The sequence below is a fragment of the Prionailurus bengalensis genome, chromosome X (genome assembly GCF_016509475.1).
Source record: "Prionailurus bengalensis isolate Pbe53 chromosome X, Fcat_Pben_1.1_paternal_pri, whole genome shotgun sequence".
Lineage (NCBI taxonomy): Eukaryota > Metazoa > Chordata > Mammalia > Carnivora > Felidae > Prionailurus > Prionailurus bengalensis.
In genome coordinates this window covers 42051097-42195275 of record NC_057361.1, presented here as the reverse complement: position 1 = coordinate 42195275, position 144179 = coordinate 42051097, and the positions used below count along the sequence as shown (strand labels likewise).

Sequence of the window (144179 nt, the reverse complement as noted above, 5' to 3'; positions counted from 1 at the left end):
CCAAAAGATTTGGTGTCTGGTGAGCCCTTGCTTTCTCATTGTAACCTCACATGGTGGAAGGGACTAGAGATCTCTGTGGGGTCTCTTTTATAAAGGCACTAATTCCATTTACGAGGGCTCTGCCTTCATGCTCTCATCACCTCCGTAATGCCCCACCTCCAAATTCCATCACATTGGGCAATGGATTTCAACATATGAATTTTGTTGGACTTTCAATATGGACATTCAGTCCATAGCGGTGGTGTCTTATGATCCTTTTTATTATTGTGGGGTCAATAATGATGCCCCTTATTTCATTCCTGATTTTAGTAATTTGAATATTTTCTCTTTTTTTCTTGATCAATCTAGCTAGAAACTTTTCAAGTTTTTTGACCTTTTTAAAGAACAATTTTTGGTTTTGTTGAGGTTTTTTTTTTATTGTTTTTCATTCTCTATTTCATTCATTTCCCCTCCTGTTTTTTATTTCCTTCCTTCTGGTTGCTCTGGTGTTTGTTCTTCTTTTTATAGTTTGTTAGGATGGAAGGTTAGATTATTGATTTGAGATCTTTCATATTTTTTAATAGAGGAATTTACAGCTTGTACATTTCCCTCTAAGCACTGCTTAACTGCATCCCATAAATTTTGTTTTTGTTTTCATTTGCCTAAAAGTACTTTCTAAATTCACTTTTATTTTTTTTACTTTGACCCATTGATTGTTTAAGAGTGTGTTGTGTAATTTCCACATATTTATGAATTTTCCAGTGTTTCTTCTATTGATTTCCATTTTTTTCCATTGTGGTCACAGTAGATACTTTGTATGATTTCAATTGTTTTAACTTCACTGATGATTACTTTATGGCCTAGCATATGCTCTCTTCTGGAGAATGTTTCATGTATAACATGTAGTTTAAGACTGTTGAGTGGAGTGCTGTATAGATATCTTTTGATCTAATTGATTTTTATTGTTCTTCATGTCTTCTGTTTCCTTGTTGATCTTCTTCTTACTTGTTTTGTCCATTATTGAAAGTGAGGTATTAATGGAATAGAATAGAAACCCCAGAACTAGACCCACAAACGTATGGCCAACTCATCTTTGACAAAGCAGGAAAGAACATCCAATGGAAAAAAGACAGCCTCTTTAACAAATGGTGCTGGGAGAACTGGACAGCAACATGCAGAAGGTTGAAACTAGACCACTTTCTCACACCATTCACAAAAATAAACTCAAAATGGATAAAGGACCTGAATGTGAGACAGGAAACCATCAAAACCCTAGAGGAGAAAGCAGGAAAAGACCTCTCTGACCTCAGCCGTCGCAATCTCTTACTCGACACATCCCCAAAGGCAAGGGAAATAAAAGCAAAAATGAATTACTGGGACCTTATGAAGATAAAAAGCTTCTGCACAGCAAAGGAAACAACCAACAAAACTAAAAGGCAACCAACGGAATGGGAAAAGATATTTGCAAATGACATATCGGACAAAGGGCTAGTCTCCAAAATCTATAAAGAGCTCACCAAACTCCACACCCGAAAAACAAATAACCCAGTGAAGAAATGGGCAGAAAACATGAATAAACACTTCCCTAAAGAAGACATCCAGATGGCCAACAGGCACATGAAAAGATGTTCAACGTCGCTCCTTATCAGGGAAATATAAATCAAAACCACACTCAGATATCACCTCACGCCAGTCAGAGTGGCCAAAATGAACAAATCAGGAGACTATAGATGCTGGAGAGGATGTGGAGAAATGGGAACCCTCTTGCACTGTTGGTGGGAATGCAAATTGGTGCAACTGCTCTGGAAAGCAGTGTGGAGGTTCCTCAGAAAATTAAAAATAGGCCTACCCTATGACCCAGCAATAGCACTGCTAGGAATTTACCCAAGGGATACAGGAGTACTGATGCATAGGGGCACCTGTACCCCAATGTTAATAGCAGCACTCTCAACAATAGCCAAATTATGGAAAGAGCCTAAATGTCCATCAACTGGTGAATGGATAAAGAAATTGTGGTTTATATACACAATGGAATACTACGTGGCAATGAGAAAGAATGAAATATGGCCTTTTGTAGCAACGTGGATGGAACTGGAGAGTGTGATGCTAAGTGAAATAAGCCATACAGAGAAAGACAGATACCATATGGTTTCACTCTTATGTGGATCCTGAGAAACTTAACTGAAACCCATGGGGGAGGGGAAGAAAAAAAAAAAAGGTTAGAGTGGGAGAGAGCCAAAGCATAGGAGACTGTTAAAAACTGAGAACAAACTGAAGGTTGATGGGGGGTGGGAGGGAGGGGAGGGTGGGTGATGGGTATTGAGGAGGGCACCTTTTGGGATGAGCACTGGGTGTTGTATGGAAACCAATTGGACAATAAACTTCATATATTGAAAAAAAAAAGAAAGTGAGGTATTGAAATCTCCACTTATTATTGTCGAATTATGTATTTCTCCCTTTACCTCAGCTCCTAGGGGCTGCCCATATTTCCTTGCCATGTGGGCTTCTCTATTATAGTCACCTTATGACATTTATTTCTTCAAAGCTACCCATAGAGAGTCTCTGACCTCAGGGAGGGCCCAGTCCCCCTTTTAGAATTTTTAACATGATTAAGCAGGCACAGATGGGGTAATATGCCCTTATTAACTAAAAATCAATTGATCTACATGTGCAAAATCCCCTCTCCTTTGCCATATTCTTTTTTAAATATAATTTATTGTCAAATTGGCTTACATACAACACCCAGTGCTCATCCTAACAAGTGCCCTCCTCAATGCCCATCACCCCTTTTCCCTCTCCCCCACGCCCCCATCCACCCTCAGTTTTCTGTATTTAGCAGTCTTGTGGTTTGCCTCCCTCCCTCTCTGTTTGTAACTATTTTTCCCCTTCACTTTCCTCATGGTCTTCTGTTAAGTTTCTCAATATCCACATATGAGTGAAAACATGATATCTATCCTTCTCTGACTGACTTATTGCACTGAGCATAGTACCTTCCAGTTCTATCCACGTTGCTACAAATGGCATGACTTCATTCTTTCTCATTGCCAAGTAGTATTCCATTGTATATACAAGCCACATCTTCTTTATCCATTCATCAGTTGAGAGACATTTAAGTTCTTTCCATAATTTGGCTATTGTTGAAAGCGCTGCTATAAACATTGGGGTACATGTGCCCCTATGCATCAGCACTCCTGTATTCCTTGGGTAAATTCCTAGTAGTGCTATTGCTGGGTCATAAAATAGTTCTATTTTTAATTTTTTTGAATAACCTCCACACTGTTTTCCAGAGCAGCTGCAGCAGTTTGCATTCGCACCAACAGTGCAAGGGGGTTCCCGTTTCTCCACATCCTCACCAGCATCTGTAGTTTCCTGATTTGTTCATTTTAGCCACTCTGACCAGTGTGAGGTGGTTTCTCAGTGTGGCTTTGATTTGTATTTCCCTGATGAGGAGTGACGTTGAGCATCTTTTCATGTGCCTGTTGGCCATCTGGATATCTTTGGAAAAGTGTCTATTGATGTCTTCTGCCCATTTCTTCACTGGATTATTTGTTTTTCAGGTGTTGAGTTTGGTAAGTTCTTTATAGATTTTGGATACTAACCTTTTATCTGATATGTCATTTGCAAATATCTTTTCCCATTGTGTCAGTTGCCGTTTAGTTTTGTTGATTGTTTCCTTTGCAGTGCAGAAGATTTTTATCTTGGTGAGGTCCCAATAGTTCATTTTTGCTTTTAATTCCCTGCCTTTGCAAAGAGATGTGTCGAGAAGGAAATTGCTGTGGCTGAGGTAAAACAGGTTGTTGCCTGTTTTCTTCTCTAGGGTTTTGATGGTTTCCTGTCTCACATTTAGGTCTTTCATCCATTTTGAGTTTATTTTTGTATATGGTGTAATAAAGTGGTCTAGTTTCATTCTTCTGCATTTTGCTGTCCAGTTCTCCCGGCACCATTTGCTAAAGAGAGTGTCTTTTTTCCATTGGGTGTCCTTTCCTGCTTTGTCAAAGATTAGTTGGCCATACATTTGTGAGCCCAATTCTGGGTTCTCTATTTTATTCCATTGGTCTATGTGTCTGTTTTTGTGCCAATACCATACTGTCTTGATGAGTTCTGTATGCTGAAAACTATAGAAAGCTTATGAAGGAAACTGAAGAAGACACAAAGAAATGGAAAAACATTCCATGCTCATGGATTGGAAGAATAAATATTGTTAAAATGTCAATACTACCCAAAGCAATCTACCCATTCAATGCAATCCCAATCAAAATTGCACCAGCATTCTTCTCAAAGCTGGAACAAACAATCCTAAAATTTTTATGGAACTACAAAAGACCCCAATAGCCAAAGTAATATTGAAGAAAAAAACCGAAGCGGGAGGCATCACAATCCCAGAGTTTAGCCTTAATACAACGTTGTAAAGCCATATTCTTTTTTAAGTGTTTATTCATTTATTTTTAGGGAGAGTGAGGGAGAGGCAGAGAGAAAGGGAGAGAGAATTCCAAGAAGTCTCCATGCTGTCAGTGCAGAGCATGACACAGGGCTCAATCCTGTGTCAATCATGACCTGAGCTGAAATCAAGAGTCAGACACTTAACCAATTGAGCCACCCAGGCGCCCCACCTTTGCCATATTCTATTGACTAGAACCAAGTCACAGGTCCTGTCCACACTCACAAATTATAAAGGGCATGAATACCAGGTGTCAGGAATCATAAGGTCATCATAGGGTCTACACCCTACAAGGGGTATATATTGTAAATGTCTAATAATTTTTATGTGCATTTAATCTATAGAGTCTCCTCTAAAATAGCTTTTCTTACAATTTAATTGTTGTTATTGAAAAACCCAGGTCATTTATCCTGTACTATTTCCCATAGTCTGGATTTTGCTGGTTATATCCCCATGATGTTGTCAAACATATTCTTTTATATTTTTAATTTCCTATAAATTGATAGTTACATTTAGGGGTTGGTCACATGCAAATTATATTTTTCTTTTTTTGGCAAGACCACAACACAGAAGACCATTACAGAAGGAACATGTTGACCAGTTTTTCTCTTGTTGTAATAGTATCACCTGTTGATGATTGTTTCCTAGATCCATTAATTCGTTAGAAGTTGACAATGGTGAATTTCAATTCTATCTTTTTTTCTTTATCTGGCTGTGCTGAAGTACAGTTCACATAAAAAGGTCAGGATAAATGTTTGATTCTTTTTTTGGTCAATTATCAAATAATGAGATGATTATCTTGCATCCTCTAAAGATGTAATACTAACTTAACAGAAGACCATGGGGGAAGAGAAGGGGAAAAATAGTTACAAACAGAGAGGGAGGGAAGCAAACCACAAGAGACTCTTAAATACAGACAACAAACTGAGGGTGTCTCTGAGTGTTCAACTTTGGAGCTGGGGTGGGGGAGAGGGAAAAATGGGTGATGGGCATTGAGGAGGGCACTTGTTGGGATGAGCACTGGGTGTTGTATGAAAGGCAATTTGTTAATAAGTTGTGTTTAAAAAATAAATAAAAATTAAAATCTAAAAAATAAATAAGAACATTAAAAAATTTTTAAATAATAAAAAACCATATTTGATATATTTCAATCCATTGCAGTTATTTACTGCTACATAGGTGTCCCATCTTTGGCCAATAGGAGCCTGTTTGGGTTGGCTCCTGCGTCTGTTTGGCATGAATTAGCACTCTTTGATAGCTTCTCTGCTTTCTGATGTTTCAGGTTCCAGGTTTATCATATATATCTTTGCTACCCCAGACCTGAAAATCAGACATTTCTCCAGGAGCTGTTCCTTTAGGTGGGAGATGGTATTTGAGCCCACAATCTGGGTTGCTAGGTGTTCTCATGGCTCTGGATTGGTCATCATTTCAAGTTCTTTTTAGGTGGAACAGAGTGAAGAAATATACATTTTAAGAGAAGGTATATCATTACTTCATATAGATATTCCCAAATAAAATTTAGGATTACAAAAAGGATAATAGAAAGGATTCGAAACCTTATTCCTAAAAGAGTCTGAAAGGAACAGAGGCTATATCCCAATGGTCAGCACAAAGTGTCTGTCTCTGAGGGTTCAACTTTGGAGCCTGGCTATGCTGATCAGAACATCCTGGGGTGTGGATGGGTGTAAATATAGCCATGGTTGGCTGGTCCTTCAAACTCTGTCCTGGGATCTGGAGAGAATGCCTAAAAGGGCATCCCAGGTACTTATACTGGTGCAGTGGGGCAAGTGGGAGAGTTGTTTACAGAGACAACGGAGGGCAAGTGAATGGAATTTGTGGACTCATCTGCAATGAGAAGTATCGTGCTGGGGTATGTCCATTTATAGACATGATCACATTTCTCTTTATTTTCAGGTGTTTCCACAAACCAGAGGTCTAGTCCCTTGAGGGGCCTTGATTGTTTTCAAGGGAATGAGGAACACTGGAACTGAAGAGAGTTTATGGGGTGAGGGACTGAATGCTTGCAGTTCACCAGGACCTATTAAGCCCCAGGGATCCACCTTACTCCCTCCACAAGAACAGAGTTGAGGTGACTGTGTTCTGGTGGGAGATATGTATGAAAAAAGTATGTAAATAGCTCTGTTGAAGTTTATAGGGTAATACCATATTGCCTGAGTGATGGAGGTTTTGACCAACAAACAAGCCACAACACTGTAGAGGAAGAAATGGATCAAGCATTCACAGATTCAAGATTTCTTCATTTCAAAATCTCCGGAAGATAGTGTATAGAACCACTTCCCAAGCTCCTCCCATGCAGCCACATCAAGAGATGGTATTTATGGCCCTTTTAGAACCCCTTGTTGTGATACCCATGGTAGGGAATTTTCAGGAGTTTATCCAGAATTACACAAGTCCAAGTCATATTAAAGGGACTTGGGGTGCATGAGTGCTAATGGACAGAACCAGGAGCAAAGCAGAGGTCAGAGAGAATGTGTGGTCCATATTGAGGGCTTTGGAGGAACAAAGTGAGGAAGTCGAGGAATGACTTCCTCCAGCCCAGCTTGCATCTACCTCCAGTAGGAGACAAGGCTGCATTTCAGGGAACATTTACATCTGTTAATTCTCAGAGGCATATAGGATGGGGAGGGGATTGAAACTGCTCCAGTGGAAGAAGGAACACTGAGTCTGGTGCCCTAGATACAATGGCCCCCTCTCTGTTAGAGCTTTGTTTCTCCACAAACATCAGGCAATCCAACAACACGGAATTGTGGCCTTGGTGGGGCTGCTCATGTGAACCATTCTTGCGGTTTAATTATCTCTAGAACGTATGTGTATAACCTACCTGAGTGGGAAACTGACAGTAGGGAGTGTATTCAGAACTCAAACAGCTTCTTCTCTCCTCCAGGGTTATGTTTTTATTTTATTTTTCATAAATATACCTATTTAAGATTTGGTAATAAATTTACATTGTTCAGAAATCAAAGTGATATAACAATATATAAATTAAGAAGTCCCACTCCCACCCATGTGTGTGAGTGTGTGTGCACACTTTCACACACATGTCTAGGTTTTAGCAAAAATTTATTTAATTCGCTTGTTGGTTTACTTGGTTTTCTTTTTGCAAATATAAGCAATACCAATATGTATTTTTACTTAACCCCTTTTCTCACACATAATTTAGCATGCTATATATACTGTTCTATACCTAGTTTGGTCTTCTATTCTCAATATATTCTAAAGATCTGCCTATGAATATATACATGGTTTTGTTATTTCAATGTATTCCAGTGTGCATATCACCATATTTTATTTCTTTTTTTTTTTAATTTATTTTTGGGACAGAGAGAGACAGAGCATGAACGGGGGAGGGGCAGAGAGAGAGGGAGACACAGAATCGGAAACAGGCTCCAGGCTCCGAGCCATCAGCCCAGAGCCCGACGCGGGGCTCGAACTCACGGACCGCGAGATCGTGACCTGGCTGAAGTCGGACGCTTAACCGACTGCGCCACCCAGGCGCCCCCACCATATTTTATTTCTGTTGATGAACAATTGAGTTATTACTAGTCCTCCAGTAGTACAGACAATACTACAACATAACTGTTTCCATATGTTATTATTTAATAGATTTTTATTTTTTATTTTTTCAGTCCACATGCACACTTTTTTATAGTTTATTTTTGAGAGAGAGAGAGGGAGAGAGAGAGAGGGAGGAGGGGCAGAGAGAGAGGAGACAGAGAATGGGCTACAGAGAAATCTGTAGCTTCCTCTAAGTTTTGTTGTGAACATAAAACTGCATTTTAAAAAGTCTATTTTTATAAGGTTGTTTCTTTTTTGAATTTAAATTCAAAGTGAGTTAACATACAATGTAGTCTTGGCTCCAGGAGTAGAACCCAGTGTCTCATCTCTTACATAGGATACCCAGTGTTCATCCCCAAAAGTGCCCTCCTTAATGTCCATCACCCATTTAACCCATCCCCTCACCCACCTCCCTCCAGCAACCCTCAGTTTGTTCTCTGCATTTAAGAGTCTCTTATGGTTTGCCTCCCTTACTGTTTTTATATACCTCACACCTGTCAGAAATGTTAAAATCAAAAACACAAGAAACAACAAGTGTTGGCAAGGATGTGAAGAAAAGGGAACCTTTGTGCAACTGTTGATGGGGTTCCTCAAAAAATTAAAAATAGAACTACCCTATGATTCAGTAATCACACTACTGGGTATTTACCTAAAGAAAATGAAACACTAATTTGAAAGGATACATACACCCCTGAATTTATTGCAGCATTATTTACAATAGCCAAATTATGGAAACAGCCCAAATGTCCATTGATAGATGAATGGATAAAGAAGAAGTGGTATATATATTCAATGGAATATTATTCAGGCTTAAAAAAGAATGAAATCTTGCCATTTGCAACAACATAGATGGAACTAGAGAGTATATGCTAAGTGAAATAAGCCAGGTAGAGAAAGACAAATACCATATGATTTTACTCATATGTAGAATTTAAGAAAGAAAATAAACAAAAGGGAAAAGAAGAGACAAACCAAAAACCAGACTCTTAACTACAGAGACCAAATAAATGGTTACCAGAGGTGAGGTTAGTGGGGGGATGGGTGAAATAGGTGAAGGGGATTAAGAATACACTTATCTTGATGAGTAATGAATAATATATAGAATTGTTGAATCAGCATATTGTATACTTGAAACTAATATAACACTGTATATTAACCACACATAAATAAATAAAGCAGTTTCATTAGAAACAGAAAAAAACTTTTCTTAAAAGTGTGAGGGGTGCCTGGGTGGCTCTGTCGGTTGTCTGATTCTTGATTTCAGCTCAGGTCATGATCTCATGGTTTGTGACATTGAGCCCTGCATCGGACTCTGTGCTGAAAGTGAGGAGCCTGCTTGGGATTCTCTCTCCCCCTCTCTCCATGCCCCTCCCCCGTTCTATCTCTAGCTCTCTCAAAATAAATAAATAAACTTAAAAATGGGCAAAGGATGGGGCGCCTGGGTGGCTCAGACGGTTGAGCATCTGACTTTGGCTCAGGTCATGATCTCACAGCTTGTGAGTTTGAGCCCCGCATCAGGCCCTGTGCTGACAGCTCAGAGCCTGGAGCCTGCTTCGGATTCTGTGCCTCCCTCTCTCTCTGCCCCAACCCACTCGCATTCTGTCTCTGTCTCTCTCAAAAATAAACATTAAAAAAAAATGAGCAAAGGAATAATAAAAAAAAGAAAAATGGGCAAAAGACCTGAATAGACACCTCACCAAAGAATATATACAGATGATAAATAAGCATGACAAAATACTCCATGTCATATGTCATTAGGGAATTACAAATTAAAACAACAATGGGATACAATTACACACCTATTAAAATGGTAAAAATCCAAATCACTGACAACACGAAATGTTGGTGAGCAACATGAACTCTCATTTATTAGTGGTAGGAATGCAAATGGTACAGCCACTTTGGAAGACAGTTTGGTGGTTTCTTATAAAACTGAACATACTCTTACCACACGATCCAAAAATTGCACTCCTTGGTATTTATCCAAATAACTTGAAAACTTGTATCCATATGAAAACCTATACATAGTTGTTTGTAGCAGCCTTATTTACAAGTGTCAAAACTTGGAAGCAACCAAGATGTCTTTCAGTAGGTGAATGGATAGGTAAACTGTGGTATATCTAGACAATGGGATTTTATTTATTTATTTATTTGCATTTTTAAAAAATGTTTATTTATTTTTGAGAGAGAGAGCGTGAGCAAGGAAGGGGCAGAGAGAGAGACGGAGACACAGAATCCGAAGCAGGCTCCAGGCTCTGAGCTGTCAGCACAGTGCCCGACATGGGGCTGAAACCCACAAACTATGAGATCGTGACCTGAGCCAAAGTCGGACGCTTAACCGACTGAGCCACCCAGGCACCCCATTGGGATATTATTTACTATGAAAAATAAGCTAAAAAGCATGAAAAGACATTGGAAGACCTTAACTGCATATTACTAAGTAACAGAAATCAATCTGAAAAGGCCACATACTGTATTACTCCAACTATATGACATTCTGGAGAAAGGGAAACTATGAAAGCAGCAAAAACAAACAAACAAACAGCAACAACAGCAAAAAACAAGACAAAAAAGCAAACAAAAACAGTGGTTGCCAGGGGATAGGAGGTAAGGAATCATAAATAGGTGGAGCACAGAAGACTTTTAAGACACCAAAACTATTTTGTATGATACTGTAATAGCAGATACATGCCATTATACATTTTTCAAAACCCATAGAATGTACAACACCAAGAGTGAAGGCAAACATAAACTATGGGGTGATGATGTTAATGTAGTTTCATCAATTTTAACAAAGGTACTACTCTGATGGGGGATGTTGATAGTAGGGGATGCTATGCATGTAGGGGGAAAGGGAGAGAGAGAGCTCTTCTGCCCATTTTTATTTATTTTTTTAAATATGAAATTTATTGTCAAATTGGTTTCTATACAACACCCAGTGCTCATCCCCACAGGTGCCCTCCTCAATGCCCATCACCCACCCTCCCCTCCTTCCCACCCCCCATCAACCCTCAGTTTGTTCTCAGTTTTTAAGAATCTCTTATGTTTTGGCTCCCTCCCTCTCTAACCTTTTTTTTTAAATTGGGTTCTTTGTTTTCTTATTGCTGAGTTTAAGAGTTCTTTGTATATTTTGGATAATAATCCTTTATCAGGTATCCTTTGGAAATATTTTCTCCCAGTCCAGCCTGTAGCTTATCTTCTCATTCTCTTGACACACACACACACACACACACACACACACACACACACATTTACATGATCATATGTATATAAACATATGTTTTACATCATATGTCTCTAATAAATTCTTAGAAGTGGAATTTCTCAAAGGTAAATACTCCTCCATTTTTAAAGTACTAAATGAGCCCCATAAGAGCTCTACTATTTTTATTTTATACTTATAACATCACTGTATGAGAGTGCCTGTGTCCCCATTCCATCATCAACCTTCCCCCTCCCCCCACCATATCACAGTTGAACGATAATACCTTAATGTGGTTTGGATATGTGTGTTAGTTATTTATAGCTGAGTAACAAGTTACCCATAATTCAGCAGCTTAAAACATAGGGCTGTTCAAAACATGGAATTTTTCTTTTGTCAGTATAAGTGATACAAGATAGAGTGCCCAACATGGATGCCACAATCTTTTATAACTTAATCCTGGAAGTGACATTCCATCACTTTTGCTGAATTCTCTTCATTAGAAGTGAATTGATAAGTCTAGCCTCACTCGGGGGGAGAGGATTATACAAGGGAGTAAATACTAGAAGGTGGTATCATTGGGGCCATCTTAGAAGCTGACTACCACAATATACATTGATATACCCACTGTTGGTGAAGATGTGGAGCAGCTGGAACTCCCATAAGTCCCTGGTGGGAGTGTGAAATGGTATAACCACCTTGGAAACTAGTTCCACAGTTTCTTATAAAGTTAACCATATACTTACTATGAGACCAACAATTCTACATATTTACTTTTTTGATCATGATCATTCATAAACTTTAACCATTTATTTTGAAATATTTTATTGTTTTTATAAACGTTTATTTATTTTCAGAGAGAGAGAGAGAGAGAGAGTTCATGCACAAGTGAGGGAGGGGCAGTGAGAGGTGGAGAGAGAATCCCAAACAGCCTCCTCACTTTCAGCACAGAGCCTGATGTGGGGCTCGATGTCACAAATCGTGAGATCATGATCTGAGCTGAAATCAAGAATCAGATACTTAACCGACTGAGCCACCCAGGCATCCCTCACACTTAAAAATTTTTTTTTTCTGTTTCTACTGAAACTGTTATTTATTTATTTATTTATTTACTTATTAACTTATTTATTTATGTGTAGTTAATATACAGTGTTGTATTAGTTTCAGGTATACAATATACTGATTTGACAATTCCATATAGTATTCATTACTTATCAAGATAAGTGTACTCTTAATCTCCTTCACCTATTTCACCCATCCCCCCACTAACCTCACCTCTAGTAACCATTTATTTGTTCTCTGTAGTTAAGAGTCTGGGTTTTGGTTTGTCTCTTCTTTTCCCTTCTGTTTATTTTGTTTCTTATGAGTGAAATCATATGGTATTTGTTTTTCTCTGAATGGCTTATTTCACTTAGCATTATACTCTGAGAGCCCAATGTGGGGCTGGATCTCACAAACTGCAGGGTCATGACCTGAGCTGAAATCAAGAGCTGGACACTTAACCAACTGAGCCATTTAGGCACCCCTGAAATAATTTTAGACAGAAAAAAGTTGAAAAAATAGTACAGAGAGTTCTTCTATTCCCTTCACCTAGTTTCCTTTCACATTAACATATTCCATATTGCTCATGTTAACACATTGCATAATCATTTTATATAATCATTGATATAATTATCAAAACTAGAAATCAACGTTAGAACAATATCATTACTTGACCTAAAGACTTTATTCAGATTTCACCAGTTCTTCCACTAACGTTCCTTTTCAGTTCCAGGAAACAATCCAAGACACCACATGGTAATTTAGTTTTCACAGCTTTATTGTGTCATCCACTCTGTTCAGCCCCTTAGTCTTTAATTGTCTTTCATGGCCTTGACACTTTTGAAGAGTACTGGTCAGCTATTTTGCAGGATGTCCCTCAGTTTGGGTTGGTTTTATGTCTTCTTGTTATTAGGTTGAAGCTACAATTTTTTTGCTTATATTTTAATTCCAGTTAGTTAACATACAGTGTTATATTAGTTTCAGGTGTACAGTATACTAATTCAACACTTACATACCTCATTGTGTGCTCATCACAAGTACATTCCTTAATCCCCATCACCTATTTAACACATCCCCCCCACCTCACCTCTGGTAATCATCAGTTTGTTCTCTATAGTTAAGAGTCCACTTCTTGGGGCACCTGGGTGGTTCAGTCAAGCATCTGACTGTTGATTTCAGCTCAGGTCATGATTTCATGGTCATGAGATCAAGCCCCACATTGGGCTCCATGCTGAGCATGGAGCCTGCTTAAGATTCTCTCTCTCTCCCTCTCTCTCTCTCTAAAACAAAACAAAAAAAATGAGTCTGTTTCTTGATTTGTCTCTCTTTTCCTCTTTTCTTTTTGTTTTGTTTCTTAAATTCCATGTATGAGTGAAGTCATTTGGTATTTGTCTTTGGTTTATTTAACTTAGCATTATACTCACTAGCTCCATCCATGTCATTGCAAATGGCAAGATTTCATTCTTTTTATGGCTGAATAATATTACACACACACACACACACACACACACACACACACACACCCCCATACATGCCATATCTTTTTTATCCATTCATCTAGGCATTTGGTCTGCTTCTATATCGTGGCTGTTGTAAATAATGCTGCTATAAACATAGGAATGCATGTATCTCTTTGAATTAGTGTTGTTGTATTCTTTGGGTAAATACCCAGTAGTATAATTGCTGGATCATTAGGTAGTTGTATTTTTAACTTTTTGAGGAACCTCCATACTGTTTTCAACAGTGGCTTCACTAGTTTGCATTCTCACCAACAGTGCATGAGTGTTCTTTTTCCTCCACATCTTCACCAATACCTGTTGTTTCTTGTGTTGTTGATTTTTAGCCATTCTGGCAGGTGTGAGGTGATATCTTATTGTACTTTTGATTTGTATTTCCCTGATGATGAGTGATGTTGAGCGTCTTTTCATGTGTCTGTTGGCCATCTGGATGTCTTCTTTGAAAAAATGTCCATTCGTGTCTTCTGCCCATTTTTTAAAGTGAATTATCTGTTTATTTGGTGTCGGAGTTTGAGAAGTTCTTTATAGAGTTTGGATACTAACCGTTTATCAGATATGTCATTTGCAAATATCTTCTCCCATTCTAAACGTGCCTTTTAGTTTTGTTGATTGTTTCCTTCGCTGTGCAGAAGCCTTTTATTTTGAAGTCCCAATAGCTTATTTCTGCGTTTGTTTCCCTTGCCTCTGGAGACATATATAGAAAGAAGTTACTATAGCCAATGTCAAAGAAGTTACTGCCAAGGAAATGGTCCAGATTCATTCTTTTGCATGGTGCTGCCCAGTTTTCCCAGCACCTTTGGATATTCTTTCTTGCTCTGTTGAAGATTAATTGACCATGTAATTGTGGGCTTATTTCTGGATTTTCTATTCTGTTCTACTTTTGTGGAGTACCATACTGTTTATATTACTACAGCTTTGTAATATAACTTGAAGTCTGGAATTGTGATGCCACCAGCTTCACTTTTCTTTTTCAAGATTGCTTTGGCTATTTGGGGTCTTTTGTGGTTTCATACAAATTTTAGGATTTTTTGTTCTAGTTCTCTGAAAACTGCTGTTGGTATTTTGATAAGGATTGCATTAAATCTGTAGATTGCTTTGGGTAGTATAGACATTTTAATATTTGTTTTTCCAATCCACAAGCATAAAAATTCTTTCTATGTCTTTGCGTCATCTTCAATTTCTTTCATCAATGTTTTATGCTTTTACGAGTATAGGTTTTTCACCTCTTTGGTTAGATTTATTCCTAGGTACCCTATTATTTTATGTGCAATTGCAAATGGAATTGTTTTCTTAATTTCTCTTTCTGCTGATTCATTATTGGTGTATAGAAATGCAACAGATTTCTGCACATTGATTTTATATCCTGCAACTTTGCTGATTTCATTTATCAGTTTTAGCAGGTTTTTGGTGGAGTCTTTAGGGTTTTCTATACATAGTATCGTGTCATCTGCAAATAGTGACAGTTTTACTTCTGCCTTACATCCTTTCATTTCTTTTTGTTTTCTGATTGCTGTTGCTAGGACTTTCAGGACCATGTTAAATAAAAGTAGTGAGAATGGACATCTTTGTCTTGTTTTTGACCTTAGAAGAAAAGCCCTCAGTTTTTCTCCATTAAGGATGATGTTGGCTGTGAGTTTTTCATGTATGGCCTTTACTGAGGCTACACATTTTTAAATTTTTTTGTTTTATTTATTTTGAAAGACAGACGGAGAGAGAGAGAACGTGAACAGGGGAGGGGCAGAGAGAGATGGAGATACAGAATCCCACGCAGGCTCCAGGCTCTGAGCTGTCAGCACAGAGCCTGACGGGGGGCTCGAACCCACAGACTGTGAGATCATGACCTGAGCTGACCTGAGCTGAAGTCGACACTCAATGCCAGGTTTCTAAACCATAAAGTTACTATTTTCCCTTTGTAATTAATAAATATCTTGGGGAAGATATGTTGAGACTATGCAAATACATTGTTTCTCATCAAACTTTCACCTACTAATTTTAGTACCTATGTATGGATCTTGTCTGCAACAATTATTATATATTGTTATATAATATATAATACCACTACAATATATTGGTATAGTGGTATTCTAATAGCGCTTTTCTGATCTCATTCTTTTCACATTTATTAATTAGAATTATTCTGTAAGTAAAAGTTGCCTCTTTCCCCTCATTTATTTATTCAATTAGTTATTTACATCAATTTGGACTCATTTATTTTATTCTATGGGTTATAATCTAATAGTATCATTATTTTCTGGTTCAAATTGTTCCACCTATGGCCATTACAAGCTCTTTCAGGTTGGCTATAGTGCTTGTTTGATATGCCCACATTTAAAAAAAATTTTTTTTTTAGTACTTCCTTAATTTCTGGGACTACAAGATGCTCCAACTCATCTTGTATTTTCCCTGTCCCAGTTCAAATACTTCTTCAAGGAACTCTGGTTCCTTCCGACTACCACCTATGTTCACTGGTACTCATTGGGCTATTATTGCTTCTACACTATCTTAGGTAACTTGGAGACTTGGAAATATATGAATGTATTATAATCCCATGTCGCACACATTTTGTCTTTTTTCTTTCTTCCTTTCTCACTGTCTCTTTACCCCTTTCTCCCTTTCTCTCTCTTTATTTCTTCTTTCTTTCTTTCTTTCTTTCTTTCTTTCTTTCTTTCCTTTTCTTTTTTTTCTCCCTCCATCCCTACCTTCCTACTCTCTTTTCTTTGTCTCTCTCCATCTCTGTCTTCCATCTACCTACCTGCCTACCTACTTACCTCTCTACCTACCCACCCGCCTCTGATTCCAACCCAACACCACAGGGCTCATTCCAACCTTACCCTTTTCCTTAATTTTAACATCTTTCACTCACAGTGAGAAATTTGGCTCTCATTAACTACAGTGAATTTACTTATTTGTTCAACTATTGTATTCACATAAAAAATTCAAAATTGCCAACCCATACCCCTGGGAGAAAAAAATTTATTAACTATAGTACACTATGTTCAGTTCTTTTCACTAATATCCAGCAGAAATGCTATTTTCCAAATTAAGTAGGTTATGTCTTTTCTTCCCCACCCCTTCAGTGTAGTCTTAGTGATTTGTAAACCAATTAGGTTCATTTTTTAAAGTTTTTGTTCCATTTTAGGTCCCCCCATATCCCTTTTATTTTATTTTATTTATTTTTTAAAAATATAATTTATTGTCAAATTGACTTCTATACAACACCCAGCCAGTGCTCATCCCAAAAAGTGCTCTCCTCAATGCCCATCACCTCCATATCCCTTTTTAAAAAATTATATATTGGGGCACCTGGGTGACTCAGTCGGTTAAGTGTCCAACTTCTGCTCAGGTCATGATTTCAAGGTTTGTGAGTTTGAGCCCCGCTTCAGGCTCTGTGCTGACAGCTCAGAGCCTGGAGCCTGCTTCAATTCTGTCTCTCCCTCTCTCTCTCTGCCCCTCCCCTGTTCATGCTCTGTTTCTCTCTCTCAAAAAATAAATATTAAAAAAATTATATATTATAAAATTCACATTTTGTCATATACATTTCTATGGGTTCCGACAAATGCAGAGTCATGTATCCACCACCACAGACATGAATGAAGTCTAATTTATAGATTTTTAATTTTTAATTAATTGAATTTAATTAATTAATTGAATTTAATTTTTAATTTATAGATTTTTAAAAGATGTTTATTTATTTTTGAGAGAGAGAGAGAGCAAGTGCAAGGAGGGGAAGAGCAGAGAGAGAGAGAAAGAGAGGGAGAGAATCCCAAGTAGGCTCCACACTGTCAGTGCACAGTCTGACCCGGGGCTCAAACTTATGAATTGTGAGACCATGACCTGAGACAAAATCAAGAGTCAGCTGCTTAACTGACTGAGGCACCCAGGCACTCCCAATTTATTGATTTTTTTTAATGGATTGTACTTTTTCATGTCATATGTAAGAAATCTTTGCTAACCCAAGATCACAAGCTCTTCTTCCATCTTCCATGTCTTCTTCTAGAAGTTTTATATTTTTATGTTTTACATTAGGTCTATGATACACTTTTTTTGTGGTAAAATATACATAACACAAAATTCATCTTTTTTTTAACTGTTGGAAATTATGAATTATTAGATAAAATTAACAGTAGTTTACAATTACATGTCACTTTACAGTTTACAAAGTTGTTAAATATACATTCAGTTTAATACCCTGAAATAAGGAAATTCAATTCTTTTGCCCTCCCATCTCCCATCCATGAAGGACAGAGCTAAGGAAAACTTGATCAGGAAAGGTCATATAAATGCATCAATCTGTATAGCACCACAAAGAGTAAAGGAGACAAAGGCAGGGCTTTGGAAGGGGCCACAGGGACGTAAAGGAGAAGACTAGAGTGTTAAATATGAAGAAAGGCCAGGGGTTGTAGGAAAATTAGGCAACAGAAATGGCAGGGTCACGTTCACTCAGAAAAGAACAGTGCACAGCATATGTCCCACATTCTAAAACATGAAAAGATCATAACTGAAGAGCTGGAGTTGAACTTTGTAGTTTCACAGAACACAAGTAGATGACCACCAACCGTGGCTTATGAATGAACTCAGAACTCAGGTTCAAAATGCATCTGGCTGCAACTTAGGGCCTCCTTGGCCCTTCAGAAATTTAACAAAGGTCATCTGAGGAGCTGCAATTTTACATAGTGGTGGCATCCTGAGAGCATCAATCGTTAATATCTTACAATCGTGGAAAAGGAGTTTCCAAGCGGGGCCGAGCAATATCGATGGGAAGTCGATACCTGGGCCATCTCTTGGAGATTCCAGCTGAAAGAACTGCCAAGTGTTTCTCCAGAGAAAGCACTTGCCTGGGTACGACTCAGGGCCAGGCAGGAATTCACACTATGAAACCGGGTGGAGGAAGGCAGAGAAGTAGCCCACTGAGACCACGTTCCCATTATTCTCTAACATCACTTCTCTGTAGAGATTCCTCTGAACAGGGTCCAGGCATCCCCATTCCTCTCGAGTAAGGTGCACAGCCACATCCTCAAATGTCACAAACTCCTGGTACCTGGCTGGCAGGAGCGTGGCTGCCTGGTCTCCTGGGCTTCCCTCATGGGGAAGAGCAGGCACCTGGGGAACAGGTGGAGCCCCGTCGAGCTCCTGTTCTATGTCAGTGTCCTGTGCGAACTGAGGCTCTGGGGACAGACCCTCAGACTGGCTCTCCAAAGACTGAAACTGGACAATTGGTGATCCTGCTGATTCCTGGGCTATTTCCTCCATCCTTGTTCTGGAGGACAATGGTCATCACTGAAAGGAGGGGCAGGCCAAGCAGCCGTCCCGTCGCAGACACCCTCACTCTAGGGGCAGCCCCTCCAAAATTCATGCTTTATCCACTTTAAAATGTACAATTTGGTAGCATTTAGTATATTCACAATGTTCAGCAACCATCACCACTATCTAGTTCCAGAATATTTCCATCACCCCAAAAGGAAACCAATCCATTAAGCAGTCACCTGTCATCCCACTCTCCCACCAGCCTCTGGCAACAACTACTACTGTCTGTCTGTTTCTACAGATTTGCCTATTCTGGGTATTTCCTTTAAATGGAAACATACAGGGGCACTTGGGTGGCTCCGTTGGTTAAGTGACTGACTCTTTTTTTTTTTTCAATATATGAAGTTTATTGTCAAATTGGTTTCCATACAACACCCAGTGCTCATCCCAAAAGGTGCCCTCCTCAATACCCATCACCCACCCTCCCCTCCCTCCCACCCCCCATCAACCCTCAGTTTGTTCTCAGTTTTTAAGAGTCTCTTATGCTTTGGCTCTCTCCCACTCTAACCTCTTTTTTTTTCCTTCCCCTCCCCCATAGGTTTCTGTTAAGTTTCTCAGGATCCACATAAGAGTGAAACTATATGGTATCTGTCTTTCTCTGTATGGCTTATTTCACTTAGCATCACACTCTCCAGTTCCATTCACGTGGCTACAAGGGGCCATATTTCATTCTTTCTCATTGCCACATAGTACTCCATTGTGTATATAAACCACAATTTCTTTATCCATTCATCAGTTGATGGACATTTAGGCTCTTTCCATAATTTGGCTATTGTTGAGAGTGCTGCTATAAACATTGGGGTACAAGTGCCCCTATGCATCAGTTAAGTGACTGACTCTTAATCATGATCTCACAGTTTGTGAAACTGAGCCCTGCATTGGGCTCTGTGCTGGCAGCGTGGAGCTGGCCTGGGATTCTCTCTCTCCCTCTCTCTCTGCCTCTCCCCTGTTTGTGCTCTCCCTCTCTTTCTCAACATAAATAAAAATAAATGGAATCATACAATATGTGCCCTTTTGCATCTGGCTACTTTCACGTAGCATAATGTTTTCAAAGTTTATGTTGCAGCATGCAACCATGCTTCATTTGTTTTTATGGCTGTGTGAATATACCACATTTTCTTTATCCACTCATCAGCTGACGGACACTTGGGTTATTTCCACTTTTCAGCTATTGTGAATAGTGCCTCTATGAATATCTGTGTACAAGTTTTTATTTGAACACATGTTTTCAACTATTTAGGATATATACCTATAAGTAGAATCAATGAATCATATGGTAATTCTATGTTTAACTTATTGAGGAACTGCCAAACTATTCTCCATGGAGGTGGTTCAATTTTACATTCCCATAAGAAATGTGTGTAAGTTCCAATTTCTCCATATCCTTGCCAACATTTCGGAGTACATAACTTCTTTCAGAAAAAGAGGAGGGGACACTTCCCAACTCATTTTATTAGGCAAGCTTTATCCAGATACTACAGTTAGAAAAAGATATGACAGAAAAAGAAATCTGAAGACCAATATCTCTCATGAACATGACACGAAAGTCTTCATTAAAATATTAGCCATATATAAATATGTAAATATATTTTATATACTTACATTTATTAAAAGATATAGAAAACATACAGGAGATTTTATAAAGGAGATCACCCCCCCCACACACATATTTATATATCTTACACATCACAACAATGAGGGTTCATGCCAGGAATGCAAGGGTGTTTCAACATATGAAAATCAATCATTTTAATTCACCATATTAACAGACTATGTAAGTCATGCCATATAATTATCTCAGTAGATGCAAAGAAAGCAGTTTATGAAATTAAATATTTATTTATTATAAAAGTTCAAAGCAAGCTAGGAATATAATGGAAATTCCTTAACTTAAATAGCATCTACACAAACCCTACATCATACTGAATGGTGAAATATTGCATGCTTTCTTCCTAAGATCAGAAAAAAGGCAAGGATGCCCTCTCTGACTATTCAACATTCTGCTGCAAGTCCTAGATAGTGCTGTCAGATAAGAAAAAGAAATAAGAGGCATTCATATTAGAAAGAAAGAAAGAAAACTCTATTTCCAGACATTGTTGTCCACACAGGGATAATTTAAAAACCTACAACTAGAACTAGGGAGTTTAGTAAAGTCTCAGGATATACTGTCAATATACGAAAGTCATTTATTTCCTATATACCAGTTATGAACAATAGGAATTTGAAATTTAAAAATATAACACATACAATATCACCACAAAACACAAAAATGAACTACTTAGGTAGATACCTAACAAAATTTGTATGGGATCTGTATACTGAAAGTAAAAAAAAAAAAAAATCGATGAGAGAAATCAAACATCATCTAAATAAATGGGAAGAAGGACCATACTCAAAAAATTAAGATGACAATTCTTTTCAATTTGATCTATAGATACAAGGTAATCCCAGTCATATTCCCAGCAAGCCTTTGTTTTTTAGATACAAACTAATTCAAAAATTAATGTGGTAAAATAAAGGAGCAAGACTACAGAATGGGAGAAGATATTTACACATGGCATATCTGATAAATGGTTAGTATCCAAAATCTATAAAAAACTTATCAAAATCAACACCCAAAAACCAAATAATCCAGTGAAGTAATGGGCAGAAGACATGAATAGACACTTTTCCACCGAAGACATCCAGATGGCTAACAGACACATGAAAAGATGTTCAACATCACTCATCATCAGAGAAATATAAATCAAAGTCATAATGAGATACCACCTCACACCTGTCAGAATAGCTAAAATTAAGAACACAAGAAACAACAGGTGTTGCGAAGATGCAGAGAAAAAGGAACACTTGTGCACTGCTGGTGAGAATGCAAACTGGTGCAGCCACTGTGGAAAACAGTATGGTGGCTCCTCAAAAAACTAAAAATAGAACTACCCTATAATCCATTACTCAGCCTTGTAAAGGAATGAAATATTGCCATTTGTAATGATGTGGATGGAACTTGAGTATATTATGCTAAGTGAAATAAGTCAGGCAGAGAAAGACAAATGTCATATGATTTCACTCATACGTGGAAGTTAAGAAACAAAACAGATGAACATGTGTGAAAGGGAAAAAACGAGAGGGAAACAAACCATAAGAGACTCTTTATGATAGAGAATAAACTGAGGGTCGATGGAGGGATGTGGGTGGGGGATGGGCTAAATAGGTGATGGGTATTAAGGAAGGCACTTGTTGAGCACGGGGTGTTGTATGTAAGTGATGAGTCACTAACTTCTACTCCTGAAAACAATATTACACTATATGTTAACTAACTAGAATTTAAATAGAAATTTGAAAAAGAAAAAAAAAAATAAAGGGGCAAGAATAGCCAAAACAATTCTGAAAAATAAAACAAAGTTGGAATATTTGCATTACTAAATTTTACGACTCACTGTAGAAACTCAGTTATCAAAACAGTGTAGTATTGACAAAGCATAAGAAGCATAGATTGATGGAACAGATTAGAGAATGGAGAACAATATAGAGAATCCTAAAATTGGTTCACACAAATGGAATCAACTGTTTTTCTTTCCTGTCAGAGAAAAAAGTATAAATAAACAAGAACAGGGAGAAGGCTAAAGGAACCCTTTGGTACTGGGTTTGAGTCAAAAATATCAGTATAAACTCTTGTTTATTTAAAGATATACACAGCTAAAGAAATAAAAATAAATATGTATGTGTATATGGGTTAGGATATCTGTATGTATTTCCTTGCTCTTCGACACTACTAGCAGTAATACACCAGTAGCAATGAACACAACTAATACCAAGGGTTTGGTTTCTAATGCCAATTTCCAGCAAAGGAACCAGATATCATTGGAGAAATTAATAGCTGACTCTAGATCCGGAATATGGAAAATTCAAGATGACCCTGGACTATCCTATAGTTCTAGTAGATAAGGAAGGGCCCTCTTCTACAATAAAAGGATGGGGGCATGTCAGAGGGATGCAGGAACCAACTTCAAAGACCTAACAATGGCCAAATCTGTAACAATTTGTGCCACATATTTAAAAAATGCAGTATTGGATTATAACACAAAGAATAAAATAAATGTCCATTAATTCATATTGTTATAAACAAATAACTGAATGAATAAGTAAATAAATAGAAGATGGAAAGGGCAAATCTTTCTTACAGAAGAATCTCAATTAATAAATGCAGAAGCAATGAGGGAAACAGAAAGTTACTATTAGAACAAGACAGCAGTATTGCCTAAGGTAAGATCCACTGATGAATGCTAAAATTACTGGGTAAAACTTTAAGGAGAAACAGGATATTTGCATAACCTCAAAGTAATTCCCTTGTGGTGGTTTTAAAATATGACCATAAACTCTTTGCTACCTCTCTAACCAGAAAGTGGAGCTTAATCCCCCTTCTCCTTTAATATTGAGGACTTTGACTCATTTCTAATGAAGATTATGGAAAGATGAAAAATAATAACTTTATAACAGAGAAACTTGGGAGATACCACTATAACAAAGTAACCAAGGTTAATATCACCAGTAATAAGTCATGTTGATATCATCTGTTCCCTGAAACAATGCAATGAGAAGGGCACATGATCTCTGTGATATCCATTCCTCAAATATATAACCTCATCTGTTCATGATAAAACAGACAAAAACTGAGAGACAATCTACAAGATACATGACTACTCTTCAAAAGTGTCAAGCTCATGGAAGACCAAGAAATACCAAGAGGCTGTCACAGACTGGAGGAGACTAAAGAAACGTGACATCTAAAAGGAATGTGATATCCTGGATTGGATTCTGAAACAGAAAAAGCTTAGTGTACAGTAAAGGATTAACCTTGTCCAAAGAAAGGTTTGGCCCTTTGCCCTGGCTTCTAGGAGGTAACTTCTAAGCCTTTGGAGTGTCTTGTTTGATAAGAGAGTCTGTTTACCTGAAGGCTTGAGCCATGCTGGACAGTCTACACTAAGAGTATAATTTACGGTAGGGGCTTTGGGCCATGTGGTATCAGCACAGTGTCTGGAGGGCTAGAGATTATATATATTTATATATACGTAAAAATATATACTTGCTAAAATTAATCAAAAGAAAAAATGGAGTGGCTATTATTGTATAATTTTTTTTAACCAGGATAGAGTAATTTCATAATAAAATAAATGGAAAGATATATCCTGTTCATGGACCTGAAAACTCAATATTGTTAAAATGTCAATTATTTACAAATAGATATATAGATTCAATTCAATCTCAATCAAAACTCAAACAGGCTATTTTATAGTTTTATAGTAACCAACAAACTGATTCTAAAATTCATACGGAATTTCAAAAGACCTACAATAGTCAAAATGACTGTAGAAAAGTAAAGTTGGAGGACTTATACCAACTGACTTCAGGAAGCTACAGTAAGCACTAATGCTATAGTAATACAGAATCTACAGCAATACCAGTAGTGGTACTGGCATTAAGATGGACAAAGAGGAGTGCCTGGGTGGCTCAGTCGATTAAGCGTCCGACTTCGGCTCAGGTCAGCATCTCGTGGTTTGTGAGTTCGAGCCCCGCGTCAGGCTCTGTGCTGACAGCACGGAGCCTGGAGCCTGCTTCAGATTCTGTGTCTCCTTCTCTCTCTGCCCCTCCCCAACTTGTGCTCTGTCTCTCTATGTCTCTCAAAAAATAAATAAATGTAAAAAAAATGGACAAAGAGAAAAACAGAACTGAAGTACTTCAAGAAATAATACTGCCAACTGATTTTTTACAAAGATGACAAGGCAATTCAGTGGAGCAAGAATAATTTTTTTCAAAAATGGTTCTAGAACAATTGAACAGCCATATGCAAAACAAAACGAACTTAAATATTTTCCTAAGTAAGACCATATAGAAAAGTAAATAAAAATGGATCACAGAACTAAAAGAGCCAATATTGGGGTGCCTGGCTGGCTCAGTCGGTAGAGTGAGTGACTCTTGGTCTTGGGGTTGTGAGTTTGAGCTCCAAGTTGGGTCCATGTGGAGATAACTTAAAAATAAAATCTTTAAAAATAAATAGAGGAGCCAATATTATAACACACCTAGATGAAAGCATAAGATAAAATCTTAGTGACTTTGAGTTCTGCAAAAATTTCTTAACTATTACTCAAAAAGCATGAGCTATAAAAGAAAGTATAAATGAATTGGAATCATTAAAATTAAAAGTTTTTTCTCGTCTGTTATTGAGATGAAAAGGCAAACCTGGGAGAAAAATGTTTGCAAAATATATACCTAACAAAGGACTTATTATCTAGGATACATAAAGGACTCTTACAATTCAATAATAAGACAAACAGCCCAATTTAAAAATGGGCGAAATATTTTCAGGGAAACATCAACCAAGATGATACATAAATTACAAACAAGCACAAGATTCTCAACAGCATTAGTTATTAGGAGAGTGTACATTAAAACCACAGTGAGATACCACTTCACTCCCACTAAAATGGCTTAAATTAATAGGAATCATCATGCCCAATGAGGACAAAGATGTGAAGCAAATGAAACACTTATACACCGCTGGAATACAAGATTGGTACACCACTTTGGAAAACAGTTTAGCAGTTTCTTAAAAAGTTAAATATACACTCACCATATGACCAAACCATTCATTCCCAGATATTTATACAAGATAAATGAAAGCTATGTCCACACAAAGACTTGTACATAAATGTTCATATCAGCTTTATTGTAATTTATTTGTAATTAGAAATAACACATGTTAATCAACACATGAATGGATAAACAAATTTGGTATATCTATACAATGAAATACCACTTAGCAATAAAAAGGAACGTATATAGATACATGTAACAACACAAGTCACAAAATAATTACGGTAAATGTAAGAAGCCAAACAAGAGTGCCTATTGTATGATTCCATTTATACAAAATTGTAGAAAATGCAACTAATCTATAATGACTGAAAACAGATCAGTGGTGCCTGTGGATGGGGAAGGGTGTGGGGAGGGACAGTTGGATGACAAGGGACATGCTTGTCATTGTAATGATGGTTTTAAAGGTGCATGTATATGTCAAAACTCATCAAATTCTATTTACCATGTGCTAATTATACCTCAATAAAGCTGTAAAATATATTTGGGGGGTCAATGGAAGAAATCTGAAAATAGGCTAGATATGAAGTATCATTGAATTAGGTTGATAATGATAATCCAGTTATGTGGGAGAATGTCCTTATTTTTAGGAAATGGATGCTCAAGTATTTATGAGTGTAATGCTATGTCTATAACTTACCATCAATTTTTCAGAAAAAAATTTACATATACATTGTTGAATCTAGGTGAAAGTTATGTGTGTTCACTGTACTGTTCTTTCAGTATTTCTATATGATTGGAAATTTGAATAATTAAAATGTGGGGGAAAACCAATATTGCTATATTGTTTTATTGCCCATCCTCCTCTTCAGAGAGAGAGAGAGAGAGAGAGAGAGAGAGAGAGAGAGACAATGACACTATCGTACTGGAATGTAGGCAGATCTTTTCTGGGAATTTCTCCAGGGAGAAAGACATTTTCTATCTTTACTGTCCTGGAATATAAATAAATCTGAACACACTGGCTGTTAATATCCAGACAATAAGAAATATGAGAGATTCATGGAGATCTATCTTTGAACAGGAGGCTACAGATAATCACTCACAACTAAAATAAATAATGATATTAAATGAATGTAGACTGGTATGAAATGGATGGAGAAGATGACAAAGACATATTATATATGCATAATTGATATCCTTGAAGAAGAAAAGAAATGGATCAGAAAAAAATTTAGGTAAATTAAAACTTCACTGAAATGAAAGGCTTGAATCATGATCGAAACTGCTCTTTGTAACTAAAATTAATTCACAAAAATCAAGACCAAGGCATATGCTTCTAAAGATCATTAACTTTGAGTATATAAAAGAATCATAAGGCAGAAAGGTACAAGACAAAAAGAGAGATTAGCCTAAGACTTCTCAATGGCATCACCCAATTTTAGAAAAGCAACACTCACTAAGTTTTCAGGAAAAGGAAGTAACTTAGCAGTCAGGGTTCAATTAGGGAGTGGATTCGCTATAATTATTATGGAATAAGGAGTTTTTTAATATGAATTCGACCATGCACAATTGTGAGAGTAGCTGGGAAAGTAAAGGTATGGAAAGGGGAGATGGAAGATTAGAGAAGTCACTAAAACAGCCCTTTTGAAATGCTGGCATGGGAAAAATAAGGCAGAGCTTGCAGGAAAATCTGAGAAGCCAGGCACATCCAGCTGCCACAGTGAGATTGTCAAGGGAGAACTTAAAGAGAAGTCTATGAAAAGCTGTTGCCTTTATGGGCCTCAACCAAGCATCTGGTGGTAGACCTGGATCACTGGTGGTCAGCAGGGCTGGGAGATACAAAGAAGGATGGAATATAGAATGGAAGAGAGAGAGGAAAAATTAAAACTTTCTGGGTACCTCTGCATCTGTCCTCTACTGTATCTAATCTCAGACTTGTAGAGTAATGGTTATTCCTTCCTTTGACCTCCCAAACCTCATGCAATTTTTACTTCTGGACAATTCTAATCTGGAGCCAAATAGGACTCTTGAAAAACGCATTTCTTAGTATAACCCAGACAACAGAGCAGTACAGCCCAATGACCTAATTATTTTTCTACTGAAAAAGTTTTGTGGTGAAGTAACATTACCTGAGTTCAGAAATTCCGTCAGGTTTGCAAGTTTTTTCCCTTTAGTTAAATTCACTTTTAAAATAACACTCATTGGGGTGCCTGGGTGGCTCAGTAGGTTAAGCGTCTGACTTCGGCTCAGGTCATGATCTCATGGTTCGTGAGTTCAAGCCCCGCGTGGGGCTCTGTGCTGACAGCTCAGAGCCTGGAGCCTGCTTCGGATTCTGTGTCTCCCTCTCTCTCTCTGCCCCTCCCCCGCTTGTGCTCCGTCTCTCTCTCAAAAATAAAAGTAAACATTAAAAAAATTTTTTAATAACACTCATCTAAGTTAACAATGACCTCCTTGTCATAAATTTCAAGAAGCAGTTTTCCATCCTCATATGAGTTGACCTCCAGTCTGGACAATTTCCCCGCTGAAGCACTGCTTCCACAGTGTTTCCAACACTGTCTTCTGTCAGCCCCTTCCTCACCTGGTATGTTTTTACCTCTGGCTGCTCCTTCCTGTTATCCTCTATAGATGAATCCCTCTTTGCCTGGTCCTCAAACGTTGGAAGCAAAAACCTTGGTCTGAGGCCTACTTTTCCAGTTACCCAATACATTTTCTTTAGGTAACTGGATGAGACTAAGACACCACAGAGAAGCTCTCATATCCTGCCCAGGCACAGAGAGTTATAGGGGGACTTGAGCAGGTACAGGAAGTGGGGTATATCTAATATTCATCAAGAACTCTCCATGCATAGTTCTAAGTGCTTCATACAGGTAAGTGCATTAACTTCTTGTTATGGGTAATCATGTCTCCCCGAAAAGATATGTCCAAGTTCTAACCCCCAGCACCTCACAATGTAAACTTGTTTGGAAAAAGTCTTTATAGAAAGCAACAAAGTTAACATTAGAGTGGGCTTAATTCAATATGACTTGTGTCCTTACAAGAAGATTAGACACAGAGACAGACATGCAAAGGGAATATAATGTGAAGATACATGGGGAGAAAATGGTCATGTGATTAATGTTATCTAATGCCAAGGAATGCCCGAAGCTACCAGAAACCAGGAGACAGGTATGGAAGTTCCTTTCCTAGGGATTTCAGAGGGAACATGGCCCTGCTGACACTTTGATTTCAGACTTCTGGCCTCCATAACTGTAAGACCAAACAATTTCTGTTGTTTTAAGCCACTCAATTTGTTACAGCAGCCCTAAGAAGCTAATACACTTCTCATGTCAAATCTTTAAGATAGGTACTAGTGTGAACATCCTTTAAAGCTGAAGAAAATAGGACAAAAAGGTTAACTAACCTGCCTACGGTAACACAGCTAGTAACTAGTAGAGCCAGGATTAAAACCCTAGCAGACAGGTTCTTGAGCCCATCTACCTAACCACTATACAAACTAACTCTTAATATTTTTAACCGCATTGTTCCTAGTAACAAAAGGTTGAAAAAAGGATGTGTGTGTGTGTGTGTGTGTGTGTGTGTGTCTAAATCTTCACTTGATCTTAGCCAAAAGGCTGAGAAGTGACAGGTGTATAAACCTTAATAAGAAAAAGATTGAATAAACTATTTTATATTCATCCCTATGAACTATCATGCAACCATTCAAAATAGTTATTATTGGGGAATAAAGCAAGATGCAGAGACAGTTGTATGAGAAGATCCCATATTTGAAAATCAAGGAAAAAAACAATTCTTACATAGCTTCTCTCTGATTATAAGCATGGTAACATACATATGTCTATATATAATTAAGAGCACAGATTAAAACATGAAAAGTGTTCATAGTAGTTGATTAGTACTGTTTATCTGTTGGAGATGAAGAGTGGAGAAGGAAATTCAGTAAATAGTAAATGTATTAGTTACCTTTTTCTGGGTAACAAGCCACCCAAAACTTAGTGGCTTAAAACAATCAATACTTAATCCATAATTCTGTGAGTTGTCTGGGATGGGTGAGATGGATGGCAGAGTTTTTCTAGTCTGGGTCAGTGTATTATTAATCTATTAATATGTTACAAGTTACCCTAAAATTTAGCAGCTTAAAACAACAAATATTTATCTCACAGTTTCTGTGGGTCAGGAATTCAAGTGAGGCTCAGAAGGGTGCCTCTGGCTGAAGATCTTCAAAAGACTGTCATTTGGGGCTCTCATCTGAAGGCTACGCTGGGAGGATATGTTCCCAAACTCACTCACATGGGTCTCTCCATAGATCTGCCTCATGAGATGGCAACTAGCTTCCCCTAGGGTGAGCCATCTGAGTATCCAAAACAGAAGCCACATCCCTCTGTAACCTCACCTTGGAAGTAACATCCCATTACCTCAGCCTCATTCCATTTATTAGAATCAAGTCACTAAATCCAGCCCAAGCTTGAGGAGGAGATTATAAAAAGGCGTGGATACCAGGAAGTGTGGATCATGCAGGGTCAGCTCAGATGACACTGACCACAGTGGGCTTGTGGGTGGCTAGGGTTGGGTGGCTAGTATAGCTTCATTTGCATGTCTGGCAGATGAAAATCTGGTTGGTGTAGGGAGCTTTAACTGGGATGGGTTATCTCTGTTCCATCACTGCTCCATGAAGTCTCTCATCATCTAATAGCACAACCCTTGTCCTTAGGATTCCAAAGAGGAGCAAGAATGGGCAAACCTCAATATGCAAGCACTTATCAAACCTCTGCTTATGTCATATTTGCTAATGTCCCATTGGCCAAAGAAATGGCGATCCCAGTTTCAAGGGATGGAGAAATAGACTCTCTCTCTTGATGGGTGAAGTGGAAGAGTCACACTGAAGGGGGGGGTGCATATTTTCTGCTGCTAGTGGCCAAAGGAGACCGTCCAGATTTCTGGCTTCTGCCTAGGATATAGACATCTGGAAAGAGCATAGCTCCCATTCTTATAATAAGAAGAAAATATGGGTAATCTATAAAATCATAACTTTTCTTGAACTCACCAGAGAACTAAGATCATAGAGCAACCAACTAGCTTATATATAAGACAAGTGCCTCAAGGGAGACACGAAGTTGTCCCTGGATCACCTGTGGCAAAGCAAGAGGGAATATGGGCCCACCATGCCAGCAGTTAAAATTTCAGCAAGAAGTTTTAATGAAGTTCTAAAGGCTGAGTGTGGGATAATATGAGAATATAGAAGCACTGAGGGCTGGAGACCTAAAGGTAGTTGGCCTTCACTTGCAAGCTCTTCCCTACAAACCTCCACTGGATCCTCACAAGAAATAATGGGGGTAGGGAAGGAGACTGGAGAAAGCCTCTCTCAGTGGTATAGGCCTGCAAGGGGAAAGCTGCTGATACAGAAATAGCACGAAGCCCCAATGGGACCCTATTTCCTTAATGAACAAAAGCCTTAAGCCACTTAAAGAGAAGTGATGCAAACCCTGTTGTTCCCAGATACAGGTGCAGATCCACTATGGCTAGAGAAAAGGGAAAAGGGAAAAGGGAAAAAAAAAAACTTCCATTCTTGGGGGAAGGGCAGGTAATCATCCTGAGCTCAGACCATTAAAGGCATGTTACCAACAGGGAGGTGCAGGATCACTGAAAAAGCACCACCCTCAAGACCTAGGGATACAGGGCCTGCCTAAAACTAAGGTTGGTTTAGGACAACTCCTGCCCCCTACTCATCGGGTCACTACGACTCAAGTAATAACAGTAGTCTACTACTAAGGGAGAGACATGGGCATGGAGAGAGATCCTCCCTGAGATGCAGGCACACAGGAAAGGTCTAAAGGCAAGGGTGGTGCAAGAATATTGAGAAAAATGATCTGTAAAACCAATGCCTACATTAAGCCCAAGGTAATACTAGAGAAATTTGAAGTCTATGGTACAATGAAGATAACCACAGCAACAACAAAACCTAAATCCAGCCCAAATTCTGACTAGATGGACCTTCCCCCCTTCCTCTCTAATGATTTATCAAAAGAGCAGCCATGATTATTTCCAGGAATAAATATTATTTATCTCAGTTTCTACTCTCCTACATACAATATCTTACATTCAGCCAAAAATTATTAGATGCAAAACAGAAAAAACAATCTGCTGTTAAGAGACAGAGCAATAAAAATAAATCTAGACTCAGCTGACCCAGTTGTTAGTACTATCAAATAGGGAATTTAAAATAACAATGATTCATATGTTAGAGAGGATGGTGGGAAGTGTGAACAACAGGTATGAACAGATGGGGAATTTCAGCAGAAAAATGAAAACTAGAAGAGTCAAATGGAAATGCTATAAATAAAAAAGAAAACATAACTGAGATGAAGAATGCCTTTCATGGGTTCATCAGTAGACCTAACAGAAGTAGGGGTTAAACAGACCTAACAGGGAAGGGGTTAAAATTAGTGAACTTGAAGATAGGTTAATAGAAGTTATCCCAACTGAAACACAAAGCAAAATACAGATTGTAAAGGGACACACATATAGGGATGGTAGAAATTTGTAACGTTTTTCTATCTAACACAATCTATCTTCTGGTCACTATTTATATATCACACCATGCAAAATATGTTCATCCTCATTCCAAGACCTCCAAATGTCTTATCCCAAATTATGGCATCAAATCCAGGACCTCAAGTCTTCTGTATCAGGTTCAGATGTGGCTGAAGCTCCTTGGGTGCAATTTGTTTCTTGATGCAGAGACCTGTAAGCTAAATGGTAGGTTATATGACCATCACCACCCCCCCCCCCACACACACTCAAAACACACACACACAAATGGAAAGATAGGGTAGGGACTGGAGAACTGCAATAGACACTTTCATTTAAAAGAAGGGAGGAACAAGAGGCACATATTAGTCACTGTTCCATAATAATTCTGAAATCCCACAGAGCAAATGTTGTCAGATCTCCCTGCTCCAGGGGCAGGATGTTTCTTGATTGGGTCACAGTTCTACCTGGGAACAGCTTCCCAGTCCATTTTAATATATTGTTCTTGGGTCTCCTTTCTGAGACATCCTTCTTTTTCCGTAAGAAATGGCAGCTGAATAACTTTCTCTGCTTGCTTCATGTTCATAGAAGTTAGAAAAGGTAGTCCAGAGACCACTTTTCATTTTGGACTGTTTCAGTTCCTTTAAGTCCAACCTGGAGGTAGTAAAACTCTATTAGAAACTTTATAGGTGTTCTATGAATCTGGTTTGTATTTACTCCATGCCCCAAATGCCACACTGACCATTCTTTTTAAGACAGGCTCCTTCTCTACTTTATCAATATGTCAGGTTACTGGACGATGTCATGAAGTTTTTAGAAGCCATCTGGTTTAGCTGAGAGAGTTTCCCAAACACCAACTTAAATATTCCACACATTTTAACAAAGGGTCTTATAGCCACACCCATGATTTGATCTCTACCCTGAGGCCACTTTTCACCTTGAGAATATTTTGATGTCCGGAGAGACTGGAGATGTGAGAAATAGTTATTTTCCAACCCAGCAAGTCCTGGCTTTTTAAATATTTCTTCTGAATTCTGCTTGCAAATGGAACAGTTATTTCCTTAGTTCATCTCTTTTTGTACCTTACCATATGCAGCTAAAAAGAAGCCAATTGATATTTCCAACATTCTGTTGGAAATCTCCTTAGCCAGATCCACAAGTTCATCTGGTATATTCTCTATCTTCTCACACAGCATGGTAACTGTTTTGTTATTCTTTTCCTTAGTAAATAACATAAGCTGCCATCTTTTTCAGCCTTTCTTAACAGTTTTCCTCATTGTTTTTCCAGTCTCCACCTGCCGCCCAGGCCCAAAGCTAATGCCACATGTCTTAGGTTTTGGTACAATACATCCGCAAGCATACACTTTTAGGTATTGCTTAGCATTTTCTGTGCAACAAACTACCAAAAACTTAGCAGCTTAAAACAAGAATCATTTTATTTATCCCCCAATTCTGGTTGGCCTGGTTAACTGGTATGGCTCTTTTGGTGTGGGCCAGTTTGGCTGGGGCTGGAGGTTGAGGAAGGCCTCACTCTCATGTCTGGCAGTTGGTCTAAGAGGCCTCATCTGTGCTGGCTCATTTCTGTTCCATGTGGCTTCTCACCCTCCAGCTGAGTACTCTTGAGTTTCTTCACAGGAAGGTCTCAGAATTCCAAAGAGCAGCAAGAGAAGATAAGCCTCAAGGCAGACTTTTCTCCAGGCCTCTTCTTGAATCTCTTTGCTAATGTATATTGGCCAAAGCAAATCACATGGCCAAGCCGAGAGTCAAGGAGTGGACAGAGTTCTACCTCTTAATAAAAGAAAAAAAGAGTAACATTGCAAAGGGGTGTGCATAAAAGGATGGGAGAGGTCTGTGGCTATTTTGCATTGTACCACAATTAAAGAAGATAAAAATAGAATGTTGTGGAAACCAGTATGAATGATAGGATTATATTTATGTGTTCATGTAAGAATATATCTGCAGATGTGGGTATATATAAAACCATAATGACATTAAAACTGTGGATTCGCGGGAGGATTCAATAGGAAACATATTTGACAGACACAATTATATTAAATTCAAAAAAGAATTTCAATTCAATTATTCCTTCTGTTGTGCAATGTGTTCTGCCACAAACACCCTACAGAACTGAGTGTAGGTTTACACATCAAATACATTATTTTGTTGTTCTTCCTTTCACTTTGTTGCCACTTTAAATTGCCTAATATAACACAGTAAACATGACTGTCATTTACATAATTTTGCTCACTCCATCTATAAAGAATTGGGTAACAATTTGCCTTATCACACTTTCTACAGGAAGGCTTTACCTTATGCATCAAACTGACAGCATTTTCCCCAAACTGACAGGATTCGATTCTATTTTGTGAAGCCATGCAAATATGAAAAGTCCCTTTGAATCAATGCATTCTTAGAGGGTCTCTTGAATAGTTTTTCTCATCTCAGGTGCAAGAGCCTGAAAAATGCTTTTTATTATGCAGTGTATTCATGTAGGGTCTGTCTTGGATAGATTTCATAATACACATGTAGACCTGACTTCTGTGATAAGGCTTTCTCATTTTTAAGAAACAGGGTTACTTTCATGTATGAATATTGCGATGCATACTCAGAACTGATTTCTGAGTGAAGCCCTTTCCACAGTCACTGCATTTATAGGGTTTCTCTCCAGTATGAATTGTCTGGTGCTTATTGAAATTTGACCGGTCAGTGAAGGCCTTCCCACATTCGGCACACATGTAAGGTTTCTCTCCTGTGTGAATTCGCTGATGTACTTTGAGATGTGGTTTCTTGGAGAAGGATTTTTCACATTCAGGACATTTATAAGGCTTCTCTGTAGTATGAATTCTCTGATGTGTAATTAACTCTGACTTCTGGATGAAGGCCCTGCCACAGTCAGCACAAACATAGGGTTTCTCTCCAGTATGAATGGTCTGGTGTTTATTGAAATTTGACCGGTCAGTGAAGGCCTTTCCACATTCAGCACATATGTAAGACTTCTCTCCAGTATGAGATTTCTGGTGAGTATTGAGATTTGATCTGTTGGTAAAGGCCTTCCCACATTCAGTGCATATATAGGGTTTCTCTCCTGTGTGAATTCGCTTATGCATCTGGAGTTGTGACTTAGAAGGGAAAGACTTCCCACAGTCACTGCATTCATAAGGCTTCTCTCCAGTATGAATTCTTTGATGGGCAATCAAGTGTGCTTTCTGGATGAAGGCCTGCCCACATTCAGTACATATATAAGATCTCTCTCCTGTGTGAATTCTCTGATGCATCCTGAGTGTTGATTTTTGGGTAAAGGCTTTCCCACACTCACTACATTTGTGGTGTCTCTCCCCAGTATGAATTTTCTGATGCACATTGAGGGCTGAGTTCAGGGAGAAGCCTTTCCCACATTCACTGCATTCATAGAGTTTTTCTCCAGTATGAGTGGTCTGATGCCTAAGTAGAGATGACACCTGGAAAAATGATTTTCCACATTCACTGCATTTATAGGGTTTTTCTCTAGTATGAGTTTTCTTATGCATAATTAATTCTGAATTATGGATGAATGCCTTCCCACAGTCAGGACATATGTACAATTTTTCGTCTCTATGAACTCTCAGATATATACTGAGTAGTGGCTTCTGTGTAAAAACATTTACACATTTGCCAAGTTCGCGAGGTTTTTCCATAGTATGGATTCTCTGGGGTGCAAAGAGGTGTGACTTCTGGGTGAAGATCTTCCCAAACTCAGTACACACATTTGTTTTCTCCCCAGCAGGAAATTTCAGATTGTGACTGAATGCTTGTTTAAGGCTGAGGACTTTTCCACACTGATTACTTTCACAGAATTGCCCTCCTGTAGGAGTATTTGCATGGCTAGTATAAGAAGAGCTCTGAGTGAAAACTTGACCACGTCCAATATTTTTATCAAAATTCTTTGTTGCAATGTTTTTACTAGGAGTATGTAAGTCTAAATTCTGCTTAAAACTCTTTCCAAATGAGTCACGTTTATGGGGTCTTTTCTGTGAAGGAATACGATTTGGGCTTGAAGGCACAAGTTTTCCACTGTCTTTATATTCAAAGTCCCACTCTGTATTCAATATTTTCTTATTGATGAAAACAGCATGACTCAGAGGTTTGCTCTGTTTTTCCTGATATCTTTTAATCTGTTCAGAATCCTGCCACAGTTCTTCTAAAATGGAATACAATGAATCATCTGTTGTATCTTCACCCTCCATTTCACTATGAAATGAAGCTTTTCCAGAAATTCTTCTTTGTGGGGTCTTAATCCCAAGCCTCCCATCTAAAAAGAGAAAGAAAAAGTAAAATTGACACAAAGAATAGATAGCAGGGTATTAAAAGGTACACATAAACTAATCCAAATTGAACACAGGGAAACCAGTATATATGATGATGATAATGACAGTGATAACAAGAAATACACATATAGCACTTACTATGTGCCAAGTTCCTGCATGACACTTATGATGTTCCAAGCATTGTTCTGAGAAATACATACACACATTGGGGTGCCTGGGTGGCTCAGTTGGTTAAGCGTACGACTTCAGCTCAGGTCATGATCTTGTGGCTCCTAAGTTCAAGCCCCGCGTCAGGCTCTGTGCTGACACCTTGGATCCTGGAGCCTGCTCTCCCCCTCCGCCCCAACTCTCAAAAATAAATAAACATTAAAAATGTCAAAATTTCACATTATTAAGAATTTCAAGACAGTGGGGCCCCTGGGTGGCTCAGTCAGTTAAGCTTCAGGCTTCAGCTCAGGTCATAATCTCACAGTTTGTAGGTTCCAGTCTTGCCTCAGGCTCTTTGCTGACAGCTCAGAGCCTGGAGCCTGCTTCGGATTCTGTGTCTCCCTCTCTCTCTGCCCCTCCCCCACTCACACTTTGTCTCTCTCTCTCTCTCTCTCTCTCTCCCTCTCTCAAAAGTAAACATTAAAAAAAGTAAAAAATAAAAAAAAAGAAACACACACACACTCACTCACTTAATCCTTTCAAAAGCCCTTTGAGGTATTTTCTATTATTAGGTATTTCTATTATTATCTACCTATCATAGATAAGGAAAGTAAAGCTCAGAATGGTTATACGTATAATTTGCACTAAAACATAAGTTATTAAGCATTGGAGATCGGAGTTCAACATAACCAATCTAGCTCTATTTTGGTAGGAGGCTCAGATATAAAGTAGGGTGGACTGAAGTTTTAAAAGACAAAGGTTTTAAGGGAAAATAATCTGTGGATAGACTAGGTTTGGAGGAGGTGATTCAGAGTCTAAGCCCTCATTAGCTTTTGATTCTAAATCCTCACTAGTCTTGTTCCTTTTTGTTTATTAGCAACTAGACCAAATTAATGTGATCAAAAAGCCAATTTAATTTGCCAGCAGAGTAGATCATTAAAGTTCTCATCATAAGGAAAAAAAACCCCTTTTTTTTGGTATCTTATGCAATGGGTTTTAACTAAACTTATTGTGCTGATCTTCCATGATGTATTTAAGTTAGATCATGATGCAGTACACCTTAAATCTATACAGTGATGTATGTCAATCTCCATAAAATCGAGAAAAACTTACGCCTATAGGAAAAATACTGGGGGTGATAGCTATTCTGGCCTATATAAAAGAATAAGTAGATATCCACACTCCAACTCTCCATCTAGGTATAACTGTTTTGTTGGACCTAAAATCAGACACATCTAACAAGAAGCATAAAATCAGAGAGAAGATCAGCTATCTGTGGTAGACTGAAAGCTGTCCACTAGAACCTATTTCAGCATTCTTTTGCAATAACAGGAAAGTAGCCAGGCATATGGCTGCCCAGTCATGATAGCATTTCTCAGCCTCCTTTGAGAAAATTGGTTTGGCCATGTGACAACGTTCTCATCAACAGAACGTGAGAGAATACGATAGCTGCCACTTTCAAGTCAGCGCACTGCGACAGTAGGCATGTTTTCTCTATACCCTCTTCGGCCTTCTTGCTTTACTAAAACCTGGCCTTGGCAGCAACACAGATACAAAGGTGCAGGTGGCACACACACACACACACACACACACGCACGCACAAACCCAAGAGATGGCCGGATTATGTAATGGAAGGAACCTGGATTCCCAAATAAACATGAGCAACAAGGTTTTCCAAAGGGCTGTGACATTAGCAACTTTATCTGAGAGAGGAATATTCTTCAGTATTTAAGTCACTTTATCTTATAATCTCTTTGTTACTGCAAATAAGCTTTAATATAATTAAAAAAAAAATTTTACATTTATTTATTTATTTTTGAGAAACAGAGTGAGACAAAGCGTGAGTGGGGGAGGGGCAGAGAGAGAAGGAGACACAGAATCTGAAGCAGGCTCCAGGCTCCGAGCAAGCGGTCAGCACAGAGCCTGATGTGGGGCTCGAACTCATGGACTGTGAGATCATGACCTGAGCTGAAGTCAGACGCTCAACTGACTGAGCCACCCAGGTGCCCCAGCGTCAACATAATGAATACACTATTTTCACCCAGAGTGGGAATCACAGATGTTTCCATGACCAGTATAGTGCATGAGACATATGAGATTCTTGATAATTTTAAAATGGAAAAATTATACATTATTTCCTCAGCAAGAGATTTTAGATTGTGAGAATGCTCTGAGTCATCAAGTTCAGTTTTACCCCATTGGTCACTTTGATGCTGTATTCTGGATACATATCCCAGCCAAAAATCTCATCCTTTTATTCTTACGTCGTGTTTTTATTCTCACACGCTTAGCTTTAATGTATTCTGGAGATATTAAGCACTGGATTCCGAGTCATGGTTTTAGAAGTGGTTCTGTTTTTCACTTTAAATTATATATTATATATATATATATGTGTGTGTATATATATAATTATAATATTATACATATTAATATACAGAAGAGGTTCTGCTTTTCACTTTAAATTATATATATAATTATATAACATATTATTATATTATATATTAATATAATATATATAATGAGTATAAATATAAAACTTATAAATAATTAAGTTAGCTTCTAAACCCCTGCTGTATTGGACAATATTTACATCACCAGTACCAATTTTTAATGCAAAAAATCTGCAATAAAAAGCTTCCCTACACTTTTCCTGAGCCCACAGATTCAATGAACAGTACATAAATGAAGAGTCGACGGTCTAGATAAAACCTGTGGTGCAAGCTTCCATTCTATTTGCCACTCACAAAAATGCCTCAAAAAGTCCAGTTTATTCTTAAATCAAAAGACACATTTATACCTTCTTCCTCCATTTAGCCTGCTTAGCACTTAATTTCTTTTGTGCCACTGGAAAACATATTTATGCCGAGAGCTCTTCCTCTCTAGTCAGGAATAAGACAGGGATGTCCACTCTCACCATTACTATTTAACATAGTGCTGAAGTCTTAGCTTCAGCAATCAGATAACAAAAAGAAATAAAAGGTTTAAGAGACAAAACAGATGAACATAAGGGAAGGGAAACAAAAATAATATAAAAACAGGGAGGGAACAAAACAGAAGAGACTCATAAATATGGAGAACAAACTGAGGGTTACGGGAGGGGTTGTGGGAGGGGGGATGGGCTAAATGGGGAAGGGGCACTAAGGAATCTACTCCTGAAATCATTGTTGCACCATATGCTAACGAATTTGGATGTAAATTTTAAAAAATAAAATTAAAAAAAAATAAAAGGTACCCAAATTGGCAAGGAAGAAGTCAAACTTCACTATTTGCAGATGACATGATACTCTACGTAGAAAACCCGAAAGACTCCACCAAAATGTTGTTAGAACTAATACATGAATTCAGCAAAGTTGCAGGATATTAAATCAATGCTCAGAAATCTGTTGCATTTCTATACACCACTTATGAAACAGCAGAAAAAGAAATCAAGGAATTGATCCCATTTGCAACTGCACCAAAGAACTACAAGATACCTAGGAATAAACCTAACCAAAGAGATACAAGATCTCTGAAAACTATAGAAAGCTTATGAAATAAATTGAACAGGACACAAAAAAATGGAAAATTATTCCACGCTCCTGGATTGGAAGAACAAACATTGTTAAAATGTCTATACTCCCTAAAGCAATCTACATATTTACTGCAATCCCTATCAAAATACCACCAGCATTTTTCAAGAGCTAGAACAAACAATCCTAAAGTTTGCATGGAACTACAAAAGACCCTGAATAGCCAAAGCAATCTTGAAAAAGAAAAGCAAAGCTGGAGACATCATGATTCCAGACTTCAAGCTATATAACAAAGCTCTAATCATCAAGACAGTATGGTACTGGTACAAAAACAGACACATAGATCAATAGAACAAAATAGAAAATCCAGAAATACACCCACAACTATATGGTCAACTAATCTTCGAAAAAGCAGGAAAGAATATCCAATATAAAGAAATACAGTCTCTTCAGCAAATGGTGTTGGGAAAACTGGACAGCAACATGCAGAAGAATGAAACTGGATCACTTTCTTATACCATATACAAAAGTAAATTCCAAATGGATGAAGGACCTAAATGTGAGAGAAAGCAAACCATCAAAACCCTAGAAGAGAATGTAGGCAGCAACCTCTTTGACCTCAGCCATAGCAACTTCTTACTAGACACATCACTGGAGGCATGGGAAACAAAAGCAAAAATGAACTACTGGGACTTCATGAAGATAAAATCTCCTGCACAGTGAAGGAAACAATCAACAAAACTAAAAGGTAGCCTATGGAATAGGAGAAGATATTTGCAAATGATATATCTGATGAAGGGTTAGAAACCAAAATGTATAAAGAACTTCTCAAACTCAACACCCAAAAAACAAATACTCCAGTTAAGAAATAGGAAAAAGATGGGGCGCCTGGGTGGCTCAGTCGGTTAAGCGTCTGACTTCAGCTCAGGTCATGATCTCACAGTCTGTGAGTTTGAGCCCTGTGTCGGGCTCTGTGCCGACAGCTTGGAACCTGGAGCCTGCTTCAGATTCTGTGTCTCCCTTTCTCTCTCTGCCCCTCCTCTGTCTCAAAAATAAATAAAAACAATAAAAAAAAAGAAACAGGCAAAAGACATGAATAGACATTTTTCCAAAGAAGACATCCAAATGGCTAACAGACACATGAAAAGATGCTCAACATCAGTCATCACCAGGAAAATACAAATCAAAACCATGATGAGATACCACTTGATGAGATACCTGTCAGAATGGCTAAAATTAACAACACAGGAAACAACAAGGTGTTGGCGAAGATGTGGAGAAAGCAGAACCCTCTTGCACTGCTGGTGGGAATACAAACTGGTGTAGCTGCTCTGAAAACAGTACGGAGGCTCCTCAAAAAACTAAAAGTAGAACTACCCTACAATCCAGCAGTTGCACTTCTAGGTATTTACCAAAAGGATACAAAAATACAGATTCAAAGGGGTACATGCACCGTGTTTATAACAGCATTATCAACAACAGCCAAACTATGGAGAGAGCCCAAATGTCCATTGAATGATGATTGGATAAAGAAGATATGGCATGTATACACACCACACACACACACACACACACACACACACACACACACACACGAATATTACCCATCCATCAAAAAGAATGAAATCTTGCCATTTGCAATGATGTGGATGGAGCTGGAGTATATATGCTAAGCGAAATAAGTTAGGCAGAGAAAGACAAATGCCATATGTTTTCACTCGTGTGGAATTTAAGAAAACAAAACGGATGAACATATGGGAGTGTAAAAAAAGAGAGAGGGAAACAAACAATAAGAGATTCTTAACAATAGAGAACAAACTGAGGGTTCTTGGAGGGGATGTGGGTGCAGGGATGGGCTACATGGGTGATGGGTACTAAATAGGGCACTTGTTATGATGAGCACTGGGTGTTGTATGTAAGTGATGAATCACTGAATTCTATTCCTGAAACCAATATTGTACTGTATGTTAACTAGGATTTATTTTTTTTTAATTTTTATGTTTATTTATTTTTGAGAGAGAGAGAGAGAGAGAGACACAGAGTGTGAGTAGGGGAGGGGCAGAGAGAGAGAGGGAGACACAGATTCTGAAGCAGGCTCCAGGCTCCAAGCTGTCAACACAGAGCCTGACGCAGGACTTGAACTCACAAACTGTGAGATCATGACCTGAGCCGAAGTCAGATGCTTAACCGACTGAGCCACCCAGGCGCCCCTTAACTAGGATTTAAATAAAAATTTGAAAAGAAAAATAAATTAGACAACAAAGGATAAGAGAAACATGTTTATGCTTCATTAAGCAGTTTGAGCCTTTTACTTTGAACATTAATCTGATCATATTGCTACCAAGACTTTTTCCAAATTCCAAAAGCAGACACCTTCTGTGCGATTCATTTTGCTAATTATTTTAATAGATTTCTATTATGATAGAACATAATGCACAAGCAGTAAACCTTTTTAAAGCCTTTTTTAAATGTTTATTTACTTTTGAAAGAGAGAGAAAAAAACAGAGTGCGGGGGGGGGGGGGGAGGGGCAGAGAGAGAGGGAGATATCTGAAGCAGGCTCCAGGCTCTGAACTGTCAGCACAGAGCCCGATGTGGGGCTTGAACTCACAAACAGTGAGATCATGACGTGAGCCAAAGTTGGATGCTCAGCCAATTGAGCCACCCAGGTGCCCCAAGAATAACAATCTTCCACAGACTATTTCAGAAAATAGAAAAGGGAACACTTCACAACTCATTTATGTGGCCAGCATAATCCTAATACCAAAACCTGACAACATTGAAAAAAAGGAAAACTACAACCAAAATCACTTATGAAAATATTTAAAACAAAATATCAGTTAATATAACTCAACAATATATATTAAGGGTTATATATCATAAACAACTAGTATCTATCTCAGAAATATAAAGTTAATTTAACATTTGAAAATAAATAACTCACATATTAACAAAATAAAAACAATTCATATGATTAATAAGATGAGGAAAAAAACATTTGACAAAATTCAACATGTAACCATGATTTTAAAAAACTCTTAAACAAGCTAGGATTTAAAAAGAACTTCTATAAGGGTACCTAGGTGGCTCAGTTCCCTGAGCGTCCAACTTCAGGTCATGATCTCACAGTTCGTGGGTTCAAGCCCCGCATTAGGCTCTGTGCTAACAGCTCAGTGCCTGGAACCTGCTTCAGATTCTGTGTCTCCCTCTCTTTCCACCCCTCCCCCTCTCTTGAAAATAAATAAATGTTAATAAAAAATTTAAAAAAAGAACTCCTATAACTCGATAAAGGGCAGCTTCAAAAAACATCATACACAATGGTATGAATTTTTTATCCCTAATATCAGGAACAAGGCAAGCGTGCCCACACTCACCACTTCTACTCAACATCAAATTGAAGGTCTTAGTGAAATAAGGAAAAGTAAGAAAAAGCATGAAATTGTAAAGGAAAAAGTAAAAATGTTTCTTTTTTTAAAAAAAAATGTTTATTATTTTTGAGAAAGACAGTAAGTAGGGGAAGGGGCAGAGAGAGGGAGACAGAGGATCTGAAGTGGGCTCTGTGCTGACAGCAGAGAACCTGACGTGGGGCTTGAACTCACAGACCCTGAAACCATGACCTGAGCTGGAGTCGGATGCTCAACCGACTGAGCTGCCCAGGCATCCCGTAAAAGTGTTTCTAAAGTGATAATGATTGCTTACATGAAAAACCCCAAGGAACCTACAAGAAAACTAATAGGTGGATGTAGGAATGCCTCAGGATACAAAGTCAATGTACAAAAATCAATCATGAGCAATTTATACATACTAGCAATGAACAATTTGAAAATAAAATTTAAAAAACAATGCCATTTTACAATAGTGTCAAAAAGCATCAAATACTTAGGGATAAATTTAATGAAGGATGCATAAGACTTCTACACTGACAACCATAAAACATTGCTGAAAGCAATCAAACACCCAAATAAATGCAGAAAGTATGCCATGCTCATGGATTAGAAGGCTCAATATTGTGAAGATATCATTTCTCGTAAAATTGGTCCATAGAGTCAACTCAACTCCAAATAAAATCCCGGCAGACTACCTGAGTTCAAGACTCATTATAAAAGCTACAGTAATAAAGCAAGTGTGGGTTTGCCAAAAGGACAGTATATTAACTGTATTTTCTTATTTTGTTTTTTTTTAAGTTTTTAACTTTAAGTCCACTATAGTTAACATACATGCTGTATTAGTTTCAGGTGCACAGTATACTGATTCAACAACCCTATACATTGCTTAGTGCTTATCATGAGAAGTGTACTCTTAATCTTCTTCACCTATTTTCACCCATCCCTCCTCCCCCTCCCTCTGGTAACCATCAGTCTGTCCTCTGTAGTTGAGAGTCTGTTTCTTGGTTTGTTTCTCTTTCTCTTTTTTCCTTTGTTCATTTATTTTATCTCTTAAATACCACATATGAGTGAAATCATATGGTATTTGTCTTTCTCTAACTTATTTCGGTTAGTATTATATTCTCTAGATCCATCCATGTTGTTGCAAATGGCAAGATTTCATTCTTTTTTATGCCCGAATAGTATTCCAGCATGTGTGCGTGTGTGTATCATATCTTCTTTATCTTATTTTCTGTATTCTTTTTTAAAATTTATTTTTAATGTTTATTTATTTTTGAGAGAGACAGACAGACACACACACACACACACACACACACACACACAGAGAGAGAGAGAGAGAGAGAGAGAGAGAGAGAGAGAGAGAGCACAAGCGAGGGAGGAGCAAAGACAGAGGGAGACACAGAGTCCGAAGCAGGCTCCAGGCTCTGAGCTGTCAGCACAGAGCCTGATGTGGGGCTCAAACTCACGAACCGTGAGATCATGACCTGAGCCAAAGTCAGAATGTTTAACTGACTGAGCCACCCAGGCACCCCTTATTTTCTGTATTCTTGATGCTCTGCCATCTGGTGCCTTGCTCATCCTGGAGAGAATGCCTCTCCCAGTGCTAGTTCATGCCCAGAGATAGCAAATGACTTCCCTGTAAGCATAACTTTCATATGCAAACCAACCAATCCAGAGCCCATGTCCACCACTATCTCCTTTATTAAGTTCTCACAGGTTGAGCCACTATCCCGCTGCCCTAATCACCTCAGTACCAGGTACCAGGTAACTACAGACAGTCCCTACACCCCAGAAGCCCTGCTGAAATTACTCAAACTAGCCAATGGTAAACCTTCCCAGCCTGCTCACTCTGCCTTACCCATTCTTTCCCAGGAAAATAACAATAAAGGCTCTTGCTGTGCTTTCCCCTCATGACTTTGGCCTTCTGACTGACCCTGGGGCTTCCCAGTGTGGCATGTCTCCTCTTCTTGGGAACTGTGAGTTACAAACTATCTTTTCGTTTTGAAGTTTACTTATTTATTTTGAGAGAGACAAAGAGTGAGTGGGGTAGGCGCAGAGAGAAGGGGAGAGAGAGAGAATCCCAAGCAGGCTCCGTGCTGTCAGTGCACAGCTCAGTGTGGGGCTCGAACTCACGAAACCATGAGATCATGACCTGAGCAGAAACCAAGAGTTGGACACTTAACCAACTGAGTCACCCAGGCGCCCCAAAAATGTTTGCTTTTTGACAGACACCAGTAGGAAGATAGAAGTGAAAGCCACAAATTAAAACAAAATGTTGACAATGGATATATCTGGCACAGGAGTTATAGCCAGCAAATATAAAGAACTCTGAAAACTCAGTAAGGAAACAACCCAATAAAAAAAAATGGGAAAGATAGTTGAACAGACACTTCAAACAAAAATGTACAAAGGTCACTAAGCACATGAAAAAATACTTTTCATTACTCATCAGAGGAATGCAACTTAAAATCACAATGAGATGCCATTACACATCCAGGATAATAGCAAAAATGAAAGAGATTGATGGTGGCAAGGGTTGGCAAGAATGTGGAACAACCGAAATTCTTGTGTGTTGCTGCTGGAAGTGTAAAATCACAGCCACTTTGGAAGATAGTTTGGCCATGTCTTATTTTTATTTTTATTTTATTTTATTAAAAAAAGTTTAAGTTTATTTACTTTGAGAGAGAGAGAGAGAGAGCAAGAGAGAGAGAGCGAGCAAGTGTAGGCAGAGAGAGACAGAGAGAGAGAGAGAATCCCATGTAGGCTCTGCACCATCGGTGAAGAGCCCGACGTGGGCTTGAACACCCAAACCATGAGATCACGACCTGGGCCGAAATCAAGAGTCAGATGCTTAACTAAATGAGCCACCCAGGCGCCCCTGGCCACGTCTTATAAAGGCAAGCATATACTTACACAATTATATCACCCACCAACTCCACTCCTAGGTATTTACCCAAGAGAAATGTGAACATATGGTCACACAAAGACATACCAGAATGTTCACTACAGCTTTATTCACAATAACCAAATAATAACCACCTGTCATCAACAGGTGTATAGATAAACATGGCAATCTACTCATATCAGGGAATAGTATTCAGCATTTAAAAGGAATAAGCTAAGGGCACCTGGGTGGCTCAGTGAGTTAAGTGTTGACTTCGGCTCAGGTCATGATCTCGTAGTCTGAGTTCGAGCCCCGTGTCGGGCTCTGCTGACAGCTCAGAGCCTGGATCCTGTTTTGGATTCTGTGTCTCCCTTTCTCTGTGCCCCTCCCCCACTCGTACTCTGTCTGTATGTCTCTCTCTCTCAAAAGTAAACATTAACAAATAAAATAAAAGGAGTAAACTAGTTATATACTCAATAACACGGATGAATCACAAAATCATTATGCCAAACAAATGAAGCCAGACCCAAAAGCGTATATATAGTATGATTTTATTCATATGAAACCCTAATAAAGACAAATCTAATCTATAGTGACAGAAAGCAGGTCAACGGTTGCCTGGGGCTAAAGGGGTGGTACATACTAACTACTAGGGGCATAAAGGTTCATTTTTGTGTGTGTATCTTCTTTGTGTACTTGAAATGGATACATTTGATTGTATGTAAATTATACCTGAATACAGCTGACTTATTTAAAAGAAAAAATGCTAAATGACAATGATCCTAAGGTCAGAAGATGGGAGAGATGCATTGTGATGGGGAGGTGGAGAGGAGTAAGGAATATGAAAGCAATTCCTACAGAGAGAGGAGGAGGTGAGGCTGGTTGCAGATGACAGTTTATTGGTATCTTAGATGTGAGAAGATAAAACTTAGGAGAAAGAAGGCGGAGTGAGGCAACAAGCTGGTTTACAAAGAAGGCAAACTCATTAGAACCTAAAAGTATACGGGTGCCTGGGTGGCTCAGTCAGTCGAGCATCTGACTTCGGCTCAGGTCGTGATCTCGCAGTTCGTGGGTTCAAGCCCTGCGTCGGGCTTTGTGCTGACAGCCCAGAGCCTGAAGCCTGCTTCAGATTCTGTGTCTTCCCCTCTCTCTGCGACTCCCCTGCTTTCTCTCTCTCTCTCTCAAAAATAAAGGAAGATTAAAAAAATTAACAACAAAAAGAACCTGAAAGTATATGATAAGAATCTAAGACCCTGGGGGTGGGGTTTAAATAATGAAGCATAAAAATGTGATGGAAGGACAGAACATCCAAAAAAGCAAGATCTATAGGGAGGAAGCCTGGCATATGATCCAGAGCGTAGGAACTGTAGCAATTCTCCTGGACGCAAGTCAGGCCAAAAAGACAGTTGACAACAGTAAGGGAAATAAAGGGAGAGAGCAGTCTGGTACCTAAGAGGCCAATGTTATTTTTCCTTAAGCAGCTTCCAAAGTTTAGAACCTTCAAGATGGTAGAAATAATAGAATTTTAAAGGCACCAACATCTTAGGAAAAGAAAAGTGTTTCTGTGCCCCCAGATCTGCCTGGGTTGCACTCACTCACCCGAACAGCTCTGATGTGGGGTTTTTCTCTCCAAAATCCATGGCTCCTCTCCTTGCTCCAACTTGAAGATGACTTCTGGTTTGGGAACTTCATACCCTGTTAACAGGACATGACAGAATTGGGTCCAGCTAATTGCTTTCCACTTGTTCTTTAAAAAAGTAACCACATTTCACTGGGAAAAGAGCAATAATCACAGAGGTTAATGGACTGAAGCATCTCAGACCAATCAAGGATGCCACCAGCACACACATCAGATGTCGCAGAGTTCTCAGCAGCTGAGAATGGAAATACTCTCATGGAGGCTCTGTGTTCGTTTCCTAGGGCTGCTCTCACAAAGTACCAAAACCTGGGTGACTTAAAACAGCAGAACATCATTGTCTCACACTTCTGGAGGCTCAAGTCTGAAATCAAAGTGTTTAGCAGGGCCATGCCCTCTCTCACAGATGTTAGGGAGAATCCTTCCTTGACTCTTCTAGCTTGTTCTTTGCCAGCAATGGCGTTCCATTCTTTGATGTTCTTAAGCTTGTAAGTGCATCACTTCAGTTACATGGCCGTCTTCCCTCTATGTGTGTCTATTTCTATGCCCAAATTTCCCTTTTTTTATAAGGACACCAGTCATATTAAAAATCTTTTTTAATGTTTATTTTTGAGAGAGAGAGAGAGAGAGAGAGAGAAAGCAGGGGAGGGGCAGAGAGAGAGGGAGAAACAGAATTTGAAACAGGTTCCAGGCTCTGAGCTGTCAGCACAAAGGCCGACACAGGGCTCGAACCCAGGAACCTTGAGATCATGACCTGAGCTGAAGTCAGACACTTAGCCAACTGAGCCACCCAGGCGCCCCAGGACACCAGTCATATTAGATTAGGGCCCACCCCAATGAACTCATTTTAACTTGATTTCTTCAGGGGTGCTTGGGTGGCTCAGTTGGTTAAGCAACCAACTCTTGATTTTGGCTCAGGTCATGATCTCACAGTCGTGAGCTCTGTCAGTGCAGAGCCTGCTTGGGATTCTCTCTGTTCCTCCCCTCTCATGCTTTCTGTCTCTCAAAATAAATAAACATTAACAAAATTTAACTTGATTACCTCTATAAAGACGCTATTTCCAAATAAGGTCACATTCTTGGGTACTGGGGGTTCAGACTTCTGTATATCTTTTTTTCAGGGGACACACAATTCAACCTATAAAAATTTGCCCTCTGACCCCCCAAATTCACGTCCTTCCCACGTGCAAAATATACTAACCCCATCCCAATATCCCCCAAAGTCTTAATCATTCCAGCATCAAGTCTTACGTTCAAAATCTATCAAAATATCAACTCAAAGTCTCAAATCTTATCTAAATCACCCAAATTGGTTATGAATGAGTTGGGAGTGTGAATCATCTTGGGGCAGTTTCTCTCCATGCAAACCTGTGAAAGCAGACAACTTATCTGCCAAAATACCGTGGTAGGACAGGCATAGGATAGACATTCCCATTTCAAAAGAGAAACTGGAATGAAAAAAGGGATCACAGGTCCCAACAAAGTCCAAAGCCTAACAAGGCAAATTCCACTAGATTTTAAGTTCTGAGAGTAATTCTTATTGGCTCAATATTCTATCCTCCAAGCCTACAATGGCAGTGGCCCCACTCCGTTGGCCCCAGCCCAGGAGTGGCACCATTCACTATTACCTCTCCTGGTCCATTAGCAAAATATTTGCTTCCTGTTCTTATGACCTTAAGCTCTGCTGTTCCAAAGGGAGGAATGCTTCCACTGGGAGACACAATAGTGATTCCACTGAACTGGGAGACTTATCTGCCACCTGACATTTTGGGCCCCTCACATCTCTGAATCAAAAGGCAAAGAAGGGAATTACTGTGCTGGCCTGGGTGACGGATCCTGATTACTCAGGGGAATTGGACTCCTGCCCCACAATGGAAAAGAGGAAGAAGCATGTCTGGAATACAGGAAATCCCTTGAGGGGGGGGGTCTCTTAGTACTACTGTGTCCTGTGATTAAAGTCAATGGAAACTACATTGACTACAACAATCCAATTCAGGCAGATCCTTCAAGGAATGAATTTTCAGGTCACCCCACTAGGTGAAGAACCACAACCCACTGAGGTGTTTGCTGAGGGCAGAGGGAACAAGGAACGGCTAGCGAAAGAAGGAATTCTACCTCAAGACTGCAACACAGACACCTTGCCTCAGTTTTCAGTGTTCTGGCCTGCCCTGAAGATTCCAGACTCAGGATTACAATATCAGCTCACCCGAATTTCCAGCCTGCAGGCCTGCCCTATACATTTCAGAATTGTCAGTCCCTGCAGTCAGGTGAGCCAGTTCCTTAAAATAAACCTCTTTCCCAGATTCTGTGTATATGTACATGTATTCATTCTCTCTGTCTCTATGTATGTGTATGTATGTATAGTGTGTGGGTGTACTCTGTATACGTATATAACCGTATCTTATTGGTTCCATTTCTCTGGAGAGCCATAATACAGATTTTGAGGGTGACTCTAGAGGAAAAGAATAGTAAGAATGAGTTTTCTGAACTGGCTATGGGGTTTCTAGAATTGGTTCCCTATTCTGATTAGATTTGAATGCGCTAACGACTCTATTTCCAGTAGTAAAGAGGGCACTAATAGTCCATGGCATGATGTGGCAAAAGAGATATGCAACATATCACCCCTGGATACTCCTAATCAAATGCTGATGAGAGGCATCTTTCTGCAGGACCTTATATTTGATACCCTAGACATTTTTGTCAAACTTACAAGTATAAGATTGCCTGGTTGCTCTTAATTATGCTGGTCAAAGTGGAGGGCCGGAAACTAAAGGATGCACTCAGGGATTTGATTTCCCAGCTCAAGCACTGCATACATGACCTGAACATTTCTATGTCTTTCCTGAAAGAAACCCCTACCTCCTGTAGCTGCAGAGTTGATATTGCTGAAAACCAAACCCAGAGTCTCATCTTGTGAATGGCTACATTACAACACAAACTGAATTCCCAACCTCACAGGGTGTCTGCTATTCAGGTGAGGGAACTGACTGAGAAGGAAGGAAACCTAAAAATTGGAATGGAAACATATGAGGACGCTGAACTTCTACATTCTGATGAGTCTTCTTTGCCAGTAGAAGTAGCCCTTCTACCCCTCTCTGAGAAGACTAACCCTACTTTGCCCGAGGACCTTGCAATGGCCTCCTCTGAGGTACTTGCCTTGCAAGGTACTGCTGAGTTCTCCCAGGACATACCCTTATATGCTTCTAGACCTCTAGACTCAAGTCTCATCAGGGCCCAAAGAATGAGATATAGTGTAAATTCATGAGAAGGTACAAAATAACTGCATTATTTGTCCAATTTATATAGACAGAAATCTGGGAAATCTGGGTAAAAATAGGTATGAAGAGTGTGGGATAATGGGGGCACCTGGGTGACTCAGTCACTTGAGCATCCGACACTTGATTTCAGCTCAGGTCACGATCTCACAGTTTGTGGGATCAAGCCCTGCATTGGGTTCTGTGCTGACAGTGTGGAGTGTGCTTGGGATTCTCTCTCCCTTTCTCTCTCTTCCCTTTCCCCACTCTCTCTTTCTCTCTCTGTCAAAATAAATAAACTTTAAAAGAGTGCGGGATAATGGAAAGAACATAAAGTTGGATCAGGCCAGATTTAGTGGTATGTGCACACTAAACAGATTCTGAAATTAATGTTGCCACTTGGGTTAGAGAGGGCTTGAACATTTTGCTTGGTTGGCAGAAACGTGGATCAAAACATGGCCTGTACTAAATGCAGCTGAAATGGAGAACTGCTTTGGAAGAACTCTCTATACTATACAGAAAGGCATCCAAAGGCTTGGGGATACTGGGATGTTAGAGTGGGTTTATCATGTAAGACATTTTGTCCCGCACTGGGAGGATCCAGAGGACATATCTGTGACCATGGCTGTGACAGACAAATTTGGGTGGGTGTGGGGAGGGGGCAGAATCCTTGAAGATTTCTGTGATTGCTTCTTCTCTGTAGGACACGCAATTATAGTGGAAGTGCTGCCACTCAATTGGGAAACCCAAATGCAATGGGCATAATTGGATCCTGGGGTGGCAGGGGCCACATGGAGGCATTGAATTGCTAAATGCAAGGTGGGCACAGCTACTATAGTGGACAGTAGGGTCAAAGCAGTGATCAGAATAGTCTGACTTGCAGAGAGACCCATGGTGTTGGCTAGTTGATCATGATGTCTCTAGAAAATAGATGAGCAATCTACTAAACTCTTTTAAAAATTTTTTAATGTTTATTTATCTTTGAGAGAGAGAGAGAAAATCTGAAACAGGCTCTAGGCTCTGAGCTGTCAGCACAGAGCCCGACGTGGGGCTCAAACTCACGAACCGTGAGATCATGACCTGAGCTGAAGTTAGATGTTTAATCGACTGAGCCACCCAGACACCCCAGCAATCTATTAAATTCTTACTTGATCTGTATAAAGAGAAGAGTTCTAGCTCAAGTGAACAGAAGTGTAACTTGAAACATAAAAACAGAGAGTCTCAGCTCCTCCATCAATTTTCAGACTTGAGCCAGTTTACAGACCCAGAAATCTCTGAATGAAGGGGAGACAGCTCCCCTGAGGAAGGACCCCCAGTACACTGTCAAAATTTATACTACTAATCTTTCTCCCAGCCTTCTCTAAAGGGATTTACAGTCCCCTTGTCAGGGTGACTGTGCGTTCAGGCAAAGGACATAGTGAGGTTTTTCAGAGATCATTGGACACCAGTTCTAAATGGACACTAATTCCAGGAGACACAGGATGTCACTGTGGCCCACTAGACAGCATAGGGGCTTATGGGAGTAAAGTGATCAATTGCGATTCAGCGCAGCTCCATCTCACAGGGGGCCCAGCAGTCCCCCAAACCCATCCTGTGTTTATCTCCCTGGTTCAGGAATGCAAAATTAGAATACAGATACGCAGCAACTGACAGAATCCCCATACTGGTTCCCTGACCTGTGCAGTGAGGACTATTACAGTGAGAAAGGACCAGTGGAAGCCACTAGAACTGCCTCTACTAGGAAAATAGTAAACCAAGGAAATATGCATTCCTGTAAGAATTGCAGAGATTAGGGCCACCATCAAGAACCTGAAGGATGCCAGGGCGGTGAGTTCCACCACATCTCTATTCAACTCACCTATTTGGCCTGTGCAGGGGACAAATAGATCTTGGAGAATGACAGTGGCTCATCATAAGCTTAACCAGGTAATTCCAATAGCAGCTGCTGTACGAGACACGGGTTCACTGCTTAAGCAAATTAACGCATCCCTTCATACCTGGTATGGTAGCTATTGATCTTACAGATGTGTGGGTTGGGTTTTTTTTTTTTTTGGCAATACCTGTTAGTAGAGACTACTAGAAACAGTTTGCTTTCAGTTGTTACGACCAACTATATATATACCTTTACTGTCCTACCTCAGAAATATATCAGCCTTTCAGTCCTATGTCATAATTTAGTCTGCAGGGATCTTTTTTTTTAAGTTTATTTATTTATTTTGAGAGAGAGAACAAGTGAGTGGGGGGAATGGGAGGGGGAGAGCAGAGAGTTGGAGAGAGACAGAATCCCAAGCAGGCTCTGCACTGCCAGCATGGAGCCTGATGAGGGGCTCGAACTCACAAACTGCAAGATCATGACCTGAGCTGAAACCAAGAGTCTGATGCTCAACTGACTGAGCCACCCAAGTGCCCCAGTCTGCAGGGATCTTGACTGCCTTTCCCTTCCACAAGATATCACGTTGGCCCATTGCATTTATGACATTATGCTGACTGGACCTTATGAACGAGAGGTAGTAATGACTCTTGACTTACTGGTGAGATATTTGTATGTCACAGGGTAGGACATAAATCTGACAAAAATTTAGGGGCCATCTACCTGAGGGAAAGTTCCATGCCACTGGACCCCTAGAAATCTCCAAGTGAAGAATAAGTTTTTGCATCTGGTTCTTCCTATAAGTAAAAGAGGGATAATGCCTACTGGGCCTCTACAGACTTCAGAGGCAATATATTCCTCATCTGGGTGTGCTATTCTGGCCCATTTATCATGTGATCCAAAAAACTGCTAGTTTTGAACAAAGCCCAGAATGAAAGAAGGCTCTTTACAGATCCAGACTGCCATATAAGCTGCTCTGCCACTGGGCCATATGATCTGGCAGATCCAGTGGTGTTTGAAGTGTTCGTGGCAGATAGGGATGAAGCTTTTGGCAGGCCCTCACAGGAGAATCACAGAGCAAACCTTAGGATTTTGGAGCAAAGCCCTGCCATCCTCTGAGGATAACTGCACTTCTATAGAGAAACAGCTTTTAGCTTCCTACTTGGTCTCAACTTACTCGCTGAATTTAAGCGTTATTAGCACATGGAAGAAAGGACACTTAACAAGGACTCCTTCGGGGCGCCTGGGTGGCTCAGTCGGTTAAGCGTCTGACTTTGGCTCAAGTCATGATCTCCAGGTTCATGGGTTTGAGGCCCACGTTGGGCTCTGTGCTGACAGCTCAGAGCCTGGAGCCTCCTTTAGATTCTGTGCCTCCCTCTCTCTCTGCCCCTCTCCCTGCCCTCCCTCTCAAAAATAAACGAACATTTAAAAAATTTTTAAAAAAAGAACCAAAGACTCCTTCAGTAATGGGCAGTGAACATGGAAGAGTCCAGTGCTGAATCCTCACCCAGTGGTGGGACACAAGAAATGTGGCCAGCAGGAGAGACCCACTCCCCACTCACAGGGGGCCCAAGTCCTTCTGATCAAGCCCCAGCCTATAGATGGTGAGAGGTCAGTAGTAACTCCTAGACCACTGAGCCTGGGTCTTCCCGGAGTGTGCTGCTTGAGCATGCTTCCCAAGGTGGGTGGCAAACTCCATCTAAGGCTAAATAATGGCACAAACGTGACAGTCGACAAGTACTATAAGGGAGAGTTGAAAAGAACTTTGAAGCAGCAATTCAAGAGAGCCGAAAGTTGTCATGAGGTGTGACCTCAGATCAGATGTGGCAACTCCACACCCTTGACCCTGGGTGAGAGCTCTGCCCCTTCAGGCCTGGAACCAAGCAGGTGGCTTGCCCTCTGGAACTGAGGAGGTGATGGTCTGTCACATGCCATTTTCCCAGACAGTGACTTCTGGGCCTGTGGTGGTGGCAGCAGCCCTGTTGGCCTCTGACCCATCCCTGAAGTCATTCATCCCTCTTCTTGAAGGAAAACACGTGTACACAGCCAAACGGTTTTACCAGCCTACGTCCTATCTGCACAATCCCAGATAGCCTACAGCCTTCCCTCATTTTCCTGGACAGCTCATTTTTTCCTGTCTCCGTCCTCTTCAGTCTAAGCTGGCAGTATTTCTACTGACAGGGTTGACTGGATCCACAAGGCATACATCTCATCTCCTTAGCAACTGGTTGTCCACCCCTTTGGTGTTCTTTCCAGAGTCCATCTCATTTTTTTGTGATATGGATAGGCCAAACATTTTCCATATCTTCAAGTTCTGCTTCATTTTTACTAACAATTCCTCTTCACTGTCTTTCTTTCCTCCTACATTTTACTATAAGCAGCAAGGAAAGCATAGGCCATGCCTTTTAACACTACTTAGAAATTTCCTCAGCTAGGGGTGCCTGGGTGGTTGTCAGTTAAGTGTCCGACTCTTGATTTTGACTCAGGTCATGATCTCACACTTCATGAGATTCAGCCCTGCATCAGGCTCTGCGCTGACAGTGTGGAGCCTGCTTGGGATTCTCTCTCTTCCTCTCTCTCTCTCCTCTGCTAGCACGTGCTCTCTTGCTCTCAAAATAAATAAACATTAAAGGAAAAAAATGCCCTCAGCTAAAATTCCAAGTTTGTCACTTACAATTTCTACTTTCCACTCAACAGAACAGAATTCAGTCAAGCTCTCTGCCACCTTATAACAAGGATCTCCTTTCCTCCAGTTTCCATGCTCCTCACTCTGAGACCTCACCAAAAGCCCCTTTAACATTCCTATCAGCAATCTCTTCAAAGCAATCTAGGCCTTTTCTGTGAAGTACCTAAAACCTTTCCAGCCTCTACCCATTGCCCAATTCCAAAGCCACTTCCATGTTTTTTTTTCAGTATTTGTTACAGCAGCAACCCATTTCCCAAGTATAAAAATTCATGTTACTTTCCTAGGGCTGCTATGATAAAATACCACAAGCTGGACAGCTTGAAATAACAGAAATTTCCTGTCTCACAGTTCTGGAAGCCAGAAGTCCAAAATCAAGGTATCAGTAAGGCCATGCTCTTTTTGAAGTAGAACCTTCAAAACAGGAAGGAACCGTTTCATGTTGCTCTCCAACATCTTGGTGATCTTGGGCATTTCCTGGCTTACAGATGCATCACTCTAGTGATGCGGCCATCTTCTTTTCTTTATGTGTCTTCACACGGTCTTTCCTCCGTGTGTATGTGTGTATGTGTCTCTCTGGCTAGATTTCCCTTATTTTAAGTACACCAGTCGTACCAGATTAGGACCCACCCTAATGACCTCATTTAAGCTCGATTACTTCTATAAAGGCCCTAATTCCAAAAGAGGTCATATTCTGAGGTACTGGAGGTCAGGACTTCAACATATTTTACAGGGAGGATACAATTTTATCCGTTACATGCTCCTTTGTAGATTCTTAGAATGGCTGTACTTACCCAATGAGAGCAGGTGGCTGTAGTTTTCCAGCATCACATCCTGGTACAGGCGTCTCTGTGTAGAGTCCAACTGCTGCCACTCCTCCCTGCTGAAGTCCACAGTCACATCCTCGAACGATACGGAGCCCTGTAACAACACAATCCTGCTAGGGTGACATGGCCAGCAGTGGGTGATAGGGAGAAGATCAGTAAGAAATTATTTTATTTTATTTTATTTTAAATGTTTATTTATTTATTTTTGAGACAGAGAGAGAGCATTCATGGGGGAGGGGCAGATAGAGAAGGAGACAGAGAATTCCAAGCAGACTCCGTGCTGTTGGCGGACAGCCCTATGTGGGGTTCGAACTCACAAGTTGTGAGATCATGACCTGATCCAAAATCAAGAGTCAGATGCTTAACCGACTGAGCCACCTAGGCACCCCAAAGAATTTTTTAAATGACTTTCACTAGAATATGCTATATGGTGTGTCTATTAAATACCTAGTTATATATAATGTTGTGTAGAATACAAATATTGAATTGTAAATTTTTGCTATTCATTGGTACAACAGTCAGTCATACATTTAAAAAAATTTTAATGTCCACTTGTTTTTGAGAGAGAGAAACAGAGCACAAGCTGGGGAGGGGCAGAGAGAGAGGGAGACACAGTATCCGAAGCAGGCTCCAGGCTCTGAGCTCTCAGCACAGAGCCCCATGCGGGGCTTGAACTCACAAACCATGAGATCGTGATCTGAGCCAAAGTCAGGCACTTAACCGACTGAGCCACCCAGGTACCCCAGTCAGTCATACATTTTTAAGAATAATAGTTTTGTACAGGATTTGACCTTGATCCTATTTTGTTGTTAATTTTAATGGGAAGTTTGTGTTCTGTAACTTTTAGAAGGAAGCATGTATACCTTTTTTTAATTAAATTATACATAGCTCCCTCTACTATTGCTTTAATTTATTCATCAAAAATACAGCCATTTTCTCTTGATGCTTTTTCGTTATTCGTTTCTAACTTAATTCCACAGTGTCAGAAAATATACTCTGTATGATTTCTACATATGGTCTATCTAGGAGAATGTTTCATGTGTCCCTGGAAAAGAATATATATACAGCTATTGACGGCTGTAGTATTCTATTAATATATACATCAAATTGGTTGAGTGTTATTGAAATTTTCTATCACCATACTCATTTGTCTTCTACTTGTTCAATCAATTATTTGTCAACTTTTTGGTAAAAACTGGCAAGGAGATGTTAATGTTTATGTGGCTAGGCAAAGAACCTAGAATAGCCAAAGCAGGGATTTATATGTAGTGTTAAGACTTACTATAAAGCTACAATACTTCAGACAGTGTGGTAATGATGTAAGTACAGATAGATATATCAATAGAAAAGAACAGAGTCAAGAAACAGAACCATACCCATACAGACAAACTCTTTTTGACAAAGGCACCACAGTAATTCATTGGGGAAAAGGAAGGTCTTTTCAAAAATTGTGCTGGAACAATGGATGTAAGTTTTGGATGAAAAAAACCAAACCTTGGTCCATACCTTATACCACATACAAAAGTTAACAATAATTTGCAGCCACTCTGGAAAACAGTGTGGAGGGTCCTCAAAAAATTAAAAATAGAGCTACCCTATGACCCAGCAATAGCACTGCTAGGAATTTACCCAAGGGATACAGGAGTACTCATGCATAGGGGCACTTGTACCCCAATGTTTATAGCAGCACTCTCAACAATAGCCAAATTATGGAAAGAGCCTAAATGTCCATCAACTGATGAATGGATAAAGATGTGGTTTATATATATAATGGAATACTACTTGGCAATGAGAAAGAATGAAATCTGGCCATTTGTAGCAACGTGGATGGAACTGGAATGTTATGCCAAGTGAAATAAGTCATACAGAGAAAGACAGATACCATATGTTTTCACTCATATGTGGATCCTGAGAAACTTAACAGAAGACCATGGGGGAGGGGAAGGGAAAAAAAAAAACTTAGAGAGAGAGGGAGCCTAACCATAAGAGACTCTCTAACCATAAGAGACAAAATATTACCAAACTGAATTCAACAATACATTAAAAGAATCGTACAAAATGATCAAGTGGGATTTATTCCAGTGACATAAAGATGGTTCAACATCTGCAAATCAATAAATATGACACACCACACTAACAAATGGATAAAAATCATATGATCATCTCAATAGATGCAAAAAAAGAATTTAACAAAGTTCAACATCCATTTATTTATTTTAATTTTTTAAAACATTTATTTATTTTTGAGAGAGAGAGAGAGCGCGAGTAGGGGAGGGGCAGAAAGCAAGGGAGACACAGAATCCAAAACAGGCTCCAGGCTCCAGGCTGACAGCACAGAGCCCGCATGGGGCTGGAACCCACGAACCGTGAGATCATGACCTGAGCCAAAGTATGACACTTAACCGACTGGGCCACCCAGGCGCCCCAGTTCAACATCCATTTATGATAAAAACTCTCAACAAAGCAGGTATAGACAGAAGGTATCACAACACAATAAAAACCATATATGACGAGCCCACATCTAACATCATAACCAACAGTGGGAAGCTGAAAGCTTTTCTAGGATCAGAAACAAGACAAAGATGTCCATTCTTGCCACTTTTATTCAACAGAGTATTGCAACTCCTAACTAGAGCAAAGAGACAAGAAATAAAAGGCATCCAAATCGAAAAGGAAGAAGGAAAACTATCACTATTCGCAGAGGACATCACATTATATAGAAAACCCTAAAGACTCCACCAAAAATAAACCTGTTAGAACTAAAAAATGAATTTAATAAAGTGGCAAGGACACAAAATCAATATGCAAAAACCTGTTGTGTTTGTGTACACTAATAATAAATTACCAGAAGAAGAAATTAAGAAAACAATCCCCGAAATTTATAACTGCATCAAGAAAAATATCTACCAATAAATTTAACCAAGGTGGTGAAAGACCTATACATTGAAAATTATAACACACTGATGAAAGAAACTAAATAAGATATGTAAATAGAAAGATATTCTGTGTTCATGGGTTGGAAGAATTAATATTGTTAAAATGTCCATATTACCAAAAGCAATCTACAGATTCACTGCAATCCCTGTCAAAATTCCAACGGCATTTTTCACAGAAATAGGACAAACCTAAAGTATGTATGGAACCACAAAAGACTCTGAATAGCCAAAGCAATCTTGAGAAAGAACAAAGTTGGGGATATCATAACCCTGATTTCAAACTATTTTCCAAAGCTCTAGTAATCAAAACATTATGGTATTAGCATAAAAACTGACACTTAGATCAATAGAAAGAAGAGAGAGGCAAGAAACAAACCATCCATATATGGTCAATTAATTTACAACAAAAGAGAAAAAATATATACAATGGGTAAAGGACAACCTCTTTAATAAATGGTGCTGGGAAAACTGGACAGCTACATGCAAAAGAATGAAACTGGACCACCTTCTTACATCATACATAAACATAAACTCACATGGATTAAAGATTTAAATGTGAGACCTGAAGCCATAAAGCTCTTAGAGGAAAACATAGGCAGTAATTTCCTTGACATCAGTCTTAGCACCATTTCTGTAGATATGTCTCCTCAGGCAAAGGAAACAAAAGCAAACATAAACTATTAGGACTACACCAAAATAAAAAGCTTCTGCACAGCAAAGAAATGATCAACAAACCAAAAAAGCAACCTAGTAAATGAAAGAAGATATTGGCAAATGATATATCCAATAAGGGGTTAGTATCCAAAATACATACAGAACTTATACAACTCAACACCAAAAACAAAAAATCCCAAATAATCTGATTTAACAATGGGCAGAAGACCTGAATAGATATTTTTCCAAAAAAGACATACAGATGGCCAACAGATACATGAAAAGATGCTCAACATCACTCATCAGCAGGGAAATGCAACTCAAAACCACAGTAAGAGATCACCTTACACCTTTCAGAATGACTACAATCAAAAAGAAATAATAAGTGTTGGTGAGGATGTGGAGAAACAGGAACATTTGTGCACTGTCGGTGGGAATGTAAATTAGTTGGCACAGCCACTGTGGAAAACAGTGTGGAGGTTCCTCAAAACATTAAAAATAAAATACCATATGATCCAGCATTCCACTATTGGGTACCTACCCAAAGAAAATGAAAACACTAATTCGAAAAGATATATGCACCCCTATGTTTATTGCAGCATGACATTTACAATAGCCAAATTGTGGAAGCAACCCAAGTGTCCATCCATAGATGAACGGATAAAGAAAATGGATAAAAAATATATATACACGTGTATATATATATGAATTATATATGTGTGTGTGTGTGTGTGATGAAATATTACTCAGCCATAAGAAAGAATGAGATCTTGCCATTTGTGACAACATGGATGGACCTAGAGGGTATTATGCTAAGTAAAATAAGTCAGACAGAGAAGATAAATACCGTATGATTTCACTTATATGTGGAATCTAAAAAACAAAACAAATGAAGAAACAAATGAAAAATCAGACTCTTGGGGTGCCTGGGTGGCTCAGTCTGTTAGGTCTGTGAGTTCGAGCCTTACATTGGGCTCTGTGCTGACAGCTCGGAGCCTGGAGCCTGCTTCAGATTCTGTGTCCCTCTCCCTGCCCCTCCCCTCCTCATACTCTGTCTCTGTCTCTCTCAAAAATAAATCAACATTTAAAAAAAAAAGAGGGAGAGAAGAAAAAGCAGACTCTTAAATACAGAGAACAAACTGGTGATCGCCAGAGGGGAGGTGGGAGGGAGGATGGGTGAAATAGGTAAAGGGGATTAAAAGGTACAAACTTATAGTTATAAAATAGATAAGTCATGAGACGGAAAGTACAGCAGAGGAAATACAGTCAATGACACTGTAATAACATATGTTGACGACATTTATTGTTCCAAGCACTAACATAAAATTGTTGAATCAAGATGTTGTACACCTAAAACCAATATGACATTTCATGTTAGTTAAATTATAATTTTAAAAAGGAAAAAAAAAACCAAAACTAAAAATGCTCTAGAAGAAAACATAAGGGTATCTTTGCAATACTGGGTCAAGCAAGGATTTCTTGACATAGTGCAAAAAGCAACAAATATAAAAGAAAATTTTGATAAATAGGAGCTTACAAAAATTAAAATTTCTGTTCAGAAAAGATTTCATTAAGAAAATGAAAAGTCAAGACATGGACTGGGAGAAAAAATTTGCAATATATATATACACACATATACAAAACACCCACAGTAAGAATGTAGAAAGAACTACAAAGTAATAACAAAAAGACACATAACCCAACTTTTTTAAATGGGAAAAAACTTAAACAGACACCAAAAAAGATACAAATGGCCAATGAAGCATATGAAAAGTTGTTCAATATCATTTGTTATGAGGAAAATGCAATTTATTTATTTTGTAAAAAATTTATTTTAATTCCAGTGCAATTAACATACAGTTAGTTTCAGGTATACACTATAGTGATTCAACAATTCTATACATCACCCAGTGCTTGTTAAGATAAGTGTACTCTCTCCTTTTTTAATGTTTTTATTTATTTTTGAGACAGAGAGAGACAGAGCATGAGCAGGGGAGGGGCAGAGAGAGAGGGAGACACAGAATCTGAAGCAGGCTCCAGGCTCTGAGCGGTCAGCACAGAGCCGGATGCGGGGCTTGAACTCACTGTGAGATCATGACCTGAGCTGAAGTTGGATGCTTAACTGACTGAGCCACCCAGGTGCCCCAAGGTAAGTATACTCTTAATCCCCATCACCTGTTTCACACATCTCCCAACCCACCTTTCCTCTGCTAACCATCTGTTTGTTCGCTATAGCTAAGAGTTTGGTTTTTGGTTTGTCTCTTTTTCTTTTGTTTGTTTTGTTTCTTAAATTCCACATATGAGTGAAATTATACGGTATTTGTCTTTCTCTAACTTGCTTATTTCACTTATCATTATACTCTCTAGATCCATCCATGTTGTTGCAAATGGTAAGATTCTTTTTTATGGCTGAGTAATATTCTATTGTGTATGTATGTATACCACATCTTCCTTATTCATTCATCTATCCAATAGACATTTTGGTTGCTTCCATAATTTGGCTATTGTCACTAATGCTGCAATAAACATAAAGGTGCATAACTGTGGAAAACAGTATGGAGACTGTTCAAAAAATTAAAAATAGAATTACTATATGATTTAGTAATTGCACTACTGTATATTTACTCAAAGAATATGAGGAAAATGCAATTTAAATTACACTGAAATAGCACTGTACACTCACTAGAAAAGCTAAAATTTATAATAAACTAAAAAATTGCTGGAAGGAATGTAAACTGAATCATCACTTTGGAACCCTGTGTGGCAGTTTCTAATAAAGTTAAACATACACCCACCCTATAATCTAGTGTTTCCATTCCTCTGTAGTTACTAAAATAAAATGCAAACATATATCCTCAGAAAAATTCTACAAGAGTGTTTATAGCAGGCTTTACTCATGATAACCAAATACTAGAAGACATTCAATATGTTCATCAGCAGGTGACTGCATAAACAAAATATGGTATATTCATACAATGGAATACTCAGTGATAAAAAGGAAAGAGCTGGTGACAGATACAACCTGAATGACTCTCAAAAATATTTTATTTTATGGGTGACAGGCATTAAGGAGGGCACTTTTCGGGATGAGCACTAGATATCATAGGCAAGAGATGAATCACTGGGCTCTACTCCTGAAACTAAGACTACACTGTATGTTAACTAACTTGAATTAAAATAACATTAAAAAATATTTTATTTTTAAAATTTTTTAATGTTTATTTATTTTTGAGACAGAGAGAGACAGAGTACAAGCAGAGGAAGGGCAGAGAGAGAGGGAGACACAGAATCTGAAGCAGGCTCCAGGCTCTGAGCTGTCAGCACAGAGCCTGACGCGGGGCTTGAACTCAAGAACCGTGAGATCATGACTTGAACCGAAGTTGGACACTTAATCAACTGAGCTACTGAGGTGCCCCAAATATATTTTATTTTATAAATAGAAGCCAAACACAGAACAAATGATTCTATTTATGTGACAATCAAGAACAAGCAGGGCTAATCTATAGGGATTAAAAATCTTAAAACTGGTTGCCTTGGGGGTAAGAAATTGACTAGTCAAAAGGGAACGTGCTAGGGTGATGGACACATTCTGTATTTCAGTTTGAGTGATGGTTACATATATAAATATATTGGTCAATTATATATATATATACATATATATATATTTGTCAAAACTCATCAAACTATATATAATTCAATGTCTTTCAAATATAACTCAGTTTCAAAACACACACACACAAAAGTGTATGTTAGAAATATATTTGAGGTACACTGTGGGCTCCACAGAAAAAGTAAGTCTACTCGAGTGCTTAGAGTTGGTACAGTTTATATAGGATCTTGGGGAAAAAGTAAGTGTGATGGAGACAAATGGGGGAAAGTATTTTCTAGAAAAGACAAAGGGAAAGGTATGGAAAAAGGAAAACGCATGGTGATTAATGAAAGAACGAATGGCTCTGTAAAAAAAGGAGAGAAGACTATACAATATGTCAGGCAGGTGATTATAAGAAAAAAAAATCTAAGGAAGTACGCTAGGGTCTGATCATGAAAGTAACATGCATTCTTTTCATAACACAGGCATACCTTGTTTTACTGTGCTTCACTTTATTGCATTTTGCAGACACTGCATTTTTTACAAATGGAAGGTCTGTTGAGATCTTGCCTTGAAGCACGTCTATCAGTGCCATGTTTCCAACAGCATTTGCTCCTTTTGTGTCTTTGTGTCACATTTTGGTAATTCTCTCAATATTTCAATCTCTTTCATTATTATTTTATTTGTTATGGTGATCTCAGATCAGTGATCTTTGATGGTACTATTGCAATTGGTTTGGTAGTGCCACGAACTGCACCCACATAAGACCATGAACTTAATTGATAAATGTTGTGTGTGTTCTGACTGTTCGCTTGACCAGCCGATCCCCCCATCCCCCTCCCTCTCTTTGGGCAGGACTCCCTATTCCCTGAGACACAGCAATATTGAAATTGGACCGAATAATAACCCTACAATGGCCTCTTAAGTGTTTAAGTGAAAGGAAAAGTCACATGGCTCACTTTAGACCAAAAGCTAGAAATGATTAAGCTTAGTGAGTGAGGAAGGCATGTCAAAAGCTGAGATAAACCAAAAGCCAGGCCTCTTGAACCAGTCAGCCAAGTTCTTGAAGGAAATTAAAAGTGCTTCTCCAGTGAACACACTAATGATAAGGAAGTGGAACAACCTTCTTGCTGATATGGAGAAAGTCTGAGTGGTCTGGACAGAAGATACCAAATCAGCAAAAACATTCCCTGAAGCCAAAGCCCAATCCAAAGCAAGGCCCTAACTCTTCTCAACTCTGCGAAGGTTGAGAGAGGTGAGGAAGCCACAGAACAAAGGCTGAAGCTAGCAGAGGTTGGTTCATGAGGCTTAAGGAAAGAAGCTGTGTCCCTAACATAAAAGTGCAAGGTTGGGGCGCCTGGGTGGCTCAGTCGGTTAAGCATCCGACTTCAGCTCAGGTCATGATCTCACAGTTCATGGGTTCCAGCCCCACGTCGGGCTCTGTGATGAGAGCTCAGAGCCTGGAGCCTGCTTCCGATTCTATGTCTCCCTCTCTCTCTGTCCCACCCTTGCTGGTGCTCTGTCTCTCTCTTAAAAATAAAAACATTTAAAAAATTATTTTTAAAAGTACAAGATGAAAAAAGCAACTGCTGATGTAGAAGCTGGAGCAAGGTGTTCAGAAGATCTAGCTAAGATAATTAATGAAGGGGGCCACATTAAACAACATATTTTTAATGCAGATGAAACAGGTTTTTATTGGGAGAAGATGCCATCTAGGACTTTCATAGCTAGAAAGAAGTCAATGCCTGGTTTCAAAGCCTCAAAGGACTCTCTTGTTAGGGGCTAATTCAACTGGTAACTTTAAGCTGAAGCCAACGCTTATTTGCCATTCTGAAAATCCTAGGGCCCTTAAGAATTATGCTGAATCTACTCTGCCTGTGCTCTATAAATGGAACAACATAGTCTGGATGGCAGCACACCTGTTTACAACATGGTTTACTGAATATATTAAGCCTACTGTTGAGACCCACTGTTCAGAAAAAAAAAAAAGATTCCTTTCAAAATATTACTGCTCATTGACAATGCACCTGGTCACCCAAGAGCTCTGTTGGAGATGTACAATGAGATTAATGTTGTTCTCATGTCTGCTAACATCACATTCGTTCTGCAGCCCATGGATCAAGGAGTAACTTCAACTTTCAAGTCTACTTAAGAAGCCCATTTTGTAAGACTATAGCTGCCACAGATTCCTCTGATGGATGTGGGCAAAGTAAATCGAAAACCTTCTGAAAAGGATTCACCATTCTAGATGCCATTAAGAACATTCATGATTCACGGGAAGAGGTCAAAACATCAACATTAACAGGAGTTTAGAAGAAATTGATTCCAACCAACCATCACGGACGATTTTGGGGGGTGGTTCAAGACTTCAGTGGAGAAGTAAGTGCAGATGTGGGGGAAATAGCAAGAGAACTAGAATTAGAAGTGGAGCCTGAAGATGGAACTGAACTGCTGCAGTCTCACGATGAACTTTACTGAATGAGGAGTTGCTCCTTATGGATGAGCAAAGAAAGTGGCTTTTTAAAAAAAAAAAAAAATTTATGTTTTTATTTTATTTTTGAGAGAGAGACAGAGTGAGAGAGGGGGAGAGGCAGAGAGAGATGGAGACAATCTGAAGCAGGCTCCAGGCTCTGAGCTGTCAGCGCAGAGCCCGACGTGGGGCTCAAACTCACAGACTGCGAGATCATGACCTGAGCTAAAGTCAGACGCCCAACCGATCGAGCCACCCAGACGACTCTTTAATTTTTTAATGCTTACTTTTTTTTAATTTTTTTAAATGTTTTTATTCATTTTTGAGACAGAGAGAGACAGAGCATGAGCAGGGGAGAGGCAGAGAAAGAGAGGGAGACACAGAATCTGAAGCAGGCTCCAGGCTCCGAGCTGTCAGCACAGAGCCTGACGCGGGGCTCGAACTCATGGAGTGTGAGATCATGACCTGAGCTGAAGTCAGACGCTCAACCGACTGAGCCACCCAGGCACCCCAATGTTTACTTATTTTCTGAGAGACAGAGAGAGAGAGAGAGAGAGAGAGAGAGAGAGCAAGTGGGGGAGGGGCAGAGAGAGAGGGAGACATAGAATCCGAAGCAGGCTCCAGGCTCCAAGCTGTCAGTACAGAGCCCGACGTGGGGCTTAAACCCACAACCTGTGAGATCATGACCTGAGCCGAAGTTTAACAGACTGAGCCACCCAGGAGCCCCGAAAATGGTTTCTTTCTTTCTTTTTTTTTTTTTAAGTAAGTTCTATCTCAAACATGGGGCTTGTACTCATGACTTCAAGATCAAGAGTCACATCTGCTACCTACTGAGCCATCCAGGTGCCCCAGAAGGTGAAGATGCTGTGAAGATTGTTGAAATGACAGCAAAGGATTTAGAATATTACATAAACTTAATTGATAAATCAGTGACAGGGTTTGAGAGGATTGGCTCCAATTTTGAAAGAAATGTTACTGTGGGTAAAATGCTATCAAACAGCATCACATGCCACAGAGAAATCATTTGTGAAAAGAAGAGTTAATCAATGCAGTAAACTTCACTGTTGTCTTACTTCAAGAAATTGCCACAGTCACCCCGACCTTCAGCATACATCACCCTGATCAGTCAACGGCCATCGAAACTGAGGCAAGATCCTCTGCCAGCAAAAAGATTCTGACTTGCTGAAAGCTTAGGTGATGGTTAGCATTTTTTAGCAATAAAGTGTTTTTTAATTAAGGCATGGACATTTTTTTAGACAGAATGGTATTGCATACTTTATAGACTATGGTATAGTGTAAACATAACTTTTTAAAAAATGTTTATTTTTGAGAGAGAGAGAGAGACAGAGAGAGAGAGACAAAGAGCGCATGTCAGAGAGTGGGGGAGGGGCAGAGAGAGGAGACAGAGGATCTGAAGCAGGCTCTGTGCTGACAGCAGACAGCCTGATGTGGGGCTTGAACTAATGAACCATGGGATCATGACCTGAGCCAAAAGTCGGAGGCTTAACCAACTGAGCCACCCAGGCCCCCATGTAAACATAACTTTTATATGCACAGGGAATCCAAAAGATTCATTCAATTCGCTTTATTGCAATAATCACTTTATTGCAATGGTATGGATCCAAACCTGAGATATCTTCAAGGTATGCCTATAGATCACCACTGAAGCATTTTATATATCAGGAAATCATTTTTTTTTCAACTTTTTTTTTTTTTATTTTTGGGACAGAGAGAGACAGAGCATGAACGGGGGAGGGGCAGAGAGAGAGGGAGACACAGAATTGGAAACAGGCTCCAGGCTCCGAGCCATCAGCCCAGAGCCTGATGCGGGGCTCGAACTCATGGACCGCGAGATCGTGACCTGGCTGAAGTCGGACGCTTAACCGACTGCGCCACCCAGGCGCCCCTCAGGAAATCATTTTAATACGATTATCTTTCGTGGGGCATCTGGGTGGCTCAGTTGGTCAAGTGTCCAACTCTTGGTTTCAGCTCAGGTCATGATCTCACGGTTTGGGCCCTGCACAGGGCTCTGCACTGGCAGCACAGAGCCTGCTTGGGATTCTCTCTCTCTCTCTCTCTCTCTCTCTCTTTCTCTTTCTGTCCCTCCCTTGCTTGTGCGCTCCCTTTCTCTCCCTCTCCCTCTCTTCCTCCCTCTCTCTCTCTCTGTCAAAATAAATAAATAAACTTAAAGAAAAAAGATATCCTCTAAAATGATTATTTTTCCTCTAAGTACTGCATTTTAAGATAAATTGTTGATTATGGAAATCTTTTCTTTGCAGAAGTTTTCGAGCTAATTGGTGCTAATAAAAGCAGAGATCTTCAGTGGGTGGAAAACCATTAGGGTCAAAGACTGAAGGAACTTCACCATCTATGGCTCGGGTTGACACCCCTGAACACACTGAGAGAGATAACCAGGCATTATGTGGCTGCCGGAGGGATGAATTAGCAAGCATTCACCACCACCTATGAAGTATTCTGACTAAAAAATTAAATCTGAATTGATCAAGCCTTGAGATTTGTCAGTTCAAATTAAAATGGAGATACAGGAACTGTTAAATAAACAACCACAAGAATACAACTAGCCAATTCCCAAAATGAGGGACATGGTTGAGGAAAAATAGCCCAGTTTCTTCAAGAAACAAACAGCAAGGGGGAAATGCAAAGGAGGAGAATGTGGCAGATCTGTTACAGATTAAAAGAGACTTGAGAGACAACTCTCCAGGGGTCTCTCACATTTCTGCACGCCTTGCAAGCACCCTCACTGACTGCCTTTTTTCCAAGCCATCTTTTCAAACATGTTTATACAGCAAACAGCCTTATAAGATAGAGTCCCCCAACTCCAGAGCTATGGGATAGGTAATGTAAGAAATTACACTCAAGATAATTTCTCCCTCCAGGCAAAGATCAGGCAGGCTTACTGCTCATTATGAAAGATTTGGGGTCCAAAAGCTTTCGAGTTCCTTTCATCTAATGGAACCCACTGCACGGGCAAGTACCATCTGGCCCTCTTCGTGTCACCCTGTGGCAATCGAGGCTTAGAGAATTGGCACAAATGTTCACACTCTGGCTCCCACTACTGTTGTGAATATTAAAGTCCTTTGTCTCTGACTCAGGAGTCTTGTCTCTTCTGCCAGACTCCATAAAATGGTGGCAGGTAAGTTGTTATAGCTTGCAAATAGGATAAAATGTCAGACCCTTCATAGTTCTTGGAAGTTTTTGGTGATTAGGAATGGTTGCGCACAGAGATGTGGCTTTCTGGAAAAAGAAGAATGAGGGCTTCGTGGGCCTCTGGTAGGCAGAATGATGACCACCCCTCACCCCCTGCCGCTCGCCACTGCCACAAAGGTGTTCACATCCTAATCCCTGGGACATGTGACTACATGATACTACATGGCAAAAGGGCGTTAAGGTTAGAGATGGAATTAAGATTGCTAATTAGCCGCCCCTAAAACAGGGAGAGTATTTGGGATTATCTGGGTGAGGCCAATGTAATCACAAGGGTCCTTAGAAACATAAGGTCAGAGTGATACAATATGAGAAGAATCCATATGCTGTTGTTGTTGGCTTTAAAGATGAAAGAAGAGGGCCACAAGCCAAGGAATGTGAGTGGCCTCCAGAAGCTGGGAAGGGCAAATGGATTCTCCTCTTGAGCCTTCAGAAAAGAGTGCAGCTTGCCTGGCACCCTGATTTTAGCTCAGTCAGAGTTATTTCTGACTTCTGAACTACAGTACTAGAAAATAACATATTTTGCTTGTCTCAAGCCACTAAAGTTGTGGCCATTTGTTACAGAAGTGATAGAAGTAATACATGGGCCAATTAAGGGGATCTGAGGGAAGCCCATGGGAACCAGAAATGAATATGTCGATGTTCACCTTATGAAGGCTCCTCTGACACATAAAACTTATATTAACTAAATCTGTATGCTCTTCTCTCATGAATCTGTCTTTTGTCAGTTTAATTTTCAGACCCAGCCAGGGACCCGAAGAAGGTCAAGGTCAAAATTTTTCCTCCCCTACACTGTCATTAAAATGACCAGTGAGTGCCCCAGATTAAAGTGGATATCCTAACTTTGGCTCAGGTCATGATCTCACGGTTCATGGGTTCGAGCCCCGCATTGGGTTCTGTGCTGAGAGCTCGAAGCCTAGAGCCTGCTTCGGATTCTGTGTCTCCCTCTCTCTCTGTTCTCCCCGCCCTCGCTTGTGCTCTCTCTCTCTCTCTCTCTCTCTCTCTCTCTCAAATAAATAAACATTAAAAAAATTTTAAGTGGATATCCTTGAATAAAAGTTGCTACTGTCCTCATAAAGCCTGAGTTAGTCAATGGGCACAGCTGGTAAGCAATGTGGCTGTGGTTGTAGAATTGGGGCATCCCCAAAGTTGAAATAGATGGTGCCAGTCATGAAGACTTAACCACCTTATAGAGAGCTCTGCACATCCTGAAAACGTAAGATGTTCATTTGGGTGAGCTCTGAGTAGCCGCTTTATCGTTCAAACCCAAAAGTAAACATAAGGACTTGCCGGATGGTGTGCATCCGCCCTCTCACTCCATGTCTCATCCCTTTCTCTCTGTCTACCCTGAAAACAGCTGCTGTGAAGAAATGACTAGGAATGGGACAGAGGCTCCCTGTTCCCAAGAGAGACCAAAGGCCATAGACACCCCTTCAGGGATGGGAGAGCTCAGATTTTTTTTTAAGTTTATTTATTTATTTTGAGAGAGACAGAGAGAGGGAGAGAAAAAGCAAGAGTGGGGGAGGGGCAGAGAGAAAGGGAGAGAGAGAGAACCCCAAGCAGGCTCTGAGCTGTTGGCACAGAGCCTGATGCGGGGTTTAAACTCATAAACCACGAGATCATGACCTGAGCTGAAGTCGGATGCTTAAATGAATGAGCCACCCAGGCGCCCCAGAGCTCAGATTTTTTAAGGCTCTGTTGGAGAGAGTTGCCCGAAACCAAACTATCTTATCTCAAGGGAACAAGGGGGCACCCAAATTCAACTGATGGGGTTTTGGCATGGATTAGCAAGGAAAGGAAGCTAAAGGGACTGGGGTGGGGGGGGTGGCTTTAGGCCAATTCAATGTACTGTCATTGCGGCTTCCATGACTAAATGCATCACTGGCATGGTGTTTTACATGCTTGTTCTGTGAATGTTCATAAAGTCTGAAGGGGGTTCACCTGTTCAGGGACTGCCATATGAAGAGACATGGTAGTGAGGCATGCACACTGCTCCCCAACCTATCTCCCTAGCCTCTCCCACGTGGCCCAACAGAAATAACAGAGAATCCCTGGAGGACAAAGGCAAGTCATAGCCTTGATTAAGACTAATATGTAGCAGGTACAATAAGATAAGGAACACATCAATAAAACAGCCCTATATGGCCAGTGAAAAAGACTAGCAGAGGGGTACCTGGGTGGCTCAGTCAGTTAATTAAGTGTCCAACTCTCGGTTTTGGCTCAGGTCATGATCTTGCGGTTCATGAGTTTGAGCCCCACATCTGACTCTGTGCTGACAGTGGGGGGAGCCTGCTTGGAATCCTCCTTCTCCCTCTCTCTCTGCCCCTCCCCTGCTCTCTCTCTGTCTCTGTCTCTCAAAATAAATAAACTTTTAAAAATAATACTAGCAGAAGCTGCAGCTCACTATGGATTTCTGCCAATGGAATTCAGCTGTCAGTCCCATGGCCCTGGCTCTTCCAGACACGGTGACTGTAACTAAATATACTGCACAGACCGATGGCATTTGGGATGCTGGGTTAGACACTGCCTTAAGTTTTCTTTTCTGTTCCAGTGGGGTTGGAAGACACTCCTCCATGGGTCTCTTGTGCTCCCATACAGCCTGCTGGGTAGGACAAGAAAGCAAGGCCCTGAACACTCGTTCCTTGGCATTTTTCAGGTTTGCGTTTGCAGCAAGCAGCCTTGAGGCCGCCTTGCAGGCTGCTAGTAAGCAGCCAATTACCCAGGCTCCGTGTTCATTTTCTGTCATGCAACTCACTGCCTGTGCAGGCAGCTGTCAAGGACAACCTGAGTCGCCCCTGGGGGGACTGCAGCTTAGGGTACCAACAGCCTGGAAGGTTAAAAACAGGGAACTTTCCCTGTAGCCCAAATAGAGACCTTTCCCCCCCACCCCCTTCCCTTAGAGCATTTCCTTAAGAAAACTGGCATTTGTGGGGAGTCTGGGTAGCTCGGTCAGTTGGGCGGTCAGTTGGGTGTCCGACTTCGGCTCGGGTCATGATCTCACAGCTCGTGGGTTTGAGCCCCGCATCGGGCTCTGTGCTGAGAGCTTAGAGCCTGGAGCCTGCTTCAGATTCTGTGTCTCCCTGTCTCTCTGCTCCTCCCCTGCTCACATTCTGTACCTCTCTCTCTCTCAAAAATAAATAAACATTAAAAAAAAACTTAAAAAAAACCCTGGTATTTATAAATCTTTCCTCTGCCCCTTGGATATGTATGCAAATCTTTAAAAAGGCTAAATAAGCCTTTTGTCAGCATTACAACCCAGGGAGGTTTTTCTTAAGGGCCTGGAAGCCATCTCTTTGAATGTAAAGGACGATGGCGTCCCTATTTCCCTGTCAGGCTGGGAGCTTAGCCTAGGTGCCTGGCTCTAAACTGTACTACCTGCTTGTCACAGAGGCAGGGGAAATTTGATTTTGCCTTTCTATGCAATGAACTAGCACAGATGGCCACTCCAATGACCAGGTGAATTTAGGATGAACTATGAAAGAATGTGGAGCAAATGGTGCTACCAAGTAATCTCCATGAGGACTGGTTACCATTTATCTTGAAAACGTGCATATAATGGACTGTATCTGCTCAGCTACAAAAGAAGGTGAGATTTCTTTCTGTTTCTGCAATCTGTCTCTGTCTCTCTTTTTAAAAAGTTTGTTTGTTTGTTTGTTTGTTTGTTTGTTTAGAGAGGGAGAGAGAACAAGCTTGGGAGGGGCAGAGAGAGAGAGAGGGAGAGAGAGAGAATCCCAAGCAGACTTTGCACTGTCAGTGCAGAGCTCGATGGGAGGCCCAAACTCACGAACCATGAGATCATGACCTGAGCCGAAATCAAGAGTCAGACGCTTAACTGAATGAGCCACCCAGGCGCCCCTCTCTCTGCAATCTTTTTAGCAGATTACCCATGGGGTTGCCAGGAGATTTTGTTTTTAATTTTCCCCAACAATCTGCTGAGGATGGCATAGCCTTAAAGTTCCTGAACTAAGCAGACCAGCTGAAGGCGAACTATAACATGTCTCCCTTCTAACTCTGTGCTCTTTTCAAATACTAGCTGGATGAATCATGCTTTTCGAATTCTAGATTTTATTCTTGAGTAAACATGCAAAATACAGGACCTAAAATCCATCAGGACCACCACCAGCTTTGATGGTGGAAAAATATGGTAAGCCACAAATGTTGCCTGCACGTGTTTTTCTAAAAGAGCTCTTGTATCTCTAGAGAACATTTGGAATGGAATCTATTTGAAATGAAAAGCCAGTATCACAGTGGCCTGAGGACAATGCCTTTGGTTTGAGTGAATTAACTTATCTGTGTTGGTTTTTAGAAGGACCTCACCCTGAGCAAATGAATTACTTGTGCTCATGGGATAAATATCATTCCAGGGAAAAAGTTAAAAGTTATTTAGAAAGAATGACAAAATGGAAGAAGAAATGAGAGCATTAAAGTCACTTTTTCTTTACTAAACTCTCCTCCTTTCTCTGCTGTCCCACTCCCTTGCTCCCCTTCTTCTGCTGGATCTCTTTATTCCTTCCTGTCTCCACTGACTCCTGGTAAGAAGGAAGCTATGATCTTTGAGACAGGCAGTTCTGTTAATTAGCAGATTTCCCTGCAAAGAGGAGCAGGGGCACAGCTTTTGGAGCCAGTAATGAGTTATTTGCCCTGTGTGAGATTTGTGTCCGATTCCATCTCATGCTTATGCTAGCTTTCACCTCCAAGAGTCCCTTTTTTTTTTTTTAATGTTTATTTTTGAGAGCAACAGACAGAGCACGAGCAGGGGAGGGGTTTGTGAGATTGAGCCCCACATCTTGCTCTGCACTGATAGCACAAAGCCTGCTTGGGATTCTCACTTTCCCTCTCTCTCTCTCTCTGCCCCTCCCCCGCTTGCTCTCTCTCAAAAATAAATAAATAAACTTAAAAAAAAACAACCCTGACAGATTGAGGAAGTCTTGGAGGTGGGTCCTGGTGAACCACAAGTTCAATAACTTTCCCGCAGGCTAAACTATGCTTGCCTTTTCTGGTAAATACTGATGCTACTTATTCTGAAATTCCCTCAGAAATCTGTCACTTTCATCTAGTGGTAGGTCCACACAGGTTGTTGATGTTTTCTATTTGTTCCTTTTCTTCCATAGTTTCCATAAAGATAGGCCACCTGATGAAGAATATGCTTTCTTTCTCCTGTAAACCTACTGGCAAGAGACCCACTTGCAAATTTGCTGTGCAAAATAAAAGCCACCATATTCTGTACCCTGGACAGACTGCTCTGGCGCTGCCTACAGAAAAGACACCTGATTTGGTGGCTATGTGCCTTCAGAAAGAAAAGGGGTGTGGGAGAGAGCGGCAGTCTCACACCGTGCTGGAAAAATACCCCAAACTGAGACAAATCAATGCATTGCTTCGGGCCCTAGAAAATAATAATATTGGTTCAATTGAAGACAGAGAATCGATAGAAGTAGCTTTCCAAAAGGATGAGCTGTGGCCATGTATAAATCAATATTCTTTGCAGAGAGCCCAATTAGAGAGAATAAAATCGGTTATAAGAGAATTGGAAAAACCAGGGATAATTTAAAAAGGGAATTCACCCTCTAATACCCCCACACTTCCAGTAAAGAAAGAAGATAAAATTTGATGACAATGGACAATCGCTATATAGATTTGTACAAGAGTTTAGAGAAGTAAATAAATTTGTTGTTCCATTAACCCCTATAGTTCCTAACCCTGCAACTATTCTGACTTTGGTACCAGAGTCTACAAAGTGTGTTTCTGTAGTGTATCTGTGTCCTGCTTTTTTTTCTGTTCCTCTAGCTTATGAGTCTAAATTCTTGTCTGATTTTACTCATTAAGGACTCCAGTATTTATGGCAAGGGACTCTCCTACTACTTTCTCTAGCCATTCACAGGAAAGCTTAGTGAAATCTGTCCCACTGGAGGAATCTACAATTATTCAATATGTAGGTTATATGCTAGCAGCCTCTGAAACCTGAAGAACAATACAAGGCTGGGACTTTGGCTTTGTTACAATTCCTTGCTTCTCTGAGGCACAAGGCCTCCTTGGACAAATTCTAATATTGCCATGCTGAAGTAAGACATTTAGGGAATCTGTTGACAGGGGAAGGCTGTAATTTAACAGATGGAAGGTTCTATTACACTAAGACATTCAGACAACTTGAGGGACTGGTAGGGTACTATACACAGTGGATCCCAGCTTCCGCAGAGAGGACATAACCTTTAGTGGAGCACTTACATAGTGAGTCTTCAGAGATTCTGATTTGGTCCCTAGAACCTGAAGAGGCTTGTGAACAACTGAAATTGGCTATAGGCTCCCCCCATCTTTGGGGATTCCAAATCTTAAAAAACCTTCCCACTTGTTTTGTGGAATTTTCACTCAAAAGATGGGGTTCAGGGTGCTGGGGGGGGGCTCACTTGGTTAAGCATCCGACTTTGGCTCAGGTCATGACCCCACAGTTCGTGGGTTCAAGCCCTGCGTTGGGCTCTGTGCTAATAGCTCAGAGCCTGGAGCCTGCCTCGGATTCTGTGTGTGTGTCTCTCTCTGCCCCTTCCCCCACTCACGCTCTGTCTCTCTCTCTCTCAAAAATAAATAAAACATTAAAAATAAGAAAAACCACAATGAAAAAGAATAAAATCTTGCCATTTGCAAAAAAAATCAGATGAATATGCTTTTTGAAGTAACAAAATTTTGCAACATCTATTTTACGAAATTTTTAATAATCCAATTTTAGACGTGCATTACTTTATGAAATATATCATTTGTATAAGATATTGGCACACTCGCTTCCCATTGTAGTTTTCAGTACGTTACCTATGCAATAAAATGTTATTTTTGTTTTATTATTATATGAATAAAAAGTGTCATCTAAAACAAATAAGAAAAAAAAAGGTGGGCTAAAACTATAGACCAATGGCATATTTCTCAGTTCTGGATGCCCTGGAGTGGTGGAAGCAGCCACCACACTTAGTGAAAAGACTCAAGCCCTTACCTTGGGTCACTTGACTTATCTGCATGTCCCACATGCTATGCCAGCTATCTTCTAAGTACATAAGAGCCAGCATTTATTGGTACCCCATCTGACCATGAATAAGCATTATTATCCAGTCCTAATCTTGTGCTTGGGAGATGTAATCTCCTAAACCCTGCTGCTCTTTTACTGGATCCTGACCAAACAGATGATCATGAGTGTATAATGGTAACAGAAGACACTGGGCAGCAACCTGATTTTTCCGATATTCCTGTTTAAAATGCATATTTGATAAATATTTACCGCTGGGTCATTTACCCGGGAGGAAAAGGGCCACCTTGAGGCTTCAAACATTGTGGCGGCTGCTCAGGAAATCTTGGCAGCTTATGCTTTGCCTGAAATTAAATGAGCAGCAGCCAAGCAAATAGCAATGTTAGGGCTACAATGCTTGGCTTAGGACTTAAAGCGAGTCTATATACTGATAGTAAATATGTGTTTGGTGTCTGTTATGTAACAGGGAAAAATGTGAAAAACTAGGGGGTCCTTGACTTCAATGAGAACTAAAATGTCTCGTGAAAAATTAATATCTGAGTTGTCAGTGGCTTCACAACTGCCTGCCCAGATATCAGTACCCCATTGCAGAGCACATACAGGACAGAATGACTACATTTCTAAAGGCAAGGATTTTGCTGCCCGAGCTGCGAAAGTCACTGTTAAAACGTGGCAGACTCGGCTTAGAAGCCCCACTTCTAATACAACAGGAAACCTTCCTTCTTTTTTAAAAAGATGCCTGCCAAAAGGAAATGGACAAACAGATTAAGAAAGGGGCAAAAAAGAAATTCAACTGTACCATGGGAATTACCTGACAATATAATTCCTCGTCCACGGTCTCTACCATACTTGGAGGGTATTGTTGGGTCATCAACAAAATCAGCTAAGCCAGAGAGGGATTTTAAAGCCATGAGACTCTTACTCTGCTCACAAAAAGATGAATGTACTCAAAACATATTAAAGAGATGTGCTATTTGTCAGCCGAGTTCTTTCCAGGCCATTCTCAAGGTAAGTGCCAGAGGTTTTCCCCAACCAACTTTACCAGGACCTGGTGGCAGTGGGATTTCATACACTGATGCTTGCAGAAGGTAAGAGGTTTTGTCTAGATATGGTATATATGATGTGAGGAGGGTCTGAAGTTTTCCTTTCTCCAAAACCAATGCTCAGGCGATGGTAAACATTCTTTAATAAATATAACTCCTGGGACGCCTGGGTGGCCCAGTGGGTTAAATGTCCAACTCTAGATTTTGGCTCAGGTCATGATCTCGCAGTTCTTGGGTTCAAGCCCTGTGTCCGGCTTCGTGCTGACACTGTGGAGCCTGTTTGGGATTCTCTCTCTCTGTCTCTCTCTCTCTCTCTCTCTCTCTCTGCCCCTAGTGAGATACCCACTCACGCTATCTCTCAAAATAAAATAAATAAGCTTAAAAAAATATATAATTCCCACTTTGGGGATACTAGAGCACACGGAATCAGACAGAGGAAGTCACTTTATTTCCACTGTTGTTCAGGAATTATGCAAATTATTTTTTTTTAAGTTTATTTGTTTTGAGACAGAGCGACAGAGAAAGAGAAAGAGAGAGAGAGAGAGAGAGAGAGAGAGAGAGAGAGATCATGAGCGGGGGAGGAGCAGAGGGAGATGGAGACACAGAATCTAAAGCGGGCTCCAGGCTCCGAGCTGCCAGCACAGAGCTGGACGTGAGGCTCAAACTCAAGAGCTGTGAGATCATGACTTGAGCCGAAGTTGGATGCTCAACCAACTGAGCCACCTAGGCACCCCAGCATATTAGCTCTTTATGAAAACAGGACAGCTATTCCTTTGGAGGAAATGTATTTCCCACTCTGCCAAGGAGAGCAAGGCTGCTGGGCTTAATGAGGGCCTTGATTCACAGAGGTTTCCCCAAATGCCTGGTCCTGATCCACTGATGGTTTGGCCAAGCTGGAATCTAATGTTTTCCACTAGGCTCTGTAGCTATTCTATCTCAGCAGAACTGAGACGAGATGTGGACACTCCACTCAGAAGGCAGAAGTCAAGGCCATTCTCATGACATAGCCAATATTTCCTTTGATGTATTTTTTTCTTAAGAATTTGCTTACTTAAATTGTTTAATGTTTATTTGGTTTTGAGAGAGAAAAGGAGATCCAGAATCCAAAGCAGGTTCCAGACTCTGAGCTGTCAGCACAGTGCCTGACGCGAGGCTCAAACTCATGAACCATGAGATCATGACCTGAGCCAAAGTCGGACGCTTAACCAACTGAGCCAACCAGGTGCACCCCCCTTTGGTATTTTTTGATCCTTGAGCTATTGCCAATGTCCAGCTATTCAGTCTCCCACTTGGAAGACTGTAGACTGAGAGACTAGACAGCCCTCTTTGGTATCATGGACTGTGGAAACAAATCGCAGCTTGTAACTGCAACAGTCTGGGTCACCCAGATAGATGCCTATGGTAAAGGGCCATTCTCTGATGACACTGACTAGAATAAAGCTGCTGGCTGAGCCTTCTCTGCCCAGCTTACTGCCACTGCTTTCTGCATCCATCATCATATTGGACATGGCAACACATCCATCAACACAGACTGGGCACAAATGTCAAGACTCTACCTTTCTGACGCAGAAGTTAACCATTGCATGCCAGACTTGCCACTCCTTCCCAAAGATGATCCATTCATTGTAAGGAGGAAGGACATGTTGCATGAAATATGGCCCCACCTACTCATGACAAACTGACTGTATCACACCTCAAGCCCCTTCTTAGGGCTTTCACTGGTGTTGCACCCCTGCTGACATTTTTTTCAGGTGAAAGTGTGACTGTTTCGGTCTGCTCATCTGGCTCCAGCCACACAATTGTGGCACTTAGAATTAATGTGCGTCAGGTTGTCAGCTTTCTGGACTATTTGCAGCCTGAAGATGGTTCTTCTTTTATTACAAAAAAGCCATGTAACTGTGGGCTGATAGTCAAGGTATTCAATGGACATCTACACTGGCATCTGGTATTGTTGAGCACTGGAATGGCCTCCTCAAAAATGGGCCCAAAAGAACTTCAGACTCTACCTCCCCCACCTCTTCCTGGTCCATATACCATAGCAAGGAAGTTTGATCAATGAATATGGCTGTCCCCAGAATAATCTTTCAGCCATTCCCTGGGTAATGATCAGAACAAAAGGTGTTAGGGGTTATATGGACATATTTTGACAGTTTGGGATGCTGTCTTAAAAGTTCCTGGGTATAATCCTCTTTCTTTCACCTAAGAACAACCCCAGACTTCGCTAACCCACTGGGTGGCAGCCCAGCCAGAAGGGAGGGAGCCTAAGATTTAAATTTAATTCTGGGGGTGCCTGGGTGGCTTAGTGAGTTAAGCGCCCAACTCTTGATTTTGGCTCAGGTCATGATCTCACGGTTCGTGAGTTTGAGTCCCACATCAGGCTCAGCGCTGACAGTAGGAAGCCTGCTTGGGATTCTACCTCTCCCTGTCTCTCTCTCTCTCTGCCCCTCCCTGCTTATGCATGCTCTCTCTCTCTCTCAAAATAAATAAATATACATTAAAAAGATATAATAAATTTAATTCTGGTTCAGCCACTTGAACTCTCTGGTTGGATTGACATTGTCCTAGATCATAAGGACAATTACTACTTGGTTTAGAACATTATTCACTGTGCCCCCTTACAGTGACCCACATGGGCTAAAGTGTAGAATGTAATGATCTCTGTAAATTTATAAAAACGCCCTTGCCCCTCTTGCATCTGACCCAGTCAGAGGAAAGGTCTGGGAACTAGTAGGAGACGACTTGGGGTGGGCATTTTTACAGTTACTAGCATAGGCCATAACGATTTTTTTTTTTTGTCAGTAGAGGGTGAGCATCAACACAGAACCTGAAGAAGAAACACCTTTGATCCCAAGAGGTCAGAAAAAGGAGGGACGTTAATGATCTTGGTCTTTCATAACTGCCCCTGGAGACTTCCTCACAAAGGAAAGTGTCTTGGTGCACCTCCCCCAAACTGTTGCAAGGGCCTTAAATTTAACGATGATCGGGTCTGCCAATACATGCAACCAGGATGTTATCACCCTTCCCCTTCATGTTGCCGAGAAGTCTATCAGAAACGGCAGGAAGGGGCCCCGGCTCCTGCATCTCACAGGCAGAACAGCTGTCAACACCTCTAAATGTCTCCTTGAACCACTTCCCTTAGCCACCAGTCAGCCATTCTGAGAGGCAGAAGAATGCCAGGTGGCTGGTGGCACAGACATATAAGACTAGACTCCAGCCTCCAAACAGAACTGAGAATGCTTGATAATGCTGAACGTCACCTGAGCCCTGGAAATAGTGACAGTTAAGAAATACCCCCACCTGTTTGTGTTCTTCCTCAAGAAATGGCTCGCCACAAAGAATCATTCTTCCCATAGAACTTAGATAAGCCTGGCTATCCACTCTTCCTCATGACTCCCATAAGAGTTTCAAACACCTCCCTTATTTACCTGTGACAAGGCCAAATGCAAACCTTTCCCCTTTGGCCTGAACCTGCAGACAAGGCCAGACACTGACCCTCCAACTCCCTGTTCTTTGTCTCATGAATGATTAAGTGAGATGAGAAATTTGTCCCTCTCACTCTTAAATACAGAGAACAAACTGAGGGTTGCTGGAGGGGTTGTGAGTAGAGGGATGGGCTAAATGGGTAAGGGGCATTAGGGAAGACACTTGTTGGGATGAGCACTGGGTGTTATACATAGGGAATGAATCACTGCAATCTACTCCTGAAATTATTACAGCATTATGTTAACTAACTTGGATATAAATTAAAAAATAAATTAATTAAAAAAAGAAAGTAAAGAAAAATAAAAGAAATTTGTCCCTCTTAAACTAGGCGGACACAGAGACAAACATTTCTTTTAAAAAAAAAACATTTCTTTTTCAGCTGATTTGAGACTTTTCCTGATTGCTAAAACAATACCACCCATAAATCTCCCCACTACAACTTGCTTACTCCCCCCTGTGAAAGTAAAAGACAAAACTGCCCTGCCCAAGCACTCCAGTTTTCAGATTTCAAGTGCTCTCTTGATTGCAATAGCCTGAATAAAATCAATCTTCTTGCTTATTCAGTTTTTGTCTTGGACAGTATGGTGCCATGACTTGAATTAGGACTGGAAAGCCCACCCCGGGAACCCCATCTTCCCCACCCAGGTACTGAGCTCCCTGCAGCACACTGTGCTCCTTCCCTGACTGGTGATTCAGGGATCCCATGACAAGTTCACCTTCTGATCTCTGTGCTTGGACACTGTCCATGGTAGTACAGTAAGGATGTGATTTTCATTCTTTGAATGCTCTTCTGGTTTTATCTTGTTGCTGGATTTTGTTCAATGTTGGTATCCACTGGAAACTCTCCATCCAGTTCTCAACTCCTTCAAAAAACTCCTGCTGATTACATGCCTCGCCACTATGGCGACAATTCAATGCCTCCAAAAATAGCATATTTTGATAACTAAGGACAACTTAGAACTCCATTGTCCCCTTTGGGGCATTTGAGATCTCCCTAAACCTGTTCATTTATGAAGTACCCTCAAATCTTAGGGCTCTAAGATCTCTTTTCACCAATGGTCAGCTTCTTTGTTTGGCACAAAGAGGCTGAAAAATGAGAAAATGCCTTCAATCTATCCCAAACTGTATAGTCCCTTAAGGACTATCTCTCTCACCACCAGCCTACCCCTCCTGCTCTTCCTTCACCTCCTTACAACCCTTTCCTCACCAGAACCCTCCTTGTGTGCCACCCTAGTCCTTTCCCCTACTTATGATTACTCCTTATTCTGTAGATTCCTTTTATCCCGCCTTTAGCCCCTACTCCCCCTCTTCTACCTTCTGTGGCTCATTATACTTCACTGCTCCCAAACACCTACCCTCACCTGGATTACTGCCATTCTCCAACTATGATGGAAGGTCAACAACCTGAGTGCCTAGCTGAACAAGGCCTGATCTCGTTCAGCTTTACATACAATTGTTAAAGATTTTCCAGACCCCTGTAACAACAAAGAGGAATTTAGCCATCTATTCAGACTGGCCTTTGGGGCATAGTCTCCTGGGCTCCCTGGTTTATGTCAACTAATACAACTGCTAATGGGCCCCAACAATGGACCTTCAAAAAATCACAACACCTCTTCCGAGGCTAGCATGCAAGTTAAAACCATAAGGGAGAGCAAAGTACCAACCGCACTTCTCACAAAACTAGAATAAACAATCCCAAAATTCATATAGAATCACAAAAGACCCTGAATGGCCAAAGCAATCTTGAGAAAGAAGAACAAAGCTGGAGGGATCACAATCCCAGATTTCAAGATTTACTACAAAGCCTCGGTAATCAAAACAGTATGGCACTGGCACATAAATAGACACAGAATAGTGGAACAAACTAGAGAGCCCAGAAACAAACCCATGATTATATGGCCAATTAGTTTACAGTGAAGGAGGCAAGAATATACAAGGGTCAAAAGACAGTCTTCAATAAACGGTGTTGGGAAAACTAAACAGGTACATGCAAAAGAATGAAACTGGACCATTTTCTGACATAATTCAGAAAAAAAAAACTCAAGATGGATTAAAGCCCTTTATAAATGTAAGACCTGAAACCATAAAAACTCTAGAAGAGAACACAGGCAATAATTTCTCTAACATCAGCTGTAGCAATATTTTTCTAGGTATGTCTCCTTAGGTAAGGGAGACAAAAACAAAAACTTTTGGGACTACACCAAAATAAAAAGCTTTTGCACAGCAAAGGAAACCATCAACAAAACATAAAGGTAACCTACTGAATGGGAGAAGGTATTCACAAATGATTTATCCAATGAGGGGTTAATATCAGAATACATACAGAACATATACAAGTCAACATCAAAAAAAAAAAAAACAAACCACAGAGTCCAATTAAAAACTGGGCAGAGAACCTGAATAGAAGACATACAGATGGCCAACAGACACATGAAAAGACACTCAGCATCACTAATCATCCTAGAAATGCAAACCAAAATCACAATGAGTTATCACCTTATACTTGCCAAAATGTTTAGAATCGAAAGACAAGAAATAACAGGTGTTGGCAAGGATATGAAGAAAAAGGAACCCTCACACACTACCGGTGGAAATGCAAGCTGGTGCAGCCACTGTGGAAAACTTCATGGAGGTTCCTCAAAAAATTAAAAATAGAAATACCACAGGGGCACCTGGGTGGCTCAGTCAGTTAAGAATCCGACTTCAGCTTGAGTCATGATCTTGCAGTCCATGGGTTTGAGCCCCACATTGGGCTCTGAGTCTGGAGCCTGCTTTGGATTCTGTGTCTCCCTCTCTCTGTTTCTCCTCTCTCTGCACCCCCATTCCCTGCTTGTGCTCTCTCTCAAAAATAAACAAACATTAAACAAAAAAGAAATACAATATGATCCATTAATTCCACTACTGGGCGTTTACCCCCAAAAAACAAAAACACTAACTCGAAAAGATGTATGCACCCCTATGTTTACTGTAGCATTATTTACAATAGCCAAGATATGGAAGCAACCTAAACGTCCACTGATAAACAAATGGATAAGGAAGATGTGGTGTATAAATAAATACAAATACAAACACACACACACACACACACACACACACACGCACATACACAGACAGGAATATTATACAGCTATAAAAAAGATGAGATTATGCCATTTGCAACAACATGGGTGGACACAGAGGGTATTGTTATGCTAAGTGAAATAAGTCAGAGAAAGACAAATACCACATGCTTTCACTCATGTGGAATCTTAAAAAAAAATGAATAAACAAGAGGCAGAATCAGATCCATAAATACAGAGAACAGATGGTTGCCAGAGGGGAGGGGAGTGAGGGGATGGGCAAAATGGGAGAAGGGGAGTAGGAGATGCAGGCTTCCAGTTATGGAATGAATAAGTCACAGGAATAAAAGGCACAGCATAGGGGATATAGTCCATAGTATTGTAATAACATTGCATGGTGACAGATGGTCGCTACACTTGTGGTGAGCTCAGCATACTGTATAGAGAAGTTGAATCACAATGTTGGGGAGAGCCTTTTGCAATCCATTCCCACCGAAGTCCCCTCAAAAATTTATTGGTCAAAGATACAACACTGCAGACAACAGAGGGGTGAGTTGATCTCTAACTACAGACAGATTAGAAAACATTTGAAAAAATTACTCTGCTCTCACTCTCAACCATCAAATTGCATCCACCTTGGTCGCTAACTGTTGATGGCTTACAACCAGAAATTAAAGACATTATCCAAAAACATAATGTAAACTGGCGAACTACTCTTCTCTCCTAAATATATACACTAACTAGCTCAACACCATAAGGATTCCCCTAGTCAACACAATGCAAACCCAAGACTTTTCAACTTAAATAATTAGAAGAAAACAAGCCAGGTCAATCTGCTCCACCCAAAACCTCCACATTATTTTTAAAAAGGAAAGGGGCACCAGACTTGGGATTTCTTGGCCTAAAAATACAAAAGGGAACAAGAGTCTAGGGGCACCTGCGTGGCTCAGACCGTTAAGCACCTGACTCTTATTTTGGCTCAGGTCATGATCTCGTGGTTTGGGAGTCCAATCCCGCATTGGGCTGTGCACTGACAGTGTGGAGCCTGCTTGGGATTCTCTCTCTCTCTCCCTCTCTCTCTCTGCCCTTCCTTTGCTTGCTCTCTTTCTCCCTCTCTCTCTAAAAATAAATAGATAAACATTTTTTTTTTAAAAAAGGGAACAAGTCTAAAATTCCATCTCCTCAATGGCTTTTTCTTCAAAGGGACCCTCCCACTTGTGCCCACACCTGACTCAATGTGTGAGTGGAAATAATCATCCCCAAGCCATGGACATCCCATCACCTTGCTAGTGGACGCAAGGCAACAAATTCCACTACTAACACCTCTTATTTTCCTACCACCCTCCCTCAGGATATACACACCATACCTGTGGTGGATCTGGATAACCCACCACATGACTTTCTTCCATCTAAACCTCCTTCTGTCTTACCGGGTTCTCTCAGTACCCAGCACAGGGTTCTGTTTAGCTCCACTACCCCAGTAAGCCCCCTGGGGAAAAAATAGCTCTTTCACATGAACCAGTGAGCTATCAGCCCTCTATTTGTGTCTGTATGTGTGTTTACATGTCTATGAGGAAGTAATGTATTCCTACCTCGAGGGAAAAATGAAGAGTCCTAAAATTCCACCAAATTAAATACCTTTGAACTTCTAATACTTTCAATGTGCTTACAACAAGGTATTCTTACAGAAACTAACTCAAATATTTTAAGAACTCAAGTTCAAATAACTGAGGTAAATCTTGGGCAAATGGAACTAGTTTAATATTGTTGGTTAATAAAAAACAGCCATGTCTTCTGCATTACCAGCATCAAGTATAATACAAGCATACTTGTCTAAAATTGCAAGCAGCTTTTATTTTTAATGAAATAGAGTAAAGGAGAAAAGGAGAGAAAATATCCCAGCACATTATTTCTAAAGGGTACTGCTTCTAAAACTTTGGTTTATTATATTTGTGTGTGTGTACAGTGTGAGCATGTGTATATATACAGTCAGGATGTATATACCAGTCACCATGTAAAATGTACTTCTCCCCTTGCCTCACAGTTCAAAATGTGTGCAAAAAGGCTCAATGACCTTTTAAAAACCCTTGCTCTAAGGGTTGCTTTAACAACCCTTGCTTGTTTGAAAGCCTTTGCTCTATGCGCCAGATTGCCTTGAAGGACAAGCAAAGCAACAGATTGCAATGTCATTTTCCATTAGATAAAATATTTGCCTGAAGAATCCAGAATGTCTGATTGAAGTCTACAAAATAAGCATGAACTCAGTGGACAGAGAAAGTTCTGTCCATCAGGCAGCATTACTGGGGAGGTGCTCAGCACATCAGTGCTTCCTGGAAAATTGCCATCTTGCTTTTCATTCCAAATGACCGTCAATCACTGGGTCACCGGCTTCTCTGTAGTCCCCTATTACTTCTGTTAAGAATGGACATAGCGGAGTGCCTGGGTGGCTCAGTCAGTTGAGCATCCAACTTCAGCTCGGGTCACAACCTTACCGTTGATGAGTTCGAGCCCCGCATCAGGCTCTGTGCTGACAGCGCAGAGCCTGGAGCCTGCTTCAGATTCTGTGTCTCCCTCTCTCTCTCTGCCCCTCCCCTGCTTATGTGCTCGCTCTCTCTGAAAGATAAATAACTAAATTAAAAAAAAAAAAGAATGGACATGGCTAGGCAGAAGACATGAATAGACATTTTTCCAAAGAAGACATCCAGATGGCTAACAGACTCATGAAAATATGCTCAACATCACTCATCATCAGGGAAATACAAATCAAAAGTACAATGAGATACCACCTCACACCTGTCAGAATAGCTAAAATTAACAGGAAACAACAGGTCCACTGGCGAGAATGCGGAAAAAGGGGAACCCTCTCGCACTGCTGGTAGGAATGCAAACTGCTGCAGCCACTCTGGAGAACAGTATAGAGTTTCCTCAAAAAGTTAAAACTAGAACTACTCTATGATCCAGAAATCTCACTTGTATTTACCCAAAGGATACAAAAATACTGCTTTGAAGGGGTACATGCACCCCGATGTTTATAGCAGCACTGTCAACAATAGCCAAATTATGGAAAGAGCCCAAGTGTCCATCGACTGGTGAATGGATAAAGAAGATGTGGTATATATATATAATGGAATATTACTTAGCCATAAAAAAAGAATGAAATATTGTCATTTGCAACAATGTGAATGGAATTAGAGAGTATAATGTTGAATGAAATAATTAAGTCAAAGACAAACACTATATGATTTCACTCATATGTGGAATTTAAGAAACAAAACAGATGAACATGGCGGGGGGTGGGGAAGGGAGGCAAACCAGAAAACAGACTCTCAACTATACAGAACAAACTGAGGGTTGCTGGAGGGGAGGTGGGTGGGGGGATGGGCTAAATGGGTGATGGGGATTAAGGAGGGCACTTGTTATGATGAGCACCGGGTGTTATATGTAAGTGATGAATCACTAAATTCTACACCTGAAACTACACTGTATGAAATTACACTGTATGTTAACAAACTGGAATTTAAACAAAAACTTGAAAAAGGAAAAAAAAAAAAAAAAACAGTGGACATGGCTATAACATTAAAAAGCTGAAATCCATGAGTGATCTAAGAGCTTCCTTTCAAACGATTCCCTACATCAAAAATTGAGATTGAAAAGGAATAAACATACATTTTTATTCTGCTTGGGTAATTCTTTCTAAATTTACCCACGTTTACTGAGTGCATAAACTAGCATCACATCTATCAGAGGTTTAAGGTTATGAAATATATAAATCTGTATTTAACCAAATTGAACCACCTTTCTGACAAACTGTATTTCAACAGTAATTATGTTTTGTAGTGTGTTAGCTTAAAGATAGTTTCCAATATCTTTAGGTAACTTATTGTAACCTTGGACTTATGTTAATGGATATTCATTAGACACCTGTATCATTTCTAGATAAGACATAAAACTGAAACATTAAGATTAATTTTAAGTTTATATACCTTTTGCAACTTATTTTTATATGGTGCAGGGAGGTTACATATATTGATTCTGTCAATGAACATGTTTGGTTTTGCCACTGTGAGAAGTTGTACTACCAAGGATGTGAATGATATGAAAAACTGTGAGATGTATATTCATAAGACCTGCTGGTTGGCTACAAAATGTTGATGCAGGCAGACAATTCACAGTTATTCACAGCCCCTGGTTTTCTCTGTGAAATAGAAGCTATTGCAGTTAAAAGTTGTAAACAGGGCGTCTGGGTGGCTCAGTCGTTAAGCATCTGACTTCGACTCAGGTCATGATCTCACAGTTCATGAGTTCGAGTCCCACATCAGGTCATCTCCTGCCCTGCATTGGGTAAGCATGAGCCCTACATCAGGTGAGCTCAAAGGTTACCCAGTAAACCTGGGAAAATTTAGAAAGAATTACCCAAGCAGAATAAAAATGTATGTTTGTTCCTGTTCAATCTCAATTTTTTGATGTAGAGTATCATTTGAAAGGAAGCTCTTGGATTACTGATGGATTTCAGCTTTTTAATGCTATAGCCATGTCCACTCTTCCTTTTTCCAAGTTTTTATTTAAATTCCAGTTCATTAACATACAGTGTAATATTAGTTTCAGGTGTAGAATTTAGTGATTCATCACTTACATATAACACCCAGTGCTCATCATAACAAGTGCCCTCCTTAATCCCCATCATCCATTTAGCCCATCCCCCCACCCACCTCCCCTCCAGCAACCCTTTGTTCTGTATAGTTGAGAGTCTGTTTTCTGGTTTGCCTCTCTTTTTTTCCCCACTTCTCTTTCTCCCTCTCTCTCTCTCTCTCTCTCTCTGCCCCATTGTGGGATTCTCTCTCTCTCTGCCCCTTGTTCACTTGTGCCCTTTCTCTCAAAAAGAAAAAAGTCATAATCAATAATATGTGAATGAGATTCTGCTAGGAGCAAGAGTGGCAGAGAGGGATAATTCTGTATGCAAGGTATGCAGGGTATGTTTCTGTTAAGGAAAAAGCAAGCAGTTTTTCCTAAAGTAAAATGACTGGTTGTTCCAGAATGAGAAAGAGGAAAACGCAGGACAAAACCTGAATGGACACCAAAAGTTGTAGAAAGTTCACAGAAAGGGAATTTTATTTGCTGTAATCAAAGTTGGCTGAGGTTTAAAAAGTTTATGTATAGGTTGTTTAAGAAGTTTTAGCATCAAATATTACACTTAAGCAAAATTAGAATTTGGGTTTGTTTCAGCCAAAATTAACCTCTGGCATTATGCATCTTTCTGTATCTCTCCTTCTCTTCCATTGACCTCTAACCCAACCATCTCTCAATCCAACCCTGTAAGGTGAATTGGCCCCTCATGGTGGTCCTCTCCCCTTTACATCCCCACCGTATGAACAAAGAAGATGAAATCCCTTGTTCGATTTTCAACTGTTATACTGCACTCAAGCATGTCTCATCCTTCATCAGACCCTCAGGACCAACAATCTAATCAACCATTCCCCTCAGCACATCCTGTCTGCCCTTAGTGGTCCATACTGGTATTTAAACCACCCCACACCATCAACCCCAACCTTTCGGTATATACTAACTATACCTTATTCCCCAACATAATTAATGCTTCTCTTGAAATCTCCCAATTCCACAACTCACTTCCTCAGGATCAGGTATAAAAAAATATATAGGAGCCCTCTTCATCCCTGATAACCACCATTTTGTCCTCTACCACTTTCCGATCAGCCTTACAGACTTGGCTTAGTTCTCCCTAAAGACTCTTCTGTCCAGAGGGGCCATGCCAAGGTTAACCACAGCCATTTATTAATAATGGTTCCCAGGGGTGCCCGGGTGGCTCAGTCGGTTAAGCATCTGACTTCGGCTCAGGTCATGATCTCACAATTCGTGAGTTCAAGCCTGGCGTCAGGCTCTGTGCTGACAGCTCGGAGCTTGGAGCCTGCTTTGGATTCTTTATCTCCCTCTCTCTCTGCCCCTTCCCCCTCACTCGCACTCTGTCTCTCTGTCTCTCTCTCTCTCAAAAATAAAGAAACATTAAAAAAAAAGTAACAGTTCCCACAACACAAACACTGTCTGTGACCCCTATGAAACTACTTTTTTTTATAGCTGCCAGCCTACCCCTGCCTTCCTCACATGGATCTTTCCTGTGTCTTTATAATCCTTGTCTGGGACCTTCAAATGTTGAAAATGACCACTCCACCTGCTGACCACATGTCCCTTTGGAGACTTAAACAATCACTCCAAAATGAGGTGACTATGGGGTGTCCTTGAACCTCCCTGGGAAATCAGCAATTCTCTATGCACCATCTCTTTATTTAAATGTTTATTTTTGAGAAAGAAAGAGCACGCAAGCATGGGAGGGACAGAGAGAAAGGGAGACAGAGGATCTGAAGCAGGCTGTGCTGAGAGCAGAAAGCCCAACGCGGGGCTCGAACTCACGAATGGTGAGATCATGACCTGAGCCAAATTCAGACGCTTAACCAACTGAGCCACCCAGGCACCCCTGGGAACCATCTCTTTATGAGAGCCATTTCACCCACCAAAGGAATTATACCACTAGAAAAAAAAATCCCTACTCAACCCTTGCCGGAGTAATAAATGATACCACTTCTACCTTAGGAGCACACTGAGTACATTTAAACTCACTGGCCCAAGTCATTATGGAGAATAGTGTAGCTCTTGACCTCCTTCCTAGTCAGGGAGGCATCTGTGCCACAGCCAACAACACATCTCATTACACTTGGATACGCACCACAGGCCAAATAATCACTAAATTCAAGAAGGCTACTGTTTATAATCTTACCCCTTGCGGTTGGGAATGCATCCTTCCCAGAGTCTTAAATGCTACTATTCAGCCAGTCTTGACAAATGATTCAACAACAACAGACCTAAGAACAACTACTCCTCCAACTGACTTTGCATACAGAGGCCAAATTTGAACTGACAATTTTACCTGTGGAGACCAAATCTGGACTGAAAATCATATAGACCCGGGCATTGCTCACATCACCTTGTTTCCAGACAAAGTTGCTTAAGGACAACCTTATGGTTCTTTTGAACAAGAGGGGGTCTGACAATGTTGAATGCTGAATTCCACCTGAGCCCTGAAAATAGCAACAGTTAAGAAATCATCTCACCCTTTTGTATTCTTGGAAATAACTTACGGCAAAGAATACCTTGCCCCATATACTTTAGATAAGACTTGCTGTCCACCTGTTCTCATAACCTCCATAAGACTCCTGAGTTTACCTGTGACAAAGCCAAACACAGACCTTTCTCCTTTTGTTGAATCTGCTGAAAGGTCAAACACAGACCTTCCAATTCCCCATTCTTTGTCTCATGAATGATTAACTGAGATTGGCAGTCTGTCCCACTTAAACTAGCTAGACACAGAGATAAACATTTTCTTTTCAGCTGAGACTTCCCCCAATGCAGAAACAATCCCACCTGTACATCGCCCTCCTATAACTTGTCTACTCCTCCCTATGAGAGTAAAACGTAAAACCACCCTACTGAGACAGTCTGATCTTCAGATCTGGGGGCTCTCCTTACTACAACAGCCTGAACAGAAATCAATCTCCTTTCTTGTTCGGTTTTGTCTTTAACAGGTAAAGGCTATCGGCTGGCTGACAGGTCACATTGGAAGCAATCTCAACCTGTGTCCCCTGACTGCTAGGGGTCCTACTTAGAGGGCTCCACCTGTTGTAAATGCCACTTTCATTCAGGAGGGACACCCTGGAACTGTACTTTATGTGTGGAAGCCAGACATTAACTTGCCTTCCCCCCCCCTCAAAAAAAATCATAGTGCTTTGCATCTTAGGAGTGGTCATAAGTGACCTGCAAGTGTTTACGGTAGGGACTGGTGGTTCAGGTAGCCCTTAAATGATTCTGGAGATCTCTCCAAAAGGAGGCTCCTCTTGGTTTGCTAGGAGGAGCTTCCTAGAGGGATAAATGGCTTGGTGGGTTTTTTTAAATTTTTTAATGTTTATTTATTTCTGAGAGAGACAGAGACAGAATGTGAGTAGGTTAGGGGCAGAGATAGAGGGAGACACAGAATCCGAAGCAAGCTCCAGGCTCTGAGCTGTCAGCACAGAGCCCAACGCAGGGCTTGAACCCACGAGGTATGAGATCATGACCTGAGCTGAAGTCGGATGCTCAACTGACTGAGCCACCCAGGTGCCCCAATGCCTTGGTATTTATGTGCACACTGAGGGAAGTTGTTCCTATAACAGGAATCATCCATAGAAAAGGTGGTTAAGAAGGGCACCTGAGTGGCTCAGTCAGTTAAGCATCTGACTTCAGCTCAGGTCATGATCTCCCAGTTCCTGGGTTCGAGTCCCGCGTTGGGCTCTGTGCTGGCAGCTCAGAGCCTGGAGCCTGCTTTGGATTCTGTGTCTCCCTCTCTCTCTCTGCTCCTCCCCTGCTTATGTTCTCTCTCTCTCTCTCTGAAAAATAAATGAAACATCAAAAAAAATTAAAAGAAAAAGAAAAGGTGGTTAAGAAATTTGTCCTTGATTTTAGCTGAGGTGATCAATCATACTACCTTGGCCTTGGAGGGTGTTCTGGTCAGCCTCAGCTTACTGTCCAGGGTTGTCACAGATGATGAAATTGCCAAGGCAGAATCTGTGCAATTGCTAATACAGGCTGTGGCACCTGGATTAGTGTCTCAGGCCAAGCAGAAAGGTTAACACAGAAACTTAAGGAGAAAAGCACCTGGCTTTGAAAGGTAAACCTTAAGGACTTATGGGGTACGTTCAGCTGATGGAGTCTGGAACCCTGGAGGTCATGGTTGAGCAGAATACTGTACAACGGCCTCATTCTGCCACTTAGGGTCCTGTTAATAATAACTTCAACTAAGTGCTGCATGAGACAACAGATTTGGCCCTAGCCTCCCTCAGTCAGATTAATCAGAGTGGCCAATGGAATAGTGTACTCATGAGAAAATTTGCAGAAGGCAAGACAATATAGAAATGAGGGGTGGACACTGTTGGGAGACAATTCTCCATGGGACTCTCACACTTCTACATGTCTTGTGGGCACAAGCACAGACTGCCCTTTTGCTCTGGACTATCACTTCAAGGATGTTCTCATTGCAAACAGCCTTGGAACATGTGTGTGCCCCGCTCCAGGGCAAAGGATAGGTTTGCTTACTACTCATTATAAAAGACTCAGGTGGGGACACGTAAGTGGCTCAGTGGGTTAAGTGCCCAACTTTGGCTCAGGTCATGATCCCGCAGTTTGAGGGTTCGAGTCCCGCATCGGGCTTGCTGCTTTTAGCGCAGAACCCACTTTGGATCCTCTGTCCCCCTCTCTCAGCTTCTCCCTCTGCTTGCGCACGCATGCACGCTCCCTTGCTCTCTCAAAAATAAACATTAAAAAAAAAGATTCGGGTAATCTAAGTAACCCACTGTGTGTGCAAGTGTCACGTGGTCCTCTTCATGTCACCCTATAGGAACTGTGACTTAGGGAACTGGCACAAGGGTATTAAGTCCTCTTTCTCTGACCCAGAAGTCTCACGTTTTCTGCCAGCACCCAGGCCACTGTGGCAGGCTTGTTTGTTAGCTTGCAAGTAGATAAAATCTCAGACCCTTCCCATTCTTGACAGAGACACAGGAACAAAATGCAATGGCACGGATGGAGCTAGGGAGTAGCACGCTAAGCGAAATAAGTCAGAGAAAGACAAATACCATATTATTTCTCTCCTATGTGGAATTTAAGAAACAAGACAAATGAGCAAAGGGGGAGAGAGAGACAGAGAGAGACAGAGAGAAATCAAGAAACAGACTCTTAACTATAGAAAACAAACTTCTGGTTACCAGAAGGGAGGTGGGGGGTGGGCGGGGAATGGGTGAAATAAGGGATGGGGATTCAGGAGTGCACTCGTCCTGAGGAGCACCGAGTGATGAATGGAAGTGTTCGAATTACTATGTTGCACAGCTGAACCTAATATAACACTGTATGTTAACTAACTGGAATGAAAATAAAAACTGAAAAAAAAATGCAATGTGTGCACTTCATGTGGATTCTGATTTGAAGTAACCAACTTTGAAAAGACACTTGCTTCAGCTGCGTTAAAAACTGGTGTAATATTGGGGCATCTGGGTGGCTCAGTCAGTTAAGCATCTGACTTCGGCTCAGGTCATGATCTCACAGTTCGTGAGTTCCAGCCCCACGTTGGGCTCTGTGCTGACAGCTCAGAGCCTGGAGCCTGCTTTGGATTCCGTGTCCCCCTCTCTCTCTGCCCCTCCCCTGCTCATGCTCTGTCTTTGTCTCTCTCTCTCAAAAAAAATAAACATTAAATTTTTTTTTAATTGGTGTAATATATTGGCAGACCTCAATAAAAAAAAGTGAAAAAACAAACAAACAAGAAATAATATAGAAATGATGTCTAGAACAATTCCTGCCCGGAGAACAGGGGACAGAGAAAGAATTATGACTAATGAACAAAGTGAGGTGGAAATGAAGACTTTAAAATCTGCTAGAGAAAAAAAACAACAAAAACAGGGAAGACAGGAAATTCAATATACATATAATTTGTGTCCCTAGACTGACCCAAACAAATTGAACAGACAAGCTCTCAAATAAAATTCAAGGAAAGCTTACAACAAATAAAAGAACTCTTGAAATAGCAGTATACAAATCTTGTCATTACTCATACTGGGCAGTTAGTAGATACTGTTTCAATAATTGGAATATTAATTATATTTTTATAATAGTAACCACTGAAAGAACCAAAAAAGAATTCAACCCTCCCAAATTACTAGAAGGAACTCAAAACAAAGCAAAACAGACCACGTAGTGAAAGATATTTTAAAAAGCAGCATTAAAATTAGAAGACATCAGGGGCACCTGGGTGGGCTCAGTCAGTAAAGCATCTGACTCTTGATTTCGGCTCAGGTCATGCTCTTACAGTTTGCAGGTGCAAGCCCTGCATTGGGCTCTACGCTCACAATGTGGAGCCTGCTTGGGATTCTCTCTCTCCCTCTCTCTCTCTCTCTCTCAAAAATAAACATTTTTTTTAAATTAGAAGACATATAAAACACACTGTTCATATGTTGTATAGCAAAAATGCTCTACAAAAACGACTCAGAGTGATAATGATAAAAAGGATGAGCAAATGCCAGCAGAAAGGAAGCAAGGTCTCCATTTTAATATCAATCAGAAGAGAATTCTGGGACAACAAAATTAAATAAGACAGAGGAAGACACTTTCTAAATAAAAGACTCAATCCAAAATAAAGAATTCTGGACATCATCAATGTATAAAGACACATCCACAAAAAGGAAGCAAGGTCTCCATTTTAATATCAGTCAGAGGAGAATTCTGGAAAAGTATGAAACAAGACACAGGAAGGCAATATATAAAGATAAAGGACTCAATTCAAAATGAAGAATTCTGGATGTCATTAATCAAACCCCATTGTGTCAGTGACAATCCCTACTGTGAGTCTGGGGAAGGAACTGAAGTGTGAAATGCTCAACTTCGATACTTTTTAAAATCAAGAATGGATGTTGAATTTTATCAAATCACTTTTCTCCAATGGTATGTTAATATGGTGAATTACCTAGAGATTTCATAATATTGAACCATGTGCTCAGAAAGAAAGCATTTTTAAGGAACTGCTAGATTCCGTTTGATAATATTTCATTTATAATTGCCCCGTCACTATGCACAAGCGAGACTGATCTGTAGCGGGTGTTCCCTTGGTCAGGCTTCTGTACCAAAACATTAAACAGAAAGTATAATAGACCCTAGGGAAAGCAGGATTCTCACAGGGATATGGAGTATGTAGGGAGAATGGAGGCTTGGAGCCCAAGAAACAAAGAGTTGAGGGCTGGGAGGTTGGGTTAACTGAGACTCCTAGGATGGGCAGAGAGGAACGGTACAATGGGGGAGGGCTATAGGGGGAGTGACACCCCCAACCCCAGTTTGAGGAACCAAGTCCCTGGCCAAAAACCCAACCAACAGGAGAGGACATTAAACATATATAGAACAGAAGGTCTTGTCTGTGAGCTTACAGGAATTACTTATCTGGTGAAACACCTTGGCTGGAAGTGGATCAGGAGTCGAGGGGAGAATTTTTGATATGACAAATGTGACTGCACGTTATATGCTTTGGGAAGGTACCAGCACAGAAGAGGAAAGGTGATGATACAGGAAAGAGAGGAGATACCTATATGGGGGGTGGGAAGGGGTTCAGTGGGGAGCTCATTTCTTTTTAACAGAAAGGAAAGTTCATGGGCACAGGGAGGGCAGATGTAAAGGCATTCAACCCTATCATTTTCCCTCTACCTGCAAGTTTTGCTTTACTGCATAAACTTAAAAATGTGCCACTTGAAGCTCACCTGTTATGGACTGGATGCTTGTGTCCCCCTAAAATTCCTATGTTGAAGCCCTGATCCCAATGACTTGGTATGCAGAGATATGGCCTTTGGAAGGTAATGAACACATGACCTTATGAGGATGGGGCCCTAATGATGGGATTAGACTGGGGCCTTTAATATGACTGCCCTTATAGGAAGAAACACCAGAGAACCTGTTGGCTCTCTGCAATTCCCGTCCGCGTGCACACAAAGAAGAGATCACGTGAAGAAAGTGAGACGATGGTTACCTACATGCCAGGTCCTCACTAGAACCCAACCTGCTGGCATCAGAATCTCCGACTTCCAGTCCTCAGAATTGTAAGGGAAAAATATTGTTGCTTAAGCCACCAGGTCTAAGGTATTTTATTATGACAGCTCGAGCGAAGACACCCTCTATGTCTTTTGTAAAATTGTTTTCTATTTAAAACATATTCATGTAGAAGCTCCTGGGTGGCTCAGTCAGTTAAATATCTGACTTCGGCTCAGATCATGATCCCATGGTTCACGGGTTTAAGCCCCACGTCGGCCTCTGTGCTGACAGCTCAGAGCCTGGAGCCTGCTTCGGATTCTGTGTCTCCCTCTCTCTCTGCCTCTCCCCTGCTCGCACTCTGTCTTCCTCAGTCTCTCAAAAAATAAATAAATGTTAAAAAAAATTAAAAACATATTCATGTAAAATATTTTAATGTTTGCAGATATTATTTATTTTTGCTAGCTTTTTGCTTTTTATTTTTAATTCTCTGTGGTTGTAGAATATCACCACCTACATTATAGCAAAGCTTTAGATTATTTTGCTTTGTGTGACCAAGGGTAGGTTAAAATGGCTAAGGGTAGAATTAACTACTTCTGCTAGTTTCTTTTTTTTTTTTTAACGTCTATTTATTTTTGAGAAGAGAGAGACGAAGCATGAGCGGGAGAGGAAAGAGAAAGAGGGAGACACAGAATCTGAAACAGGCTCCAGGCTCTGAGCTGTCAGCACAGAGCCCAATGTGGGGCTCGAACTCACAGACCATGAGATCATGACCTGAGCTGAAGTTGGACGCCCAACCGACTGAGCCACCCAGGCGCCCCAACTACTTCTGCTAGTTTCAATTTTACATACTTTAAGGATATATATCATCAGCTTTAAGGGTGTTGATCATTTTTATATTTCTTAGCATTTAATAGTTTGAACCATTTACCTTCATCCCTTGTGATATATTTCACCTTCCATTCCCTCTGGTCTGATATTAAAAATGCAGCTCCACGTTTCTACTGGTTCTTATTTGCCAAGCCTATCATTTTCTATTCCTTTATTTTCACATTTCCTCCATCTTTTCATTTTAAGTGTAACTAGAGTTTATAAAATAATGCTTGACCTTGGACGGTTTTTGCTTTTCTTTCCCATCCAGTCTGAGAATCTCTTTCTTTTAAGGAATGATTTTAATGCATTCATAATATGTGATTACTATAACACTAGGACTGATTTCTGCTATTTATATAGTTCTTTTCATTTCTTTTAATCACCTTGACAAATCAACTTTTGGGTGTTTCCCTATTTAATGCTCATTTGAAAATTACCCATTCTATTTTCATTTTTCTGCTCACTTATTCCAGCATAAGACCATAGTTATATGTATGTTTCTCTAACAAGCTCTAGCAATATCTATATCTTTATCATAATAAGAATAACAGAGGGGCACCTAGGTGGCTCAGTCAGTTGAGCATCTGACTTTGGCTCAGGTTAGGATCTCACAGTTCATGAGTTCGAGCCCCACATCAGGGCCCAATTCAGATCCACTGTCCTCCTCTCTCTCTGCACCTCCCTGACTTACACTTTCTCTCTCTCAAAAATAAACAAACATTAAAACAAAAAAACAAAAGAATAAGAGAACCACAGTATTCTTTGTTTTTCCTTTTACCCACTCTCCAACTACCTCTTGTGTATAGAATTATAATTTCAGGTCCAATTTGTGATGATATACACTCATATATTTGCATTGTTATTTTTCCTTTAGATGATAGAAACAAAAACTGATGTCAAGAATATATTTGAAGAAAATATTAACACACTAATGGGAAATGCAAAGATTACTTGAAAAAATATAGATGACATACCTTATTCTTTAGCAGGAAATCTGAATCGTCATAAAGGGACAAATGATTCTACCTTAAAATATAAATGTAATGCAAGCTCACTGACAACAGCAAGGAGATATGTTTTTAAATTTGGCAAGCTGATTATAAATTGTGTACAGAAATTAAAACAATCAAGAGTACAGTATATTTCTGATAAAGAAGGGTAATCAGAGACTTAGTCCTACAATCTATTAGAATAAATTATAAATATAGGGGAATTAGAATCACAAAGATTATGACTATTATTAGATCAATGGAACAGAATAAGGTCCATAAATACACCCAGAGTTACATATTAGAATATATACATATACTAATGTAATATTGTATGTTAGTGGGGAAAATATAGGTCATTCAATAAATGGTGTTGGGACAGATCAATAGGCATCTTGAAGAAAATGAAAATGGATCTCTACCTTGGGGTGCCTGGGTGGCTCAGTTAAGCGTCTGACTTTAGTTCAGGTCATGATCTCATGGTTCGTGGGTCTGAGCCCCACACCGGGCTCTGTGCCTGGAGCCTGCTTCAGATTCTGTGTCTCTCTCTCTCTCTCTGCCCCTCCCCTGCTCACGGTCTGTCTCTCTCTGTCTCTCAATAATAAATAAGTGTTTAATAAAAATGGATTCCTACCTAAGGCTTTAAAACAACCACCGAAAATCTAGATAGTCAGAGAAGTAGAGGTTAAAGGTAAAAACATTAAAGTACTGAAAAAAAAAAAACTGCTCAAGCATGGCTGAGCATTGGGGAAAGCCTTCCTAGTTATGATACAGAACTTGGAGGACATAAAAGATTCATAAACACAATTACGTAAAATACCTGGAGAAAACACCAAAATTTTCATTTAAGAGACAAATGAGGACAAATATTTGGGTCTCCTATAAAAGACAAAGAGCTACTCTCCTTAAGATACAAATAGCAACAACCTAGGGGTGCCTGGGTAGCTCAGTTGGTTAAGTGTCCAACTTTTTATTTTGGCACAGGTCATGATCTCATGGTTGTGAGATTGAGCCTGCATCAGGCTCTATGCTGACAGAAAGGAGCCTGCTTGGGATTCTCTCTCCCTCTCTCCCTGCCCATTCCCTGCTCGCATTCTTTCTCTCTCTCTCTGTCTGTCTGTCTCTCTCTCTCAAAATAAATAAACATCTAAAAAATGGCAACAACCTAATAGAAAAATGGGCAAAGAAAATTTAAAATCAGCACAGGAAAAATAATATAAATGGCTCTTTTAACACAGTCAAATATATTTAACTTTGGCCATACTGAGAGTAATGCAAATTAGATCCATAATGCAAATTAGATCCATACGGAGACACCATGTTTTCATCTATCTAATGTGCCCAAAAGAAAAAACAAATATGACAAGACACTGTACTCCACCGGGTATGGTAAAAACAGGTACTCTTCTGTAACTGATAGAAACCATAAGGAAGGCCAAAATGCCAGGGTGCCTGGGTGGCTTGGTCAGCTGAGTGTCCGACTCTTGACTTCAGCTCAGGTCATGATCCGAGTGTCATGGGATCAAGCCCCAAGCTGAGCTCTGTGCTGAGTGTGGAACCTGCTTAAGATTCTCTCTCTCTCTCTCTCTCTCTCTCTCTCTCTCTCTCTCTCCCTCTGCCCCTCTCACTCACTCGTGCATGCTCTCTCTCTCCAAAAATAAAAAAATGAAAATGCATTATTAATTTCTTCTGAGAATTCCATTTGCAGATATTTCTCTTTAAACACACTCCCTTTTGTGTCAAGTGAAATATGTATAAGGATTTTCATTGCAGCACTGTTTGTAATAGCAAAAGATTGGATATATCTTAAATGTCCACAAAGAGGAGACTGGTTATATTTTGATATATCCACATATTAGAGTAAGATTTCAATTCAGTCTTTAAAAAGAATATGTAACTCATTACATCTACTAACACTGAATGATCACCAAGATTTATTAAGTAGGAAAAGCAAATATTGAAAACTCAAAAATGGATATGTGAGTGTGTGCGTGCGTGTGTGTGCATCTGCCTTTGCAAAGGGTATATGGGAGACTGGGGTCAAAATTAGAGGGTATAGTCATACAATGTTGGTGGGAATGCAAACTGGTACAGCCACTGTGGAAAACAGTGTAAATGTTCCTCATAGAACTACCCTATGATTCAGTAATTGCACTACTGGATATTTCCCCCCAAAATACAAAAACACTAATTCAAAGGGATACAGGCACCCCTCTGTTTATAGCAGCATTATCTACAATAGCCAAATTATGGAAGCAGCCCAAGTGTCCACCCATAGATGAATGGATAAAAAAGATGTGGTATACACACACACACACAAACACACACACACACACACACACACACACACACACACACACACACACAGGAATATTACTCAGCCATAAAAAAGAATGAAATCTTGCCATTTGCAACAACATGGATGGATCTAGAAAGTATAATGCTAAGTGAAAAAACCCAGTCAGAGAAAGGCAAATACCATATGATTTCACTTATATGTGGAATTTAAGAATCAAAACAAATGCGCACAGGAAAAAAGAAGAGAGAGAGACAAATCAAGAAAGAGACTCTCAACTATAGAGAACAAACCGATGGTTACCAGAGGGGAGGTGGGTGAGGGGTTGGGTTAAATAGGTGAAGAGGTTTAAAGAGTACACTTATCCTGATGATCCTGATCCTGAGTAATGTACAGAATTGCTGTATCATATATTGTACAACTGAAACTAATATGTATATTAACGATACTGGAATTAAAGTTAAAAACTTAAAAAAAATTTTCTTTTCAAAAGATTTTATTATGAAATATACTATTCATGTAAAAATATATGAAACATAAATATTTGGCTTACTGATTATTCAAGGCAAATACCGACTAATTCTCACCCTAGTGTGGAAACAGAACAGTGCTAGTTCCTTGCCCAGAAGCGTTCCTCATGCCTCTTTCCTCTCCCCGACCCCTAACTCCCGCCAATCAAGAAAACCACTGTCCTACCTCTGATGGTAACCACTTCCTTGATTTACTTTCTAGTTCGACAACCTCACCATACACCCCTGTACAATACAGATTTTTTTGGCCTGCCTTAAACTTTATGCAAATTGAAATAACACAAATTTGTTTGTGTCTGGCTTCTTTTACTCAAAGTATGTTCACTTTATTTAACCAGTCTACTGTTAATAGACATTTAAGCTATTTCTAGGTTCTGGCTGTTGCAAGTAATGCTACAGGAAGCATTTATACACGAGTCCTGGTACATCAGCCAAGGGTTTCTGTTGCACATTTTCCTGGGAGAATTGTTTCCTCATATGGTCTACACATGCTTGGAGGAAGAAGGCTAAAATGTCTTCCAAAGAGACTGTGCCAATTTATAGCCCCACCAGCAGCACAGAACTGCAGATATAAGCTAATGTATCAACAGCTGTATGCACTGACACGAGCATATGAGCCACTGATATGGCTCTTTATCCACTCAACACTTGTCATTGTCAGTCTTCTTAATCTTAGCGATTCTGGTGACAGTGTAGTGGTATTACATTGTGGTTGAAATTGTGCATTTCCCTAATGACTAATGAGATTGAGCCCCTTCTCAGGTGTTTATTAGCTATTTATGCATCTTCTTTGGTTACGTGTCTGTTCAAATAAAGTCTCTGAACTACTGGGTAGTCTGCTTTTTCTTACTGTTTTGTTGTTCTTTATATATTCTTATACAAGTCTTTATATATTCTTATATAAGTCCTATCTTGTCTATTTCTTCTCCTACCCTGAGGCTTGTGATCCTCTTAATGGAAGTGATTATTGTAAAAGTCAGGGTAGTAGTTATCTTTGGGAGTAGGGAGATCCTGGAATGCTGAGTAAGGATACTTTCTAGACCTATCGTGAAAAATCACTGAGCTATACATGTGTGTTTTGTACACTTTTCTGTATGTATGTAAGATGTATTTTACAATAAAAAATTTTACATATAGGCTTAAGCTATGACCCATTAACTCCACCCCTATATATATAGTTAAGAGACAGGGGTACACATGTACATGAAGAGACATGATAAAAAGTGTTCATGGCAGCATTGTTTGTAATTCATACTGTATTTCACCAAAAGACTTAAAATTAATAGAACTGATATGTTTAGTAGGCCACCATTCATGAAATAAAAAGGATAAAGTAAGAATGTGTTCACAGCTGCTTTTATTTACATAAAAAACCCTAATCATTCAGAGAAAAGTAACTAAATTGGTTAGAATATATTAGAGAGAACCAAGCTGAGAGGAGAAAGATGGTAAGAGAATTTAGACTGTACACTTTTACATTTTTAAATTGTATACAGTTTTATATTTTTTTAACTTTTGAGCCATGTGTCCATATCATTATTCAAAAAATTAAACTAAAAAACTATTACTAATATCCTTAGACTGATAAGACACTACACTGATAAAGCCTTTATAAAATTCTGAAAACAGGGGGCACCTGGGTCGCTCAGTTGGTTGAGCATCGACTCTTGATTTCAGCTCAGGTCATGATCCCAGGGTCATGGGATCGAGCCCTGTGTTGGGCTCCATGCTGAGCGTGGAATCTGCTTAAGATGCGTTCTCTCTCTCTCTCTCTCTCTCTCTCTCTCTCTCTCTCTCTCGCCCTCTGCCCCTCTCCCCTGCTCTCTTTCTCCCTCTCTTAAATTAAAAATATTCTGAAAATAAAAAGAGCTATTTGAAATAAAAATATAAGTATTAATGAGCAACACAAAAGAAGACCTGGGAGATAATTTTTTTTTAAAAAAACAACTAGAAAAGAGAACAAAAGAAAAAGAAATGAAAATCAGAACAAAGAATTTTTTAAAATGGAGAATCAACAACCAAATAACCGTTTTTCTGTAAAGCTGAGAAAAATGTGTGCGTGAATAGAAAAGGACTAGACTGGAAACTAGGCTTTTAAAACTCTGCACAATTGTGGCACCTGGGTAGCTCAGTCAGTTAAGCATCCGACTTCGGCTCAGGTCATGATCTTGTGGTTTGTGGGTCAGAGCCCGGCTTTGAGCTCTGTGCTAACACCTCGGAGCCTGGAGCCTGCTTCAGATTCTGTGTCTCCCTCTCTCTGTACCTCCCCACCCCCACTCATGCTCCCTGTCTCTCAAAAATGAATAAACATTAAAAAAAATTAACAATAAAATTCTGCACAAAAATGATTTCCAACCTAGAATTCTATAATCAGCCAAAAAGATATATTTTAGTGTCAAGGTCAAGTAAGTATATTTCCATGGCATGTATTACTTTTTTATTTCTATAAATGTACTTATACAATTATAGATAGTAAATAATATATTCTTGCATGAAATTGTCAAACATACAAAGTTTCATAAAATCTACCTGTCATGCATCCATTCTCAGGGATAGACTGAAGAATGTACTCCCACAAAATGAGGGGGTAAATCAAGAAAGAGGAAGACACAGGACCCAGGAAACAGGAAAGAAGGCAGAGGATCCCCGGGAAAGGGGATAGGACACAAGACAGAGGTAAGAAAGATTGTTTAGGGGATGGCAAATGTATTACCAAGGTAATAGCTGCGGGTGAAGCTGAGAGCTACCTGACCAGTCTTCAGCAAGTCAACCAGCTCCAGGAGGTTGTTATGAAGATGCGTTAGTATATGTTGTGTGCATATAACACTGCTGGCACATGGTAAACATGACATGAGTGTTTATAATTATTGTCATTATGATTATTACCTAATATGTCTGAATATGCAGAGAGGAGATTTAAACAACTGTGAAGAATCTGGACTTGAATCATTGATATGTATCTAGTAAAGCAAAGAAATGACTAAACCAGAAAATTATTAATTCCAGGGAAAAGAAAGAGTTGTGCGGAAACAGTAATCACAGCATAGACACTATGTGATCCAACTCTAAATAGTCACAGTAATAAACACTTATGATGAATCTGATCGAAACAGTATTTATAGGCAAACGTTTATGTTGGTGGGGGTGTATGGAAAAGCTAAATCTCCACCTTCCATAATGGAAAGTCAACAGATAATTTAAGCCAAAACTTAAAAAAAAAAATTGAATCCATTGAAAAGATTAAGAATGTTTGCCTCCAGCAAGCTGGAATCTGGCAGAAACAAAGCAGGGAAGAACCATTCTAAAAGTCAATTTAGACCTGAGTGGCTCAGTGGAATCTGGCAGAAACAAAGCAGGGAAGAACCATTCTAAAAGTCAATTTAGACCTGAGTGGCTCAGTCAGTTAAGGAACCGACTGGCTCAGGTTATGTTCTTGCAGTTTGTGAATTTGAGCCCGCATTGGGCTCTGTGCTGACAGCTCAGAGCCTGGAGCCTGCTTCGGATTTTGGGTCTCCCTCTCTCTCTGTCCCTCCCCTGCTCATGCTCTGTCTGTCTCTCTTTCTCTAAAATAAACAAACATTTGGGGCGCCTGGTTGGCTCAGTGGGTTAAGCTTCTGACTTTGGCTCAGGTCATGATCTCACGGGGTTCATGAGTTTGAGCTCCACCTCGGGCTCTCTGCTGCCAGCGCAGAGCCTGCTTCAGATTCTGTCTCCCTCTCTCTCTGCTCCTCCCCTACTCATGGTCATGCTCTCGCTCTCTCTTTCTCTCTCTCAAAAATAAACAAACATTTAAAACAATTAAAAAAGCTTGTTCCTGAAAGGAACAGTATTCTGGAGCCAACTGGCTGGCAGTAAAGAGGGAATCACAGTATACAAAAAAAACCCATCAAACTTCAGAGGAACTTAAACTACAAAATCCAGGTCATTATAGTAACTGTACTGGGTTATAATGGAAAAAAAAAAGTTAAAAATGTGTAAGTAGGGGTTCCTGGGTGGCTCAGTCAGTTAAGCATTCGACTTCAGCTCAGGTCATGATCTCATGGTTCATGAGTTAGAGCCCCACGTAGGGCCCTGTGCTGACAGCATCAGTAGGGCCCTGTGCTGACAGCTGAGAGGCATCCTGTGGAGCCTGCTTCACATTCTGTGTCCCCCTCTCTCTCTACCTGTCCCCCACTCACACTCTCTTTCTCTCTCTCTCCCTCTCCCTCTCTCAAAAATAAACATTAAAAAAATAAGAGAAAAAATAAACATTAAAAATGAAATAAAATAAAATACGACTTACAGAACTGTTTGACACCCTTTACCACTTGTAAATAAAACAAAAAACTAATTTCAAATTACAAAGTGGCAAAAAATATTCACAAAAATATACAAGAACCATAAAGGGTCATGAAACTTAATATTAAAAAAAAAACTTTAAAAAAACCATAAGCTATGAAACTAGAAATCAAGTAGAAACACTCTGGAAAGAACACAAACACATGGAGGCTAAACAACATGCTACTAAGCCACAAATAGTTCAACCAAGAAATCAAAGAGGAAATCAAAAAATACATACAGACAGATGAAAATGAAAACACTATGGTCCAAAATCTTTGGGACTCAGCAAAAGCACCTCTAAGAGGGAAGTTTATAGAGATACAAGCCTACCTCAAGAAGCAAGAAAAATTTCAAGTAAACAACCTAACCTTACATCTAAAGGAGCTAGAGAAAGAAGAACAAACAAAGCCCAAAGCTAGGGAAGGAAGGAAATAATAAATATTAGACCTGAAATAAATGGGATAAAGACCAAAAAAAAAAAAACAACCCAATAGAAAAGATCAATGAAACCAAGAGCTGGTTCTTTGAAAAGATCAACAAAATTTATAAACCTTGAATCAGACTCATCAAGAAAAAAGAATATTCAAACAAATAAAACCAGAAAAGAAAAAGAAGAAGTAACAAGCAACATCACAGAAATACAAAGGATCGTAAGAGAATATTATCAAAAATTACATTCCAACAAATTGGACAAGCAAGAAGAACTAGATACATTCCTAGAAACGTATGATCTCCCAAAATTGGATCCAAAAGAAACAGAAAATATGAACAGACTAATTATCAGCAATTAAACTGAATCAGTAATCAAAAAACACCCAACAAACAAAAGTCCAGGACCAGATGGCTTCACAGGTGAAATGTTTAAAAAAGAGTTACCACCTATTCTCAAACTATTCCAAAAAATAGAAGGGGGAAGAAAACTTCCAAGTTCATCATACAAGGCCAGCATTTCCCTGATACCAAAACCAGACAAGGACACTACAAAAAAAGAAAAATACAGGCCAATATTTCTGATGAACATAGATGCAAAAATCCTCAACAAAATATTAGCAAATGGAATCCAACAATATATTAAAATCCTAACCCATAATCAAGTGAAATTTATTCCATATATCACATTAACAAAAGATAAAAACTATATGATCATTTCAATAAATGCAGAAAAAGCATTTGACAAAATACAGTATTCATTCATAATAAAAACTCTCAATAAAGTGGGTTTAGAGGAAACATGCTTCAACATAATAAAGGCCATACATGAAAAACCCACAGCTAACATCATAGTTAATGGTAAGAAACTGAAAGCTTTTCCTCTAAGATCAGGAACAAGACAAGGATGTCCACTCTCACCACTTTTATTCAACATAGTACTGAAAGTCCTAACCACAGCAATCAGACAAGAAAAAAGACATAAAAGGCAGCCAAATGAGTAAAGAAGAAGTAAAATACCACTATTTGCAGATGACATGATACTCTATATAGAAAACTCTATAAAGACTTCACCAAAAAACCAGTAGAACTGAAAAATAAATTCAGTAAAGCTACAGAATACAAAATCCATATATAGAAATCTGTTGCATCTCTATATACTAATAATGAAGTAGCCAAAAAAGAAATTGAGAAAACAATCCCATTTACAATTGTACCAAAAAAGAATAAAATACCTAGGAAAAAATTTTACCAAGGAGGTAAATGATCTGTACTCTGCAAACTATAAAACATTGATGATAAAAAAAAAAAGAAAGAAAAAAAGAAAAGAAAATAACACCACCAGGGGCGCCAGGTAGCTCAGAAGGTTAAGCATCTGACTCTTATTTTGGCTCAGGTCACGACCTCACAGTTTCATGAGTTCAAGCCCCACATCGAGTTCTGCGCTGGCAGCATGGAGCCTGCTTGGGATTCTCTCTCATTCTCTCTCTCTGCCCCTTCCCCATTCGTGTTGTCTCTGTCTCTCTCAAATAAATAAGTAAACTTAAAAAAACTGAAAAAAGAAAATGACACAAACAAAAGGAAAGATACTCTCAGATCATGGTTTGGAAGAATTAATATTTTTAAAATGTCCACATTACCCAAAGTGAGCTATAGATTCAATGCAATCCCTTCAAAATAGCAACAATTTCCACAGAACTAGAATAAATATTCCTAAAATTTGTACGGAACCACAAGACACCAAATAGCCAAAGCAGCCATAAGAAAGAAGAACTAAGCTGGAGGTTTCACAATCCTGGATTTCAAGATCTACTACAAAGCTGTAATAATCAAAATATCATAGTACTGACAGAAAACCTGACACACAGATCAATGGAACAGGAAAGAGAGCCCAAAAATAAACCCACATGTATACGGTCAATTGGTCTATAACAAAGGGAGGTAAGAATATAGAATAGGGAAAAGACTGTCTTTTTCAGTAAATGGTACTGGGAAAACTGGACAGCTACATGCAAAAGAACGAAAATGGGCCACTTTCTTACAATATATGCAAAATAAACTCAAAATGGATTGAAAACCTAAATGTAAGACCTGAAACCATAAAACTTCTAAAAGAAAACACAGGCACTAATCCATATTTATGGATATTTCTCCTGAGGCAAAAGAAACAAAAGCAAAAATAAACTACTGGGACTATACCAAAATAAAAAGGTTTTGCACAGCAAAGGAAACCATCAACAAAACAAGAAGGCAACCTAGCGAATAGGAGAGGATACTTAAAAATACATATCCAATAAGGGGTTAATATCCAAAATATATAAAGGACTTATACAATTCAACACCAAAAAGGTCCAAGTAATCTGATTCAAATCTGGGCAGAGGACCTACATAGACATCTTCCCAAAAAAGACATCCAGATGGCCAACAGGCACATGAAAAGATGCTCAACATCACTAATCATCAGGAAAGTGCAAATCAAAACCACAATGAGATGTAACCTGACACCAGTCAGAATGGCTAGAATCAAATAAGTGTCGGTGATGATGTGGAGAAAAGGGAAACTTCGTGCGCTGTTAGTGGGAATGTAAATGGGTACTACCACTTTGGAAGACAGTAATTTAATTACTCAAAAAATTAAAAATAGAACTACCATATGATCCACTGATTCCACTACTGTGTATTTACCCAAAGACAATGAAAATACTTATTCAAAAAGATATATGCACCCCTATGTTTATTGCAGCATTATTTACAATAGTCAAGATAAGGAAGCAACCCAAGTGTCTGTCAATAGATGAATGGATAAAGAAGATGTGGTACACACACACACACACACACACACACCCCATAAACAACAGAATATTACTCAGCCATAAAAACGAATGAAATCTTGATGCACCTAGCTGGCTCAGTCAGTGGCATGTGTGACTCTCGATCTCGGGGCTGTGGGTTTGAGCCCCACACTGGGTGTAGAGATTACTTAAAAATAAAATCTTTTAAAAAAGAATGAAATCTCACCATTTATGACAACACGAATGGACCTAGAGGCTATTATGCTAAGTGAAATAAGTCAGACAGAGAAAGTCAAATACCATAGGATTTCACTTATCTGTGGAATCTTAAGAACAAAACAAAACGAACAACCCAAAAACCAAAACAAACAGATTCTTAAAGACAGAGAACAAACTGGTGGTTGCCAGAGGAGAGGTCAATGGGGAAATGAGCAAAATAGATAAGGGGGAGTAAGAGGTACAAACCTCTAGATATAAAATAAATAAGTCACAGGGATGAAAAGTACAGCATAGGGAATAGAGTCAGTAATACTGTAATAACATTGTATGGTGACAGATGGTGAGTACACTTATTGTGGTATTTAGTAATGTATAAAACTTTCCAATCAATATGTTGTACATCTGAAACTAATAGAATATCCTATGTTAATTATAGCTCAATTTAAAAAAGTCCATAAGCTAAGATAAATAAAACAGCAATAGACAAGAGAAGGAAATTCACACAAGGGAAAGGAATGACCAATAAAAATTCCCTCATTATGCTGCTTGATTAAAATACAAGTTGTACAAATTAAAATAATCAGATACTATCTTTCATTCTGGATGAATTCCTGCCCCTGGGCACCCTTTCCTCCTCACCTCACACGGGTTGTCACATCTCCCCACAGCCAGAGCCAGGGATGGCCCGGGAGAGCTCTGGTTGGCTGGCATGTTCCCGCTGGGCCTCAGCCCTCCAGCTCTCTTCCTGATGCTCCTCCCAAGAGCCGGAAGCCAGGTGGGGTCCGTGGACTCAAACAGAGCTGCTGGGGCCGGAAGGAAGTTTCTGCAGCCTCGGCTATGGGGTCTGGCCCACGGGCTCAAGAGAGACTCCAAGAAACCTGGAAAGACAGAGTCCACATAGTCAGTCATTCAGCAGTCACCCCACGAACACTTCCTGGAGGCACCCAAGTACAGTTCCTGGCACTGGATACTGCGGGGTAGACAAAGTCCAGTCAATATCGATTCTGGTTATTCGTCAAAATGGAATATGAGCAAGACCATGAGATTTAGATTAAAATTAATAAAGGCTTACATTCTAGCTCTGCCAACTTTTAGCTACGAGAGTATAAAAATGTTTCTTCATTTTCTCTCTCTCAAAAATATTTTTAAAAAATTAAAAGGGGCACCTGGGTAGCTCAGTCGGTTGAGTGTCCGACTTCGGCTCCGGTCATGATCATGCAGTTTGTGGGTTTGAGCCCCACATTGGGCTAGCCTACTGCTGTCAGCGGGGAGCCGGCTTCAGATCCTCTGTCCCCCACTCTCTGTCCCTCCTCCACTTGCACTCCCTCAAAAATAAACATGTCAAAAAATGTTTCTTCATTTTCTTTTCAAAATGAGTCAAAACTACCTCATGAGGCTGTGAAAATTAAATGCAGTGCTGTTCATAAGACACTTAGCACCAGGCTGGCCCAAGTAAAACATTTAATTCATATTAGCAAGCATTGTGATTACACGGAATCATGGAATATGCAAAAGCGGATACCTCCCTGAATTTGCACAACAATCCTGTCCCCTACATGTTGCCATAATCATTATTATTTCATTTTATGCACACAGAAACAGGGATTTAGTGATGTTAAGTCAAACCCAGTCTACCTGGCTTCAAAGCTCACATTCTCAACACTACAACACAGTACCTTTTGTGTGGTCGGCTTAAAATAAACATGGTTCTGTTTAACAGATGTTGAAAACATGACTGCGGTTTGGAATAAAAAAGAGGAAAGTTTCTTAAAACAGAAGAGATATGCCATAAGAAAAATATTAATAGCCTGGGACTATAATGTTTTAATTACTTCAAAATATTCAGAGGTAAAACTGTTTCTCCTTTTACGGGGTCTAGGGAGGAGAGGATGTCTCTGTGTCTATGTTGAGGAACAATTTTATTCTGATCAACTAATGGAAGCACTATAGATTTAGTCATTCTTGGTAGGAAAGGGAAAGTATCTTTTATAAAATGAAGAGGAACAGAAGTAAGAAAGACAACAAAAATAAGAAATGGGATAAAGAGGCAACAAGAAAGTAAATAAGGAGTAAAATAAAAGGCATGATCAAGTTGAATTTTAGATACATAAACATGTTATACCAAAGAAAGAAGGACTATGCTTTCTTTTCTTATGCGCATTAACTTTTATAAAATTCCACCAAATAGTTTGGCCAGGAAGGAAATCTGGTAGATGTTTTTATACTGGGAATTGACAGGCTACATTGTCTGATCATAGTATAAGATGTTCAATATAGGGGCACCTGGGTGGCTCAGTTGATGAAGTGTCCAACTTCAGCTCAGGTCACGATCTCGCTGTTCGTGAGTTCAAGCCCCACACTGGGCTCTGTGCTGACAGCTCAGAGCCTGGAGCCTGCTTCGGATTCTGTGTCTCCCTCTCTCTCTGCCCCTCCCATGTTCACGCTCTCTCTTTCTCTCTCTCTCTCTCTCTCTCTCAAAACTAAATAAACATTAAAAAAAATTTTTTAAGATGTTCAATATCATTAGTCATTACGGAAATGCAAAGCAAAACCAAAATATTCTATCCATTAGGAGACTGCTTCACATCCATCAGGATGGCTAAAATAAGGGGGGAAAAAGACAGTAGTAACAGGCATTGGTGAGATGCAAATCAATTGGATCATATATTGTCAGTGGAATTGTAAAATGGGATAGCCACCCTGAAGAACAGTTTGGCAGTTCCTCAAAATGTTACTCATAGAGTCACCATATGATCCAGCAATGCCACTCCTAGGTACCTAGCCAAGAGAAATGGAAACACACGTCTGCTCCAAAACTTATATACACAACTATTCACAGCAGTATTATTCACAGTAGCCAAAGTCTGGAAACCACATAAATGTCCATCATCTGAAAATGGATAACCAAAGTTTAGTATAGCCATACAATGGAATATCATGTGGCAATAAAAAAGAAGTATTAATACATGCTACAACATGAATAAACCATGAAATCACTATCTTACTTGAAAGAAGCCAGTCACACAAGACCACAGATTTTATGATTCCACTTATGTAAAATATTCAGAATAAGCAAGTACATAGACACAGAAACTTGATTAGTAGTTGCCTAGGCTGGGAGTGTGGGGTGGCGTGAATGGTGAATATCTGCTAATGTGTACCAGGTTTCTTTCTGGGGTATTGAAAATGCTCTAAAATTAGACTGTGATAATAATGATTTCACAACTCTGTGAATGTACTAAAAACCACTGAACTGTATACTTTAAATGGATGAATTTTATGTTACTGGAATATATCTAAATCTATTTTGTATATCTAAATAAATCTGATTTATTTTTTAATTTGTACTTTTTAAAATAAATCTGTTTTAAAAGAAAAGGAAGGCATTCCTAAATAACCCAGGGTAAGTGGGAAGTCAATACAGAAGCCACACAATTTTTACCAGAAGTCATGGGACACACTAAAGTCATATAGAATGAAATTTACACCTTTAAATGGTTGATTTTAATTAAAAATAAATATAACAACAAAAGAACTATGTGTTCAGCCTAAAACATTAGAATTAGAAAAAACAAAACTAGGCAAAGCCCCCTCCACCAAAAAAATAAAGTAGTTGCTAATAAAAATAAAATCTTAAATAATTCAAATAAATATAATAGGGGGGTTAAAGAAAACAAAGAGCTAGTCCTTTGAAATGACCAATGTCAGAGATAACCCCATGGCAAACCAGATAAAGGAGGATAGCTTAAAACATATAATAGGTATAGATATAGATATATAGATATAGATGTAGATATACATGTGTTTATAGATATAGATATCTTTCCCAGATAAGGCAGTGTTTCAAACTACTTATTGTGGGATATTATGCATAACTGTATAGCAACATATTTTCATATTGATGTGAAACAGGTGCTTCCCTAGCAAGGTATAAATTAACAAAGTTAATACAGGGAAAAAACAAAAGAGAACAATAAATGTATAAGAGACCAGGAAAAAAATGACATCACACAACAAACACAAATAGTAAGACTCTGAGATGTAGAAAGGAGATAGCCCATGGATCTCAGGGTCTGAGGAACAACACAGTGGTGAGTTCCCTAGGTTTCCTTTTCCTCCCATATATCACAAACAGGGCACTGGAGAAGCTTATAACTCAGAACTGTCAACAGGTACAGAGACAAAAACTCTGAGAAAAGCCTACTTCCTTAATCAAAGGACCAAGAAAAGGGTGGACTAACTAAACATATCCATCCCATTCCAGCCAAATACTAACAGAATACACTTTCTCTTCAAGCACCCATGCAATATTCTCCAATACCTACCACACCCAGGGTCATTAAACAAACCTCAGTAAATTGAAATCATATAGTGTATGTTCTCTAATATCATCAAACTGGAAATCAATACAGAAAGATAACAGGAAAGTGTCTAAACACTTGGAAATCAAACAATAATTTCTTTTTTTTTTAATTTTTTTTAACATTTATTTATTTTTGAGACAGAGACAGACAGAGCATGAACGGGGGAGGGTCAGAGAGAGAGGGAGACACAGAATCTGAAACAGGCTCCAGGCTCTGAGCTGTCAGCACAGAGCCCGACGCGGGGCTCGAACCCACGGACAGTGAGATCGTGACCTGAGCCGAAGTCGGATGCTTAACCGACTGAGCCACCCAGGCACCCCAATAATTTCTATATAATCCATGGATCAATGGAAATTAAAAAGTAATGAATTGAAACTAAAAAACACAACATATCATAATTTTTTGGATGCAGATAAAGCAGTGTTGAGAGGGAAATTTATAGTACTAAATGTTTATATTAGAAAAGAATTAAGATGGGGCGTGTGGGTGGCTCAGTTGGTTGGGTGTCCGACTTCGGCTCAGGTCATGATCTCATGGTTCCTGGGTTCAAGCCCCGTGTCGGGCTCTGTGCTGACAGCTCAGAGCCTGGAGCCTGTTTCAGATTCTGTGTCTCCCTCTCTCTCTCTGTCCCTCCCATGCTCGTGTTCTGTCTCTCTTTCTCTCAAAAATGAATAAATGTTTTAAAAATTTTTTAAAAGAAAAGAATTAAGGTCTTAAATCAATAATTTAAGCTCCTATCTCAAGAAACTAGAAAACGAACAAAGAAAACTCAAAGCAAGCCAAAGGAAGGAAGTAATAAATAAAAGAGCATAAATCAATAAATTTAAAACACTTACCAAATTGTTGAATCACTCTATAGTACACCTGAAATAAACAAAAATAGTTGAGAAAAAAATATATATGTAAACACAGGAAGAAAGAAAGAAAGAAAGAAAGAAAGAAAGAAAGAAAGAAAGAAATTGAAAACAGAAAAACAATAGAGAACAATCAATGAAACCAAAAGCTGGTTCTTTGAAAAGATTGATAAAATTGGTAATCCTCTAGTAAGACTGAAAAATATAAAAAGAAGATACAAATTACCAATATCAGAACTGAAACAGAAGACATAACTACAGACGCTAAACTTTCCATTAAACGGAAAGTGAGGGAATACCATAAACAACTTAAATCCACATATATCCAACAATTTGGATGAAATAGTCCAATTCTCCACAAAACACAAACTCCCACAACTCACCCACTATTAAATAGATACTCTGAAAAAAATAATCTCAATAGTCCTATAACTACTATAGAAGTTGGAGCCATAATCAAACAGCTTCCAAAAGGAAATGTTCAAGCCCAGATGGTTTCACTGGAAAATGCTACCAAACACTTAAAGGAAAATTAGCATAACTCTACACAATCTCTTCCAGAAAATACAAAACAAAAGAATACTTCCCAACTCATTCTATGAGTTGTATATTACCCTAATTCTAAAACCAGACAAAGACATAACAAAAAAACCCCACAAAACTATAGACCAGTATCTGTCATAAACTGAGTCTCAAAAATTCCTCAGAAAAAAAGCATTAGCTAATCAATTCCTGCAACATATAAAAAGAAAACCAAAACCAAATTGAGAATTATTCCTGGAATGTAAGGCTGGTTCAACATTCCAAAATAAAGAATAAAGAACCTAAAAATAGCCCCACACAAGTATGGCCAATTTATTTTTGACAAAGGCGCAAAACAAGTCAAGGAAGGAAGGCTAGTTTTCAACAAATGGTGCTTGAGTAATTGGACATCCAAACAGATGAGCTTCAATCTAAGTCTCACACTTTATACATTATTAACTCAAAAGGCATCATGGACAGCAGGAAAGAGAAATGCACCAATCACCATCACACTGGAGAGTTTCCCTCTCCTCTGTCAGTAACAGGAGAAAAAGACAACAAAGAGTGCAAATTTTGTATGACACAGTTGACAACTAAACAACTAAATATTATTTCTGATTAAAATACGGAACATTTATAAAAATTAACTATGGCCTAGACCATGAGTGTCTTCCTATTTCAAGGAGGGAGCTTCACGTAGCCACTTTTCTTACCACAGAAGACTAAGGTTAGAAATCTATTAAAAAGATAAACTTTTGGAAACTAAAAACGCACTTCTAAGTAACTGGGGCAGAAGAAAAATCAACTCTTAGGGAACACTCAGAACATAATGCACCAAACCTTGTGGGTCTTGGAGTGAAGTTCAGGATCTTAACGTTGACAGAAGAGGAAAATAATGATCGAATCATCCAACTACGGTTAGACAACCGATTCTACCACTGACCACACAGAACTCCCCAACACTCACCCTCCCTGGGGACCCATCACCTCCACATCCCTCCGACACAGTGCAAAGAGATCCTCCAGACAACTATTGAACCACTGCTGAGAACCGTAGCTGCTTCCGGTCACCAACCCTAGCACCGCCCCTTCTCAGGGTTTGGGGCGAGGAACGAAGGGGGCGTGGTTCTGCACACGCGCAAAACCACATTCGAAGCCACTGTCAGCCCAAAGTCAACGTGGGGACGTTACGGAGTCGGTGTTTTGGCGCATTCAGTGCCCCTCACCCGTGTTATCAAGCGGGGAAAATGGCCGCGCCCTGGTCGCGCTTCCCTGTGGGGTGCGCCATGTTGGGGGAGTGATCATTCCGTACGGAGGGTGGGGAAGCCTCTAAACTCACAAGGCGGAGCAGTGGAGCCGTCTCACAGGTGGCGCAGAGCATGGGTGCGAACGTTATTCTGGGCGGTCTTCCTGGGGGAGGGGGTCTTTGCATCTGTACTCTGGATCTGTGCAATAATGTTCAGAGAAGTTGAAGGGCCTCTGGAAAGACGCAGACGTGCCAGTGGCTGTTCTCTCCTGGCAGATACCACAGGATGAGAAGGGGGAGAAGTCAGACTGGTTTACAGTCCCCTCCTGGAACATACCACGAAGGAAGTAGGGGAAGAAATTGGGGGTGTGCAAACCCTACTAGGATGTAGCACTGGGGGGAAAAGGGGAGAAGTCAGTGTTAGATTCCCCTCTGCTGTGCTTGTGGGGGTTGGCTGTGGGGGTCTGAATGCTCCCATTAGTCTACATTATCTCCCACTCCAGCAACCCCAGATAAAATAAAAGGTATAAAATAATATATCTTTTGATTTTTTCTTAATCTAAAGCAATATGGCAATAAAAGCATCTTTAGGGAACCATTATTTTTATTTCCACATAAAATAAAATCTGCATAGTGATAGTCCCTTTGAAAATGTAGTTTTAAGACAAGACCGATTCTGCCTGACTTCAGCCAGTTTGTTGTCCCTAATAGTACTTCTCATATAGAAATTCTGGAGATGCCTATACCCTTCTAGGAGATGTCACTGGGCAGAAAGAGAAGAAGTCCCGTTGCCATTACCTGGGAATGCATACTTTTCCTTCAAAACCAAGTTCAGATATCTCCTCCTCCAGGGAATCCTCCTGATCGAGGTAGAAGGCCCTGTGCCCCGCTGAAGGTCTTTCTGAATCGTCAGGTGAGGAAGATGTTTTGAGAGGAACTGACACAGTCTCAGGTATGAACTTGCTGGATGCTCTCAGCCCAGTCACATCCCCTCTGGGTCTCAGTTTAACAGTCTGGAATGTAAGGGTGTCCTACTCAGCCTAAGACCATCTGGGACTAATTTGTGGTCTGAAAGATCCATCAATCAATGAGGGAGACCACACACCAGAGGAACCACGGATTATTTCACTAGTCAAAGGAAAAGATAGAGTTATAGGATTCTGAAAACTGGTGAAGTTCAGGTGAAATATAAATGAAAGTGTTTTGGTAACATGAAAGCAAAACAAGGCCGTATGTGAACTGCAAAGTGAACCGAGTCCTGTTTTTTTGGAAACGATAAAATTAAGATAGATGTAGAGTGTTGTGTCTAAGTACCCTTATCTCTGTTCAGGTTTGAAAATCTTGGCTGCATTTTTGGGTCTAAGTGACTTAGAGTCTCCAGCAAGAGTAGGATGTTTCATTCGTACTGATACCGTTTTGAATGGCAGTTTTTTGATAGTCTATGATTGTAGAGAAGGAAGTTTCCCGGCAACTAAGAAAGTAGTAGTCACTCAAAATAGAGCTCTGTGTGACATTACAGCTGCAGTCCTTGGGAGAAATAATGTTTCCTGTTAATTTTGCATCTGTGATTGTTCTCCCAGCCTGATGAATGGGAGGGCAGGTTTTTATAGTCTGAGATAATTTTTGCTTTTTACAGTGTTGGACTCTCTAATTATTCCAAATTCTCTTTCTACATCTATAAGCCTGGTCTGAGAGTTTATTGAATGAATAAACGAAGAAGAAATTGAATCAAGGGTAGCATGTCTGGCATGCAGACACTTCTATACAGAGCTCCAAGAATCACTGTTAATGAAAAAAGGGGGAGGCAGTGCCTGAATGGCTCATTTGGTTAAGCCTCCGACTTCAGCTCAGGTCATGATCTCATGGCTTGTAAGAAAGATAATCATATTAAAATGATTTCCTGATATATAAAACATTTCAGTGGTGATCTACAGGCATACCTTGAAGATATCTCAGGTTTGGATCCAGACCATTGCAATAAAATAAATATTGCAATAAAGTGAATCAAATGAATTTTTTGGATTCCCTGTGCATATAAAAGTTGTGTTTACATGGGGGCCTGGCTGGCTCAGTCGGTTAGGCCTCCAACTTTTGGCTCAGGTCATGGTCTCGTGGTTCTTGAGTTTGAACCCCACATTGGGCTTCCTGCTGTCAGCGCATAGCCCCCTTCAGATCTTCTGCCCCCCCCGCCCCTCCCCCTGCCCTCTCTCTCTCTCTCTCTCTCTCTCTCTCTCTCTCTCTCTCTCAAAAATAAATAAACATTAAAAAAGAATCATTGTTAATGTTGTTGAACATCCTAATAGTACTACGGTTATGTTTAAAAAAATAATAGGTCATCTGTTAGACCATTTCAGAGAAGGAAAGATAGAGCCAATAAACATATGAAGAGATGTTCAAAGTCATTAGCGATCAGAGAAATACAAATCAAGACATAATGAGGTTATGTTTTACACCCATTCAATTTACAAAAATTTCATTCCGTAAATACCAAGAGGATGTGCACCCACAGGATCTTTTTGCCCTGTTGAAGGAATGTGAATCAGTGTAACAGCTTTAGAAAGTAGGCATTCCCTCCTACAGTGAATATTTACATATCTCACAATCCAACCAGTCCACTCTTAGGAATATACCCAAAAGAAACACTCTGCACAAACCTAGGATATGCATGACAATCTGTTCACAACAGCAAAACCAGGAAACAAAAATGGATGCTCATCAACAGGAGTCAAAATGAATAAACTAGAACAATGCTCAACAATATGGATGAATATTAAAGGAAAAGAGCCCTGTAATTCCCAAAAGATTATATAAAGAATAACACACTTTCACAAAATTAAAAGCTACTAGTATAAAGAACATAAATTATTTAGGATTGTGTGTAGTTGTGATAAAATCATATTAAAAAATAAAAGATTGATGAACTTGGGATTCAGGATGATATTTACCTCAGTTAAGGGGAGGCAGGGCAATGAATTGGGGGACCACATGGACAGATGGGGGTTATTGTCAAGGCCATACAATGGGTGGTAGGCACATTAAGTACTAACCTTATTATTAAAACTATTTAAATTAATTGGGAAAATTAAACTGTTAGATAAAAATCTAAATATAAAAAGAGAAAGTCGGCATGGAGAAAAGTGCTGTCCTTTCCTCGAATGGGGCAAGAAAATCTTTGGTCCCAGCCTAGAGATGCCATCCAGTGGTAGGATGAGCAGAGAGGCAGGAACTCCAGACCTTGACACTTACTGTAGCCCCTGACAGAGATGCTCTGGTTCCATTACACCTGCTCAAGTGTCTTTTCTTTAGATGTCTTTCTTTCCTGACTTACCCCACTACTCTCTAGCTCCTCACCATGCTTTTGTTTTCTTCATAGCCTTCCTTTAAAACATTTTTAATGTTTTTTTTTTTATTATTTTGAGACAGAGAGAGATTGAGAGAGCAAGGAGGGGAGGGGCAGAGAGAGAGGGAGAGAGAGAAGATCCCAAGTAGTTTCCCCACTGTCAGCGCAGAGCCTGATGCGGGGCTCCATCTCACAGAGATCATGAGTTGGATGCTTAACTGACCCAGCCACCCAGATGCCCCTACCCTTCCTTTTTACCGGAAATGATTGTATTCATGTGCTGTTTGCTCCTTTACTTGTTCACGCTGATAATGAAGTGATTTCTGCTTCTCACATATGTGGAGTAATCAACTACCTTATTTTTGGTATCTCCACCACACATGCAGAGAGCAGTAAAACACAACCAGGTTCATCGTCTTAAAAGATTACTTATTCCCTTCAAAAGACTCTGCAAGCATCTCTGAATGACACAATTAGTTACAAAATTGACTTGGTAGGAGTAATGCAGGAAACAGTAAAAAGATGCAGAACTTATAAGTATATATAAGACCCTATTTGTTCATCCATAAAATATTTGTTGATCGCCAGTCACTGCTCTTGATGCTTGATGTTTGGCAAAACAAAACAGGCCCTAAATTCCTAGCTTCATGAGCCCAGCATCCTAGTGGCAAAGAGGGCAATAAACATTGTTTATCAAAAGTTGATAACTGCTAAAGGGGGTGGATGGGACAGTGATATGAGTTAGAAATGTGGGAGGGAGGGGAGTTGCCACGTCAAATAGATCAGTCTCCTTTTTTTTTTTTAAATTTCAGGGAGAGGGGCGCCTGGGTGGCTCAGTCGGTTGGGCGGCCGACTTCGGCTCAGGTCACGATCTCACGGTCCATGAGTTCGAGCCCCGCGTCGGGCTCTGGGCTGATGGCTCAGAGCCTGGAGCCTGCTTCCAATTCTGTGTCTCCCTCTCTCTCTGCCCCTCCCCTGTTCATGCTTTGTCTCTCTCTGTCTCAAAAATAAATAAAACGTTAAAAAAAATTAAAAAAAAATAAATTTCAGGGAGAGCGTAAGGAAGGGAAGAGGGGCAGAGGGAGAGAGAGAAAATATTAAGCAGGATCCACGCTTAGCACGGAGCCCTATATAGGGCTGGATCCCATGACCCTGGGATCATGACCTGAGCCAAAATGAGGAGTTGGACACTCAACTGACTGAGTCACCCAGGAGCCCCTAGAGATCGGAGTTTCCTTTTAAACTCTACAAATGACTGTCTTGAATCCTGGAGCAGGCCAGTTGTGAATCTTCCCATTTATGCCAACGTCCAGTTGAAAATAAGTAAGAATGCAAGGTCAGAATATTTTCACATCTGCAGCTAAGGACATAATGATGAGCACCTCTTTGTCCTACACTAAATACAAAAATCAGTCTTCTGATCAGTCTTGTCTTGCACACTTTCTTTTAGTAGATGAAAAATATTTCACAACATTGTAACATATTATCTGTCTCCCACTGACAGAGATAGAACACTTCATGAAAGCATCAGGTTCAATGGCTAAGCAGGGACCTCAGCTTACTTATTCTACACCCAGCTTTTAATTTTTATTTTATTTTTTAGGTTTTTTAAATTTGTTTTAATGTTTATTTTTGAGAGAGAGAGAGAGAGAGAGAGAGAGAGAGAGAGGAAGAGAGTGCAAGCAGGGGAGGGGCAGAGAGAGAGGGAGACACAAGATCTGAAGCAGGCTCCAGGCTCAGAGCTGTCAGCACAGAGGCTGATGCGGGGCTCAAACTCATGAACCGTGAGATCATGACCTGAGCCGAAGTCGGACGCTCAACTGACTGAGCCACCCAGGCGCCCCTTTAAGTTTTTTTTTTGTTTAATTTTTAAGTGATCTCTCCAACCAATGTGGGGTTCAAACTCACAACCCTGAGATCAAGAGTTACACACTCTGCCAACTGAGCCAGCCAGGTGTCCCTACACCCAACTTTAAAAAAAAATGTTTTGTTTTATTTATTTTTGAGAGAGAGAGAGAGAAAGCAGGGGAGGGACAGAGGGAGAGGGAGACACAGAATCTGAAGACAGGCTCCAAGCTCTGAGCTAGCTGACAGCTCAGAGCCTGATGCAGGGCTTGAACTCACGAACCATGAGATCATGACCTGAGCCAAAGTCAGATGCTTAACCAACTGAGCCACTCAGGCACTCCCCTACACTCAGCTTTTTAATGGAAAATTTTTACATTACACAAAAGTTGAAAGAATTGTGCTATGAACATTCAAATGCCCTCCACCTGGATATAATAACTGTTACCTTTTGCCACATTTGCTTTATCTTTTTATACATACGTACATACATACAGGCCCCATGATTTAAAAATGATGTCCAGGGGAGCCTGGGTGGGTCAGCATCCGACTCTTAGTTTGGGCTCAAGTCATGATCTCATGGTTCATAAGTTCAAGCCCCATGTCAGGGTGGAAGCTGACAGCTCAGAGCTGGGGTTCCCTCTCTCTCTCTCTCTCTCTCTCTCTCTCTCTCTCTCTGCCACTCCCCCCTCTCAAATAAATAAACTTTTATAAATAAATAAATAAAAATAATGTCCAAAGAAAATTATTTAAGTCATTGAAGGTTGTATTCAGCTGATGGGCATTAGGTAACACCCTGATTGAAGCAGGATTAGGGTTTTTATAGGGGAAAGTTGAATATGTATCTTTGCAGTTTGGGCTTAGGTGATAGTTTTGTGTACTTTAAGGGAAACTCACAGTTAGAGGGTTGCTCTTGTTTTTGTTCCCCTCTCTCGATGAGAGCCACATACCAGAAGAACAGCACTTTCTGAGAATTATTTTTGTAAGCCTTGTGGCTTATCTGCTAGTCAAAGTTCATGCTGGAGGGGAAGGGATAGATAATGAAAGGAAGAAAGAGAAAGAAAGAAAGAAAGAAAGAAAGAAAGAAAGAAAGAAAGAAAGAAAGAAAGAAAAGAAAGAAAGAAAGAAAGAAAGAAAGAAAGAAAAAGAGAGAAAGAAAGAAAGAGAAAGAAAGAAAGGGAGGAAGAAAGAAAGAGGAAGGAAAGGGAAGGGAAGGACTCTGGCATGTTTGTTTTTTAATACCTTTCTACAGTAAACTGTGGACATCATGCTCCCTAAAGGCTAAATACTCAGCATGTATCTCCTGAGGGACTGAATATACAAACAGATAATGGCTAGACCATATACAGCTGATCCTTGAACAATGGGAGTTTTAACTGCGGAGGTCCACTTACAGGCAGAATTTTTTCAATAAATACAGTATTATAAATGTATTCTCTCTTATGATTTTCTTAATATCATTCTCTTCTCTAACTGGCTTTATTGTAGGAATACAGTATATAATACAAAGCACGTACAAAATATGTATTAATCGACTGTGTTATTGGTAAAGCATCTAGTCAACAGTAGGCTACTAGTAGTTACATTTGGGGCAAATCAAAAGTTATTCCACTGTGTTGGGGGAAGGGAGGTCGGTGCCTCTAACTCCTGCGTTGTTAAAGGGTCAACTGTATATGACAATAGAACTCTGACCTACAAGCTCTGTAGCAACAAGCCTGGGAAGCCAAACCGCTACCCCTGCAGCAATGGGTCTAGATAGTTAGGATCTGGTCAATGACCACAAGCCTCCTTATTTTTTGCCTCCACTCTCCACTTCCGGCTCAGGTCCAACCAGAGAAAACCAAATCTGCTCCCCAAACCAATCACCCAGGATGCCCCGCTTCTAGTTAGCTTGCCTGCAGCTTCCCCATGCCAATGGCTTTGCAATTAGGGCATACCTGAAGCCTTCCCTTTTCTTACTGTAAAGTTTTCCCATTCTTCTGCTTGCCTTTGAATCTCTGCCAAAAGGCAAGTGACAATGTTGAACTTCCTTGCTATAGCAAGCTTGGAATAAATGGCCTTTGCTTTTCTCTTTTGGTCTGTCTTCATTTATTTCCACAAGGCATACATGAAGTCTTTCCTTCTTTCACTATAAAACTTTCCCACGTGATAGTGGCTGACTCCCTTGCTATAGAGACCTGTGTAGTTTCTGTTCTCATTTCGGTGATCTTTGTATATTTCCACGCTCCTAAGAACAAAGACTTTTTTTTTACATAGCCACGAGCCCATTCTCATATCTAAGAAATTTAAGGTATGATTTTCAATTTAATTTAAAAATTATCATATAGTAAAATTAACTTTTTGGTGTCTAGTTCATTAATTTGAATACATGTATAGATTTGTGTAACCACCACTGCCATCAGGATACAGAAGAATTCCATCACTTCCCCCCAACTCCTTACAAACACCTCATCACGCCTAAGAAATTTAACAAGGATACAATAATATTATGTATCCCAAATTCAAATTTTTCTAATTATCCTCAAATTTCTTTCCAACTTTTTAAAATCCCAAATCCAAACAGGGTTCATGCATGACATTTGGCATTGTGCATAGCATCATGCCTCTTTAGTCTCTAATCTCTCTTTAATCTAAGAGGATTTTCCCAGCCTGTTTTGTCTGTCATGACCTTGATATTTTTGACCAGCATTTGCCAATTGTGTTGTAGATGGTTCTGCATTTCTGATTGTTTCCTCATGAATAGATTCAGGTCAAAGAGCTTGGGTAAGAAATCTGCTTGGGTGATATGTCCTTCTCAGTGAGTCATGTCTGGAAACGTGTGTCCATGCATCCTGTATTTGGTAATGCTAAGTTTAACTTCTTCATTGCAAAGAAATCTTTTTTCTTTTGTATTTAATTACTTACCTGTGGGGTGATTCTTTGGGGACACTGTGAATAATCTTTTCCCTCAATGTATTAGTTTGCTAGGGCTGCCATAACATAACACCACAAAGTGGGTAGCTTAAATAACAGAAATCCATTTTCTCACAGTTCCAGGGGCTGGAAATCCAAGATCAAGATGTTGACAGGTTTGGTTTCTCCTGAGGCCTCTCTCCTTGGCTTGCATATGGTCCCCCTCTTGCCACATTCTCACAAGGTTGCTCCGCTGTGTACCCGGTATCTCTCTGTAAATTCTAATCTCCTTCTATAAAGACACCAGTCTTGGGGCACTTGGGTGGCTCAGTTGGTTAAACGTTCCACTTCAGCTCAGGTCATGATCTCACGGTCCGTGAGTTCAAGCCCCCAAATCAGGCTCTGTGCTGTCAGCTCAAAGCCTGGAACCTGCTTCAGATTCTGTGTCTCCCTCTCTCTCTGCCCCTCCCTCACTCTCACTCTGTCTCTGTCTCTGTCTCTGTCTCTCTCTCAAAAATAAATAAACATTAAAATATAAAGACACCAGTCAGATTGGATCACCTCTTTAAAGACCCTATTTCCAAATATGTCATATTCTTGGATACTGAGGGTTAGGGCTTCAACATATGAATTTGGGGGGAACAAAATTCAGCCCACAACACTCAGTAAGCATTCACAAAATAGTTTTAACATCCATTGATGATCTTTGCCTAAACAATGATTAACTTGGGGTTTGCAAAATGGCTGTTTTCTAATTCTTTATTTTTCTGTATTTATTAGTTGGCATTGTTCTGTAAACAGTTTCCTGGGGTGCCTCGGTGGCTCAGTTGGTTAAGCGTCTGTCTCTTGACTCAGCTCAGGTCTTGATCTCAGGGTCGTGAGTTCAAGCTCTGTTTTGGACTCCATGCTGGGTGTGGAGTCTACTTTAAAAAAAAAAGAGTTTTCCTTCCTCTTGCATGTTTGTTTGTTGAGAATTATTATATTCATGTGCCAGCATCATAATGTATTTGCATCATAATGTGTACATAATACACAATTAGTGCTTAAGAAATATCAGTGCAATTAATGAATAACATTCTACTAGAACTCCTGGACACAGTCTGTACTCATAGATTCCAGTTTCCCTCCCAAATTGCGATTTGTCATATATACTAGTCCCCTGATTTTTCTTTGTCTTGCTCTGAAACCATGTTTATTCTTACTTCTAATGTTACATCTAGATGCTTCTTGATTCTGTTGACTGGAATCATGCTGATCATTTGATTTCATTGATTTCTTTGAGTCCTACTGATGAACACTTGGATTTTCCAGTATTTTCTATTTCAAACAATGCCACAATGAACCACCTTGTACTATACCTTCCAAATATGTATAGGTGTATTCCTAGAATAGAGTCCCAGAAATGTAGTTTCTGAGCCATAATTAAATGCATTTAGAATTTGCTGAATATTTTCATATTCACCTCCATAGGATTGTATCACTTTGACTACCCCCCAACTATAGATGAGAGTGTCCATTTTCCCACAACTTCACCAACAGAGAGAGTTGTTAAATTTTTAGATTTTTGCCAATCTGATAAGTGAGAAATGATATCCCAAGTATAGTTTTAATTTTCATTTCTCTTAGTATGAAAGTGATTGAGTATCTTTTCATATGTTTAAAATCATCTGTATTAGTTTTTCTCTTAATGATTTTTGTCCATGTTTAGTTCAATTAATATGATGATTCATACTAATATTCTTCAAAAATTTTAAACTCCCTTGTAGTCCTCCTTTAGCCTTATTTGGTTATGACATAATATTCTTTTAATGTACTGTTGGATTCTGTTTTCTAATGTTTTACTTAGGAACTTTTTTCTTTGATGTTTCTAAATTAGAATGCTCTAAATTTTTTATTTTTCTGCAGAACTTTACAAGTCAATATACACACATGTTAACATCACCACAATCAAGATAACAAATATTTCTATCACTGCCCCCCACCAAATTTCTTCATAAGTTCCTCCATCCTCACTTCCAAATAACCACTGATGTGTTTTCTGTCATTAGAGATTCATGTGCATTTTCTAGGATATTATAGAAATGGAATAATACAGTGTTTCTCTTCTGTCTCTGGCTTCTTTCATCCAGCATAATTATTTTGAAATCATTCAGGTTGTTCTGTGTATCACTTACTTTTTATTGCTGCATAGTATTACATTGTATGGATCCATCACAATTAGTCTATCCATTCAACTCTTAATGGATCTCTGTATTCTTCCCAAGTTTGGGCTATTATAAATATTCATGTATAAGTCTATGTGTGGACATAGCTGTTATATCTTTTGGGTATATATGTAATAGTGGAAAGGCTGGGTCAATGGTAGGTATATGTTTACATGTTTAAGAAACTCCCAAGCTGTTTTCCAATGTACTTTTACAATTTTACATTCCCACCAGCAGTTTATGATAGTCACAGATGTTCCTCATCCTTGCCAATGCTGGGCGAAATTGTCGTTTTAGTTTTAGCCATTTTAATGGATGTCAAGCGATATCTCATTGTGGTTCTAATTAGCATTTTCCTGCTGTCTAATGAATCTTTCTGTTTGCTTAATGGCCATTTGTATGTTTCCTAAGGAGAAAGCTTAGATTATTGATGTTAGTCTTTCTCCTTTTCCAATATTCAATATTCAATATTCAAGGTTACAAATTTCCCTTTAATACTAGAGGAGGCCAGAGACAGCAACCTCTTTGACATTGGCTATAGTAACTCCTTACTAGACATTTCTCCAGAGGCAAGGGAAACAAAAGCAAAAATGAACTATTGGGACTTCAAAATAAAAAGCTTCTGGGGATGCCTGGATGGGGTTCAATTGGTTAAGTGTCCAACTCTTGATTTTGGCTCTAGTCATCATGTCACAGCTCCTGAGATTGAGCCCTGTATCAGGTTCTGCACAGACAGTGAAGACCCTGCTTGGGATTCTCTCTCACTCCTCTCTCTGCCCCTCCCCTGCTCACACTCTCTCACTCTGTCAAAAAAGAAAAAGAAAAAGAAAAGATAAAAAGCTTCTGCATAGCAAAGGAAACAATCAATCAAACTAAAAGGTGACCTATGGGATGGAAGAAGATATTTGCAAAAGACATATCTGATAAAGGATTAGTATCCAAAATCTATAAAGAACTTCTCAAACTCAACACCCAAAAAAAAAAAAGAAATAATCCAGTTAAGAAATAGGCAGAAGACATGGACACACATTTTTCCAAAGAAGATATCCAGATGGTTAAGAGATGCGTGAAAAGATGTTCAACATCACTCATCATCAGGGAAATACAAATCAAAACCACAATGAGATACCACTGCACCTGTCAGAATGGCTAAAATTAAGAACATAAGAAACAAGAGATGTTGCATGAGGATGTGGAAAAAGGGGAACTCTCTTACATTGTTGGTGGGAATGCAAACTAGTGCAGCCAATCTGGAAAACAGTATGGAGGTTCCTCAAAAAGTTAAAAATAGAACTACCCTATGACCCAGCAATTGCACTACTAGGTATTTACCCACAGAACACAAAAATACAGAATCAAAGGGGCACATGCACCCTGATGTTTATAGTAGCATTATCTACAATAGCCACATTATGGAAAGAGCCCAAATGTCCATCAACTGATGAAAGGATAAATGCACACACACACACACACACACACACACACACACACACACTGGAATATTACTTAGCCATCAAAAAGAATTAAATCTTGCCATTGCAACGATGTGGATGGAGCTAGAGTATATTATGCTAAATTAAATAAGTCAGTCAGAGAAATACAAATACCATATGATCTCACTCATATGTGGAATTTAAGAAACAAAACAAATGAACATAGAGGAAAGGAAAAAAAAGAGAGGGAGGCAAGCCAAGAAACAGACTCCAAACTATAGAGAACACACTAAGGGTTGCTGGAGGAGAGGTGGAGGGGGTGGCCTAAATGGGTGATGGTATTAAAGAAGGCACTTGTTGGGATGAGCACTGGGTGTTATATGTAAGTGATGAATCACTAAATTCTACTCCTGAAACCAAGATTACACTATCCACTAACTAACTAGAATTTAAATAAAAACTTGAAACATGTAGAACAAACAAATAAACAAAAACCCCACAAATTTCCTTTTAAACATTGCTTTCACTGTATCCCACAAATTTTCATAAGTTGTATTTTTCGTTTTTGTTTCCTTCAAATATATTTTTAAGTTTATTTATTTTGAGAGCGAGACAGAGCATGCAAGCAGGGGAAGGGCAGAGAGAAAGAGGGAGAGAGAGAGAATTCTAAGCAGGTTCTGCACTGCCAGCACAGAGTCCAACACAGGGCTCGATCCCGTGAACTGTGAGATCATGACCTGAGCTGAAATCAAGAGTCGGACGCTCCATCTACTGAACCACCCAGACTCCCATAAATACTCTAGGATATTTTATTTTTTTTTTTTATTTTTTTAACGTTTATTTATTTTTGAGACAGAGAGAGACAGAGCATGAATGGGGGAGGGTCAGAGAGAGGGAGACACAGAATCTGAAACAGGCTCCAGGCTCTGAGCTGTCAGCACAGAGCCCAGTGTGGGGCTCGAACTCACGGACCTGAGCCAAAGTCGGCTGCTTAACCGACTGAGCCACCCAGGTGCCCCACTTTAGGATATTTTAAAGCTATCTTTCTATTAGCTATCTTTCTGTTTCTGGTTTTATTCCATTGTGATATAAGATCATACTTATTATTTCTATTATTTTAAACCTGTTAAGGTGTGTTTTGTGACCCAAAAAGTGGTCTATCATGGGGAATGTTTCATGTGAGCATGAGAAGAATGTGTTCTGCTGTTATTGGATGAAGTATTCTAAAACTCTCAATTAGATCCAGTTTATTGATGGTTCTGTTCAGTTCAACTGTATCTTTACTGATTTTCTCCCTGTCAAATCTATCAATTACTAAAAGAGCAGTGTTGAAGTCTCCACCTATAGTAGTGGATTTGTCCATTTCTCCCTGCTGTCTGTCCATTTTTTCCTTAGGTATTTTGATGCTCTGTTGTTAGGTGCATGCACATTGATTGTTAGGCCTTCTGGGAGAATTGACCCTTTTAGCACTATGTAATATCCCTCTTTATCCCTGATAAATGTCATTGTATTGAAGTCTGTTTTGTCTGAAATTAATATAGCTACTTCATCTTCCTTTTCATTAGTGTTAGCACTTCTATTTATATATTTAAACATAGTTATACATGTTATACATGTATACATGTTACACATTTACACATGTTAAAATGGGTTTCTTATAGACAACAACATAGCTGGGTCTTGTTTTGTTTTTTGTTTTTTTTTATCCATTCCAAAAGTCCCTGTATTCTAATAGGTGTCTTTAGATCATTCACATTTAAAGTGATTACTGATATACTTGGATTAATATTTACCATGATTAACTAATTAATTAATTCACATTTGGGGCACTTGGGTGGCTCAGTCCGTTGAGTGTCCGACTCTTGATTTTGGCTCAGGTCATGACCTCATGGTTCATGGGACTGAGCCTCACATTGGGCTCTGTGCTGATACAATTCTCTCTCCCTCTCTGCCTTTTCCCTGCACACACACACTCTCTCTCTCTCTTTCAAAGTAAATAAACTTTAAAAAAAAATTTAAGAAGTATTTACCATATTTTGAACTGTTTTCTATTCATTGCACTTGTCATTTTCCTTTTTAAAAATCTTTCCATAATTTTTGCCTTCTCTGCTTTTAATTGATCATTATATATTATTCCATTTTCTCTCGTCTCTTAGCAAACCAATTATACTTCTTTTTAAAATTTTTAGTGGTTTCCCCTGAGTTTGCAATATACATTTACCACTAATCCAAGGCTACTTTCAATTAACACTATACTACTTCATGGGCAGTGCAGGTCTTATAGCTAAGTATTTGCAGTTCCTCCCTCTTGTCCTTTATAATGTTGCTGTCATTTATTTCATTTATCTATATGTTATAATCATGTAACACATGATAACTATTATTATTTTGAATAAGTAGCTGACTATTAGATTGATTTAGAACAAGAAAAATAAAATAGTTTAACTTTTTGTAGGGGACAAAATCCTTTTTCCTCTACCCTCTTTTTTAAAAAAAATTTTAATGTTTGTTTATTTTCGAGAGACCGAGTGTGAGTGGGGGAGGGGCATAGAGAGAGGGAGACAAAGAATCTGAAGCAGGATCCAGGCTCAGAGCTGTCAGCACAAAGCCTGATGCGGGGCTCCCGAACTCATGAACCGTAAGATCAAGACCTGAGCCGAAGTCGAACACTTAACCCACTGAGCCACCCAGGCGCCCCTCCTCTCCCTTCTTATTTTTTTTTTTAATTTTTTTTTCAACGTTTATTTATTTTGGGGACAGAGAGAGACAGAGCATGAACGGGGGAGGGGCAGAGAGAGAGGGAGACACAGAATCGGAAACAGGCTCCAGGCTCTGAGCCATCAGCCCAGAGCCTGACGCGGGGCTCGAACTCACGGACCGCGAGATCGTGACCTGGCTGAAGTCGGACGCTTAACCGACTGCGCCACCCAGGCGCCCCTCTTCTCCCTTCTTAAATTGTGTACCTGGGGCCCTGCTAATTAAACTGACCAAAAGAAAACCAGATTAACAGGAGAAACAGTTATGGAGCCTTCCTTTCAAAGCAGAAAGAAGTGAAGACCCCAAAGAGATAATTAGACCTGGGGAGTTATATTCCATTTTAACAAAGGGTAATTGAGTGTAGAGAAGAAATTAAATAAAGGAAAAGGAAATTTGGTCTTGGGATGGGGGAATAAATTGTGGGAAGGTGATGGGCAAATAAGGATTGTTTAGTAAGGTTTGTTATGCAGACTCAGGTTATCAGGTGAGAAAGGAGTTGTCTCCAGCATCTTTTTTCCTTTTCCTAGTATAGGAGAGGAGGACACCTTTACAAATGGAAATTTCCTTTACAGAAAAGAAATCTATGCCCTGCTTTCAAATGGAAAGCTGGAAGGCAGAGAGCTAATTACTTTCAGCTCAAAACACTCCTTAAGCCAAATTGGTATATTTGGGGTTGGCATATCCCAGTTCCTTTCAACTTCATTTATTCCTTTCCAGCAGTCTGCTTTTTTAATGTAGATCTTACTTTCAGACCTATATTATTTTCCTTCTTTCTGAAGAACTTCTTTTAATGTTTCTTGCAAGGTAGATCCGGTGATGAATTCTCTCAATGTGTGTTTGCTGGGAAAGTCTTTATTTCTCCCTCACTTTTGAAGGGTATTTTCACTGGTTATAGAATTCTAAGTTGTTGGGTGTTTTTTTCTTTTAACACTTGAAAAATTTCATTCTGTTCTCTTATTGCTTGAATGCTTTCCAAGAAAAAAGTCTGATATAATTCTTATCTTCGTTCCCCTATAGATAAGATGGCTTTCCCTGCTCTGGATTCTTTCAAGATTTTCTTTCTGCCATTGGTACTTCAGTTTGAATATCATATGCCTAGGTGTAGATTGTTTTGGTACTTATGCCATATGGTGGTCACTGAACTTGATGAATCCGTGGTTTGGTGTCTGCCATAAATTTTGTAAAATTCTCCGTTATTATTTCTTCAAAATTTCTCTGCTTCTTTCTCTCTTTCTTCTTCTGATTTTCCAACTGTGCATATGTTACACCCTTTATAATTGTCTCACAGTTCTAGGATATTCTGTGTGGGGTCTTTTATTTGATATTTTTTTCTATTTGCATTTCAGTCTGGGAAGTTTCTATTGATATTATCTTCAACCTCACTGATTCCTTCCTTTGCTATGTCCAGTCTACTTATGAGCCCATGAAAGGCATTCTTAATTTCTGTTACAATGTTTTTGATTTTTGGCATTTCCTTTCAATTCTTTCTTAGGGTTTCCACCTCTCTTCTTGCAATACCTATCTGTTGTTACATGTTGTCTGTATTTCCCATTAGAATCCTTAACATACTTATTTTAACTTTACATAGTTAGTTTAAATTTCCTAGATGATAATTTCAAACTCTATGTCATATCTGTGTCTGGTTCTGACACATGCTTTGTTTCTTTAAACTGTTTTTCTTGTGTTACAGTGAATACTCAGCACACAGGAAGAGACAAGCAACATGCACTCAGGGAATCAGGAAAGACTGTTTATTTCACGCAGGTGCCAGCCCTGTGGAGTCACCTCCAAAGGCTGAACATACTGCTCAGGTTTTACTGATCTTTTACACATATCTGCTTCCGTGTTGGGCTGGACTAGTATAGTCAAGCTTCTGTTTCCTGACCGCTGGCTGATTTGAGAGGCAAGCAATATTGCAGAAGCCAAAAGCATACAAGGGGAATATCTGGCCTCAGACATCTGGCTGGTCCTTTTTAATCTGCTTTTACCAGCTTTCCTTCTCACTTGCTTTTAGCCTGCTTTTATAAGTTTTTGTTGAAAGCTAGACATGATGTGTTGGCTATCAGAGGTGTATGGGCCTTTAGTGTGAAGTTTCATGTGAATCTTGTTGCATCCACACGACTCCTGAAACAGAATGCTGTGGGCACCAGTGACAGTCACAACAAAGTTTATTACAATGAGAGGCAAGGCCAACACTCTTGATAAGAGTGCGGCCCTGAAGAGCCGGGGCACAGAGTTTTTAAAGCCGATCACATCGTTTTATCATCACCTGAGAACAGAACAAAGAAAGTTTCCAGATGAGTCAGAAACAGTTGCCAGATGAGTTAGAAACAGTTGCCTAATGAGGTGTTTATTTTAGACTTTCTGCCTCTAAGTTGCAACCAGTGGATCTCCTTGACCCTGCCTCTGATGCTCTTTTCTTTGGACTTTTGTTTCCTTAATTGGTGAAGCCTAATTTACAAGAGTATGAGGCATAGTTTACAAGAGTAAAGCAAGGCTGTTATCTCTTAACCTTCAGTATCAACACAAAGCTGTTATTTTTCAAGCAATAGCACTGCTAGGAATTTACCCAAGGGATACAGGAGTACTGATGCATAGGGGCACTTGTACCCCAATCTTTAGAGCAGCACTCTCAACAATAGCCAAATTATGGAAAGAGCCTGAATGTCTATCAACTGGTGAATGGATAAAGAAATTGTGGTTTATATACACAATGGAGTACTACGTGGCAATGAGAAAGAATAAAAAAAAAAGAGGTTAGAGTGGAAGAGAGCCAAAGCATAAGGGACTCTTAAAAACTGAGAATAAACTGAGGGTTGATGGGGGGTGGGAGGGAGGGGAGGGTGGGTGATGGGTATTGAGGAGGGCACCTTTTGGGTTGAGCACTGGGTGTTGTATGGAAACCAATTTGACAATAAACTTCATATATTAAAAAAAATAAAAAAATATAATTCAAAAAAAAATTTAAAAAAACTCTTCACTATCAATAAAAAAAATGTAAACAAGTATGGACCTTCAGTTTATGATATGCATGTTGAAGTCTTTAGGGGTGATGTGTGCTGGTTATTGTAAAACGTATTGAAATGCATCAGAAAAAGATGAGTTGATGAGTGGAAAGAGGGTGTATAAATGAGTATGAGAGATAAATATAATAAAATGTGTTTTTATGCACACTCACTTTAAAATTCTTTCAACTTTTCTTTATGACTGAAAAAAATGTTCACAATAAAAAGTTGGAATGAATGTGTCATACTGCATACAATTGTTTCTGATTAATTTTTTCTACATAATACTCCTCATATTGTTGGGTCTCACTGCACATTGTTCATTTTGACTCCTTTGGTGAGCATCTGATTCGTTTCCAGGTTTTTATGTTGTGAACAGGCTTTCATGAATGTCCTTTTACATGTTTTCTGGGCATGTGGGCAAGAGTTTCTCTTGGGGTTACTCCTAGGAGTGGACTCGCAGTGTGGTGAGGTATTCATAGAAGGGGATGCCAAACAGTTTTCCAAAGTGGCTTCACTAATTTACCCTTCCATGAATAGTGTAAGAGATCTTGTGGGTCCACACCCTCACCAACATTAAGTCTTGCCCAATTGCTTTATTTTTGCCAAATGAGAGGGTATATATGGGATCTCACTGTGGTCTCAATGTGCATCTCTTTGACCATTAATGATTTGCTAATTTTATTTTTTCTGTTTTAGCTTATACTTAATTCCTCTGTGGATATTTTTTTCCCTTTTCTACTATTTGGACTGAAAGCTTAAATAATCGGTTTCAGTCTTTCTCATTTACTAATAAATTTACTTTGTGATATGAATCGTTGTAAGTATATCACTTTACACATCACATGGATGATGTTAGTAATCTGTTTTAATTTCCTCCTTAACCTAAGTATTAATTATGTGCAAGTGCTTTTTCTGTCCAGGCATTTGAGTTTTTCGTGGTCTCTTTGTCTTTATCTCCACTTTTATTGCATTGTAGTCTGTGAATATGGCCTGTGTGGTATAACTTGTTAAGATGTGTTATTTCCTTTATGGCATAGTGCAAGGAGAATTTTTTCAGCATGTTTCATTTATGTATAAAAATGTGCATTCTCTGTTGAGTACAAAATAAAGATTGAATGTTGACATACACAATATCAAATTTTTAAGTTGTATTATTCCAATCTGTATACCTTACACATTTCATCCCTTGACCTGTGAGATTTCTGTGAGAAATATAATTCTTATGCTGTAATTGAATATTTGCAAAAACTTCCCTTTTGTATCAGTTTTTGTGTTATATATTTTAAAAGCATACATGCACGCGCGCACACACACACACACACACACATAAATGCTCATGATTGGTGCATTCTCTCAATGACTGTATGCTTTTAAATGAAGAAATCTGTTTATTTCTCTTAAAATTCATCACTTTGAAATCTATTTTTTCTAATATTAACATTATTAGTTGTCAATATTCTATCCATTTGTTGTCCTCATTAAAAAAAAATTGGCGTGCCTGGATGGCTCAGTTGGTTAAGTGACCAAATTCGGCTCAAGTCATGATCTCACAGTTCATGAGTTCAAGCCCCCCGTCAGGCTCTGTGCTGACAGCTTGGAGCCTGGAGCCTGCTTTGGATTCTCTGTCTCCCTCTCTCTGCCCCTCCCCCACTCGCACTCTGTCTCTCTCTCTCTCTCTCTCTCTCTCTCTCAAAACTAAATAAACATTTAAAAATTAAAAAAAAAACTTTTCAGGAGCACCTGGCTGACTCAGTTGATAGAGCATGTGACTCTTGATCTTGGGGTTGTGAGTTCAAGCCCCATGTTGGGTGTAGAGATTACTTAAAGTCTTTAAATTTTTGTTTTTAATGTTTATTTATTTTTGAGAGAGAGAGAGAGAGAGAGAGAGAGAGAGAGAGAGAGAGAGAGAGAAACCGCAAGCAGGGGAGGGGTGGAGAGAAGGAGACACAGAATCTGAAGCAGGCTCCAGGCTCGGAGCTGTCAACACAGAACCTGAGGTGGGGCTCAAACTCACGAACCCCGAGATCATGACCTGAACTAAAGACAGATGCTTAACCGACTGAGCCACCCAGGCACCCCTAAAAATAAAATCTTTAAAAGAAAGACTTTTCATGATGAAATAGCATACCAAATCCCCATGTACCTGTCACTGATTTTTAACAGTTATCAACATTCTGTCTTTCTTGTTCTTCTACCCCTCACTCTTCTACTCCTCACTCGTGTCCTCCCTTGTTTGAGTATTTGAAAGCTGATACCAGACTTCATATCATTTCACCCATATACTTCAGGATGAATCTCTAGCATCTAAGGATACTTTGCTTTCATTTTTTTATTCATCTCCTCCTCCTTTTTAGAAGTTTTTATTTAAGCAATCCTTATACCCAAAATTTGGGGCTCAAACTCATGACCCCAAGATCAGGAGTCACACGCTCTCCCAACTAAGCCAGCCAGGCATCCCCCTTCTTTTAGCATAACCATCACACATAATAAAATTGACGTTACCATTGTCAAGCTAACAAAATTGACATTATTGCTGTTTTTTATACATGTCTGTATGCTAGCAAGCTTCTAAAGATTCAATTTCTTCTTTTATTTTCTCACTCAACAAACTATTATCCTATCCAGGGCTGTGGGAGGGACAGAGGAGTACTTGGTCATTAGAGAGTCCAGTCCACTACTGTCCAGAATGTTGAACTGGGGTCCAAAAAGGATGTGACTGGTCTGAGGGCACAAAGATGGAGAATACCAGAGCTCAGGCCTAGGTCTTTTCAAAAAGCTTTCTCCACCTGCTGAGTCAGAAGGGCCTTCAGCTGGTGTGGCCTCTCCTACCCCAGTCAGGGAGGGCTTCCCATAAGAGATATGTGAGCTGGGTTTTGAAGAATGTGTAGCAATTCATCCTTTGAAGACATAGCTACCTCTGCACCAGAGGGTCAATGGCATCTCCGTAATTTCCATATTTGAGGTGTTAAGGGGCAGCAAACTCACTGTGGAGCAGTGTTGAAAATTTGTGGTAATTGCTTCACCTGCATAATTATTACTTAGGTTTTATTTCATAAGGAGGTATGAATAATAGAGTGACCTAGAAGATGCTTTTATTGACACATTACATTTAGATAGAGAAAACAACCATTGACATATTAATGTAAAATTTATTTTTTCTGATGCCTATTATTATTTTAGTTGAGGTGGTTTGGCTGGTGTAGGGGCTGTTTGAGATTACAGTCACCTTTAGGCCCTCACTCCCCTGCCTAAGGTGGTGGGACTAGATGCTACGACTCAGACATTTCTCCCCTCTCCTGTGGTTATCTGGGGAGTGGGGGACTATATGCTCCTACTGCATCCCTTCTAGAACACTCTATAATATCACCCAGGGGAGGCTACTATTGTGACATTTCTCCCCTTCCCCCCAGTATTACCTCTCAGAGTCACTTAGGTTCTCACTCTGTTTTCATTAGTAATGATTCCCCTCTCCCCTGTGCTCTGTCCCTTAGGCGCCCCATAGTGTCTCCAGAAGAGCTCCAGAGCATAACTCCAAAGACTCCTGTCTCCAAGAAGTCTACTCAAAGAAGGGCTGGCCACCTCTTCCCAGGGCAGCCCCACTGTTCTACTTAGATGGAAGGCAAGTTTCTTCCACCATACGGCATGGACACCCTTCCAAGATGGCAGTCCCCATGGAGCAGCGCCACTTGCGAACAGTCATATTCTGAGCCCAACAGAACTGGGGATGGTAAGGAAACTTTCACAGACTGCTCGGTAACTGCGCCCTGTTGACTGCAGACCATAGCTTCGCAGGTGCTTTTGAGCATGCGCACCAAACACCTGCCCAACCCATTCCTCCCTTGGACGCCGTGCTATTAAAAGTCAGAACTCAGAAGAGAAGGGGTTTTCAGGGGCATGCGCATTAGTACTTGAGCCGGGCTGAGGTGAGTTTTCAGTAGTTACCTCTCCTGGTCTACTGTGCTGAGTTATGCAGATCATCAGTGTTGGTGATGGGGCTTGTGTGGATTCAGTGTTGGGGTCTTTTACATTGGATGCCCAGCTAATTGTTATTCAGCTTTAACTTTTTCTAATGTAAGCCTTAAGGCCTTACATTTCCATATAAGGCCCAAAAGATATATTATATGGTATTATTGTTCATTTCCAAATATTTCAAAATTTCAGTTACGATTTTTTTTCATTTCACACGTGTCATTTGAAGTGCATTTCTATTTGCAATAAACAGTTAATCTGTTACTGATTTCTAACCTAGTTTCTCACTTTGTAAGAGAATGTGAATTGTGGCATGAATGTTTCTTGAAACCTGTGGAGTCTTGCCTTTATGATAAAGTCCTTTGCATCTTCCCATAAATAGTCCATTTATTGCTTTAAAAGAATATGTGTTCCCCAGTTGTTAATTCTGGTTTTCAAAACTTGTATACTCTCTCTGGTCTTTTGTCACCTACTTGCTCTGTAGAGGGCAGTGTGACAGTGATTTTGTGCATTTCGTTTTGCTTGTGTCAATTTTTGTGTATTGTTTGAAACTTATGAGGTACAGGTGTGTATATTTTTACATTAGATATTGCTAGTTGACTCTCAAAAATTTTATATACATTATATTACATACATATATATGTATACATATACAGTATATTACATACATATATATGTATACATATATATGTATGTATATATGTAGGTACATATATGTATATATACATATATAAGTATATATGTATATAATATGTATATATAATATATATTACATACCCAATACATGAAATATATATGTATACATACATACAGATTTATGAAATGTTCATACCAGCAATGTATAAATACCCCATTTTCCCAAATCCTCTCCAGCACAGAATGATGTTGTACTTTTCATTTTTATCATTCTGAGGGGTGAATAATTATACCTAGTTCTGTGTTACTTTTTCCACCTCTCAGTGAGGTTGAACATCTTTTCTGGTTAATTGGGCCTTAGATTCCTTCTGTGCATTCCTGTATCCTTTGTTCATTCCTCTTCTCTCCCTCCCCTGGCTTTTACATATTGAACTTTCCTGTACTCCCTCATTTGAACATCACCAGTGTTATATCTATTCCTATATGCATTAAGATCAATGCCTGGACATTTCCCTATATTTTACTGGCTGATTTATCCTTGTTTCGATTGCATTCATTGTTATTGTAAGTTTTTAATTTTTTTAACTTTTTAAAAATTAATTAATTTATTTATTTTTTGAGAGAGAGAGAACACAAGTGGGAGAGGGACAGAGAAAGGGAGAGAGAGAATCCCAAGCAGGCTCCATGTTGTCAGTGCAGAGCCTGATGCAGGGATTGAACTCACAAACTGCAAGATCATGACCTGAGCTGAAGTCATAAGCCAGACACTTAGCCAACTGAGCCACCCAGGCACCCATGGAGTTGCCCATGGTATTCTACTGGAAATAATATTTAGTGGAATATCTCCTCTACTAGTAATATCCACTCACTCCTAATATGTATTTTTTTCTTTCAATTTCTTTTATCAGGTATGCTAGGAATTTATTTATGCAACTGATCATTTCAAAGGATCAGCCCTTCACTTTATATGTTACATGTACATATAACATACACACACATATAATGCATTTGTTTTATTTTCATTGATTATTACTACTTGAGGGTCTTATTAACATACTTTTGTGTTTTTTCTTTTCTTTAAGTTTATTTTGTTTATTTTGAGAGAGAGAGAGAGAGAGAGAGAGAGAGAGAGAGAGAGAGCAAACAGGGGAGGGGCAGAGAGAGAGGGAGACAGAATCCCAAGCAGGCTTCACACCACCAGCACAGAGCCTGATCCCGGGCTCAAACCCATGAACCGTGCAATCATGATCTGAGCCAAAGTGAAGAATTGGATGCTTAACTGACTGAGCCACCCAGGTGCCCCTGTGTGTTTTCTAATTGCTTAGGTTGAGTACTCAGCTTCTTTATTTTGAGGTTTTCTCTTAATAGCAAAATCATGTAGGACTGGAAATTTTCTTATAAATATAGCTTTTGCTATGTCCAATACCTTTGTTTGTTTGTTTTTTTGTTTGTTTGTTTGTTTTTGAGAGAGAGAGAGAGAGAGCATGAATGGGGGAGAAGCAGAGAGAGAGGGGGACAGAGGATCCGAAGGAGGGCTTGAAGTCATGAACCACACACGATCATGACCTGAGCCGAAGTTGGACACTTAGTCAACTGAGCCACCCAGGCGCCCCTGTCCAATAACTTTTGATATGGAGCGTATAGCAGAACTGTGGGTGCACCTGGAGTCCAGTTTTTAGTTTTTACCTATTTATCTATTTTTAATTATTTTTGTTTTGGTAAAAACACATACCATCAACTTTGCCATCTTTACCATTTCTAAGTGTACAGTCCAATATTAAGTATATTCACATTATTATACAACCAGTTTCTAGAACTTTTTCATCTTGCAAAACTGGAACTCTATACCCATTAAACAGCAACTCCCTATTTCCCCTCCCCCTTAGTCCCTGGCAACCACCCTTTGACCTTCGGTTTGACTACTCTAGGTAGCTTATGTAAATGGTATCATACAGTAGTCTTTTGTGACTGGCTTGCCTCACTTAGCTTAATGTCTTCAAAGTTCATCCATGTTACATAGCATGTCTCAGAATTTTCTTCCTTTTTGAGGCCGAATAATATTCCATTGTGTGTATGTACTACATTTTGTTTATTCCCTCATCTCTTTTTTTTTTTTAATTTTTTTTCAATGTTTATTTATTTTTGGGACAGAGAGAGACAGAGCATGAACGGGGGAGGGGCAGAGAGAGAGGGAGACACAGAATCGGAAACAGGCTCCAGGCTCTGAGCCATCAGCCCAGAGCCTGACGCGGGGCTCGAACTCCCGGACCGCGAGATCGTGACCTGGCTGAAGTCGGATGCTTAACTGACTGCGCCACCCAGGCGCCCCTATTCCCTCATCTCTTGATGGACACTTGGGCTGCTGTGAATATTGCTATGAGCATGGGTGTGCAAATATCTCTTTGAGATCTGGCTTTCAGTTCTTTTAGATATATACTCAGAAGTGAGGTTATTAGAGCGTTTGGTAATTCTACTTTTACATTTTTAAGGACCCGTCGTACTGTTTTCCATGGTGACTGTACAATTTTATATTCCCAACAGTGCACAAAGTTTCCAATATTTCCACATCCTTGCTGATACATCATTTTCTGGTTTTTGGATAGTAGCCATCCTAATGGGTGTGAGGTGATATCTCATGATGGTTTTGATCTGCATTTCTCTAATGATTTGTGATGTTGAGCATTTTTTCACATGCTAGTTGTCCATTTGTATGTCATCTGTGGAGAAATGTCTCTTCAAGACCTTTACCTGTGTTTTAATCAGGCCATTTAGGTTTTTTTTGGTGGTTTTTGAGTTGTAGTGTTTTATATATCCTGAACATTAGCCCCTAATCAGATACATGATTTGCACATATTTTTCCCATTCTGTAGGATACCTTTTTCACCCTGTTGATTGTGTCCCTTGGTGCACAGAAGTTTTTAAAATTTTGATGTAGTCCAATTAGTCTAATTTTGCTTTCTTTTTTCCCCCCTGTGCTTTTGGTGTCATATCCAGGAATTCCCTGTCAAATCCAATGCCAGGAAACTTTTTCCTTATGGCTTCTTCTAATAGTTTTATAATTTCAGGTCTTATATTTAGGCCTTTGACTTATTTTGAGTCAATTTTTGCATATGGTGTGTGTAATCCTTTTTGTGTGGATGTACAGTTTCCCCAATACCATTTAGTGAAGACCCTATTCTTTTTCCATTGAATGTTTTTGGCACCTTTGTCAAAAATCATTTGGCTATGTATGCAAGGATTTATTTCTGGACTCAATTCTATTCAATTAATCTGTGTCTGTCCTGATGCCATACTGCACTGTTTTGATTACTGTAGCTTTGTAGTAACTTTTGAAATCAGGAAGTGTAAAACCTCCAGCTGTGTTCTTTTTCAAAATTGTTTTGGCTATTTGGGATTGGGTTCCTAAGTTCATTCTTCCTAGGCTTCTTTTTTTTTAATGTTTATTTATTATTTGAGGGGGGGAGAGGCAGAGAGAGAGGGAGACACAGAATCTGATGCAGGCTCCAGGCTCTGAGCTATCAGCACAGAGACTGACGCGGGCTCGAACCCACAGACTGCGAGACACAAGCTGAGCTTAACCGACTGAACCACCCACTCACACCAACTCTTCCTAGGCTTCTTAGCACACTAGTTCTGCCTTCATATATAATCCCTTTATGCTGATTGGATGCTTTTGACTTTGAATTTCTGTTTGATAATTATATCACCAGAGAGGCTTTTCCTGTTTCTGGACTTTCCTTGATGTATTTTTGCCCAGCTCTTTATTTTGCAATTTGTCACTATATTGTAGTCATGTTTCTTATAACTATGATTCATTGTGCTTGCTTTTTTATTCCAGTACTATCTCATTTTTGACAGAATGAATCAGCCAATTCAACTTCACATAACCATAATATACCTAATTTTATGCCTTGTTTCTTATTTTATGTTTACTAATTATGTTATTTTCTGATATCTTATTCCTTTTCTTACTTTTTTTAATTTTGGGTTTTTTTAATGTTTATTTATTTTTGAGAGAGAGAGAGAGAGAGAGAGAGAGAGAGAGAGAAACAGAGCATGAGTGCGGGAGGGGCAGAGAGCGAGAGAGACACAGAATCTGAAGCAGGTTTCAGACTCCGAGCTGTCAGCACAGAACCGGACATGGGGTTCAAACCCACAGACTACAAGATCATGACCTGAGCCAAAGTCAGACGCTTAACTGACTGAGCTACCCAGGTGCCCTTCCTCTTCTTACTTTTGATGACCTAATGTAGGTATGATCATTCACCCTCTCTCCAACCCACCTACCTTTTAAGTCAGGGAATTTTAATTTTTATATAACCTTCGAGGCTATATCTTCCCACTTCTATCAAGTTTAATTAAGTTTATGTTTTCTCTGTTAGTTGATCAAAATAAAATTATACCTGTCGAGACACGCCCTCTCCTTTTAATTTTCTTCAGCAAGATGAACAGTTCTACTTGTGACATTTTCAAAGATAACTTAAAAATTTTATCACAGCCCATTCATATTTTCTAAGTGTCTGTCTAAAGATACTTAGCATTTTTATTTCACACTCCCAGCCACATTTTCTTCCTCTGTTATGATTATGCACATACTTGCATACATATGCATCCTGTTGTCTTCAAAGATCTTGTGGTGTTGGATGATTCTCTGTGTGTGTGTGTGCGTGTATTCATTGTTTTGCTCTTTTATTTGGAGATCACACATCTGATTCAATATTCCTCTAGTTAGAATACTTCCTTCAAAGTTTTCCTCAAATATGGTAAATTGATGGAACAAATTATTTCATGTCTAAAACTGCCCTTCCTGGCTGAGCACTGGGTGTTATATAGAAACCAATTTGACTGGGGCGCCTGGGTGGCGCAGTCGGTTAAGCGTCCGACTTCAGCCAGGTCACGATCTCGCGGTCCGTGAGTTCGAGCCCCGCGTCGGGCTCTGGGCTGATGGCTCAGAGCCTGGAGCCTGTTTCCGATTCTGTGTCTCCCTCTCTCTCTGCCCCTCCCCCGTTCATTCTCTGTCTCTCTCTGTCCCAAAAATAAATAAACTTTGAAAAGAAATTAAAAAAAAAAAGAAACCAATTTGACAATTAATTATATTTTAAAAAAATAAAAAAATAAAACTGCCCTTATTTGGCCCAAGCTGAGAAATGACATCTTTGGGAGGGATATAGTCTCCTTACCTTGCAGTTCTTTTCCCTCCATGGTCTATAGATGTTAAATGACTCTGGATTTCATTGGTAAGTAAGAAGTCTGGTGCTAGGAAGCCATGTTGGGGGGAGGATCAGTGATTCAGGACTGTTGTTCCCAGTGCATCAGAATCTCTTGTAGGGTTTTTACAAATACAGATGCGATGCATGGGCCTACAGGTATCCTGTTACACTAATTCAGGAGCAGAACCTTCCATAAGCATGTTTAGAAGATCCTAGCTTCATTCTGATATACAGGTAGCATTCAGAACCACTGATTTCAGGCCTAATGGTATCAATGATGGAAAGTCCCGCCAGAGTTGCTTATTTGACAATAGTCAATCTGGATTTGAGGGAGCCCTTAGCAAATAATACTTGGGCATATTTTTGGAAAGTGGTTGCATTTTTGTAGGAATCACTGATTGTAGGAATCAGTGATTAAGGCTTCTGCAAGATGATGATTGAAGGGCTGATGTGGACAGTGAGTGACTAAATGAGAGCCTTGGGGGTCATATTTTGAAAACACTTGGGATCAGTGATTTGGAGTCCTATGGGTATTAAGACTTGTGGCCATGTGGAATCAGTTAATAGGGGCCTGGAAGGTCAGCATCTGACCTCTCCATTGGTCAGTTTTAGATACTGTAAGGATCCTTGATTGGCTGTCTGGGGAGATCAATGATTGGATTCCTGGTGGGGGTATGTTATTGGGATCTTGTGTTTGGCATTATTTGAGGGGCCTCTGAAAGCT

General features: G+C 39.7%; 1 protein-coding gene and 1 pseudogene across 4 annotated transcripts; both read right to left on the bottom strand.

The window, feature by feature from the left end:
- Window positions 1–18461: 18461 nt before the first annotated feature.
- LOC122477357 lies at window positions 18462–19061 on the bottom strand (annotated as a pseudogene).
- A 12620-nt stretch (window positions 19062–31681) lies between these two features.
- ZNF81 (zinc finger protein 81) lies at window positions 31682–116021 on the bottom strand. 4 transcript variants are annotated; one of them, XM_043571357.1, is made up of 6 exons: window positions 115756–116021; window positions 114376–114403; window positions 109815–110053; window positions 56636–56762; window positions 47998–48093; window positions 31682–36458 (listed from the first exon to the last, which is right to left on the bottom strand). In XM_043571357.1, exons 3-6 carry the CDS (start codon window positions 109884–109886, stop codon window positions 34750–34752), a joined length of 2004 nt encoding a protein of 667 aa, XP_043427292.1. In that variant the 5' UTR covers window positions 109887–110053; window positions 114376–114403; window positions 115756–116021; the 3' UTR covers window positions 31682–34749. The 4 variants fall into 4 exon arrangements, with proteins under 4 accessions (XP_043427292.1, XP_043427291.1, XP_043427293.1 ...); XM_043571356.1 differs by having other exon boundaries at window positions 115883–116021; XM_043571358.1 differs by lacking the exon at window positions 114376–114403 and having other exon boundaries at window positions 115883–116021.
- Window positions 116022–144179: the final 28158 nt, after the last annotated feature.

Coding starts and splice junctions, on each gene's coding strand:
- ZNF81 (XM_043571355.1), bottom strand. CDS start 110,084: ATGACTGACTATGTGGACTCTGTCTTTCCAGGTTTCTTGGAGTCTCTC. Junction 56,763..109,814: donor GATGTGACAACCCGTGTGAG/GTGAGGAGGAAA, acceptor GTGTTGTTACAG/GGCTCCGTATCGTTCGAGGA. Junction 48,094..56,635: donor CAGCCACCTGCTCTCATTGG/GTAAGTACAGCC, acceptor TCCTGTTAACAG/GGTATGAAGTTCCCAAACCA.